Source organism: Acomys russatus, chromosome 19, assembly GCF_903995435.1.
Source record: "Acomys russatus chromosome 19, mAcoRus1.1, whole genome shotgun sequence".
In the NCBI taxonomy this organism is placed as follows: domain Eukaryota; kingdom Metazoa; phylum Chordata; class Mammalia; order Rodentia; family Muridae; genus Acomys; species Acomys russatus.
Genome location: NC_067155.1, coordinates 51,739,517 through 51,877,365, shown reverse-complemented (window position 1 = coordinate 51,877,365; position 137,849 = coordinate 51,739,517). Strand labels below are relative to the sequence as shown.

General features: G+C 49.5%; 7 protein-coding genes, 1 non-coding gene and 1 pseudogene across 10 annotated transcripts in view; 6 read left to right on the top strand and 3 right to left on the bottom strand.

Annotated features, from left to right (window-relative positions):
- Tmed2 (transmembrane p24 trafficking protein 2) overlaps positions 1-6,153 on the top strand; it is a 10,985-nt gene extending 4,832 nt beyond the window's left edge. Inside the window, exons 3-4 of the mRNA XM_051161451.1 lie at positions 1,955-2,062; positions 5,163-6,153. Coding sequence (XP_051017408.1) covers positions 1,955-2,062; positions 5,163-5,287 — 233 coding nt within the window. The 3' untranslated portion in view covers positions 5,288-6,153. The remainder of the gene's footprint in view (positions 1-1,954; positions 2,063-5,162) is intronic.
- A 1,762-nt stretch (positions 6,154-7,915) lies between these two features.
- Positions 7,916-24,177, top strand: Ddx55 (DEAD-box helicase 55). Of its 2 annotated transcripts, none has more exons than XM_051161449.1 (14): positions 7,916-8,091; positions 9,079-9,129; positions 9,211-9,297; positions 11,982-12,073; positions 12,185-12,247; positions 13,165-13,314; positions 14,336-14,525; positions 16,622-16,704; positions 18,783-18,914; positions 20,399-20,491; positions 22,230-22,344; positions 22,651-22,819; positions 23,454-23,746; positions 23,945-24,177. In XM_051161449.1, exons 1-14 carry the CDS (start codon positions 7,984-7,986, stop codon positions 24,119-24,121), a joined length of 1,803 nt encoding a protein of 600 aa, XP_051017406.1. In that variant the 5' UTR covers positions 7,916-7,983; the 3' UTR covers positions 24,122-24,177. The 2 variants fall into 2 exon arrangements, with proteins under 2 accessions (XP_051017406.1, XP_051017407.1); XM_051161450.1 differs by lacking the exon at positions 7,916-8,091 and adding an exon at positions 8,317-8,338.
- Positions 24,178-25,854: 1,677 nt separating this feature from the next.
- Eif2b1 (eukaryotic translation initiation factor 2B subunit alpha) lies at positions 25,855-35,016 on the bottom strand. Its single transcript, XM_051161448.1, has 9 exons — positions 34,934-35,016; positions 33,790-33,891; positions 32,141-32,277; positions 31,918-32,034; positions 30,127-30,243; positions 28,805-28,869; positions 26,910-26,985; positions 26,448-26,573; positions 25,855-26,031 (listed from the first exon to the last, which is right to left on the bottom strand). The coding sequence occupies exons 1-9, from the start codon at positions 34,944-34,946 to the stop codon at positions 25,867-25,869; spliced, it is 918 nt and encodes a 305-aa protein (XP_051017405.1). The 5' UTR covers positions 34,947-35,016; the 3' UTR covers positions 25,855-25,866.
- Positions 35,017-35,032: 16 nt separating this feature from the next.
- Positions 35,033-52,203, top strand: Gtf2h3 (general transcription factor IIH subunit 3). Its single transcript, XM_051161446.1, has 13 exons — positions 35,033-35,120; positions 38,950-39,029; positions 40,487-40,593; positions 40,706-40,872; positions 44,021-44,083; positions 45,708-45,737; positions 46,402-46,430; positions 46,898-46,972; positions 48,290-48,343; positions 50,686-50,754; positions 51,440-51,575; positions 51,688-51,724; positions 51,809-52,203. The coding sequence occupies exons 1-13, from the start codon at positions 35,108-35,110 to the stop codon at positions 51,876-51,878; spliced, it is 930 nt and encodes a 309-aa protein (XP_051017403.1). The 5' UTR covers positions 35,033-35,107; the 3' UTR covers positions 51,879-52,203.
- A 2,771-nt stretch (positions 52,204-54,974) lies between these two features.
- Positions 54,975-84,993, top strand: Tctn2 (tectonic family member 2). The gene is made up of 18 exons (XM_051161445.1): positions 54,975-55,112; positions 55,296-55,406; positions 56,034-56,107; positions 58,075-58,270; positions 62,496-62,596; positions 65,556-65,752; positions 66,351-66,474; positions 68,089-68,230; positions 70,012-70,077; positions 73,142-73,276; positions 74,743-74,820; positions 75,535-75,612; positions 76,584-76,695; positions 80,148-80,254; positions 81,949-82,105; positions 83,591-83,713; positions 83,795-83,883; positions 84,851-84,993. The coding sequence occupies exons 1-18, from the start codon at positions 55,031-55,033 to the stop codon at positions 84,976-84,978; spliced, it is 2,100 nt and encodes a 699-aa protein (XP_051017402.1). The 5' UTR covers positions 54,975-55,030; the 3' UTR covers positions 84,979-84,993.
- Positions 84,994-86,605: 1,612 nt separating this feature from the next.
- Atp6v0a2 (ATPase H+ transporting V0 subunit a2) lies at positions 86,606-115,175 on the top strand. 2 transcript variants are annotated; one of them, XM_051161441.1, is made up of 20 exons: positions 86,606-86,811; positions 90,228-90,306; positions 93,272-93,369; positions 94,685-94,822; positions 96,365-96,453; positions 98,465-98,591; positions 100,321-100,403; positions 101,452-101,545; positions 102,175-102,387; positions 104,914-105,064; positions 105,566-105,702; positions 106,098-106,285; positions 106,382-106,472; positions 107,202-107,320; positions 109,563-109,773; positions 111,073-111,192; positions 111,629-111,748; positions 112,215-112,332; positions 113,191-113,362; positions 114,803-115,175. In XM_051161441.1, exons 1-20 carry the CDS (start codon positions 86,695-86,697, stop codon positions 114,906-114,908), a joined length of 2,571 nt encoding a protein of 856 aa, XP_051017398.1. In that variant the 5' UTR covers positions 86,606-86,694; the 3' UTR covers positions 114,909-115,175. The 2 variants fall into 2 exon arrangements, with proteins under 2 accessions (XP_051017398.1, XP_051017399.1); XM_051161442.1 differs by lacking the exons at positions 86,606-86,811; positions 90,228-90,306; positions 93,272-93,369; positions 94,685-94,822; positions 96,365-96,453 and adding an exon at positions 98,181-98,257.
- Positions 108,812-109,246, bottom strand: LOC127202717 (FAU ubiquitin-like and ribosomal protein S30; annotated as a pseudogene).
- Positions 110,332-110,436, bottom strand: LOC127204081 (U6 spliceosomal RNA). The gene has a single exon (XR_007832436.1). It is a non-coding gene; the product is annotated as a U6 spliceosomal RNA (small nuclear RNA).
- A 3,128-nt stretch (positions 115,176-118,303) lies between the features above and the next one.
- Dnah10 (dynein axonemal heavy chain 10) overlaps positions 118,304-137,849 on the top strand; it is a 121,154-nt gene continuing 101,608 nt past the window's right edge. The window contains 10 exon segments of the mRNA XM_051161444.1: positions 118,304-118,535; positions 120,151-120,234; positions 121,779-121,882; positions 122,685-122,793; positions 123,912-124,027; positions 125,050-125,272; positions 128,047-128,204; positions 130,272-130,502; positions 134,645-134,835; positions 136,459-136,657. Of these exon segments, the coding sequence (XP_051017401.1) occupies positions 118,322-118,535; positions 120,151-120,234; positions 121,779-121,882; positions 122,685-122,793; positions 123,912-124,027; positions 125,050-125,272; positions 128,047-128,204; positions 130,272-130,502; positions 134,645-134,835; positions 136,459-136,657 (1,629 nt within the window). The 5' untranslated portion in view covers positions 118,304-118,321.

Genomic DNA, 137,849 nt, shown 5'->3' with positions numbered 1-137,849 from the left:
CCTCCTGTGTGCTGGCATTAAATGTACTGCCACAGCTGGGCGTGGTCTACAGATGAGTGCTGGACAGTAGGGCTCTATAGAGAAACCCTGTCATGACAGACCCCGGTTTGAGAGGAATCTTGGGGTGGGTGAGATGTTTCTGTGGGTCAAGGTGCTTGTTGCCTGGTCTGAGGCCCTGAGTCAGTTCCCTGCAACTCACATGGTGGAGAGACCTGCTGAAGGCTTTCTCTGACCTCCGTGTGCCCCTACTCTGAAGTGAAAGGAGGCCCTCGGGCGTGTCTGCTTGTGTGTGCTGCTGAGCTTGTGGTTTACACACTAGAGCAGTGAGTGGCTGGCTTGTTTTTTCCTGAGTTAAGTTTTCTACTTGGCTTTGTACATTTAAAGTCTGTTTTTGTGCTAAATTAACATCCGCAGGGTTTCTCTGTGTAGCCTTGGCCATCCTGGACTCACTTTGTAGACCAGGCTGGCCTCGAACTCACAGCGATCCGCCTGCCTCTGCCTCCCGAGTGCTGGGATTAAAGGCATGCGCCACCATGCCCGGCTCATGATTCTTAAAGTAGGTTTTCAGTGTAGTTTAAAACTTGTAGGCTGGACAGATGGCTCAGAGGTTAAGAGCACTGGATGCTCTTCCAGAGGTCCTGAGTTCAATTCCCAGCAACCACATGGTGGCTTACAACCATCTATAATGTGATCTCATGCCCTCTCCTGGACTGCAGGGGTAAAGCAGGTAGACCACTGACCACTGTAGATATAATAAATAAATAAGTTTTAAAAAAGAAAAAACCTTACTTGTATATTAGTTTGTCGTGTAGTTGTCTGTTTGCTGGCTTTTGAGATAGGATCTGAGGAAGCACAAACTGTAGCAGAGGATGACCTTGAAATTCTGGTCCTCCTTGCCTCAGCAGGGAAGCCCCGCAGGCGCCTCTACTTAGTGAGTTCCAGGAAACTAGAGGAGAGAGAGAGAAAATAGCCAAACCCTGTCTCACCAGCAACAAAAAGAAATGTTGGTCCTTTTTCCTCCCTGAATGCTTTGATTCTAGTGTGTGCCACCACACCCAGTCTATATGGGAGAAGAGAAACTAGGGCTGCCTTTGAGCTGGGCAAGCTCTGCCAGCTGAACCACACTCCTAGTCTGCTTTTTTTAATTTTAATTTAATTTAAAAAAAAGATTTATTTGTTATGTATACAGTGTTCTGCCTGCATATACACCTGTGTGCTAGAAGAGGGCATAAGATCACATTACAGATGGTTGTGAGCCACCATGTGGTTGCTGGGAATTGAACTCAGGTCCTCTGGAAGAGCAGGTAGTGCTCTTAACTGCTGAGCCATCTCTCCAGCCCTTATTTAGCTTTTATGTATATTTGCTCTGTGCTGCTTTTTTTTAACATTTTTAATTTTTTGTCATTAGTAGTCATTGAAATGGAGGAATTCTTTGGGGTACTTGTTCTCCAGTTAGTAAGCATTGTATAGTCTGTTCCCTACTTTTAGAGTAGGTCCTCTGCTGGGAATGGACTTTTAAAGATGCTCTGATAAGTGTAACCCTAGCACTCAGGAGGGAGAGGCAGAGGCAGGCAGATCTTTGTGAGTTCAAGGCTAACCAGGACAGCATAGGCCTTGCCTTTAAAAAAAAAAAAAACCTCTGAAAGCCAGGTCTGGTGGTCTGTGTGATGGTCCCTTGGGGATGGAGGGTCAGGAGTTGAAGTCTGGCCTTGGCTCTCTTGTGAGCTTGAAGCCAGGCTGGGCTACATGAGAAGGTGTCTCAACATCAGCAGAGCCAACAGAACAGCTCTTGAGGATTGAAATGTCATTAGTGGTTCACATTGTTGCTGGGCTCTCTCTAAAACTAGCTGTTTTTGTGTGCCTGAGGGATTCTCTGAGGAACATTTTATTTAACAAGTATTTATCAAAAAGAGATGACTCTATGTGTGCTGATGTATCTCCCAATCCTCCACAGCTCATCAGAACAAGCTAGAAGAAATGATTAACGAGCTGGCTGTGGCCATGACAGCTGTGAAGCACGAGCAGGAGTACATGGAAGTCCGGGAGAGAATACACAGAGCCAGTAAAAGTGACTGCGGCAGCGTGGGAGTCACAGGGTCTCCTCAGGCTGCTAGCTCCTTGTGTGGAATTTTGCAAATGTACCATAGCAAGACTCTGACTTCAGAGACTTGTCATAAGCTTGTTTATTGTGAAACATCATGTCTGCGCATGGTGTTTTTTTGTTTGTTTGTTTGTTTGCTTGTTTTTTTAGAACAAGTTGTCTGTGGCCCTGGCTGTCCTGGAACTCACTCCTTAGACCAAGCTGGCCTCAAACTCAAGAGAGCTACCTTCTCTGCCTCCTGGGGGTTGGAGTTAAGGTGTGTGCCACCATGCCCTGCAAGCATAGGCCTTTTAAGAGCTTCGGGCTTTTTAGACTTACTTGTGTTGTTGTTTTTTTTTTTTTTTTTTTTTTTTTTCCCCGAGACAGGGTTTCTCTGTGTAACCTTGGCTGTCCTGGACTCACTTTGTAGACCAGGCTGGCCTCGAACTCACAGCGATCCACCTGCCTCTGCCTCCTGAGTGCTGGGATTAAAGGCGTGCACCACCACGCCCGGCGACTTACTTGTTTTCATTGTAGGAGTATGAGTGTTTGCTGTATCTGTGTCAGTGCGCCATGTGTGTTCAGTGCCCACACAGACTAGAAGAGAGTCCCCTGGAACTGGAGTTACCCATGCTTGGGAGCAGCCATGTGCTGCTGGGAACTGAACCCAGTCCTCTGCAGCAAATGCTACCAACTGCTAATTCATTCTCTAGCTCAAGAGTGTTTACATTTGTTGTTGTTGTTTTTAAGTTTGTGATTAGGGCTGGCAAAAAAAGCTAAGTGGGTGAAGCTCCTGCCACCAAGTATGACTTGAGTTGGAACTGACATGGTGGAAGAAGAGAATGGATTCCGCATTTTTGTTGTTGTTTTTCTTTTAAAGATTTATTTATTTATTATACAGTATTCTGCCCAAATGTGTGCCTAACAACAGAAGAGGGCACCAGATCTCATTATAGTGAGCTGCCATGTGGTTGCTGGGAATTGAACTCAGGACCATTGGAAGAAGAGACAGTGCTCTTAGCCACTGAGCCATCTCGCCCGCCTTTGTTGTTCTCTTTTGAGACAGGATTCCTGCAATTTGTCCTTTGACTTCTACATATTGCACATACAATACATCAGTATTTAAGATTTTTTCTTTTATCATCAACTAAAGAATAAGCTATTTTTTAAAACCAGAAAATGCTGTAAGATGCAAGTTAAATTACTTTTAAGTCACATGTCAGAAATCTTTGTATCAGCACTCAGTGTTATGGGCAGATGTGTGGTCTTGTTTTTAACAGGAAGGCCTACCCAAGAGAGTGGAACGCTGTTGAGTTGCTCAGTCAGTGAGTAAGGTGCTTGCTACCTTGAGTGATCACACATGCATGCACGCGCGCACACACAAAGAGGGAGGGAGAGACAGACAGACAGGTGCTACTTAGCTACAAAGATATAAATGTGCCATGCGTGGTGGCATACGTCTTTAATCCCAGCACTCGGGAGACAGGCAGGGGATCGCTGTGAGTTCGATGCCAACCTAGTCTACAAAGCGAGTCCAGGACAAGCAAGGCTACACAGAGATCCTGTCTCAAAAAACAAACAAATAAACAAACAAAACAGCAAAAAAAAAAAATGTTTGTTTCCCCTGCATGTATGCATGCTACATGTGTACCTGGTGCTTATGAAGGTCAGAAGTCCTTATATCCCCTGGAAACAGAGATATGGCTGTTAACTACTGTGTCGGGCTGGGAACACAACCCAGATCTTCTGGAAGAGCAGCAAGTGCCTCCTAGTCACTGAGTCATTCTTCAACTCCCACCTTTGTTTTTATGTATTTATTTTTGTGGCGAAGTCCCTCTGTATAACCCTGGCTGTCCTAGAAGTCACTCCCTACACAGCACTGGCTTCAAACTCAGAGACCCACCTTCCTTTGCCTCCAGAGTGCTGCTCCACCACCAGACTCCCTCCTCCACTTATTTATTTATTTATTTATAGTTTTCTGAGACAGGGTTTCTTTGTGTAGCCTTGGCTGTCCTGGACTCACTTTGTAGACCAGGCTGGCCTTGAACTCACAGCGATTCACCTGGCTTCTGCTGGGATTAAAGGCGTGTGCCACCATGCCAGGTTCCCTCCTCTCTTTAAAACAGAAGCTTTATTTATGTGTCTGTGTGCTTGATTATACGCCTTCTATGTGCCATTGTCCTTTGAGGCCAGAAGGCCTCAGATCACTTAGAGCCAGTTATAGGTGGTTGTGACCTGCTCAGGTTCTCTGGAAGAGCAGCGAGCATTCTGAACCACTGTGTCATCTTTCCAGCCCCCTTTCCAGGCCTTTGAAACTTAGTTTTGTTTCTTTGTTTTGTTTTGTTTTTGTTTTTTTGAGATTGGATTTCTCTGTGTAACAGCTCTAGCTGTCCTGGAACTTGTTCTGTAGACCAGGCTGGCCTTGAACTCATAGAGATCCACCTGCCTCTGTCTTGCAAGTGCTGGGATTAAAGGTGTGCATCACCATACCCTGCTGAAACTTAGTTTTATAGTTGATGCTTTGAATATCCATCCAATCATTCCCTTTGCTGACACAATCCTAAAATGATAGTCATTCACAGTCTTGGGAGAATTCCATTGCTGGGCCTGCAGCGGAAGTGAGCTGCTTTTGGTTAACGTAGCTATTATTTTAGAAGAATGCTAATAATTTTTTTACTCATTGAGTGATTGGTGGCCCAGTAATTATTATAAATCTAGTTTGGTTTTTATTTTGTTTGAGACGGGGTTTCTCTGTGTAGCCTTGGCTGTCTTGGACCAGCCTGAGGTTAGTCTCAAATTCAGAGGAACCCACCTGCCTCTGCCTCTTGAGTGCAGAGATTAACAGCATGTGCCACTACTGCCAGTCTGCCCTGCAGCCTGTGGATCCTCTACTGTAGCTCCCTGAGTGTAGGGATTACAGGATGGGCCAGCATGTCTGGTTTTCAAGGTCAGTTTTAAGGTTATGAACTTGTGCGTCTGGGACTGAGTGTCTATCAGCTCCGGGTGGTGTTACAGACGTGAAGAGAACTCCTGTACCCCAATTGTGGGAATGATGTTAAACTTTGTCTGTTTGCCTCCACAGTCAACGACAACACAAACAGCAGAGTGGTCCTTTGGTCCTTCTTCGAAGCTCTTGTTCTAGTTGCCATGACATTGGGACAGATCTACTACCTGAAGAGATTTTTTGAAGTCCGGAGGGTTGTTTAAAAGGCCTTTTCCTGTTGATCCCAAACATGATTTACTTGTTTACCAAACACCTTGGTCATAATAATGTCATTAGTTTATACATTTTTATTTTCTGAATGTTCATGACTTACGTTTCTTTGTGATTAGTAGGTGTTGGGGAAAGCCTGTTTAGGAAAGTTAGAGTGAAAATTTGACATTTGATTGGCCTATAATTCTTACTTGAATGCTGCCCCATTATACAGGTCCTTCCAAGAGTTCAGAGGCTGTCAGTGATGTCTGGGGTTATATTCTTTATTATGTTTTCACCTGTGGTTTTTATAATAAAATGCAGTCTGTCCAGGGAGTAGCTCATAGCCTCGAAATACCTTGTTAATTGACTGCATTCTAGGAGTCCCTCAGCTGTGGTCCATCATCAGAGGTTCCTTCTGTTGAGCCATTACAGCAACAGTGATCTGAATCTTGACCCTTCTGGCCCTGCCTGAGGGCAGAGCAACCTGACCGGGCATGTTACCAGGGTGGGCACTCAGACTTTCCCTTGAGTTTGCTTTAAACTAAAGATCCATCCCAACACCTCCCTCTAAATTTTTATATTGAATTTTAGATCTGAATCACCTCTATTTGAATTGACAAAAACAGCTTCCACAGACGTCTGCGGAAGCCAGTTTCCCAGGTGTCGGAGCAGACTGTGGCCCTTCTGTGCTGAATAGTCTGTCAATTGTCAGCACTTAGGAAGAGCAAATTCGCTCAGTGGAAGCCTGCACTTCTCACGCCAAAGGCTTAAGCCTTTCGGATTGCTTGCAGTGATAGGCAGCCAATGTTGTCTTTCTAGTCAGTTACCTTTGGGCTCTGGTCTTCAGTGTCAGCACTAGGGTTTTGTTTGTCCTCTGGGATCGATCTTTCTTTTTTTTTTTTTTTGGCCACATGTCAGTTTTGTTTATATAAAATGAAGAGACTCTGATGATGGGTTTAATGAAAGGCGCTTTGCTTTCGGTGTGGGCGGTCCAGGTTTATGTGATGACTGATGTCTGTTAGTGACCTGGATATTTTATTTTCCTTTTTGGATCTTGCAAGGGGAAAACTCCAAGTAACAAGTTTTATAAATTTAATTTAAATTTGTTACAGGTTTTCATGTTCAAGACAAATAATTTTTCAACCTTGGATGATACCTTTGCAACAGTTTGTTGGTAAGGTGATTTTTCACCATAGGGCAGCTGTTGCATGCCAATATTTTTTTTGTGTGTGTGTAAAACCACTTCAGAATTGAATTAAAAGATGTAAATTTAAAATTGGTTGTGTATCTAATATGCCCCAGGTTCAGTAAATAAACAATTCTTTTTAAAAACAGTAAGCATTCTGTGGTTTATATTAATGCTGGTTTACTTATAAAGCTTTAAGCACAGACTTTCTATTTCTTCAGATGAGATATGCCATGTTTGTGAACAGGTATGCTATGTCATTTTAATTTCTGAAAACAAGAGTAGTGAACAAGAATAGCATTTTAGGTCAGAATTGAGATGTAAATCAGTGGAACATTACATTGACCAGTATTAAAAAAAAAAAAAAGAAAAGAATAGCATTTTAAGCCAGGTGTGGTTTAATACCTGCTCTTGGGAGGCTGAGACAGGTTTATCTCTGAGTTTGAGGCCAGTCTCGTCTACAACGTGAGTTCGAGGACATTCGGGGCTACATAGGGAGATCTGTCTAAAAAGACAAAGACAAATCTCACCAAAACCATAAAAAGTTACTATTTTAGCCTGTGGGGTGTGTGTGAGTGTGTGTGTGTGTACGTGTGTGAGTGTTAAACATTTTAAGGCCTTTGGGGTGGACGAAATCACATTTGAATTATTTTTACTTTACCAGGTAGTGTGTGGATGTGGGGAAATAGGTTCGCGGGAGATGAATTGAGTCACAGAGCTGCTAATGAGCCAGGGATACCAATAATCAACTACTGTGTCCTGTAAGGCCTTGTCTGCTGCCCAACTCTGTACATGGCCTGCCCTATCAATGCCTCAAAGCTGTCATTAGCCTTCGAACAATTATTAAATAAACAGAAAAGATTTCAAGTTAAGCAAAGTAGTAAATAGGTGCCTTTCTCGGGCTGACCCGAGACTGCACTTTATAGTACTTGCTGAAGCGTTTTGAGGTTGCAATGAGGACTTTCTGCTTATTCGTGCCACGAGTCTGGCATCTTTATGCACGCGGGAAACAAAACAAAAGCCCCCATGTAGTTGTGAACCTACTAGATGCACACGCTAAAAGTTTGTTGGGGGAACATAAGCAGGCGGTCTGCTGTTTAGATTGTGGTCACTGAGAAGATAACTTCTCCATTAGCTGAAGGGCCTCTGGAGAAAGCCTTTAACAGCTGGTAGCACGCCAGCAGGTGAGCAGTCTCAACTTGCTCAAAGAAAGCTAGGCTGGCCAAGTGACTTTCGCTTGGCCCCGACTTCCAAAATCACCGCACCTTTCGTGCGCACCAGCGGAGGGTCCCCAGCATCTTTTGCTGGTGTTTGGGACCCAGGTGTGACTTCCTTCGCCCCACCGTCCTCCGCGGGGATTGGGCACTCGGCTTCATAGCACTTTGGGCCCGCCCTCCGGAACGTCGTCGCTGGGGCGCGGTTTTCCGCGGTGTGATGGACCAGCCGGAAGCGGAAGTGCTCTCTGGTGCTACTCCCGTGCCTTTCCCGGCGGCCGCAACTCTGGACACCCGAAAACGCGGCATGGAGCACGTGACGGAGGGTGCATGGGAGTCGCTGCAGGTGCCGCTGCATCCTCGGGTGCTGGCAGCACTGCACGAGTTGGGTTTCCCGCACATGACGCCAGTGCAGGTATCAGGCCAGCGGGGACGCGAGGCTGAGCGGTCAGTGCTCGAGTGCAGCCTCGGGGACCAGGGAGGCTCAGACTTGGTAGTGCCAGGCGGGTTCACGGTACCCTCGCCGGAGTCTCACAGCTTCGTGCTTGCTCTAGCTGGGACTTGGGACAGTGGCGCTCAATATATGTCCTTTCCGCCTGCGAAACGATGACAATCGCTTTTTTTTTCTTCTTCTTAGCATTGTGGGGATTAAGTAAATTCAGGTTGGTACCCAGTGACTGTTATGCGGGGAAAGAGAGTCTCCGCGGCTCAGTTTATCAAAAAGCAAGCAAGCATAAACCTTAAACCATTTGTTAAGGACCTGGTATGTACCGGCTGTCATCTAGGCTCTGGGAACTTGCCACTTGTGGTACCTACTCAGGGGCCGCGTTCTCTAGAGCAGGTGTTAGAATACGAACCCCAGGAACGAGGTAATTTAGCTCCAAATCTGGGAGATCCAACACTCTTCTTGCCTCTTGCGTACCTCCATGCATGTAGGAAACGTGCAGACAAGGAGGCACATACACATAAATAAAAATAAGTTAAAAAAAGAAAAAAAAAAAAAAAAACCTCAGTGCTTCCAGGACTTTAGTTCAAAAAAGAGCAATGGGAGTGCCAGGACTTGAATCCAGGACTCCTGACATACTTGTCTCTACAAACAGCTCATGATGTTTTTCTTGGTTGGTTTTTAGACAACAGTTTCACTAAGTTACCCTGGCTAACCTTGAACTCACAGAGATCTGTGTGTCCCTGCCTCCTGAGTGCTGGGATTAAAGACATGTGCCACCACACCTGGCTATAACTTGTCACGTTTAATGCAACCCTTTGTGGTGACTGGTTTACTCAGGCTCCCCTTGGCGTGGGGTCCATGGGGAGTTGAGTCACCCATGGTGTTCCTAGGACCTGGGTCTGTGCCATTTGGTTGTAGGATTATTTAACCATCCTTTGTGATCTCTCCCTGCAGTCTGCCACCATCCCTCTGTTTATGAAAAACAAGGATGTCGCTGCCGAAGCTGTGAGTATCCCATGCAGTACAGCCTGTCCCGCGTTCTCCTAGCCACGTGGGAAGTGAGTCAAAAGCTATGTCCTTTTGCAGGTCACAGGCAGTGGGAAAACCCTGGCTTTCGTCATCCCCATTTTGGAGATTCTTCTGCGAAGGGAGGAGAAGCTAAAGAAGAGCCAGGTGAGGTGGGCTGCCTGGCCGTCCTGGGGGCAGGAGGATTGGGCCTGAGGAGGAGGCTGGGTAAGCTTCAGTCCAGCCAGGTGAGGTGGGCTGCCTGGCTTTCCCGGGGGCAGTAGGATCGGGCCTGAGGAGGAGGCTGGGTAAGCTTCAGTCCAGCCCTGTGTGGTATCTGATGAGACCATTTTTTAATTTATCTGTTTGTTAAACCAAAGTTTCATGTTAAAATGATGATTAATATTTTATTTTTTTTTATGATTTTTTTTTTTTTTTTTTTTTTTTTTTTTGGTTTTTTTCGAGACAGGGTTTCTCTGTGTAGCCTTGGCCATCCTGGACTCACTTTGTAGACCAGGCTAGCCTCGAACTCACAGCGATCCGCCTGCCTCTGCCTCCCGAGTGCTGGGATTAAAGGTGTGCGCCACCACGCCCGGCTTTTTTTTTATGATTAATATTTTATACTGATCCATAATTTTAGTAAAATCAGCTACATAATCCAGATAGCCACACGGAGAGACTAGGATATATTCAATTAACCTATAGCACAATGCTGTGTAATAATTGCTCCATCCTAATCCTGCAAGCTAGTATAATTTCCTCCCACCACTCAGATTTCCCACATTATACTTGCTTTTTACCCATATCCGAGTTCTGGCTCATTCCTCCTGGTGCTTCCTGGTCCTCTCCATGCACGGGCATCCTTCCATCCTTCCAGTCCTTCCTTTTTTTTTCTCCTCCCCTCACTGGACCAGGACGTCCCACTCTATTCTCTTGTTGTTGCTCAGCATTGGCTAGTTGGCTTTTATTGGCAATACTGAGATGTTTACACAAGCTTGAGACAGGAAATACTTGGAATAAACATCACAATGCAATGTCTAGATTGAAACCAGAGAGTTGGGAAGAGAAATCAGCATTTGAATGAACTAGGGTAAACTGTACACAGTCCACAAGTGCGACAACAGTCTAATGACACCGGGGTACTTTCTCCGGCACCTGTGGACATGAGTAGAAATCCCATTTTAGCTTTCATACTGTAAGCTGGAATCCTCTTGAGTGATCTGCTTTGTTGTTTTTTACCCCTTAGCTGAGGACTCAGCCTAGGACCTTGCTTACTAGGCAGGTGCTCTACCATTAAGCTAACCCCTTGTTTTTGTGGCTTTTGTTGGTGATTTTGTTTTTGTTTTGGTTATGATTTTTTTAAGACAGAGTTTCTCTGTGTAGCCATGGCTGTCCTGGAATTTACTCTATAGACCAGGCTGGCCTTGAACTCACAGAGATCCACCTGCCTCTGCCTCTTGAGTGCTGGGATTAAGGGTGTGCGCCACCACACCTGGCAGTGATTTTGATATTAAGATACCCTCAGGTGCGGCCCAGGACATAGGACAGGGGTCTGAATTGATGGCTCGTTGAATACGAGCACTTGTTCTTACAGACAACCTGGATGTGGCTCCCAGAATCTACATGGGGGCCTACAACCTTCTATACCTCTAATTGTAGGGAATCTGGGGTCCTCTTCTGGCCTGTAATACACAGGATGTGTATTCATACTTGGAGACAAAACACTCACGCACATAAATTTAAAAAAAGGAAAGGAAGGCCTCCAGCATTGCTGGGCATAGTGTTGGATGCCGTTTGTCCTGGGAGGCAGAGGCAGGTGAATTTGAAGCCAGCTCTAAGAAATGTGGGAAAATACACAGGCAGAGGGAACTAGAACCAGCCTTGCTAGGGCCACAAAGTGAGTGAAGTGTTTAACTATGGCTGTGGTAAAACTCCATGACCCAGGCAAGCCATAGAAGGGAGGGTTGATTTGGGCTTTTAGTTTTGTGTGGATGAATTCGTGATCATCACAGTTGGCAGCAGGGTGGCATGGGGAGCAAGCTGACACCTCACATCTCATTCTTAAACAGGAAGCAGAGAGCAACCTGGGAATGGTGAGAGTCTAACACTCAAAGCTGCTCCTGCAGGCTTCTTCAGCAAGGCCACACCTCCTGACCCTACCCAAACAGCGCCACCAACTGGGGAAAGTGTGCAAATGCCCGAGACTATTTAAGGCATCTCATTCAAACTACCGTACTCCTGTCTCAATTCTGTTAATAAATAAATGCCCCTGGCCCAGTGCTGATGTGCTGTTTGTCTGGTGTCCCTAAACACACACCATGATGTGCAGGGAAAATACAGGACAGGTGACACTTCCTTCAGGCCTGAGCTGCAGCAGTGCTGGTGGCCATGGGCTCACAGTGAGCTGTGACAGTGACATCAGGCTTTCACGTGTCACTTGTTGATTGTTTTCATATATTCTTATCTTATTTAATTTGTTATGTGTATGGATGTTTTGCCTGCATGTATGTCTGTGCGCCACATGTGTGCCTGGTGCCCATAGAGGCCGGAAGAGGCCATCAGATTCTCTGAGGCTGGAGTTGCAGATGGCGTGACGGCCATGTGGGTGGTGGGAACTGACCCTTCGGAGAGGTGGCCAGTGCCACTGCTGAGCCGCCCCTGCGGCCCTATTGATTATTTTTTAATTTTTATCATGTTCATAGTAGACAAGTGCTCAACCACTGAGCTGCCCGTAATAGCTCTTGATTTGGTAACTGTGCCCTGAGACTCGTGTGAGGAGGGAGGGTGCCGGGCCAATGTGATCCACCCTGGGGCCCGCGTGCTGCTGACCCTGCGGTTCCCCGTGTGGACAGGTAGGAGCCATCGTTGTCACCCCCACTCGGGAGCTGGCCATTCAGATTGATGAGGTTCTGGCGCACTTCACAAAGCACTTCCCGCAGTTCAGGTGATTGGATGGAGAGCCCTTGAAGTGGCGCTTGCGGCGGTGGGTGCCGGGGATCCCTGTCGGCCTGGCTTATTTTTCCTGACTTGCTCCAAGTCCCGTTTCTTGTTTCAGCCAGATTTTGTGGATTGGAGGCCGGAACCCTGGAGAAGATGTAGAGAGGTTCAAGCAGCACGGGTGAGTCTGAGTACCGCCTCCTGTCCCTGTGCTCATAGGCAGTGCCCTCGGGGACACCGGAGGGCATTTTCTCCCTGCCCACCTCCCGGTTCCCTTGGCCCTGTGGACACTTGATGGGCTCAGGTTACCTTGGGGGCAGGGCAGGCGTGCAGACAACCTAGCTGTAAACACCTGGTGCCCTTGGTGCTCATCTTTTGCTGAGTCTTGTCTGGCAGGACTGGCTCCTGCCGCTCGGTCGGGAGTATTTCAGAGGGTAGCCTGCCTATGCAAATACATGTTATAGGCAGCCACTTTGCAGGGACACATCTCCCCTCAGCCTGCTGGTCTAGCTCCCTCCCCTCCCGCCTGCCCCCCTCCCCCCTCCTTTCCACTCCCCTCTCTTCTCTTCCCTCTCCTCCCGTTCTTTTCTCCTCTTTCCCCTCTGTCTCTCCCCCTCCCTCCTTTCCTGGTTCTTGTATCTGGGACTTGAACCCTGGCCCTCATGTGTACTAGCCAAGTGCTCTGCCACTGAGCTCCCCTTGCCCCTGGCTACTTCCCTCCTACAGATGTGTTCCCTGATGTGGTGTGCAGCTTCCGGTCGGAGGTTGGCCTGAGTTGGGTGGCCCAGGTGGTGCCTTGTTGCGTTTCTCTGCTGTTGTAGACAGATGGCAGAGGTAGTACACAGTAGGAATCAAGGGTGTGGCAGTGTGCCGACGGCGTGCTTACTGACACAGGTGGCCAGCGAGGCTTGTGGCTGGAGCTCGCCCACTCTGCACCCCATTCTCTCTCCTGCTCTTGCTGCTCCCACCCTGCAGCCGTCATTCCCTCTCCCTGGGATTTAGGTGGGTTTGCAGGCTGGTGACTTGGTATTTTGGTACTTGTCATCCATGTTTCTGAGATCCAGAGCACACTGGCAAATGGGAACTTTCTTTCCAAAGCGGGAACATCATTGTGGCAACCCCAGGCCGTCTGGAGGACATGTTTCGGAGGAAGGCTGAGGGTCTGGACCTGGCCAGCTGTGTGAAGAGCTTGGATGTCCTGGTGCTGGATGAGGCAGACAGACTTCTCGATATGGGCTTTGAGGCCAGGTACTAGAATGTGGGGTGCCCTGGGACTTCCGCATTGCCTCACACCTGAGGGTGGTTGTTATCGTTTGCATTAGCGTGTCAAACCGTAGGTGGCTTGACCCTTCAGGATCTGTAACAGTTTAATTCCAGTTCTTTTTCCACTTGCCTCTGCCTCCTGAGTGCTGGGATTAAAGGCATGCGTTACCACGCCCAGCCAGGTCTTTTATTTGTATAGAGTTTGAGTTAAAGTGTCATTTTGTTGCCTGGGCTAGCATTGACCTCAGGAGTACAGATACAGGCCACCGTGCCTGGCTAGTTCAGGTGTTTCTGTTTTTTTGGTTTTCTGAAATTATGTTTTTCTTCACGTTTTCTTTGATCTGGGCAAGTTGTTCAATAAACAGCCTTTTGGGTATGATTCATATATGTAGCTTGTCATTTAGTTCATGTGGATTATTATAGGCTTATGTTAGAGAGTTGTAACATAGGTGTAAAAAAGGTATAAAAAAGGAACGGGAATTATAATGCTTTTATCTATCAGTGATGTCACCCTTAAATATCATTTTTTTTAAGATTTATTTATTTATTATTATATATACAGTGCTCTACTTTCGTATGCACCTGCAGGCCAGAAGAGGGCATCAGATCACACTATAGATGGTTGTGAACCACCATGTGGTTGCTAGGAATTGAACTCAGGACCTCTGGGAGAGCAGACAATGCTCTTAACCTCTGAGCCATCTCTCCAGCCCGACCCTTAAATATCTTGATGGCTTCTCCCAATGCCTTTTTCTCATGGAGCTGATTTTTCCAGCGCTACAAGCCCAGGGCTCTCCCACATGTGTGGCCATTACTGAATGCTATCCCTAGCCATCTGGTCTTTTAATATTGGATTTGTTTTGTGCCCAGGCTATTCTAGAACTTAACTACATAGCCTAGCTTGGCTTTGGACTCAGCAGTTATCTTGCCTTGGCCTCCCTCCCTCTGCACCCAGCTCCTGCTCTTTTTAATGCATGTGCATATGTGTGTGTGCACTCGTTTGCAGCATAAATACAATCCTGGACTTTCTGCCAAAGCAGAGGAGAACAGGCCTTTTCTCAGCCACACAGACACAGGAAGTGGAGAATCTGGTGCGAGCAGGCCTCCGGAACCCTGTCCGAATCTCTGTAAAGGAAAAGGGTGTGGCAGCCAGCAGCACCCAGAAGACCCCATCCCGCCTGGAGAACCACTACATGGTGAGCACAGGGCTTGTGAGCGCCCGTTCTCAGGCTGCTGGGCCTGATGGCGCACCTGTACCTGCGCAGCCGTCCCACTGGAGCACACATAAATGCATGTTACACAGGATGCCCTCAAGTTCCTGTCCTGAGTGGGTCTTGGCTTTGTCCCTCATAGACTGTTTATGGTGGGCCGTGGTAGCACCTCGGCCCTTGGATAGTGAACTAACCCACACCTGTTCGGGGTGTGAAGAGCCAGTAAACATGTTCCATACCGAGATGGCCGCTGTGTCAGTTACCTAGAGGACTATTAGAAATGTCTGAGCACAAGAACCTCTGGGTTTGTTTGTTGGTTGGTTGGTTTGGTTTGGTTTTTTGAGACAGGGTTTCTCTGTGTAGCCTTGACTGTCCTAGACTTGCTTTGTAGACCAGGCTGGCCTCAAACTCACAGAGATCTACCTGGCTCTGCCTCCCAAGTGCTGGGATTAAAGGTGTGTGCCACCATGCCCAGCAAGAACTTCTTTTACATTTAAAAATATTCTATATATGTTTGCCTATATTGTGTGTGTGTGTGTGTGTGTGCGCATATAGGTATCTGTGTACCATGTGCATACCTGGTGCCTACAAAGACCAGCCAAGTGTATCTGATGATCCCCTGGATCCTGCAGTTACAGATGGTTGTAAGCTACAATGTGACTGCAGGGAAGTGAACCTGGGTCCTCTGGAAGAGCAGCAAGTGCTCTTAACCACTGAGCCATCTCTCCAGCCCATAATAATCTTTAAAAAGTTAATTTTTGACTGGGCATGGTGGTTCACACCTTTATTCACTGAAACCAGAAGGCTCTTCTCTGTGAGTCGGAGGCCATCCTGGTCTATGTAGCAAGTTCCAGGCCAATCAGGGCTTCATAGAGAGTCCAAGTCTCAAAGAGTTTTGATTTGTTTTATTATTTTGTTTGTTTTGAGATAGGCTGGCATCTAAACCCCACTATGTATCTGAGGTGGCCTTGAGTTCCTTATCCTCTGTCTCGTACATCCTGGGATGATAGACTTGACTACCATGCCCACAAGACAGACTTCTAACCTTCAGTGTTAGTTTGGTTAAAATCCAGGGAAAGTGTCACACGACTGAATGTTTCCGGGTAGGGCCTGAACAGAGCACTTCACTGTTAGGGGGATGAAACCTGTGTCCCCGAACCCCTTGGGGTCATCACATACTCATTTCTCTGCTTGCCTTGGGTGGCGCTTCCGAATCTGGCTCCAGATTCCAGCTTGGAGGTAATGATGTTGTCGGTTTCTCTCTGGCCCACTGACACCTGGGACAGACTTGCCCCCGCAGCTGGCCTTGGCTTGGCTGGCTGCGGGGTCTTGGGACCAATTGCCTTAGACCGCAGTGCTCCCCAGTTACATAATTTAAACTGAACACTGGCGGCGGCATGTGATCAAGCTTCTCTGAGCCAGGTTGGCTGACGGATGTCTGTCCTGTTCCCTGAGCTGGGCAGACTGATAGATGACATCTCCAAAGTCTGTCTTGCTCTGGAGGAGTGAGATTCCACAGAGCTTCAGGGCGGGGCCAGTGGAATGGCTCTGTGGGTGAACAATTTGATTTCAAGGTGGGGTACAACATGGCAGACTCAGAGCTGACCCATGCAAGCTACCCACCAACCTCTGTGCAGGTATACCCTCCAAATAAGTCAGCATAATGAAACAGACAAAGGCCGCGCTGGGTGTGCTATTGCACACCTGTAATCCTAGTCCTTGGGGAGGAGGCACGAGGACCTGGAGTCCAGGCCACTGTTTGCTACAAGAGTTTGAGACCACCAGGCAGTGGTGGCACACGCCTTTAATTCCAGCACTCAGGAGGTAGAGGCAGGTAGATCTCTGTAAGGTGAAGGCCAGCCTGGTCTACAAAGTGAGTCCAGGACAGCCAAGGCTACACAGAGAAACCCTGCCTCGAAAAACAAAAAACAAAAAAAATTTTAAAAAGGAAAGAAAAAAGAGTTTGAGACCAGTTTGGGCTGTGTGAGAACTTGTCTCCAGATAGGAGTCTAGGAGGTGGGAAGTAAACAGCTATGGGGATTACTTCATTTTTCAAATCTCTGATTTTTTCCCCCATGTAGATATGTAAGGCAGATGAGAAATTCAACCAGCTGGTCCATTTTCTTCGGAGCCATCAGCAGGAAAAGCACCTGGTCTTCTTCAGGTAGTCCCCAGGCTGCAGCTGGGAGGGCGGGCCCAGGGCGCAGGGGAGGTGCTCAGCTGTGTGAGACTGAGGCCTGGAGCCTCCACTGCTCACCCTGTGTTCTGCGGCTCACACCGCAGCCATCCCAAGGCAGCAGTCCCGCTTTCGCTGTATGGGCTCAGCGATGTCACGGGTGATGTTTCTGCACCTGTCTCTACCGTGCCTTTCTTCTTGAGCCCTCCTGGAGCTTCCAGGTGACCACTCTCTGTATGGCCTTGTCACATCTACACTGAGGCGGAGAGGGCAAGAGCCGCTCCTGTCATTCAGACTGCTCTTCCGGGCTGATGGCTGCTCTGAGAAGCAGGTCACATACATGCTGGAAGCAGCTTGCTCGCTTAGAGTGCTTGTCCTGTTGTCACAGGCAAGAAGATAGGAACATGGGCCTTTTTTGGTGGGCTTGAGTTTGTTTGTTTGTTTTATTTTAGGCAGGGATTCATTGTAGCCCAGGCTAGCCTGGAACCTGCTATGTAGACCAGGATGGTCTCAGACTTGGAGACCCACATGTTTCTGCTGGGATGAAGGGTGTATGCCAGCACTTCCAGGTGGCTTGGCTTTTTCCTCTCTCCCTCCAGCTAATTTGTTTTGACTTTTTTGTTCATTTGTTTATTTGGTTTTTGAAGACAGGATCTCTGTGTAGCCTTGGCTGTCCTGAACTTGCTTTGTAGACCAGACTGGCCTTGAACTCAAATGATCCGCCTGCCTCTGCCTCCCGAGTGCTGGGATTAAAGGCGTGCGCCACCACACCTGTTTTGACTTTTGTACAAAAGGGTTTGTGTACAAAGAAATGAATCCAAGTGGGTGCCACGCTTGACTACTGCTGTAATCCTGTCGCTCAGGAGGCTGAGCAGAAAGTTAGGAGGTTCAAAGGCCAACTGGCCCTATAGCAACGTTCTCTCACAGAAGATAGCAGGTGCACATGACACAACAGTGAAGGCTTTGCAAGGCGTCATCCTTGTAGGGCGGATGGACATGTGCTCATGTCTTCTGTCACACTCATTAGTTTGCTCAGATGCTGTCTGAGACCACTGACATCCGAGCCTGTCAGATTGCTTTAAGAGCTGGTTGTGACTCAGTGGTGTATAAAACACCAACCACTTCGCTGTGACCTCTTGTGACTTGTGGTGGCAGTGAAGAACCTGCTAGTGGCCTCAGCTCAAGTAGAGGTGCTCAAAGAGCCCCAAGCTCAACAGGCGCTGTGCAGCCTGGTGTCCTGGAGGAGGCTGGGTGGCCGCTGGTGTGTGTGTCAGGCCTCTTTCTGGGTGTGCCACTTGCTTGTGCTGCAGAAGGATGCCCATCTTCTCAGAGCCAAAGGGCAAAGCTGAGTGTGGAGGCTCAAGAGGCTGAGGCAGGAGGCAGAGCAGTCTGAGGCTAGCCTGGACTATATTGTTCAAGTCCAGCCTTTACTCCCAGCACTTGGGAGGCAGAGGCAGGCGGATCGCTGTGTCCTGGCCGTGCCTCATGAGCTGTCTCCACGGGTCCTGTCTTATTTTGGATGACCCTGCTGTACCCTGCTTTTGTCTGTGGCTAACTCGGTCCTGAGTCGCAGATTCCTGGGAGAGAGAACTTGCTCAGTCAAGTGGTACTATCGGCTGAGCCTTTGGGAATGGTGCTGATGTGAGACCGTGGAGTGTGAAGTCCTCCACAGGAAGAGTGTGGGGAAGTCTGCAGACTGCTTTCTGTCTAAGCTGCTGTCATATTTGTTCTGATGGCATCATTGCGGAAGTAGATCCTGCTTGCTCAGCACCCCTGCTTTTCTTTTAAATTTATTTTTTGCCTGTATAAGGGTGCCAGGTCCCCTGGAACTGGAGTTATAAGCAGTTGTGAGCTGCCATGTGTGTGCTGGGAGTTGAACCCAGGTCCTCTGGAAGAGCAGCCAGTGGCATCTCTCCAGCCCCTGCTGGCCAGTTCTAGACAGCAGGCCTGTTGGCAAGTCTGTACTCACTGTCCCGAGAGGGCCTGACTGCATCCACCCGGCTGCATCCTTCCCCAGCTTCAGGACCAGGCAGCCAGTGACTGAGTGCTTTCTCTCCCCTGCACAGCACGTGTGCGTGTGTGGAATACTATGGAAAGGCCCTGGAGTCTCTGCTGAAGAAAGTGAAGATCCTGTGCATCCATGGCAAGATGAAGTACAAACGCAATAAGATCTTCATGGAGTTTCGCAAGCTGCAGAGGTGAGTCAGGTGGTTGTCCTTGGCGGTGGCGGCTGGCCAGTCACCTCACTCCTCAGCTCTAGCACTCACCCACTCTCTGCACCCTCTGCCCTCCTGCAGCAGCAGAGTGTCCACTTACCACATCTTTTTTTGTATGTGTGGTTTGTTTTTGGTTTTCGAGACAGGGTTTCTCTGTGTAGCCTTGGCTGTTCTGGACTCACTCTGTAGACCAGGTTGGCCTTGAACTCACAGCGATCCGCCTGCCTCTGCCTCCCGAGTGCTGGGATTACAGGCGTGTGCCATGACACCTTGCTCAGTTACTACATCTTTGAAAGCATTCAGAGCGTGGTTTGGACCCATGTACCGAGCCGGAGTCACTGCTTAGTTACTATGTTTCCCTGCTCCATCACAGGCCTGTGTAGCTAGCATGTCTGTTCACTGCTGTGTCTCCTAGAGCCTGGCACAGTAGAGATTTATCAGATTACTTGTTCCTGGGTAAACAAGAACAAACACAGTCTTTTAGCCTTGGAACAAATCCTCCTGTAGGCTGTAGGGTACTGGCTATGCAGAGAGAACTTGAGGCATCTGTTTTTCCTAAGAATTGCATGGCTGCAAGGGCACAGCGACACCCTGCTGTTGTCCCCAAGTCATTGAGTGAAGATGGTTCTTGTTTTCTAGTGGCTGCTGAGGCTGGCTCTCTATAGTTTCATTTCTTGAGTAGAAATACATGAATTTAAAAAATGAAGCTGGGCGTGGTAGTGCACGCCTTTAATCCCAGCACTCAGGAGGCAGAGGCAGGTGGATCTCTGAATTCGAGGCCAGCCTGGTCTGGTCTACACAGTGAGTCCAGGACAGCCAGGACTACACAGAAACCCCCTGTCTTGAAAAAAAAAAATTAAAGCCAGATGTGACAGTGTATGAGTGTAACTCCAGCACTTGGAAAGTTGAGACCGAAATGCAAGTTCAAGGGTGCACTCCGACTAGAGAGGGTGCCAGAGGACTTCGTCTCAAAATCAGGAAAAGGTCTAAGTGCAGCCCTGGTACAAGCTAGAAAGAACCCTTGTGTTATCTCCCCCACTTCTCTGTGCGTGTGTGTGATATACACTGCGAAGCAGGAGCGTCTGTGTGTAGGTGCATGCCTGTGAGTGCAGGTGCTCTCGGAGCCCAGCAGAGGACAGCAGATCCTCCAGAGCTGGAGTTACTGGTGGTTGTGAGCTGCCTGTCATGGGTGCTGTCATCTGAAAGAGCAGTGTGTACCCTCAGCTGCCGAGCCATCTCTCCAGCCTCCTCCACCCCCCCGCCCCCCCCCCCCGCTTTTGTTGGCAGTTTATAAAGTCTAGGAAGGTCGCAGGAGGAAGAAAAAAAGAAATCAAAATATTACACTAAAAAATACAGCTCTCTCTGTCAGGAACTGCAGAGCCCTGTACTGCTGTCACTGGGGTAGGTGCACTGCAGGTGACAGAGAAGGGCTGGCCTTGCTCACAGTGCTGCTTTCTCATTCCTAGTGGGATCCTGGTGTGCACTGACGTGATGGCCCGGGGCATCGATATTCCCGAAGTCAACTGGGTTTTGCAGTACGACCCTCCCAGCAATGCCAGGTGTGCAGGGTGTTTGTTGGTCCTGTGTCCTGGAATTGGGCTGAGCACGATGAACACTCAGTGACATTTCAGATATTTTAATATAACTGGGTTTTTGTTTGCTTTGAGACAAGAGTCTCACGTAGCCAGAGATGATCCTGAACTTGTGATGGACCTGCCTTCACCTCTTGGGGTGGTGGTGGTGGTGGTGGTGGTGTGGTTACAGGCATGCACTGCACATCAGGCTTAAAGTTTTGAAATCCAGCCCTCTACCAGCTGGATTAAACTGCAGAAGAAGGCAAATGGCCGAAAGCTTTTGATATGTTCACTGTGGTGTGTTGTAGCAGTCCCTTTCAGACAGATGTGGTACCTCCCTCTTGTAATCTGTTTCATGAGGCCGAGTTTAGGATGGTATTCATGAGTTTAGTAACCTGGGCTGCTGAGGTGAGTTGCTGTCTGCAAAGGGTGTGTGGAGAGGGAGAAATGAGAAGAAAACTCTACTACTCAAAGTTCATGCAGAACTGCAAATTACAGAATTTTTTTTAACTTTTTTTTGTTTTGTTTTGTTTTTGTTTTTTGAGACAGGGTTTCTCTGTGTAGCCTTGGCCATCCTGGACTCACTTTGTAGACCAGGCTGGCCTTGAACTCACAGCGATCCGCTTGCCTCTGCCTCCCGAGTGCTGGGATTAAAGGCGTGCGCCACTACGTCCGGCTCAACTTTTTTTTTTTTTTAAGAAATCTTTATTATTTATACACTATTCTGCCTGTGTGTGTTTGCCTGCCCGCCAGAAGAGGGAACCAGATCTCATTATACATGGTTATGAACCACCATGTGGTTGCTGGGAACTGAACTCAGGACCTTTGGTAGAATAGCCACTGCTCTTAACCTCTAAGCCATCTCTCCAGCACCCCAGAATTTTTTTTTCCTCCTGAAATAGGGTTTCTCTGTAGATCAGGTTAGCCCCTGACTCATTAAGATCCGCCTGCCTCGGCCTCCGGAGTGCTGGGATCAAAGGTGTGCACCACCACCACCTGGCTAAATACCAGAATATAGAAAAAAGCAGCAGAGTACACTTAAGAAAACTACGTATCTCCATCAAAGTGAGTGGACACTCCTCACATTCTTATTTATTTTTGGCTTTTTTATTTCTTTTTAAATGTATGTGAGTATCAGATCTTGGAGTAATAGACATTGTGAGTGGCTACTGAGATTTGAGCCAAGGTTCTCTGGAAGAGCAGTCAGTGCTTTAACCACTGAACCATATTTCTAGCCCCTTATTTTTAGTTTTTCAAGACAGGGTTTCTCTGTGTAGCCCAGGCTGTCCTGCAACTCCCTGTATAGGCCTCTGCCTCATAAGTGCTAGGACTAAAGGTATGCGCCACCACACCTGGTTTTCCTCACACACTTCTGAGTGCCAAAGTTCCATTCAAATTCCCAGGGATGCCTTTTTGACATCTGCCATTCCAGGGCACTTTCTCTTGATGTCTTTCATTGTTTCTCCCTTTCCCGTCATCCCTGCTGTGTGACCTGAGGAAGCCCAGCTTTGGTCGGTGTCCTCAGAACCACCAGACTGTCCCTCAGAGTCATGTCTAGGATGCTTCTTTGCATCTCTTCTGTGCTCATCAGCTGGTGATCCAGTAGGCCCTGAGCTGTGTGGCCTGTGCCTCTGTGCAGTGCTGTGTAGTGCAGCAGCTGCTGGCTGAAGCCAGGCGATGCCCACTGCCACCCCTGGGGTACCGCCCCACCCTGTTCCCCCAGCGCTTTCGTGCATCGCTGTGGACGCACAGCCCGCATCGGCCACGGTGGCAGTGCTCTGGTGTTCCTGCTACCCATGGAGGAGGCATACATCAACTTCCTGGCCATCAACCAGAAAGTAAGCTGGCCTGGTAGCTGCTGGTCAGAAACTGAGGGAGGGAGGGGCTGCAGACTCACCTAGGCTGGCTGGGGTGGCATCAGCCAGCAGCATATCTTGGGAACACCACCTATTGCTGCCCTTACTCAGTAGGACTGTTATGTCCTTGGGCTGGATTTGGGCCCTGGCTCTTAGTGCACTGTGCTTTCTATCCTTGGTTTATTAGATCTAGGGGACACTGAGATGGAGGGACTACAGGGATGGTGAGATCTAGGGGACACTGAGGTGGAGGGACTACAGGGATGGTGAGGTGTTGGTCTCGTTTAGTGTCCCCTGCAGGAGATGAGCCTCCAGAGAAACACAGCAGATCTTTTGCCGAAGCTCCGGGCCATGGCCCTGGCTGACAGAGCAGTGTTCGAGAAGGGCATGAAAGCCTTTGTGTCCTTTGTGCAGGCCTACGCAAAGCACGAGTGCAGCCTCATCTTCAGGCTGAAGGGTGAGCCAGCCAGCACGCCGTCTTCTCTAACGTGTTCCTTTCTTTTTTCTTTCTTTTCTTTTCTTTTTTTTCAGACAGGGTCTTTTCTGTAGCCCTGGCTGGTCTCTGCTATGTAGACCAGGCTGGCCTCAAACTCAGAGAGTTCCTTACCTCTGCCTACCAAGAGCTGGGATTAAAGCTGGGTACCACTATGCCTGGCATAATCATGTTCCTTCTGAATTGAGGCTTTGGTGTCAGGGTTGTGTTGTCTCAGTGAAACATGTGGCATGCTAGTAGTATACTAAACCTTCCAAGAAATCCTAAAAAAAGGAAAAAAAGAAAAAGTCCTGAGTAGGTGCAAAATAAACTGCCATTTCCACCTTTGAAAAAAATGTTGCTTAAAAAAATTCTAATTAAAGTGAATTTAGTACTTTTAAAAAAAATCTTCCCAAGCCAGGACTTCTCTGTGTAGCCTTGGCTGTCCTGGATTTTTATATCAGGCTGGCCTCGAACTCACAGATCCACCTGCCTCTGCCTCCCTGAGGCCTGCACCACCACTACCCGGCTTATTACATCATTTAGTTAGGAGGCATAGTTGAGAACTCCTGCGCCCTGACTGGTGTCTTTCAGTGCTGACCGATTCCTTATCTACTAGATCTTGACTTTGCTGGGCTTGCTCGCGGCTTTGCCTTGCTAAGGATGCCCAGGATGCCAGAACTGCGGGGGAAGCAGTTTCCAGACTTTGTGCCTGTGGACATCGACACTGACACGATTCCATTTAAAGATAAAATTAGAGAAAAACAGAGGCAGAAACTTTTGGAGCAGAAAAGAAAAGAGAGAACAGAAAATGAAGGGAGAAGGAAATTCATCAAAAATAAAGCTTGGTCAAAGCAGAAAGCGAAAAAGGAAAGGAAGAAGAAGATGAGTGCGAAAAGGAAAAGGGATGAGGTAAAGTGTGACCTTTACTCCCTGGCTCCCCCTCCTGGCCGCGCACTGGGAAAGCACCTAATGTGCATGAGAACAGCAAGGTGGGCGGAGCTGTGTAGACACCTGTGTTAGCATTCTCCCATGGTTGGGGCTGTTAGCTGACCCCGCCGCTCTCTAGAGCCTCGGCTGACAGGCATGTGTTGTTTCTTTGGCACTCAGGGCTCTGATGTTGATGACGAGGACATGGAGGAACTCCTCAATGATACGAGGCTCTTGAAAAAATTTAAAAAAGGTAAAATCACAGAGGAAGAATTTGAGAAGGGGTTGTTGACAAGTGCCAAGAGAACAGTTCAGCTGACAGACTCAGGGGTCTCGGACTCGGAAGAAGACAGTTGACCTCAGAACCTCAGGTGGAGGCCACCTCACAGCTGGCCCCGTACTCCTCTTCCTGGAAGACTGTCTGTCCGGACTGGGAGAAACCAAAGGATGGCACACTCATGAGCGCCACATCCCTAGAGTCTCACAGAAGTGTGTTTAGGTTTTTGAGTGTAAATAACATGCCAGTATTAATTTTGATTAATTGTGCTTTTTCTGGGGTGGTTTTTGTGCTTTATTACAGACTAAAAATGTGTGTGTGTGTGTGTGTGTGTGTATATATATACACACATTTTTTAAAAAAATTCTTTCTTAAAAAAGATAATGAAGTACACTTGATTTTGGGCCGTGTATAATTTAAGTCTTATTCCGTCACTTGACCTTCCCTTGCTTCCTCCCACACCACATGTAGCACTTTTTGCAGCCCTGCCAAGCAGAGCACCCACAGAGGCAAAGGGAGTAAACTATACAGTCCAGGAGGTGCTCATCCTGATCCTCCTCCTGGGGTCACAGGCTGGTGCCACCACACCCAGACTGGGGCTGGGAACATTTTAGAGTGGATTGTGGTGGTGTTTTATTGGCAAACCTCTGAAAGCCATGGCAGGATTCCTATCCCGAGAATGTGCTATTTCTGGTGTTCTGGCCAACCATGCTTGCACTGTTTCTGGCCGGTCTCTCCTTGTACTGAAACAATACCGTATCCAAATTGTTCATAGAATTTATTTGAAAAGATCCTGATTTCTTCCCAAATGGGACCTGATCATGTTCAAAATAAATAGGGTTTCTTCTCTTTGTAGCCCCTGGCTGTCCTGCAACTCACTCTGCACACCAGGCTGGCCTCGATCTCAGAGAGCTCCACCTGCATCTGCCTCCCAAGCGCTGGTGTGTGCCTCAAGTTTAGATTTTTTGTAAGCAGTGCCATGTGAATGGCTCCTGCATTGGTATGCTTCCTGTCTGGCTTGATCCCGCTGAGGGGCTGGAGCCCTGAGGGCCAGATGCACTCAGCAAGCGTGTCCTGTCTTGTGAGGTACCCGCGCTGTGTGAAGATTGTCTGTATTATTCAACTGTTAATTCTCCGAGAGCTGGGTACTGGTTGGAGTTTCCTGTTGTCATTTTTATGGCTCATAGCTGAAGTACGAACGGAGGCTAGAACTTCTGGGCAGAGACAAGGACTCTGGTAGAAGAATTGAGGGGCTAGTGGGATTTGCCAACAAGACAGGGAAAGTACCCGGACAGAGAGAGAGAGAGAGGTAACGAGCTAGCTCATGGTGGGTTACGGACAAGAACATCAGGTTAATTAAGTTAGCCGAGCTAGCTGGTAGGTAGCCTAAGCTATAGAAAGAATGAGTAAGTCTGTGTCACTATTCATCTGCTGGCAGGTCCAAGAAAGTCCAGCAATATGTGTCCTCAGCAGCTGCCACTGCATCCCGTTCACTGATGCAGAGCAGCCTGGAGAGCAGGATGAGGAGCGGTCCCTGCTTGTGTGCCGTCTTTCCTCAGCTTTGCAGCCAGTTGTCTAACTTGTACTTCTGGGACAGTGAGTTTCTGAAAACCATAAGGATGCTTCCGCTTGGTTCTAGAACTGGGAACAGGCTTCAGGTGTGACAGATAAAAGGATCCTTGAGGACTTCGAATGTGAACCCTTAGCATACAGACTGGAAAGTCTGATGTAGTTTGTCCTCTGCTGGCTGGAGTGCAGAGCTGCTCACCTTGCACAGCCACACACACACACACACAAACGCACGCGCCAGGCAGGACGGGGCTGCTCACAGGTACAGCTTGATGAGCTCATCGCTTACAGCAGATGGCGTCAGTACACCGAGGTCCGTAAACAGCAGGGTGATCAAGGATGGGGAGGTGTAGTCGACCCATGGGTGTTCCTCTTTGAGGTCCTGCCCAGTCTGCAAAGACTTGAGAGTGTCTGCCTTGTACTGAGGAGAGAAGAACTCGTATTAGTTGGCTTGGCCTCCTATCCAGGTTCTGCACTGCTGAAGTCCTGGCTTGAGCAGTAAGTGAGCTCTCAGGTCAGGAAACTGCTGTGCAGCAGGATGGCAGGGACAACGTCCCAGCCCACAGACAGGCGAGCGAGCAAGGGAGCAAGAGGCCACAATGAAGTGCCTGGCCAAGGTCACATGGTTTGTAAAAGCAGAGGCAGGAGTGAAGACAACAGTTGATTCCAAGGCTGGGTTGCCACCAGCTGCTTCTCCCAGCAGAGATTTTGCCCATAAGTGCGCCCAGGTCCGACCACCAGTGTCTTTGTATCCTGACACTGGAGGAAATGGCAATTTTCTGGAACGTTACTGTTTGAGGGTAGCATAACAGACCTTACTAAATATGTAAAGCTTACCTTGAACTTATCTGGGACATCTTGCTGGTTGAGCGGGAACATCCTCACAAACTTGAAGCTTTCTGCTACCACGTAGAAGGGCTTGTTCTGGGCTTTGGCACACACAGCCATCTGGTTGGTCCCGATCTGAGAAGTCAGGGAAAATGGAAGATGAGCTCGCAGGGCTCACGGAAGCAGAAGCAGCGTGCCTGCGGTTCGGCACGGCAATCCAGGGCGTGCTCGCTCCCTTAGACAGAGGTTTACTTTATGTATATGAGTGCTCTGTCCATGTACGCCTGCAGGCCAGAAGAGGGCATCAGATCTCATTATAGACGGCTGTGTCTCAAACTACAGATCCAAACAAAAGCATCTACTGTATATACATGTAAATGACACAAAATGCAAAGGTCAGCCTCCAAAGAGGAAATCTGCCAGTCTAGCTTATGCTGCAGGGGCTGCTGGGAACAGTGCGACACAACCTACCTTGTTAATAATCCCTCCATTCTCAACCACTCCTTCGGCACCAACTATGACAAGATCCACCTTCTCCATGATATAGCTGAGGAAATGGAAAAAGGAAAAGCTTTCTGTCCGGGCTTTTCTTGTCTCCAGTTAATGTCTGATGATGGCAAGTGCCTCCACTGCTGCCTTTCTCAGAAGGGCTTTTGCGATACACAGTTGCCCTGGCACTGTTACCAGTTACCTTGTCACGGGCATTCAAACTTGAGACATAGTCTTAGTATGTAGCCTTGGTTGGCCTGGTATTCACTGTGTAAGTCAGGCTGGCCTGGAATTCAGAGATTTGCCTGCCTCTGCCTCCCAGTACAGGGCTAATAGGTGTCACAGTTTTTATTTATTTATTTTTATTTTATGTGCATTGTATGTTGGGGCTGGAGAGATGGCTCGGTGGTTAAGATCACTGCCTGCTCTTCCAAAGGACCCGGGTTCAATTCCCAGCACCCACATGGCAGCTCACAACTGTCTTTGACTCCAAGATATGATACCCTCACACCAGCATTGTATGTCTATGGGTGTTAGATTTTGGAGTTACAGACAGTTGTGAACTGCCATGTGGGTGCTGGGAATTGAACCTGGGTCCTCTGGAAGAACAGTCAGTGCTCCCAACTGCTGAGCCATCTCTCCAGCCCAACACAGTTTAGTTTTTGTTGTTTTTGTTTTTTTGAGACAGGGTCTCTGTGTAGCTTGGCTGTCTTGGACTCACTTAGTAGACCAGGCTGGCCTTGAACTCACATCAATTCGCATGTCTCTGCCTCCCGAGTGCTAGGATTAAAGGTGTGCACTACCATGCCTGGCTCACAGTTTACTTTTTAATAAAGTAAGACCTGCTGAAGAGGCTTGTGGCACATGCCTTTAATCCTAGCACTCGGGAAGCAGAGGCAGGTGAATTGATGTGAGTTTGAGGCCAGCCTGATCTACAAAGCAAATCCAGGACAGCCAGGATTATACCAACCCCCCGCCCCCAAAAAAAGAACTGCTGAAGATGCTTATCTTACAAACCTCTAACCACCTATTTTTTTTGTAAAGATTTATTTATTATTATATATAGTGTTTTCCTGCATGTATACCTGCATACCAAAAGAGGGCACCAGATCCCATTATAGATGGTTGTGAGCCATCATGTGGTTGCTGAGAATTGAACTCAGGACCTTAGGAAGTGGAGGCAGTGCTCTTAACCTCTGAGCCATCTCTCCAGGCTCCCCCAACCACCTTCTTTATGAGCTTTTGTTCCAAGGGACTACTGTTCTTTAGCGATAAATAGTGATGACCCATCTGGGACAAAGCTCCCAGCGTGTCATGGAACAGCCATGTCTGAGGACAGATACGCTGACTACATAACTGCTGACCATAGCTTGACCTTTGCCTTTTACTCTGAAAACATGAGCTGCTCATGCCAGCAACCCATGGTACTCTGAGGGAGGACAGTGAGTTCCGGCCAGTCTGGGCTACAAGGACCTGTCCCAGAAACAAGACCCTGTAAACTAATGTGCAGGAACACAGGTCCACCGCCAAGCTTGTAGTCTGTGTCCTACACTCTCAAGACCTTTGTGATAACCCTGCTGCTGCAGGGCGGGTGACTACTCTAAGGGAGAGATGCTACCCAGATTTTTTTTAAAAAAGATTTATTTATTATGTATACAGTATTCTGCCTGTGTGTACACCTGCAGGCCAGAAGAGGACACCAGATCTCATTACAGATGGCTGTGAGCCACCATGTGGTTGCTGGGAATTGAACTCAGGACCTTTGGAAGAGCAGCCAGTGCTCTACCCAGGCAGATTTTATGGACAGGATTCAAACTCTAATTAGGAAACCCGGCATGGAGTCAGCAGTGCAGGTGCAGAGGAAGAGCCATACTCACCCAACAGCAGCATCCAGCACCACAGTGACGGGGACGTTGAGGTGGCAGAGGGCTTTGGCCATTTTCTTACTGGAGGTGACATGAAAACATTAGATAAAGCCCAAGGAGGCCCCACAGTGACGCATGATGAACTTGACTTAGACAGAGATGTCCTGTCACCTCCGTAGCTTAAGGGGCAGATCCTGACTCGGGACCAGGGAAATGAGAACCAAAAGTTTTTAATTTTTTTTAAACAGTTAGTTGTTTTGTTTTGTTCCCTTGGCTTTTTTTTTTTTTTTGAGACAGGGTTTCTCTGTGTAGCCTTGGCTGTCCTGGACTTTGTATACCAGGCTGTCCTTGAACTCACAGCGATCTGCCTGCCTCTGCCTCCCGTGTGCTGGGGTTAACGGCTACATTTAGTCGTTTTTAATTTTATGTGAATAGGTGCTTTGCCTGCGTGTACATCTGTGTACTGTGTGCATGGCCTGGTGCCTGCGGAGGCTTGAAGAGGGCACTGAATCACCTGAAAATTACAGATAGCTGTAAGCCACCATTTGGCTGCGAGGAATTGAACCCAGATCTTTCCAGCTTCAAAAACTGAGGAGTAGTTTTATTTTTTCAAGACAAGCTTTGTCTACGTAGCCCTGGCTGCCCCGGAACTCACTCCATAGACCAGGCTGGCCTTGAACTCAGACATCTGCCTGCTTCTACCTCCGAAATGCTCCGTTAAAGGCATGCACCACCATCGCCAAACAAGAACTGAGGTTTTTTTTTTTTTTAAACTATAGATCTGGGGGCTTGAGAGATGGCCAAATGGTTAAGAGCATTGACTGCTCTTCCAAAGGTCCTGAGCTGAACTCCTAGCACCTAGTGGCCTAGCACCCAGTGGCTCACAACTGTCTGTAACTCCAGTTCCAGGGAATCTGACATCTTTACACAGATATACATACAGGCAAAACACCAATGCACATAAAATAAACAAACCTTTTAGGACAGCCAAGACAACACAGAAGAAACGCTGTCTCCAAAAATCAACAAAACCCAAAACCTACAGAGTTGGAGAAGAGCTTCAGAGTGCCTGACTAGCATGTGCAAAGCAGCATCCAGTTCCCAGCACTACAGAGAAAACAAAAGCGACACTCTTAAGGAGTCTGGGAACCAGGACACTTGTCACCCACCATCCTGCTACTCTGATGTAACTACTGAAAGAAAAACCCTGAAAACTGAAAACGACACAGGCTGTGCTGGGCTCCTTCAAACCCACAGTGACTTCCCTCCCAGGGTAGGGGACAGTCATGGATGTGTCCAAGGTAAGGCTGACTCACTGGCCGGTGGTGAGATACTTGCCCGGACAAATCAGGCTGAGACTCCGTGATATACACACTGAACCGTTTCTTGGCTGCCACGGCTTCTTCCAGGACCCTCAGGACGACTCTGGAGTAGGCATGGGTCAAAATTCTCTGTGGAACAAAAAAACCCCTCCATCAGTGAGAGGGACAAGTCGCCAGCCAGCCATTGTCACCCTGCCTGCTGACTCATGCTCAGCAGATGAAGCTCCAGCATGCTACAGAGCACTGAGGATGGGAAGAGGACTCTGACAGTACACTAAGCAGTTCCACAGTTCTGCTTAAGAAAGAGGCATGGATCTCCCCAGCAGAGCCCAAGGGCACAGAAGCCAGGATATCTGGAGACCTGGGAGACTTCACGAGTTGGCTTCCCTGGGGATGAGACATAGCTTGCACACTTGGCCTGTCAGGAAAGGTAGGTCATACAATGACCCGATGAGGTGACCGGCAGTAGAAGGCCAAGGGGAACTGAGCCCTGGGTGCCTGTTCTGTCATATGCTCCACCTGTTGCAGTTCCACCTAATTTCTCTGGAAGGGGTAAAAATCTAGTGACTAGATACAAACTAAGCTAACAAGTTTTTCAACAGTGGGGTAAATAGAGCCATCTGTGGTATGGACAGTGACTTGTGGACTCATGGCCTGTGCACTAAGAATGCAGAGGACTAATAAGGTGAGGTGGTGGACATGGCTCTCAGAACTGCCCACTAGAATCTCGGGTGCTCAGGCCTCAGCTTGGACCTGAGGAGTCTGCATTTAACAAGGCCCCGGTTTCTCCCATAGCTTCAAGATCCAGCAGCTCTGCTTTTAACTGAGCTGCAGGGTTAGGAGCCAGCTGCTGTGAGCGGTGAGGGTGAGAAAGCCACACCACAGCCACACCATGGGACGGGGAAAGGAGGAGGATGACCTTGCCTCTAATCGGCCCAGGTCTGTGACCCCACCATTTACATGACCGCCGTGTAGTTAACTGCCTACGAGAGAGGTGGGAAGCGCAGTAAAGCTGAAGGCAAGATCTACGAGCAGGACGCCAGTAAATACAGGCATGGTCTGTGCAGCCAAGGTGGCGGAGGCCGTGCTAGTGGCAGAGGAAGCATGAACGCTCCATCACCTGGTGGAGGGGACAGGCTGTAGGCTGGCTGAACCAGCCAGTTCCCACTTAACTAGGGACAGGTTGTAGCTGTAAAAAGGACTGCTCCACCCAGTGCCGACGCTGGCTCAGTGATGCTTGGCAGTCGCTATGGTAACAGCTGGTCTGGGCAGACTCACTTCAGGTTAGAGAACTAAGAACCCAATCATAAAAATCCCTAGAAGAGGTCAAGTGGCTTAATGGGTAAAGGTGCTTGTCACCAAGCCACACCATGGCTTCCTGTACGGTACAAAGAACCAAGTCTGACCTCCACATGCTCACTGTGGTCCCCAGGCATGGCCACACAGACACATAATAAAACACAAATGTGAGTAAAGCAGCTGCCTAAGAGGCTATGGATGTCGTTCAGTGGTAGGGCGTGTCTGGCCTGATGAGGCCCTTGCTTTCATCTCCAGCTCCGTGAAAAAGACAAGTGCTTATTACATCAAGACCAATGTATGCTGGCCCCATGTTCTCCTCCCAGGTCACAATGATAGGTCTCTAGTGACTGTGTTTACAGAACGCTGACTACACACAGCATCTCACTGGCCCTTCACTCGCCCAGCCGGGGAGCTGCTGGCAGTAGGTGACAGAGCCAGGCCCTCTGGCCCAGCAGTGTGACTCAAAGCCCTGATTCTAGCAGTGCACAAGAGGAGCCTACTCACCGCCCCGTCTTTGATAAAAGTGTGGCACAGATTGGCGATTTTGTTCCTCGACAGGGATATTCTCCTGAGGAAAAGCTCTCCTCTCTCAATCATGATCTTCTTACATTTGGAGTAATCCTGAGAAGGAAAGAGCAGAAGGCAGGCGGGAAGGCAGTGCCTGTAAAGCTAACAGCGTCTGCAGGCAAACAGACGGGGAGGGCTCTGCAGGGAGGGCGGTGCTTACAGAGTACTCCAGGGAGGTGAGGCTGATGAAGCGAAGGAAGAGCTCCCCGCCAGAGGACACGGCCACCGAGGAGTCCACACCACACAGGGTTTCTATGGCATTGGTGAGGTTCGCTCTCAGGCCCTGGATCGTCTCTCCTGCAACGACCAAGTGAGGACTGTGAGGTTCGTTCAGTGTCACGGCCCTTGCTGGTTTGCAGTTCGTCATTTTTTTTTTTTTTAAGCTTTTATTTATTTTGTATACAATGTTTTGTCTGCATGTACACCTGCAAGCCAGAAGAAGGCACAAGATGTCATTATAGATGCTTGTGAACCACCATGCGGTTGCTGGGAATTGAACTCAGGACCTTTGGAACACCAGGCAGTGCTCTTAACCTCTGAGCCATCTCTCCAGCCCCAGTTCGTCCACTCTGTCAGAGACTACTGGCTGCATCTCTGTGCCAGCCACTGGGAGATGCTCTGTTCTCATGGAGCAGCAGACAAGCACGGAGAAAAACAGAGGAGTTACGACTGTAACAGGGACAGGAAGAGGCAGGACAATGAACAAGGTCCAGCTACCTTACAGGGCTGGCCTTTTGGATTACAGGCCATTTAAACCGAGACTTGAATTAGAAAGGACCCAGACCCATGGAGATCCGTGAGGACAGCTTCTGTGAGATGTCAGTGACACAAAGGCTCAAGGTGGGGCTGGGCGTGGTGGCTCACGCCTTTAATCCCAGCACTCGGGAGGCAGAGGCAGGCGGATCGCTGTGAGTTCAAGGCCAGCCTGGTCTACAAAGCGAGTCCAGGACAGCCAAGGCTACACAGAGAAACCCTGTCTCGAAAAACCAAAAAAAAAAAAAAAAAAAAAAGGCTCAAGGTGGGGACACACTTGGTATGAAAAACAAGTAAGGCCAATGTGATGGCTCAATGGACGAAAACACTTTGAGGTGCAAGCCTGGTGACCTAAGTAAAAAGGAACCAACTCCTGAAGCTGTCCTCTAGCAGCCAGAGGCTCACTGTGGCGTGTGCATACCCAAACTCATGCATACACTAATAATAAAATAGAAATTAATAATCAAAGAGGCCAGCAGGGCCAGGCTGATGCATTTGTAGTAAGCAACAGCATGGCAGGTTAGCGGTGGCGGATGAGATCTGTGAGGTAGTGCAGAGTCCGACGCATGGGAAGACATGCAAGGCTGTGTTAGAGAAACCGTGCTCTTGGCCACTCCGTGAGAAGGGAGAAGCACCATCATTAGTTTGTATGTACAAGAGATCACATTATACCCAAATTTTTAAGACTTAGAATACTCATTTGGCAGATCCCAATGAATAATAATAATAATACCAGCATTTATTCTGGAACATTCTCTATAGCATCTGCACAGAATCTAGGACAAGCTAGGAGCTTGGTTACTCATCTATAAAGCTAAATAATTGCTGTAATTTATGCCTTTTGGCTAAGGCTGTATTGTTGACGCTTGAGTCCAGGTATGTGTGGTAGGTGGAAGGGAAGGCTTTAGGTGGTCACTTGAGGGCTCCTTCCAGGCTGACAGGCCTGTCACAGACACAGAGGCTGGGCCTGAGACTGTAGGCACCTCTGCATATCTCCCTGCCCACCTTCCTAAAAGTCATCTGAAGAGACTTTCCTATGGCCCAGATGGTTCATACCTTTATCTCTCTTCAAGTACTCCAGCAAAGTCTGGATGGCAGCCACCGCGGAGGCCATGTTAGGGTCTCCTTTCACCTGAGACTTAAAGTATTCAATTATCTCTAGAAAGAGAAGACCAAACAAACAAATAAAAAATGGGTCATCACACCAACTTAGCAAGATGAGGCCAGAGAGCTTGGTAACAACTGCTGACCTTCAGAATAAGAAGCAAATGAGGCCCGGGCATGGTGGTGCATGTCTTTAATCCCAGCACTCGGGAGGCAGAGGCAGGCGGATCACTGTGAGTTCAAGGCCAGCCTGGCCTACAAAGCGAGTCCAGGACGGCCAAGGCTACACAGAGAGACCCTGTCTCGAAAGACAAAAACAAAACAACGAAAAAGAAGCAAATGCATTTTAAAAAGCAGCTTTCAAAGTTAAAGGGAACAGCACTACAGACAATACCTCCTTACGGGTTGGCAGGAACACACCTCTTTCATATTTTAAAAAAGCTATTGGTGGGCAAAGCATAGAATTTAGGGGCTGAGACCAGGGGCTAGTGGTCTGGAGAATCCTCTTATCCAGTTTGTCAATTCCACCTGCAGCCTTTTGAGTAATCTATGCCAATAAGCTAAGTCATGTGCCCAAAATAAATGTATATATGTACCCAGTTCACTCATTTAAAATATTTTGCTCCAGCCGGGTGTGGTGACATACTCCTTTAATCCTAGCACTAGGGAGGCAGAGGCAGGCGGATCTCTGTGAGTTCCAGGCCAGCCTGGTCTACAAAGAAGAGTCTAGGACAGTCAGGGCTGTTACACAGAGAAACTCTGTCTCGAAAAACCAACCAACCAACCAACCAACAAACGTTCTGATAACCATAAAGGACGAGCAAACCAAAAATGCCTTTAAGGAGGGGCAAGGCGTCTTCCTACTGCGCACCGGGGACCGCCGGGCTTCGGGGGCCAGCACATTGCCTCCGAGAGCCAGCTTTTCGGGTCGTAAAGGGCTTAAGCCACTTTGCGAGAATCCGAGGGGCCCAGACCAAAGATGCAAGGGCAGTGATAGAAGGAAGCGGCTCGCGGCCGGACAACGTGTCCCGGGGCTCAGGCTGCCCGCGCGAGGCTGGGGACCCATGTATCCATGACGCCCCGGCCACACACTCACCATGGTTCTCCATGGCTTCCTAGCGACTGGCCCAGCAAACCACGGGCTGACAGTGGGTCGCACGTCTCATGCATCACTTCCGTCGCCGCGCGGTTGGCGTACGTCACTCATCACCGCCGGAAGTTGACTGAGCATTGAACTGTGGGCGGCTCTTCACCGAGACATAGGGGCGTCATGGCCGCGGACGGTGAGGGTGGCACGGGCCGCAACTCGGAGCCGGGCTGGGAGGGACACGTTTGGTCTTTAGAGGAGCAGCCAGTGTATTCGTTCATTCAGCCAGGAATTTTGTTTTTGAGAGAGGATCTCACGTAGAATTCGCTGTGGTGTCAAGGATGGCCTTGAGCTCTGGATCTTTCAGGCTCCTGTAGATTGCTGGAATAACAGGCGTGCACGATCAAGCTCGATTTTATGTGGTGTTCGGATCGTTGTGCGTGGTTAGTAGGCATTCTACCAATTGAGCCACAAACCCAGCTCTAATTATTTTTTTATTCAACCTCTCCTCCCTTACCTTTCCGAGATTTGGTATTACAGACATTAGCATGCCCAATGTGTCATTTAGTAAATTCTGGGATACTCCCCCCCCCCCCCCCGTGCAGTAGACATTTTCTTTCTTTCCTCCCTCCCTCCCACCTACCTTCCTTCTTTTCTCTCTTTCTTTCTTTCTTTCTTTCTTTCTTTCTTTCTTTCTTTCTTTCTCGAGACAGAGTTTCTTTGTGTAGCCTTGGCTGTCCTGGACTCACTTTGTAGGCTGGTCTGGAACTCACAGCAACCCGCCTGCTTCTGCCTCCCTGAATGTTGGGTTACAGATGTGCGCCACTGCCCGGCTGTACTCGACAGTTTCTAAACTGAGGAGTACAGCACAGAACTGGACACAGGAGGGAAGTTTTGGGTGTATTGTGGCTAAAGGTCGAGAGAGGCAGTTGGCAAGTGAAGTAAATTTCTGGGCTGTAAAGACAAATGTAGCCGGGCATGGTGGCACACGCCTTTAATCCCAGCACTCGGGAGGCACTGTGAGTTCGAGGCCAGCTTGGTTCTACAAAACGAGCCCAGGATAGCCAACACAAAACAGAGAAACCCTGTATTGAAAAACCAAAAAAAAAAAAAAAAAAAAAAAAAAAAAAAAAAAAGCCGGGCGTAGTGGCGCACGCCTTTAATCCCAGCACTCGGGAGACAGAGGCAGGCGGATCGTTGTGAGTTCGAGGCCAGCCTGGTCTACAAAGCGAGTCCAGGACAGCCAAGGCTACACAGAGAAACCCTGTCTCAAAAAAAAAAAAAAAAAAAAAGACAATCTTTTAGCAGCTAAGTTCAGGAGGACTGTTTTTCATTAAGAGGCCAGGAAAGATTGAGATACTAGGACTATGGCGTGAGCATTATGAAGTTCACTTTAAGTACAAACATCCTGGGAGGTTAATCCTAGAGGCTCTTATTCGTACATTAAACTCCTAGTTAAAATGTTTTATTTTGTTGTTCAAGGCAGGGTTTTTCTGTAATAGCCTTGGCGGTCCTGGGCTCACTTTGTAGACCACAGTCCCACCTGCCTCTGCCTCCCCTATCCTGGGATTAAAGGCGTGTGCCACCACACCTGGCTTAGTTAAAGATTTGAAATTACATTTCTCCCCAAAGATTGTTGTGATTATTGTGTGTGGGAATCAGATCTTTTATTCATTGTGTAGATCTCGGAGGTTTAACTTGGGTCATAAGACTTGGGGCAGCAAGTGCCTTTACTAGCTGAGCTTTCTCACTGGGCCAGAATTATTTACTTGATTGAGAACATTAGAAGCATCACGTTGGCTACTGTGTGGGAAATGGATTGTGGGGAGCAAGAGGAGTTAGGGAAGTTCACTCAGCACCTATAGCTGTTACATGCTTATGAGAGAGGCAGGCCAGGCACTGCTTGTCAACTAAAGAGGCAGAGGCTCAAGGGACTTAGCAGGGACATGCCACGTGCATGTTTCTGACAGGCAACAACACATTGTTTTCTTTCTTTTCTCTTTTTGGTTTTTTGAGACAGGGTTTCTCTGTGTAGCCTTGGCTGTCTTAGACTTGCTTTGTAGATCAGGCTGGCCTTGAACTCAGCAAATCACCTGCCTCTGCCTCCCGAGTGCTGGGATTATTTATTTTTAAAGATTTATTTATGTATACAATGTTCTGCCGGCATGTGTGCCTGCAGGCCAGAAGAGGGCACCAGATCTCATTATAGATGGTTGTGAGCCACCATGTGGTTACTGGGAATTGAACTCAGGACCTTGGGAAGAGCAGACAGTGTTCTTAACCTCTGAGCCATCTCTCCGGCCCAAGTGCTGGGATCATTAAAGGCGTGCCCCACCACCACCCAGCCCACATTGTCTTCTATCTCAAGCTTCTTGGTGCTAGCAAGGAAGGAAGAGGAAGTAGGATTTGGTTCTGCAGATGCCAGAGATGGGGGATGATGCTGATGAGGGAGCTTGGACTGTGGGCAGGAAGTAGGAGGCATTCAGTCGGGCAGTGCCTTGTGCTGTTGGGTGAGCCTGCGGGTTTTCATGGCTGGGCGGGCACTGCCAGGATTGCTTTGTCCAAGTGAAGGCTCTTGGCTGTGTGTGGTGCCAGGTGCCTGCAATCCCAAATGCTCAAGAGGTGGGAGGTTACCAAATTCAAGGCCAGTTTGGGCAATAAGATCCCATCCTAAAGGGTCAAGGTTCCTAGAGTGGTGACTCTGTTTAAGAGCACTAGCAGAGGACCCATGTTCAGTCTAACATCCACACAGAGGCAGAACCAGTCACAGGATATGGCGCCATCTTCTGACCTCTGAGGGCACTGCATGAATATGGTACTCCCACACAGCCACAGTCAAAGCATGCGTACATATAAAATAAAGCTTTTTTTTTTAATACGAAAATGCTAAGGATGTAGTTTGGTGACAGGGCTCTTTCTTAGCATATACACATTCCTGTGTTCAGACTCCAGCACCAGATTGAATTAAGTCATAGCTGGTCTCAGTTTCTTCAGTGTGGGTGTGTGTTGAATGTTTACCCTACTCGGCCTGTTGAGTTGTGTCTGTCAGTTTGGATAGTGGCCTAATTCCTTCCCATGCTAAGTTGCTTCCTGGGCTGGGAAGGAAGCACTATAGTAGAGTCCTTTTATTTCCTGACCTTTGCAGATCCCAGCACTGACTGTGGTACAGCTAGCACCTGGGAGGTAGAGACCGGTGGATCAGAAGTTTGATGTCATCCTTAGCTTCACAAGGAGTTTGAAGCCAGTCTGGGCTATATAAATAATACGTAAATAAATAAATAAAACGAAGATTCTTAATCACAACTGGCTTGCCTCTTGTATGATGGATCATTCTGGGACTGGCTTTGAATTCACAGAAATCTATCTGCCTGTGCTTTCCAAGAGCTGGGATTAAGGACAATACACCATCATTCCCAGCATTTAAAATTAAAAGGTTTTTTTTCCCCTTTAACATTTAGTGTGTGTGTGTGTGTGTGTGTGTGTTACTGGGCAGGTTTGTTGCGTCAGGTCTCACCTAACCATGTACATCCCAGGAATCAAACTCAGCTCACCAGGCTTGACTATAGGTGCCTTCACCTAGTAAGTCGTCACTGGCCCTTCCTTGCTTCTTTCTTTCTTTTAAGATTTATTATGTATACAGTGCTCTGCCTGAAGAGGGCATCAGATCACATTACAGATGGTTGTGAGCCACCAGGTAGTTGCTGGGAATTGAACTCAGGACCCCCGGAAGAGCAATCAGTGAGTCATCTCTCCAACCCCCCATTGTTTTTCTCTTTTAAAATGAGATACTGGGTCTCAAACTCAGGGCTTCCCCAGTACTAGGCAAGCCCCTCATTCAGCTGTGTTCTCAGCCCTGTGAGCTGATCTTCAAGGGAACTTGGCCTTTTCTGTGACCTCAAGATGGATCCAAGGATGCTAACCGTGAGAAGGCCTGGAGCTGATGAGTCGGTTCGTCGAGAGTGTTAACTTTACTTGGGTCCCTTGAGGCTGACATTTGAACATGTTGCTCTTCCTTCTGTTTGCAGAAGACGAGTTGAACCTTCTGGTTATCGTAGTTGACACCAACCCGATTTGGTGGGGAAAGCAAGCATTAAAGGGATCTCAGGTAAGGTGGCTAGAGCCCTGGAATGGCTCCCTTTGTCGTCAGTTGTAAGCCTGTGTCCCACCCACTCCCCCCAGAATGGCACTGTCTTTACAAGCTGGGTGTGGTGGCCTTTGTCCAATCCGGGCTCTCAGAAGGAGACGGCAGAGCCATCCCTGAGGTCAGTCTCTTCGGCCAGTCTGAGCTAGAGACTGTCAGAAAAGCAAAGCTGTCACCTCAGAAAAGCCAGTTACACCACACAGACCAGGAAGTTGCCCCAGAACTGGCCCCACGGTTCCTTCTTGGACTGTGTCTTTCAGCACACGACGTCCTCGCACCTGTTGACAGTCACTCCTGCCTCCCTCCCACATGTGCAGGTAGCCATTGATTGCCTCCTGTCTGTGTTGCCTTTTCTAAACAGCTCACACGTCCATCGTATAGGTACGGGGCGGGCATAGTGTGCCACAGCACGAGTGCAGAGGTCTGTGAACAGCTGTTGGGTGTCTGTTGTTTGCGTCGACCATGTGGGCCCTGGGAGCTCAGGTCATCAGGCTTGGTGAGAAGCACCTATAACCACTGACCCATCCTGCCCAACCTGGTCTTTGGCATTTTGAGACAGGCTGGTCCTTTTTTTAACATTTACTTTTTGTTTGTAGGTGTGTGTGGGTGTTCACATGCTTTGGAGGTCTGGAGTTGATACACTCCTTTTGCCAAGGGTGTCCCAGTCATTAAAGTGCCTTTGTTTGCTGAACCATCCCATTGTTTCAAGTTTTAATTTTTGATGACACATAGTTTATCTTTTTAAAAAAGCAAGATTGTACTTTTATTCTTTTTCTGCCTTTTCTTTTGGTTTTTTGAGACAGGGTTTCTCTGTGTCCTGGACATGCTTTGTAGACCAGGCTGGCCTTGAACTAACAGAGATCCACCTGCTTCTATTTCCTGAGTGCTGGGATTCAAGGCGTGCTCCACTGTACCCTGTCTTTTTTTACATTTTCAACAAGGAATCTCAGGCATCCCAGGCTGACCTGGAACATGCTGAACAGTCTGAGGATGACCTTGAACTTCTTTCTGGTCAGGCTGCCTCTGTCTCCTAAGTTCCGGTTTGCATATGTGGCCCCCACCTTGCTAGTATTTGAGAAAGAGTGTTCTAATCTGTAAACGGCTCTGTGTCAGTCAAGTCGGGAAGGCCTCTCAGGCCCTACTCTTCTGGTTGTAGGAGGTGAGTTGTTGTGCCAGATGGCAGCGACTGTCTGCACATAGTGGCACATATCATGACATGGGGCGGCAGAGACAGGTGAATTGTTGGACGCCTGTTGCTACTCGGTGAGCCCAGACCACCCAGGGCCACGTAGGAAGACCCTCCTTAAATTCACCACAGTGTATAAGTAAATAAAGCTAAGTCATAAAGCATTGCTCTTTCTGGGACGTCTTCCTGCATGAAGTTGTGTGTGGAGCTGACGTGTTTCTCTCATGTTTGTCAGTTCACTTTATCCAAGTGCATGGATGCTGTGATGGTGCTGGCCAATTCCCACCTGTTCATGAACCGCTCTAACCAGCTGGCTGTGATAGCCAGTCACATCCAGGAAAGGTAGGGGCCTGTGCTCTGCCACCAGGGCTGCTTCTCAGTTCTTAGACAGTTTCACGCAGGTGTACACAGTGCACGCTGGTTACTCAGAGGGCTCTTTCCCTTACCCTGTCAGTCGGTTCTTATACCCGGGGAAGAACGGCAGACTTGGAGACTTCTTCGGAGACCCTGGCAACCCCGTTCCTGACTATAATCCCTCTGGGAGTAAAGACGGGAAATATGAGCTGTTGACAGCTGCGAATGAGGTGATCACTGAGGAGATCAAAGATCTGATGACCAAAAGTAAGAGCCTGGCTGTTGTCACAGCTGTCTCACTGTAGTGGTAATTGTATGGTTTTAAAACGTAAGATTTTTATTAATTCTTTGAGAGTTTCGTACATGCATATGATTTTTTTAATGATATTCACCAACCTCATTCTTCCTCCTAACTCCTAGATCCATCCTTACCTCCTCTCCTCTCCCAGCTTTGTGTCCTTCTGAAAAAAAATCTGGCTGTGGTTGCAAAGGCCTTTAATTCCACACTCAGGAGGCAGAGGCAGGCGGGATCTCTGTGAGTTCCAGGCCAGCCTGGTCACAAAGTGAGTCCAGGACAGCCAAAGCTACACACAGAGAAACCCTGTCTCGAAAAACCAAAGTAAATAAATAAAATAAGAATTTCAACCAGCCTGTCATGATGGCACACACTTGCCTTCTCAACACTAGGGAGGTGAAGACAGGATGATTACTGCAAGTGAGCTTAGTTGGGGCCAGGACTACCAAGTGAGGCCCGTTCTTAGACTGTTCCAGGATGGTCAGGGCCGTACAGAGAGAGCCTGTCTCAAAACAAATGAAGAAACAATAAACAAACACAAAAATCCACTTGTGCTGCCCATATACCCATGGGTATAGGGCCATTTACTGGAACATGGGTTACCTATGGGTGACCATACCCTTTAAAGAAAGCCAGCCATTGAGCCAGGCATGGTGATGCATGCCTGTAATCCTAGCACTTGGGAGGCAGAGGCAGGCAGATCTTTGTGAGTTCGAGGACAACCTGGTCTACAAAGTAAGTCTAGGACAGCCAAGATTACACAAGAAAAGAAAAAGAAAGCCAGGCCTGCTGCAGCAGGCCATCTGCTAGGGGTGGGGCTCATGAGTCCCTCCCCACTCCATGCTGCAGTGGTGACTGGAATGGTCTTGTGCAGGCCTTATGCAGGCTGCCCCAGCTGCAGGGAGTTTTGGAGTGTGGCTTCCTGCCTTGTCAGAGAACACTATTTTGCCAGGTTCTCTATAACCCCTGGCTCTTACAGTCTTGTTGCTCCTTTTTTTCTCATATCTACCATCCAATCATCTACACAGCCTGTGGTTTTAGTTTTAGAGTTGCCTCCAAATTCTGAGCTCTTAGTCTGTGTCCGCCTCAGCACTGTTGGGATGAAGTACCGCCCTTGGCACAACCCTCGCCCTGCCCCTCCTGCTTCCCTGGCCTTGCACTTCAGACTTGGCTAGACTGCCTCAAAGGCCCTGCATGAGAACTGCTAGGTTATTCTAACAGACCCCTCCAGCTGCCCTGGCCGCCTCTCCCCACTGCTGCCTGTCCACTCAGCCCCTGCCTTAGTTATGTTTCTGTTGTGTGATAAGACACCTTGACAGAGACAGCTCACAAAGCATTTAATTTGGGACTCTTGGTTCCAAAGGGTAGCAGACTCCGTGACCTTCACAGTGGGGAGCATGGCAGCGGGCAGGCAGGTGGGCAAGCAGGCAGGCGGGCCTGGTTCTGGAGCAGTAGCTGAGAACTTACATCTCATCCAAAAGCACAGAACAGAGGGAGAGCTGACTGGGAATGGCCCGAGCTTTTGAAACCTCAAAGCCCGCCCCCAGTGACACACCTCCTTCGACAAGGCCACACCTCCTAGTCCTTCCCAAACGGTTCCACCAACTGGGGTTGGTTTGTATGAGCTGTGGCAGCTGGTCTCATCCAAACCATCACACACTCCAGCTGTCATCTTAGAAATGAAAAGCGCCTTTCCCAGCTCCAGGCTCTAGTTTCCCTGTAGCCCGCGTGGCTTTCAGCCTTTAATCTGCAGCAGTAACCTGGAGGGAAAAGGAACTTTAGTGACTGGAAGGGGTTGGCAATGACCCAGGGCTGGGAGGGACGTGTGGGCCTATGGTTTCAGATGATGGAAAACGTTCTACAATTAGCGTGGTGATGGGCACACAGCTGTAAATGCATAAAAAGTAACCATGCTCTGGGGATGGAGCGATGGATGGCTCAGGGGTGAAGAGCACCTGCTGCTATTGCAGAGGACCCAAGCTGGACCCACAGCAGCCATGTAGGGGGCCGCAACAGCTGCTCTCCCTCCAGCCCCAGGATTCTCTTCGGGCTTCTGTGGGCATCATGTACGCTTGTGTACACACCCATAGACATACACATACATTTTAAAAAAGAGAGAGAGTGCCAAAGGAGTATTTTTTTTTTAAAGCAGAATTTCCCTGGGTCACCCCAGCTGGCTTGGAGCTTGCTGTGTAGACCAAGCTGGCCTCATACTCACAGATCTGCCTGCCTCTGCCTCCAGCAATGGTGGGATTAAAGGTGGAGGGCATCATGCCTGGCTCTGTTTTAACCATTTTTGAGTGTACAGCTCAGTAGTGTTTGGTATGAACACATTTTCAGGGCCACTCCATGTCCTTTATTTTATATTTTCCTTTTTTAGGTTGATTTAATCTACTTATGTATATGGATGTTTTGGCAGTGTGCATGCCTGGTTCTTGTGGAAGACAGGAGTGGGCATCAGATCCCCTAGACCTGGAGATTACAGATGGTTGTGAGCTACCATGTGGGTGCTGGGCCTTTAACCCAGGTCCTCTGCTCTTTTTTCTTTTTCTTTTTCTTTTTTTTTTTTTTGGTTTTTGAGACAGGGTTTCTCTATGTAGCCCTGGCTGTCCTGGACTCACTTTGTAGACCAGGCTGGCCGTGAACTCACAAGGATCCACCTGCTCCTGCCTTCCGAGTGCTGGGATTAAAGTTGGGCGCCACCACTGTGCAGCCGCAGTCAGTGCTCTTAACCAGTGAGTCATCTCTCCAATCTCTCTTTGTCCTAGAGATTTTGAGAAGAGGCATAGAGTTGCTTGCTTGTATTTACTGATTACTAGTGTCTGTGTTCTAAGATTCACTTTGAGCTGGGGCGGAAGGGGGCTGTGAGGAGAGGGCGGCGCACTCCTTTAATCCCAGCAGGCAGATCTCTATGAATTGGAGGCCAGCCCAGTTAACAGAGCGAGTCCAGGACAGCCAAGGCTACACAGAGAAACCCTGTCTCAAAAAAATGGAAAAAAAAAAAGAAAAGAAAAGATCCACTTTGAACATGTTGTCTTTTGATTCTCTCCTGAATACTTGAGTTTTAAAATGACCTTATTTGTCTTATAATTCCCCTTTTGTGCTCCATAATGTTGACAGGTGACATAAAGGGCCAACAAACAGAGACACTTCTGGCAGGATCCCTCGCTAAAGCTCTTTGCTGTATCCTTGTGCTCGTGTGTTCCACAGCAGTGTTCTGTGGTGAGGGTGTTTATGTGGTGGCTCTCCTTGCTCTGCAGCCATAATGTGCAGTAGCTCCGCTGACCCCTGGGTATTCCCACGAGCATCATCTGCAAAGCCTGGTGCTGCTTCCAAGGAGGTCTTGCTTGGTTTCTTTTGGGTATTTTGTTTGTTGTATGTATGAGCGTTTTGCCTGTGAGTTTCTCTGTGTACTGTGTAGTGCCGTGTGGGTGCCTGGTACTTATGGCATCAGATCCCCTGGAATCAGTGTTATATACGAGTAGTTGTGAACCACCATGTGGGTGCTAGGAACTGAGCTTGGGTCCTCTGCAAGAGCAGCCAGTGCTGTGAAGTGCTGAGCCATCTCTCCAGCTGCTGCGAAGTGCTAAGTCGTCTCTCCAGCTGCTGTGAAGTGCTGAGCCATCTCCAGCTGCTGCGAAGTGCTGAGCCATCTCTCCAGCTGCTGTGAAGTGCTGAGCCATCTCTCCAGCTGCTGTGAAGTGCTGAGTCGTCTCTCCAGCTGCTGTGAAGTGCTGAGCCATCTCTCCAGCTGCTGTGAAGTGCTGAGCCATCTCTCCAGCTGCTGTGAAGTGCTGAGCCATCTCTCCAGCTGCTGTGAAGTGCTGAGCCATCTCTCCAGCTGCTGTGAAGTGCTGAGCCATCTCTCCAGTTGCTGTGAAGTGCTGAGCCATCTCTCCAGCTGCTGCGAAATGCTAAGTCGTCTCTCCAGCTGCTGTGAAGTGCTGAGCCATCTCTCCAGCTGCTGTGAAGTGCTGAGCCATCTCTCCAGCGCCTGTGAAGTGCTGAGCCATCTCTCCAGCTGCTGCGAAGTGCTGAGCCATCTCTCCAGCTGCTGTGAAGTGCTGAGTCATCTCTCCAGCTGCTGTGAAGTGCTGAGTCTTCTCCAGCTGCTGTGAAGTGCTGAGCCATCTCTCCAGCTGCTGTGAAGTGCTGAGCCATCTCTCCAACTGCTGTGAAGTGCTGAGTCATCTCCAGCTGCTGTGAAGTGCTGAGCCATCTCTCCAGTCCCTGATCTTGCTTCTTCCTCTGATGGCCTGGTGCTGACTTGGCTCTTATTCCATCACATGAAAACTTCAGTACTGAGTTTAAACGCTGTTGACTGACCCTGCAGCTTAATTAACAAGTGGCACTCTGTGTAGGTGAACAGGTGACCTGACCTGCCTCATAGGGTAACCAGATATTTCCTGGCACCTGATTTCATGTGTCATGGGCTCTCCGCCTTGCCTTTGTGAAATGCCTTTGAATAGTATTGAGTGCTGTGCACATCCTTGAGTTTTTATCCAGTTATCCTGATCTTCTTTGTATAGTTTTCCAATTCATAATGTCATTGGTTGGGCTGGTTGGGGTGTGTGTGGCCCTAGTATTGCTGCCTAGGATGGTGGATGCTGCTGCCTCTAATTGTGGTCCTCACAGGCAGAGAGAATCCTCTCCCCTGTGAGTTCAGAATGGGTAACTGAACCCAGCCCACCCACATGGCTGACATGGCAGGTGATGGAGAGGCTGGCTTAAGTCTGAAGGCCTGTTTTCCTGCTACTCCACGTATTTATGGAACATATTTTATATTCCTTAATGTTAATGACTCCAGACATTCACAGGGTGAACAAGACAGTGAAAGGTAAGAGCTGATTCCTTCACAGCTATCACCTTGTTGATTTTACTGCTGCATGCTTGGTGGGTAGCTGAGGATTGCTGAGCACTCAGGCAGAGGCAGGCAGAGCTCTGTGAGGTCATGGCTAGCTGGTCTGCAGAGCAAGTTCCAGGCCAGCCAGGGCTGCACGATGAGACCTGACTCAATATAAAATAAAAAGTGTGCCAGGCATGGGGGTGCACACCTTTAATCCCAGGTAGAACCAGGTGGATCGCTGTGAGTTCGAGGCCAGCCTGGTCTACAAAGTGAGTCCAGGACAATCAAGGCTACACAGAGAAACCATGCCTCAAACACACACACACACACACACACACACACACACACACACACACACACACACACAGGGCTGGAGAGATGGATCAGAGGTTAAGAGTGTTGATTACTCTTCTAGGGGTCCTGAGTTCAATTCCCAGCAACCACATGATGGCTCATAACCATCTACAATGAGATCTGGTGCCCTCTCCTGGCTTGTAAGCATACATGCAGGCAGAACATTGTGTATATAATAAATAAATGATATAAAAAATAAAATAAAATAAAAACCAAACAAAACCCAAAAGTGCTTAGAAAACCACATGCTTTGTAAGTTACCTTGTTTGTTAAGTTATAATCTGTTTTTATCTCTTTATAGATAATCAGGAGATGAAATCCAGGATATTGGTAAGATCACACACAACTCACATACAACTGCAGACAGCTGAAAGATGTGGGAATGAATCTAGGCATGGTGTCACATGCATTTAATTCCAGCCCTGGGGAGGGAGATGCAGGCTGATGTCTGAGTTCAAGGACAGTGTAATCTACGGAGCTAGTTCCAGGCCAGCCAGGGTCTTGGGCCAGCGAGGTGGTTCTGTTGGTAAAGGTGCCTGGTGCCAAGCCTGAAGACTTGACTTCAGTCCCCAGGACCCAGACGGTCTTCTACCAACCAGAAGTTGTTCCCTGGCCTCCCAGTACACACTGATACTCTGGACAGATGCTGTCAGTCTAACAAGGACCAGGGAAGCTCTGGTGGGGTCTCATACCTGAGGGGTTTAGTGCTGTTTAGGAAGGGGGCTAGAAAAGTGCTGCTAGGTGTGGCCTGCAGTGCGGCCTGGGCGGTCCCTGAGGTCTGACCACTGTGTTTGTAGGTGATCAAGGCTGCGGAGGACAGTGCACTGCAGTACATGAACTTCATGAACGTCATCTTCGCCGCTCAGAAGCAGGTGAGGCATGGGCCTTCCTAGTTTCTGGAAGAAATGATCAGAGGCCAGGTGTGGTGGTGCCGCCTTTATGAATTTGAGGCCAGCCTGGTCTATATGGAGTCCTAGGACAGCCCTGGGACTACACTGAGAGATCCTGTCTCAAAAACAAACAAAAAGTGTTCATTGTCACAGCAGTGTTCTGAGCCCGTTAGTGGACTGGGGACTTAGGAGCCACACTGGCACTTGTCATTTTGCTGTTTAGAGGACTGGGCTCCTTTCGACTGGGCAGTGTTCTCAGAACTATGCACTCAAAGTTGGTTTTGCGTTGGGTGTCATGGTTGGTACTCATCCCGTTATAGTCTCTGGGTAGACAGTTTGATACGGTAATCCTCAACTTCTCTGTTTGTTTGTTTGTTTGTTTTTCCGAGACAGGGTTTCTCTATGTAGCCTTGGCTGTCCTGGAACTCACTCTGTAGACCAGGCTGGCCTTCAACTCACAGCAATCCACCTGCCTCTGCCTCCTGGGTGCTGGGATTACAGGCGTGTGCCACCACCGCCCGGCTCTCATTTTGTTTTGAGACAGGCTCTTGCTGACTTGCCCATACTGACTTGTGAGCTCCCTGTAGCCCACACGGGCCTTGTAATGTGTATGTTTTGAAAGTAACTGAGATGTTCAGATACCAGACATAACATCTTTGTTCTCTGATTTTTTTTTTAAATCTGTTTTACCTGAATATGTGTGTGTGTGTATGTGTGTGTGTGTGTGTGTGTGTGTGTGTGTGTGTGTGTGTGTGTGTGTGTATATGCAACGTGTGCAGTTCTGGTGCCTGCAGAGGCCGGGAGAGGATGTCAGATCCTGTGGAACTAGAGTTGCAGATGGATGTGGGCCGTGAGAGTTACAGATGGGTGCTAGGAACTGAACCTGGGTCTGCTGGGAGAGCAGCCAGTGCTCTTAACCACCGAACTGTCTCTCCAGCCACCTTGTCTAAACCTTCATCTCTAACATACAGCAGCACTAGAGCCCTGAGCCCTCCTCAGCATGGAGAGTGTGGTGGTGGGACGGGGTCAGGCTCTGGAGGCAGGACTCAGGACCTGTCTCAGATGCTTCTGGTGCCAAATGCCTCAGTGTCCACCTCGCAGCATCCTTGTACATGCTAAAGGGCCTGTTTTAGGAATAGAGTCTCGCTGGACAAATAGGGTATATCTGTACCAACACTAGGGAGGCAGAGGTAGGAGGGTTACCACACGTTCCATGCCAGTCTCGTTACACAGTTGAGAGTCTCGCACGTCTGAGACAGCCATAACCATTGCTGTAACATTTTAAAATGCTTCTTTCAGAATATTCTCATTGATGCCTGTGTCCTAGACTCGGATTCAGGGCTCCTCCAGCAGGTGAGTCTCCAGTGCGTGTGTGACAGTGACCAGGCTTTTGGATAGGAACATTCTATGTGTTGAGCACTTGTGGGGATGGTCACACGTTTGCCAGGCATGCTGGCACAGGCCGGTAGTCCCAGCAGTCAGGAAGCTGAGGCAGGAGGATCGTGAGATTTGAGGGCAGCCTGGGCTACAGAGTGAGACTCTGCAGAGACAGAGGGAGAATATAAGAGTGTTTTGGTTATACAGAGTTTAATGTATAATTAAAATGGGTTTTATATGTCCTGATTTGTTTTGAGATAGGGTCTCACTGGACCTAGAACTCACAGAGATCTGCCTGCTTCCGCCTCCCTAGTGTGTGCTGCTGAACCTCCCCACCCCCTTAAATGCAGCATCTAGGAACATGTAAATTCTGTACATTGCCCCGTGGGTGTCTGGGGCACTGGTGGGTGTGGCTCTTTGGGGAGGCGGTAGAGCTCACTCCAGCCCAGCTGGTTTCAGATTCATGGCGGCTCTCCTGCTTCAGAGGTTGCTTTTGAGCAGAAGTTTGAAACTGAATGATGAGGAGTGTGGAGGGACCCACACCCCAAATAATCAATGGGCTGTGGATGACAGCCGTCTGCTTCTGGGCCAGTGAGATGGCTCAGTGCCTGAGGTGCCTGTCACCTAAGCTGACGGCCTGAGCCCCTTTCCTGGGCCCCATACGCTGCAAAGAAAGAGCCAAGTCCTGCAACTTTTCTCTGCTCTCTGTGTGCTGTGGCAGGCACGCATGCCCAGAAATAGGAAATGTAAAGAAAACGCTTAGCAGTCCTTCCCCATTCAGAAATTCCTTAAAAACTTACATCCTTGAAGATCAGTCAGTCAGCTAAAGGTCAAGGTGGGGGTGCTGGGCTTATCTGCTGCTTAGGCTCAATTTGACAGTAGGCATTTGATATTCTTTTTTTTTTTTTTTTAATACATAAGAATGTATTGTTTTTTGTTTTTTTAGAATTTTTTTTTAGAGATACCTAAGAAGTAAATACATTTGCATGTATTTAAACTCTAGGCTCCCACCCCATGAGAATGAGAGACAGCATAGGAATTGCTGCTATCTGTGGGTGCTGTGTGACAGTCCCCTGTTTGTGTGGTGTGTAATGCTCAGAGGGTCACCGCTGCCTTCAGTTTGTCCTAGGGATACCAGTGTTTTCTGTACATACACTGTTGCAGTTCCTGGTGCATTTCAGTAGCAGGCTTTCAAGGAAGCTACGGTCTGTAGCTGCCCATTTCAGCTCTCAGGGTGTCCTCCAACTCAGAGTCTCAACTGTGATTGAAAGCTGGCTCTGTACCCTGTCCCTCACTGTGACTCCTTGGGTCCAGTGCAGCCTTTCCTGCGGCCCAGGCAGGCAATTCTGCAGTGCGCATGGCATCTCCTCTTGGACACCTCAAGTCTCTGCGTGCAGAACAGAGCTTTCCCTGTACAATGCTTTCTCCCAAACTCTGAGCCCCATTTCTGTGGCCACTGGGCAGGTCAACCTTTTCTTTTCCTCTCCTTCCTTATTGCTAGGATCTGGTTGAATCTGTCTTCATCACAAGCCCTGAATCCCAGCTAATAACGGCTCTCAGCACACTTACCTCCACCAGCCAGGCCAGTCATCGTGGGAGTTAGAAAGCTCACACCATAAACAAGGCACATGTTACCCACTTCCTGAACTACCTTACCTCCCATTCCCCACCCCTAACATCCCAGCACACTTTGTTGATAGCCAAGTCCTTGCTGTGGCCTTCTGTTCACCCCATGTCTTCTGTTTTCATTCTGGGATCCCTCTTGACTCCTTGGTGTTGCCTGGGACCACAGTTAACCAGGGTTGCTTTGGACAAATGCCTTGGCACTTGCTGTCCCCTCTGCTGGGGCTCAGCTCTGGCCTTCCCTCATTGTCCCTGCTTCTCCTTCCCCGTCACCCCACCTGATTGTCATGGGACTTATAAACCACAACGTCAGTTTTGCACCCTGAAGCCTGATGTGCCCCCTTTCCCTCTTAAAACTAGCAAGGAAACTTTATTTAAGGCACAGCTTTGGGAAGCTCAGAATCTGCTGCGTGGCACAGCAGGCAGCGAGAGAAGCTACCAGGCTGTGCTGTCTGTCGGCAGCTCTAGGAGCCCACCTCCTGAGGATGGGACACAATTTGTCTCGTAGCCTGGGGATCTGGAGCAGAGCTGTGTGCTGTGCTAGTGTGTGTAGCATGGACAGTGGTGAGCACACGGATGGGCCTCATACACTGACTCTGTAGACCTATCGAGCCCCCCACCCCACCCCCGCCATGAGCCCCACTCCTCTGGGAAAGTCCAGAGGCTGCTTTGGCAGTGACTTCTCTGTCTTGCAGGCTTGTGACATCACAGGGGGACTGTACCTGAAGGTGCCTCAGATGCCTTCTCTCCTGCAGTACTTACTGGTGAGCTAACAGCAGCAGCGCCCACCACCTCGAGCACCCCAGGGAAGGGATTGCTGAGAGAGTAAATGGTGGTTCAGAGTTCCCAGGCTGGGAAGGTAGACTCTTTGGACTCTGAAAGTTGTTTGCAAATGTTATTTTTGACTGTATAACAGAGTGCTTAGTAAGTGTGGAGAGAGTTGGGCTGATAACATGGCTCGGTGAGTCACGGTGCTTGCTGCCAAGCCTGATGACTTGAGTTCAATCCCCAGGACTCACCTGGTGGAAGGAGAGACCCTTCTGACTACCACATGTGCTGTAGCACATATGTGCACACACATATACAAGCACACATAATAAACAAAAAATAAATATGGAGTGAATAAAAATGAATCTTAATAGACTTGGAAGGAAATTATTTTTACTATTTTGTGTATGTGGGTGGGTGCACGCTTGCCACTGAGTGCGTGTAGAGGTCAGAGGACAACTGGCCGCAGTCAGTTCTCTCCTTCTGCCACGTGGGCCTCAAGAATGAGACTTGGTGGCAAGTACCTTTCCCCACTGAGCCATCTCACTGGCTGAAGGAAAGTCTAACAGCATTCTCCTCAGTGCTGACCAGCCAAGACTGCTGTCTTTGTCTGGTTTTCCTCCCAGGATGTAATTAAAGGTCCCCTGCTTGTCCTTTCTTTCTGCTTTTTTTTTTAAACAGTGGGTTTTTCTTCCGGATCAAGATCAGCGCTCTCAGCTAATCCTTCCGCCCCCGATCCACGTGGACTACAGGGCTGCCTGCTTCTGTCACCGAAGTCTCATTGAGATCGGCTATGTCTGCTCCGTGTGTCTGTCCAGTAAGCTCATGTGTACTTTGTCTTACTGTCTGTGTTGGGGTGGGGGTGGGGCAAAAGTGGCCTGTGGTTTTCAAGTCCAGTTATTTCCTTGTGTTTTTGTTTTTTTTAACAGTTTTCTGCAATTTCAGCCCTATCTGCACCACGTGCGAGTGAGTGTCTTCACAGGTGTGGGTGGGAGTGGGCTCCTGTGAGCTGCAGAGCCCTGAGCAGGTGTCTCCTGTCTATCGTTCCAGGACGGCCTTTAAGATCTCCCTCCCTCCTGTACTGAAGGCGAAGAAGAAGAAGCAGAAGGTGTCCCAGTGATGAGCCATGGAAGCTCCTCTCTCACCTCAGGCGGACTCCCATGGGGAACATGGAGGAATTCTTCAAAACATGGCTCTTGTCCTGTGCTTCTAGGGTGTGGAGCCGAAGTAGACTCCAAACCTCTGGTTTTATCTGGAAAGGGGACAGGCACAAAGTTAGGGCATTTTGTTTGTAATTTGTAGCAGTTGCTTGGCAGAAACTAGCTGCTGCTGTCTCGTTTGTGGTCTCTTTGATCCTTGGTGCTGGGTTTTGAACCCCAGCCTTGCCTTGCATGTGCCAGGCCAGCACTCCACCACTGTGTCAGAGCTCATCACGGTGGATTCTGGGTCTTCTGTTCTTCAAGATGGGCAGTGTGTGAAGTTGGAACGCTGCTCAGGAAGGTGACCAGCATTGGGTCATTGTATCCGGCGTGACAGAGCATCTTAGTTGGACAAGTGCTACATGCCTGGAATTCTGAGCTTGGGAGGCTGAGACAGCAAGGACTGGGGTTCAGATCCTGCCTGGGATATGTAGAAGAGCCTGTCTTTTCAGAAAAGAACATTTTACTTCAAATAAATTGTTTTCTTTATTAACTGTATTCAAATGTAATCTGACCTAAAGGTCACACCTTCAATCCCAGCACTCAGGGAGCAGAGGCAGGTGGATCTCTGAGTCTGAGGCTAGCCTGGGCTACACAGTGCCAGTTCTAGGCCAGCCTGGGCTACACAGTAAGTTCCCACCCACCAGGCCTCCATCTTGCTACCTTGTTTACATCAAAACAAAACACCGTGAAAAAGTAACGTCAGTGTTGGAGAACTGTTGAACACTAGGCGCGTAAATGAGTTCAGTAGAAACATGTGTAATTTCAACAATAAAGATCCTATTTTAAGTATTTTTCTAAATATTTGCATTGAGTAGTTTTTCTTGAAATTACTAAAAGCTGCCAGAAAGTGGTAGCACACACCTTTAATGTCAGCACTCTAGAGGCAGAGGCAGGCAGATCTCTGAGTTGGAGGCCAGCCTGGTACACAGTGCCAGTTCTAAGACAGCCAGGGCTACACATAACCCTTCTCAAAAACCGAAAAAAAGAAAAAAAAAATGCTACTCAAAGCCTTTTCTGTTTGTTTTTGAGACCAGATTCTCTGTGTAGCTTTGGCTGGCCTGGAACTTGCTTTGAGGATCACAAACTCACAGAGATGCACCTGCCTCTGTCTCATGAATGCTGGAATTAAAAGGTGTGTGCCACCAACACCAACACTCAGCTACTAAGAGCTTTCTTAAGGGCCGGGAGAGGAGGCTCAGTGCGTCAGAACACTGGCCGCTCTTCCATAGGAAGGTTCAGTTCCCAGCACCCACACAGCATCTCAACTGTCCATCCGTAACCCCAGTTCTAGGAGGTGGTGTGCCCTCTTCTGCCCTCCACAGGCACTGGGTACCAACAAGGCGCAGAGAGACACTAGCCCGCATGCATAAACAACTACACATAAACTAAAAATAGATCCTACGAACAACAAAAAGAAATGACTGGGGACTGGAGAGATGGCTCAGAGGTTAAGAGCACTGGCTGCTCTTCCAAAGGTCCTGAGTTTGATTCCCGGCACCCACATGGTGGCTCACAACCATCTATAATGAGATCTGGTGCCCTCTTCTGGCATGCCGGCATACACAGGGGCAGAATACTGTATAACTAATAAAATCTTTTTTAAAAAACGAGCTAGCTGGCATGATGGCTCAGTGGGTGTTCTCACCTGACTTGGATCCCCAGGGCCACGGGGTGGAAGGATAGAACTGACCCCCGTGAGTTGTCTTCACTCAGTGCCGTGTGGGCCTGCTGCTGTCTTTCTATAGATGAGGACTTGCCCAGAGCTGCCACCTGCAGGGTCAGCATGTGGACGTGCAAGTGGCAATGCAGGTCTTCCTGCTGTTGCTCTGGCGGGGGTGGGGTGGGGTGGGGGTGTCCACTGCTGATCACATGACCTTAGCCTGAGGTGGCAGTGGGAAGCCCAAGCCAGTTTGCTGGGGCTAATGGAGGGTGGCAGTGGAGGTGGCAGCAGATCTACAGCTGCTTAGCTGGCTTCTTTGGGACGGTGAGGACCACATCACTTCAAGCTGATTTGGCTGTCGTCTCCCTAACTGGTATGAACACCTCCCACCCTACTCCCATCTCTATTTAAATGTGGACTCACACTATCTTCTTTAGGATACTAGTGTATTTCTTTTGCCAGCTGAAACTAACAAAACCCAAGGAAGATTTGAACTAGCCCCCCCCCCCAGCCCCCCTACCTTTAGCCATTGGAGGACGCTACCCAACACAGACTGCATTTGGGGCAATGAACCATTTTTGGCAGTGACTGAAGGAGAGACCCAGAACATGGCCTGGTCCAAACCGAGAGAAATATGGTGATTAGGCAAGGGTACTTCGGGCTAATACGCTAAGGTTGTCTGGCTTTGCTCCGTAGTGCATTTGGTGTTACCATCGAGAAAACACGAAGTGCAGAAGATGACCTCTACACAGTAGCAGCCAGAACCACCAGGAGTGGAACGCGTGTAGATGTGCAGCGGTCTACGAGGAATAGCATGCAGTGGCCTTGGACAACGGACACCACTCTGCTCCCCTACCCATGTACGATTCGAATAGTAATAGGTTTGTTTTATTCCACGTGTATGATGGATGCGCAGCATGTGCACGCAGTGACTGAGGAGGCCAGAATAGGGCTTCAAATCTCCTGGAACTATAGTTACAGGAAGCTGTGGGGTACCACGTGGGTGCTGGGAACCGGACTCTGCTCTTCTGCAGAAGCAGCAAGTGCTCTGAAGCGCTGAGCCATCTCTCCAACCCAGCAGTGTGATTTCTTGACATCTGGGAAGGAAGTACAGAGCAGTAAAACCGTGGGCTGTGCCGGGATCTGAGAACCGGCGCTCTTACTCTCAACCAATCAAGGAGTGAAGCGCCATCAGCTGATAGGTGGTTGCCATGGCTACTGGTACTTCCGCTGGCCCTGTGGCGACGGGCTCTCTCGACCCGGACCAATCACGGAGTACCCATCACCGATTGGTGGTTGCCATGGTTGCGGGCGTTCAGCTTGGCAACATGGCGTCGGCTGGACAGCAAAGGCCGCTGATTTTTCTCCTCCCCTCTATTCTGGGCCCGTGAGGCAGACGCGGCTCCTGGGATGGGCTCTTTGGCGCCCGTCGGCCTCCTGTGGGGACTCTTCCTGATTCAGGGCATCCTGAGACCGCTGCTCGGGGATCCGGGTGTGTATGGCGGGGGCATGTTTGGCCTGCATGGCTCATGCTCAGGGAATCTGGCTCTTAAAGGGCCAGACATGGGGCTCCTAGGATCCTGGAAGCCAGAGCCACAGAAAAAGCCAGCACGCGCACCCCAGGCCCAGGTTCTGCACCGGTTAATCCCTTCCCGCACCCTTCCTTCTTTCCCAGTTTTCATCCCACCTTTCATCCGAATGTCCAGTCCAGAGGTCAGCGCGTCCCTGGTCGGCGTAGTCAGCGAAGACATCACCGTGTCTCTGACTCCGTTGCAGGTCCAGGAAGGTAGGAGGCTAACTTTTGTTGGGAGTTTGGGTGGTGCCCATAGAGCTGCTGCCTTCAGCTGAGCGGGAGCGCGGGAAGAAAGGCGTGTTGTAGACAAAGAGGTCCCGTGCAGAGAGCTTGAAATAAAAGTTGCTGACCAGCCAGGCATGGGTAGCACACGCCTTTAATTAATCCCTGCACTGAGGATGCAGAGGCAGGTGGACATGTGAGTTCCAGGCCAGCCTGGTCTACATAGTGAAGTGTTGTTGTTTTGTTTTGTTTTCTGGTTTTTTGAGACAAGGTTTCTCTTGTGTGTAGCCTTGGCTGTCCTGGACTCCCTTTGTAGACCGGGCTGGCCTCGAACTCACAGAGATCCGCCTGCCCCCTACCTCTGCCTCCCGAGTGCTGGGACTAAAGATGTGTGCCATCACCGCCCTGCTGTTTTGTTTTAAGAAAGCGGCCAGCATTCATTGAGCTAGCTCCTGCGAGATTTCTACCCAGCACCTCAGGGTTCTCATAAGAACAGTAGAGTTTTTTTTATCCCGTTTGACAAATGAAAAGAACACTAGCTTGGCCGGTCTCCTGCAGCTTGTCCCACCTTGGGACTCTCTACTGTCCTGATGTCTTGCATTCTCACTGCTCCCTTAGGAGTGTTGCCAGTTCCTACCTGTGTTCTCAACAATGAAACGGGAGATTGGAATGTGACCGTGAGTCCCGGAGCGGTAAGGCCTGAAGCAAAAGCTGCAGTGTGCATAGAGGCCCCCTGCTCCAGCTTTGTGCAGGGCTGTGCACGTGCACGTGTGAGTGTGTGTATCTCAGTTCCGGTGCACGTGCATGTGTGAGTGTGTGTAGCTCAGTTACCATGACCAAAAGTCAGGCTGGGGAGGAAAGGGTTTATTGGGCTTACAATTCTACATTGCTGTTCATTATCAGAGGAAGTCAGGGCAGGAACCTGGAGGCAGGAGCTGATGCAGGGGCCATTGAGGGAGTGTCTAGTGGACACGGTGTGCATTTGAGAGGTTAACAAACGAGAGAGACTGTGCCTTAGGGATGGCACAGTTTCCCAGCTCAAAGCCATCCTGAGAGGCACTGGGGACTCTTCCCTAGTGTGCATGTGTAGTCTTCTGCTTCAAGGAAGATACGGACACTGGGTTCATATACTGGACCAGTGTTTAGCCTTCTCTAAGTGTCTAAAAGTTGTTTGCTTTGGAGATGAGGTAATGGGGGAGGGGCGCCAGAAAGCTGTTGTTCTTGCAGAGGACGCAGGGCTGATTGCCAGCGCCCCTCACTGCGTTCTGTAACTTCATTCAGTACCAGGGTCTATTCCCAAAGTGTTGAGTTAATGTTTTTTTTTTTTTTTTTCTATATCCGCTCCAGCTCCCAAATAACGAGACAGAGACCTGTTACATTTATAATAAGCTTTAAAGCACTATAGCTGGGCAGGCTCTCATCCACTCTGACCTGTGTCTATGTTAGCCTGGCCTACTGCCCAGCCACATGCCCCATTACCTGTCCTCTAGTCCCACCCTGGCCACTCCTGCTCCATCCTGGTCCTCATGCTTACATCCCCATGGCCACCTCCTCATGGCCCAGGTATCTCACCTCCTGCCTCCCGCCCTCCACCTCGGACGCCCTCACTGGGATTGCAAGTCTTGCCTTAACTCTCCTGCCGCTGTAGGCTGTTCAGCTCTTTATTGACTAATCAGAGATGTTGGAGAGCAATTTTTACACAACATGGAGACGGGAGATTCTTCAGTAGCAATGACAGTACCAGAATCTGTTAGCATTCAGCTCCCTGCCATGTTCATCAATGAACAGTATACAGAGACACGCCTTAACACACTGTGAATGCAGGGCACCTCTACACAAGTGCCCTCCTCTATGGGTGTTAGGGACACCAATGGTACAGAGCCACACACACACACACACAACACACACAGGGAGAACACCCCCATACACTATAAAACATCTATTTTTATGTTTATAAAGTGGGGAGGTGGGGCTGGATATGGTGGTGCGTATCTTTAGTCCCAGCACTCTGCTTTACATAGTAAGTTTAATGCCAGCCAGAGATAACACAGTGAGACCTGTCTCAAAAAAAGAAGGGGGCGGGGGAAAGTGGCTTGGCTATGGCTACAGCATGGCGAGTTAAGTGCTGACCCACTTGCATTTCCCAGCGCGGACACCTGAGGCCTGCAAAGCCATGGGTGCCGCAACTCTGGAGCCACCACAGGAAGAGAAGCTTAGCACCCAGAGAGGCCTAATGGACAAGCTCCCCAGCAGGTGGTAACAGAAGTAAATCCAGCTGGGACGCAGGTGTTGTAAGGTGATACAAAGCTGTCGCTTTGACCCAGTTCACGTGCCCTCCCGGGGTTTTGTCAGCAGAGCAAACTGCACACACACACACACACACACACACACACACACAATGAATAAGTAAGTGTGTAAATATCAAAAGTAATTGTTTAAAAAAAAGGCTCCAGAGCTTGGGTACCACAAGTTCGTTGAAAGCGAAGGGAATGCGTCCCTCTCTGTGTGCAATTCTCCTTTTGTAAAATGGACCGTCTTGTCTACAGCTCTTTGGTAAAAAAGAGCTGTGCTCGTTTACAGTGTTTTCCGTTACTTGTCCTCATCTTTACAGAGGCTCACTGTGAGCCCCTTTAAAGGCACAGCCATGTTTTCCTTTCAGAACGTGCTGGAAGTGATCGTCAGGTGGAAGAGGGGTCTGGACCGGTGTTCCTCAAGTGAGACAGCCTCCTTCTCAGAGCCCCCGTGCATCGTGCAGACCCTGCTAGTGTCAGCATCCCACAATGGATCCTGCTTAGCACATCTGCTCATTCAGGTGGAGATTTTCCCCAACACGTCTGCGACCCACAATGCATCAGGCAAGTGACGTCTGTGGTCAAAGCATTCCTGTCAGTCTCTATCTGAAGTGTGTGCAGCGTGTGCAGTATACTAGATATGCCTCTTTTTTTTTCAGTTTTGTTTTCTGTCTTTTTTTTTTTTAAGTTTTTTTTTTCAAGATTTCTTTATTTATTACATATACAGTGTTCTGCCTGCATACCAGAAGAGGGAACCAGATCTCATTATAGATGGTTGTGAGCCACCAAGCGCTTGCTGGGAATTGAACTCAGGACCTCTGGAAGAACAGACGGTGCTCTTAACTGCTGAGCCATCTCTCCAGCCCTTGTTCTGTTTTTTTTTGAGACAGGGTTTCACTTTGTAGCCCTAGTTGGTGTATGTGTGTGTGCATGCGTGAGCACATGCGCATCGTGCGTGTGCAGGACCCAAAGAGGCCAGAAGAGGGCATCAAAGCCCCAGTGCCTGTAGTTACATGCGGTTATGAGCCGCTGTGTGGGGAATGTGAGTTGAACTCAGGTCCTCTGCAAGTGCAGCAAGTGGTCTTACCATTGAGACACCTCTCCGGTGACCTAGACTCAGCCCGTGAGTCTCTCTTGCCTTCCTAAATAGACTATATTGGGGGAGGTGGGGAGGGGTTTTTTGCTTGTTTTTGAATTTTTACTCTGTATTATTTTTTTTTGTATTGTTTTATTTAGTTAACATCTTCCCCAGGTGTGGTGGCGCATGCCTTTAATTCCAGCACTGGGGAGGTAGAGGCCGGCGGATCGCTGTGAGCTCGAGGCCAGCCTGTTCCACATAGTGAGCCCCATAACAGCCAGAGCTATATAGTGAGACCCTATTTCAGACACCCACCCCTCTTAATTATCTGGCTTTCCTGATGCACCTTTTGCAAACCCCTTTAAGTCCTTTTGGGGAGAAGGCAGACTTGGTTTCCATGTATGGATACCTGTGGCTTCGCCTTAAGAGAAAATACATGGGGAGCTTGAGAGATGGCTCAGAGGTTAAGAGCACTGGCTGCTCTTCCAACGGTCCTGAGTTCAATCCCCAGCAACCACATAGTGGCTCACAACCGTCTATAATGAGATCTAGTGCCCTCTTCTGGGGTGCAGGTGTACATGCAAGCAGAACACTGTATACATAATAAATAAAAATTTAAATAATATTAATAAAAAAAAAAAAAGAAAATACATGAATAAAAAGTAACAGAGGCAGCCCACCTTTCTCTGTGCGGACTAAGAAAGGTGCAACTGTTCCTTTCTCTTCCCTTCTGCCATTCGGCTGCGGGCCGGAGCCTAAGCAAGCTTTCTCTGCTCCTTTCTTCTTCACTCTTTCTCGAATGCTCCCCCTCCCTCATGCGGCTGCTTGTCCTGTCACGTGGCTGACCTCTGTGCCTCACTCAGATGGTGTGGCTCTTTCTCCCTCTTAAGCTCTCACCTATGAACCTATAATAAACTTCTCTCTAAAACTCAAAAAAAAAAAAAAGGGGGGGGGCGAGCATGGCTGCAGCCCATGTGGTAGAGTACCTGCCTAGCACGCACAAGGCTATGGGTTCAGTTCCCAGCAATGCAGAATACTGATCAAAGTAGCGCTTGGCTGTAGTCCCAGCACTGGGAGACAGAGGCAGGAGGATCAGGAAATCCAGTGTCATTCTTGGTTACATAATAAGTTTGAGGATAGCTGGGCGGTGTGGCATTCGCCTTTAATCTCAACATACAGGAAGCAGGCGGATCTCTTGACTTCCAGGCCAGCCTGGTCTACAGAGTGAGTTCCAGGACAGCCAAGGCTACACAGAAGAAAAAAAAATTTGAGGACTGAGGTACATAAGATGATGTCTCCAAAAAAGAAACAACCACCACCACAAAAGGCACGGGGGCTAGCTTGCTGTAAGTGCTACCACCATGGTTCTCCTGTCTGCTACAGACTCCGGCATCTCTTGCCTGTGTAGCTCTTACTGGCCTTGATCTTACTAGGTAGCCAAGGTTAGCCTCCAATTCCAAATCATCCCACCTCAGCCTACTTCAAGCTAGGATTATGGACGCGCACCACCATGCCCTAATTAAAAAAAAAATGTATTTATTAAGTATACTTTGTTTCGCTTGCATGTATGCCTCCAGGCCAGAAGAGGGCACCAGATCTCATTATAGATGGTTGTCAGCCACTATGTTTTGCTGGGAATTGAACTCAAGACCTTGGGAAGAGCTGGTAGTGCTCTGAACCATCTCTCCAGCCCCCATGCCCTAATTTCACTTGGTATTTTGAGACAGAGATTCACATAGCCATAGCCCAGGCAGACCTGGAGCTCACCGTGTACCCTAGGCTAGCCTGAGCACCTGACTCTCGAGTCCTCCGTGCCCAGCTCAGAATTTTAAAAAATATTTATTTATTTATTATTTATACATATTCTGCTTGCATGTGTGCCTGCATACCAGAAGAGGGCACCAGATCTCATTGTAGATGATTGTGAGCCACCGTGTGGTTGCTGGGAATTGAACTCAGGACCTTTGGAAGAACAGACAGTGCTCTTAACCACTGAGCTATCTCTCCAGCCCCTTTCTTTTAATTACTTTTTTTTTTTCTGGTTTATCAAGACAAGGTTTCTCTGTGTAGCCTTGGCTGTCCTGGACTCACTCTGTAGACCAGGCTGGCCTCGAACTCACAGCGGTCCGCCTGCCTCTGCCTCCCGAGTGCTGGGATTTAGGCATGCACCACCACGCCCGGCCAGCTCAGAATTTTTGAAAGGAAGGGGAAAACAATGTTTTTTAATGCTTAAAATGCAAGACAAACCAAGAGGATCGTCCGTGGATCCTTCTGAGAGCTCCGAGGGAAAAACAAGGAGGATGGAAACTCCCTGCAGGAGGTCCTCATGGCAGCCATGGTCCAGAGACACGCCTTGGCAGTGTTTGTCTCTGTGGGCCGCAGAGAGGCTCAGTGATGGAGAGTGTGCACCCAGATGCAGGTCCCAGTTCCCGCATCAGGCGGCTCGCAGATGTGAACTCCAGCTTCCTGTGTGGTCTCCACCAACACCCGCACTCACAAACAGGACAGGACAGGACACATGATTCAAAATCAGTTTCTAAAGTGTTTTCCTTGGGGAAAAAAAATCTGCTCGGGTGTACTTAGGAGGTGTTCTGGAACACCCACCTATAGAAATACTGTGGCAGTTTAGAGTGCCATGATGGTCTAACAGACCTACTGAGACAAATATCCAAACCAGGAAGAGGGAAGGACAGACAGACAGCAGGTGTGCAGTGAGTGCAGACACACTGAAGTGGGCAAGCAGTGGAGGAGAGACACTGCCACATACCTCTAACAGCGGCTAACAGTGGGAAAGGCGCTTCAGTTGGCTTCCATAGCACAGAGAAAGGCCTATCCTCCATCAGCATGGCCACACAGCAGCTTGACCCTTACTGTCCAAACCTGGTGTGGCCAGTTCTTGTTCTTCTTGTTCTCCTCCTCCTTCTCCTAAGATTTACTTATTCATTATTTATACAGTGCTCGCCCACATGTGCCTGCAGGCCAGAAGAGGACACCAGATCTCATTATAGATGGTTGTGAGCTATCATGTGGTTGCTGGGAATTGAACACACAACCCTTGGAAGAACAGACAGTGCTCTTAATCTCTGAGCCATCTCTCCAGCCTCTTCCTCCTCCTCCTCTCCTCTTCTTCCCATCCTCCTTTTTTCTTTTCATCCTCCTCCTCTTCCTCTTTCTCATTTTTCAGTTTTTCAAGACAGGGTTTCTCTGTATAGCCTTGGCTGTTTTGGAACTTGCTTTGTAGACCAGGCTGGCCTTGAACTCACAGAGATCAGTCTGCCTCTGCCTCCCGAGTGCTGAGATTAAAGGTGTGCGCCACCAGGCCCAGCTGGCCTCTGGCCTCTGGCCTCTGTGTGCTATATGGAGTCTGTGAGGAGCTTTTCTCAGTGGATGCTTCAGCTCATGTCCTTCAGGGTAGCTGATTGCATGTGCATCTCTGTGAGTTCCAGGACAACCAGGGCCATAAGGTGTGAGACCTTGAGTCAGACTCCCCACCACACCACAAACTGAGGTGAAGTAAAACACCCGGCGCCAGGCTCTGCGTCCACACACGTGCATGTACACACACACACACACACACACACACACACACACACACACACACACACGCATGTACGCATATGCACAAATTGTGCAGCCTCCTTTGTGAATTCAAAAAAGACACTTGTGGAATTGTTGTGCAGCTGACCTTTTCCTGCCATGCATACTTTTCAGAGAACGTGACTGCCATTCCTAACCAAGTCTACCAGCCCCTGGGTCCCTGCCCTTGCGACTTGACAGCCAAGGCCTGTGACATCCGCTGCTGCTGTGACCAGGTGAGCCCTGTCTGTGTACCAGGCTGTCTGAGAGCATATCAGAAACCCCAGCCGTAGCCCCAGCTGCTTTTGGATGGGTGACAACAGAGATTATTTTTAATTTTGCAGATCATTTTTGTCTTTTTAGATAAAGTCACATTTGGGAAATCCATAGGTAGAGAATGATTTTAATCTTATTTTAAAATTTTAATTAAATTTATTTGTTTGTGTGTGTGGTATAGAGGTCTCCACCCCCTCTCTCTGTCTGTCTGTGTGTGTGTGTGTGTGTGTGTGTGTGTGTGTGTGTCTGTGTGTGTGTTTGTGTGTGTGTGTGTGTGTGTGTGTGTGTGTGTGTGTGTTTTGCTTATGCCACAGCACACATGTGGAGGTCAGAGGACGATTTGTGGGAGGTTTCAGGAACAAACCTCAAGTTGTCATGGCAGCAAATACCTTACATGCTGAACCGCATTGCCAGCCCTTGTTTGTTTATTTAGTGACAAGGTCTCACTGTGTAGTCTAGGCTAGCCTCAAACTTAAGGTAGTCCTCCAGCCGCAGCTTTCCTGAGTGCCAGGATTGTAGGCACAAGCCACCACGCCCGGCCCTAATACACATCTTAACATCTTAGATTTAAGAGCAGTGAGAAACACAGCCATGGGTACCCAGTGTCCCATTTTCGCAGGAATGTGATCATATATGGTTGACATGTTTTGCTTCTCCCACTGGGAAGATGAAATGTTTTCCTATTGTTTCTATTCATTCGTTCTGAGAGTCTCACCTTGGTTAGCCTGGAACTCGATGTGTAGACCAGGCTGTCTTCGAACTCACAGTGATCTGCCTGTTTCTGCCTCCCGAGTGCTGGGATTATAGGACTGTTGCTATTGCTTTGAGGCGGGGTCTTGCTGTCCGGCCCTGGCTGGCTAGGTGCTCGCTATGTGTGCGTGACACACTCGGAGCCATGACAACCGTTCTTCCTTAAGTCTGTCTGTAGAAGGCTAATGCACAGACAGCTGTGTTCTTCATTGGTTTTGCTTTGAGGTAGGGTCTCATGTAGCTATGGGTGACTCTGAACCCCTGAACCTCCTGTTCCCACCTCCCAGGCGCCGGAATGACAGATGTATGATACCATATTGAGCAAAACAAAACCAAAAGCCCTTAGAGATGTGTAACGTCCAATCTTAATGTGTTGGAAGGTAACTTTACAATACTGGGGAGGTGGAGGCAAGGAGATCAGGGGTTACAAGTCAGCCTTAGCAACTGCACAGGTCAGAGGGTAGCCTGGGGTACACAAGACCCTCAAAAACCAAAAGAAAGCAAACACAGAAGAAATGGTTGTCAGGGGAGCCGTCTGCAGTGGCTGTTTTTAGTCATTAACTGCACCACCCTCAGTATACTTATATAAACAGGATGGCTCGAGTCAGCAGGTGACATGTCGCATGCCAGGCTATACCCAGTCTGTCACTGACAGGAACTTTACTTCTTTCTCTAACTGCCCTTGGAGCTGGTTGTGTTGTCTACTGCAGTAGCCGCTGCTGTTTCAGCTGAGTGTGGTGCCTCAGGCCGGCAAGCCTCCTCGTTCAGGGAAGGCTAAGACCGAGCATCACCGTGAGCTTGGAGCCAGCCTGATCTACATACTGAGACTCTCTCTCATAACAAAAGAACAGGGCCAAATGTGGTGGCGCACACGTAAGCATGCAGGCGAAACACCCATACATAGAACAGAAACTACACATCTTCTTTAAAGAAAAACAGTAGGCAGCGCAGGGCTACACAGCCAGTTCTAGTCAGGGTTACTCAGTGAGACCCTGTCTCAAAGTACCAAAGAGACCAAAAGACAATAAGTAGCCAGGCGTGGTGGTGCACCCAGGAAGCAGAGGCAGGTGGATCGCTGTGAGTTTGAGGCCAGCCAGGTCTACAGAGTGAATTTTCCAGCCCAGGAGACCTTGTCTCAAACTGAATAAGGAAGCAAACCAAACATACCAAATATATTTTGTGTCAATGGCAGCTTCAGATAACCCCAACATATGCTATATGCACAGTTTTAATTTTGTTTTTGAGGTACTGGTGACTGGTGATTGGATGTAGGCCTCACACACCCTTGCCTACCACTGAGTAAAGGCCTTCTCTGTGCTTTTTTAAAAAGCTGAGACAGAATCTTGCTAAGTTTCCCAAGCTGGTCTTGAACCTCTGATTCTCACGATCCATCCTCCTGAGTAGCTGAGATTACACACTGGGCTCTCGTCCTGGCTTTGATGATGCATCTGCGTTCCTAGTGAAGCTCACTCCCTTGAAGGCTGAACGTTTGCAACTGGAACCTCCCTGGGGAGTTACCTCAGGAACTCTGTAAAAGTGTGTGTGTGTGCACATGCGTGTGTGAGTGTGAGAGAGTGTGTGTGATTGCTCATATGTGCACGTACTTGTGGAAGCCGGAGGGCAGTACCTTAGGCACCATGCACCTTTTTTTACTTTATTTTTTGGAGACAGGGCCTCTCCCTGAACCTGCTGCTGGCAGAGTATACTAGCCTTCTGTCTAGTGAGCCCCAGGGATTGTCCTATTTCTGTCTCCCCAGCACTGGAATAATAATAATATTGTTGTTGTTGTTATTGTTATTATTATTATTATTTTAAGACAGTTTCTCTGTGTAGCCTTGGCTGTCCTGGACTCACTCTGTAGACCAGGCTGGCCTTGAACTCACAGAGATCTGCCTGCCTCTGCCTCCCAAATGCTGGGATTAAAGGCGTGTGCCACCATGCCCGGCCCAGCACTGGAATTATAATCACGGACCACCACATCTGGCCTCTCTATGTAGGTTCTCGAGATGGAACTCAGGTCCGTTCTACTGGCTGAGCCATCTCCATAGCCCCAAGGAGCTCCTCTTCACTTTGGGAGGAGACAGAGATATGTTTCTCTCACTCTCCGGGTCACATGCTCGTGGCCTCACGGGAGCGCGTGCCCTTGCTAACCTTTCACCTGTTTTCAAGGACTGCCAGTTGGAGGTGAGAGAGCTGTTCCAGCAATCCTGCTTTGCTGGCGTGTTTGGAGGGGACGTCAGCCCTCCGTTCCACCATCGCTGTGGAGTTGGCCCTACTCACCAGACCCCCGACTGGTTTCCCTTCCTGTGTGTGCAGTCACCCCCCTCCACCTCACCGTTCCTTGGTCACTTCTATCACGGTGCCACGTGAGTGCCTGCTGCTGCCTTGCTCCCCAGGGTCCCCAGATCTCCTTTTACTGGGCCCTTGACTCTGGTCACATTTTTCTCTCAGTGCCATAAAGAAATCCACTCTAGGTTGTGGATAGGGAGGTCATTTCTCTGGTAGTGTCAGATAGAACTGAGGAAAAATCCTAGCAGATCCAGCCAGCCCTTGGCGATGGCTTTCCAGTGTGGAGGAAGGAGCCAAGCGACCCCCCCGGGGACTTGAACTTTCTGTGCTTTCTAGTCCGTGTATCATTGAACATTTTGGAACTGTGATCTTTGTAAATAAAAAGCAAAGCGCCAGGGTTGGTGTTGTATCCCTGCAGCCCCAGCAATCAGCAATCAGGAAGTAGAGACAGGAGGAGTTCAGTGTCAACCTTGGCTACACAGAATTTGAGGACAGCCTGGGCTATATGAGATCCCATATCAAAGCAAAAAGGAAACATTAAAGGGTGGTTTGTGTTTTGGCTGAAGTGTTACTGGTCTTTTTTTTTTTTCTTATCTGTGCTGGAGGTGGAACTTGGGCCTGTGCTGCCCCCTGCTGGCCCACTGTTCCCTGCCCCCCCCTCTCTCTGTCATGCAGGTCCCCCAGACATGACCCCGCCTTCGAAGCTCATTTGCACTTTGACCTCAAAGACTTTGCCGATGCTGGCTACAAACAGGGAGATCCGATCATGACCACGGAGGGGTATTTTACCATCCCTCAGGTAACATGTTCCGTCTCAACACGCAGATTTAATCTAGTGTTGCCTGTAACACTCTCCCCCTAAGCAGCTTATTTTCTTCCTGGGCATTAGCTATTAATAGTCTCTAGACTGAAAAGACTGACTCTTAACCCCTGTCTTTGCTAAGTCGCAGCAGGAGCATATATAGTAAACCAGAGAATCTCTGTGCAGACTCCACGGAGGCAGTGGTCAGTCCCCACTTCATTCCCTTATGGTGTTTTATGCTTCTGTGATGCTGGGGCTGGTACTGAGAGCCTGTGTGTGCCAGTGCAGGGCTCTACAGCTGAGCCACACCCCAGCCCCAGCACTTCTTGAGAAGCTATACATATGTAACTGAGTATAACATTCTGCAACGTTGAAACGTCCTTTAAGGTTAGAAAGTCTTAAGCCAGGCAGTGGTGGTGCACGCTGTTAATCCCAGCATTCAGGAGGCAGAAGCAGACAGATCTCTGTGAATTTGAGGCCAGCCTGGTCTACAGAGTGATCTCCAGGACAGCCAAGGCTACACAAAGAAAACCTTGTCTCTCAAAAGCAAAAACAAAGCTGGATGTAATGGTGCACGCCTGTAATCTCAGAACCCTGAGAAGCAGACGCAGGTGGATTGCTGTGAGTTTGAGGCCATCTTGGTCTACAAAGTGAGTCCAGGACAGCCAAGGCTACACAGAGAAACCCTGTCTCAAAAACATAAATTAAAAACCCAACTGGTGCTGGAGAGTGGTTAAGAGCACCGCCTGCTCTTAAAGGTCCTGAGTTCAATTCCCAGCAACCACATGGTGGTTCACAACCATCTGTAGTGTGATCTGATCCCCTCTTCTGGCCTACAGGTGTACATGCAGGCAGAACATTGTATACATAATAATAAAAAATAAATCTTTAAAAAAAAATAACCCAACCAACCAGTGGGCGGGGTGGTGCACGCCTTTAATCCCAGCACTCAGAGGCAGGCAGATCTCTGTGAGTTTGAGGCCAGCCTGGTCTACAAACTGAGTTCAGGACATCCAGGGCTATTAGACTGAGAAACCGTGTCTCAAAAAAACAAAAACAAAAAGCAAAACAAAAAAACCAGGAAAAATAAACCCCACCAAACAACCAAACCAAACAAAAGGTTAGAAAGTCTTATGTGAAGTATTTGTGTTTTTCTGAGTCTATCTTTAGGGAACCATGCCTGTGAGAGGAAAGCCTGGGGTGCACTACAGTTTGTCTGTTATTCCCGTGAACCAATTCCATGTGGGCTGCTGGCTTTCCCACCTCCCTCCAAAATCAGGCTGCGATTGGGGAGAGACACTGAGGTTGAATATAGGTTGTGGGCGGGGCCAGGGACTGTCCCTGGGTGTGTTCGAGAATACTTAACTGTGAGTAGCGGCTTCCGGATCCTGCCTCCCTAAACTTGGTCACCTTGAGTCCTTACTGTTAATATGTATTGTCTAGCGATAAGGGTGGACGGCATTGAGTCTCACACTGGAGCCTAGGCCGGTCCTGAATCCAGAGCAATCTTGCCTGAAGCTCCCGGTTGCAGTTTGGAGCACCACAAGCGGCAGAAAGAATGTTTCTAAGACCGGAAGAAATCGATGTACCATATTTGTTCCTCGCCCTCAGGTGTCCCTAGCTGGGCAGTGTCTACGGGATGCTCCAGTGGCCTTCCTGAGGAATTTTGACATTCTATGCACCATGGACCTGGAAGAGCACCGAGAACAAGGTGGAATTGCCCCTGAGGATGTGCGGGTCCGCACGGCGGGAGGTAGGCTGCCTTTGCGGTTGGAATGGTGTGGTTAATAGAGGAACCCTCCTTGGCCTGTGTGTCAGCCACTGGCTGAGCACTCGGTGATGGCTCAGCTGTTGGTGTGGTTGGTGTCTTCCTCTCCGCACTGGCTGTGTTCAGGCACCGAGTGACACCGCCGCCCCAGCTCTTCACGGTCCAGTTAGGTCAGATCTTTGTAATGTCGCCTGAGTGGCATTATCAGCTTTCTCTACACTACTTCTGTATATACCCCACGCTTCTGAGTAACCCCGAACCTTTTGGCGCGGGGCGGGGAAGGACTGAAGAAAGGGTAGACACACTGAGAAGCGGGGATAGGTCAAGTGGGCTTCTCTATCAGCTGCTATGATAGGCGGAATCTTAGCTGTGGGCATTAGTCGAGCTCAGGGGGACGTTGACTCGTCAGGCCCTTACAGCCACGTGGAAGCCGCAGCTGTTAGTTAGTCTTTGTACACGCAGGTGACTAGTTCATAAACACTCAGACTCCCAAAGGAAGCGTTGCCATGGTTTTTGCTATTGGTGTTGGTAATGGTTTTGCCAAGTTACCATGGGCCAGTGGATCTGAGAGTCCATGCTTATGTCAAAATACACATTGACTCCGGGCCTCATTCACCCCAGGCTTTCTCTTCTCCTTACTTGTCCTTTTCTTTTCTTTTCTTTTTTTGTTTTGTTTGGGGGATGGGATTTCAAGACAGGGTTTCTCAGTGCAGCCCTGGCTGTCCTCAGACTCACTCTGTAGACTTGGAACTCAGAGATCCTAAGCTTCTGCCTCCCAAGTGCTGGGATCAAAAGCATGTGCCACACCTCCCCCACCTCAACCCCCGCCCCATCCCTGGCTTTATCATCATCTTTTGAAAGCACATGTCTGTGCTCCCTTTGCGGGGGCAGGGAGCGACAGAGAGTATTACGCTGCTGTGTGGCTCAGCTGCATTTATCTGTCCATTTGTGGGCTAATGGCTGGCTGGCTCATTGCCACCTCTTGTTTTTGGGGACACACTTTTGTGGCATATAGTTTCATTTTCCTTGGGCACAGTCCTATGAATGGGGTTGCCATGCAGCTTACTTGGTGATTTGAGGGAGCACAGCACTGTTCCAAAGTGGCTGCTCCATGTGCGTTCCACCCGCATCTCTTCTTGCGGAGCCACAGCGCAGGTGCTGGGACTGGCTCTGGCCGTCCTCCTGTGTAGGTACAGTGAGGGGCTGGGAGCTGAGGCATCCCAGCCTGTAACAATGTAGGAGTGAGGAGTGGGGATGGGGGTATCTCATCACAGCAGCTACCACCTCCTCCTTCTTCCTCTTTCTCTTGTCTTCCTTCTCCTCCTCTTTCTTTTTCTTTTTTTGGCTTTCTTCCTTTTTTTTTGTTTTTTTTTGTTTTTTTTTTTTTTTTTTTTTTCGAGACAGGGTTTCTCTGTGTAGCCTTGGCCATCCTGGACTCACTTTGTAGACCAGGCTGGCCTCGAACTCACAGCGATCCGCCTGCCTCTGCCTCCCGAGTGCTGGGATTAAAGGCGTGCGCCACCACGCCCGGCTGGCTTTCTTCCTTTGTCCCTTCTTTAGGAGCTCATATATCCTGGGGTGACTTAAACTCACTAAGTAGATAGAGATGCCCTTGAGCTCCTGATCCTCTCTTCTGGGTGCTGGGACTGCAGGCTCGTGTCTTAAAGCCTGGCTCCTAACTGAGCTTGCTAAGCCTCCTGTGAGCAGGTGAGTGATGCCATGACAACATGTCGCTGTAGGAGTTCATTCTGTGTCATTTGTTTTAGGCCTGGTCACACCAACGGTAACCTATGAGGAAGCCGCTGACCTGGAAAGGCTCATCATCAGTCCAGGTACATCAGTGTTACATGCTCGTGCCATGTCTCCAAAACATGGGCGCTATTTCTTTTCTATTTTTTTTTTTTAATTTTTTAATTTTTGAGATAGGGTCTCACTCTGTAGCCCTGGCTGCCCTGGAACTCCCTATGTTGACCAGGCTGGCTCTGAACTGACAGAGATCCTTTTGCCTTTGCCTCCTGAGTGCTGGGATGTGCCACTATGTCTGTATTGTTTTGTATTTGTTTTGGGGTTTTTTTTTTTTCTCCCAGAGCTGAGGATCAAACCCAGGGCCTTGCACTTCCTAGGCAAGTGCTCTACCCCTGAGCTAAATCCCCAACTCCTGTTTTTTTTTTTTTTTTTTAAAGATTTATTATTTTATTTTATGTATATGAGTGTTCTCTTTTCATACACACCAGAAGAAGCAATCAGATCCCATTATAGATGGCTGTGAGCCACCATGTGGGTGCTGGGAATTGAACTCAGGACTCCGGGAAGAGCAGCCAGTGCTCTTAACCACCAAGCCATCTTTCCAGCCCTGTATTCATTTTTTACATTTTATTTTTTATTACTGTTTAAAACAATTTTTTTCCTGTGTGTGTGTGTGTGAGAGAGAGGTGGGGGCGGGGGAGAGACAAGGTTTCTCTGTTACAGAGCCCTGGCTGTTCTGGACTCACTTTGTAGACCAGGCTGGCCTCAAACTCACAGAGATCCACCTGCCTCTGCCTCCTGAGTGCTGGGATTAAACGCGTGTGCCACACCTGGTTTTAAACAAATCTCTCTCTCTCTCTCTCTCTCTCTCTCTCTCTCTCTCTCTCTCTCTCTCTCTCTCTCTCTGTGTGTGTGTGTGTCTGGGTCTGGGTCTGGGTCTGAGCTTGCATACATCAGTACAAGTGCCCTTGGAGTCCCAAAGAGAGAGGTGGATCCCTTGGAGCTGGAGTTAAGAGGCAGTTGTGAGTTACCAGACATGCCTGACTCTATGTGTCAAGTCTTCCTGGTGCTTTTTCACTATGGATTGGTGGAGGAGGGTCTAGGAGAGGGCTCAGAGTGGTTCTTGATGTTCAAGTGGAAGGACCTGGGTGTGGCCCCCACCATGTTTGTAAAGGCTGGGACTTATGCAAGTGGAGGCAAGAAGATCACTAAGTCTGTGCAGACAACCAGCCTGTCTAACAGAGTCACGAGCACCCGCCTCAGTGAGAGACCCAGCCTCAAGAAATACGTCAGGCTGGGTGGGCCCTGGTGGCACACGCCTTTAATGCCAGCACTTGGGGTGCAAAGGCAGGTGATCTCTCTGCATTTGAGACCAGCCTGACCTACATGGCGAGCTCCAGGACAGCTAGAGCTACACAGTAGAGACCTTGTTGTCAAAAACCAAAACAAAACAAAAATAAGATGATGGGCCGGAGAGACTGTTCAGTGAGTGGAAGCGTTTGTAGCCAAGCTTGAGGGCTGGAGTTCAGTCACTTGGACCTATGTGGTGAGTGGAGCGAACCAACTCTGAAAATTGTCCTTTTCTGGGGCACTGCGATAAGCCTGCACCAGTGTGTGTCGCAGTGCCCGTGTGTGTGTGTGTGTGTGTGTGTGTGTGTGTGTGTGTGTGTGTGTGTGATGTGGTGGGGGCACATACAAGGGTGTGTATATACACATACACACACACGCATACTAATAAATAAAAATATGAAAAAAGAAAAGATGGAGAGTGGTTGAAGATACCCAACATTGAACTCTGGCTTCTATCTGCACCCATGTGGATGTACATGTACACACACTTACACACAGGACTATTTTACACATTCATAGTTATAAATGTAAAACTGGGGGCAGGAGAGATGGCTCAGTGCTTAATAGCACTTGCTGCTCTCGCAGAGGACCCAGGCTCTGTTCCCAGCACCCGCATGTGGCTCACATCTGCAACCCTGGATTCAGGGGACTCAATGTCCTCTTCTGCCCTGCATGGACACCAGTCACACCATGGTGCATACATGCATACGTACATGCAAGCAAGATGCTCATACAGATAAAATAAAAACAATAAATACATCTTTAAGAAAGAATTGGTACAGGCTCAGCAGAGTTGTTTTTTGCTCCAGCAGAGGGTTTTTGTTTGTTTTGTTTTTATGCATGTTCTGCGTGCCTGCCTGGCCTCTGTGCACTGTCTGTGACTTCAGCCACCTCCTTACAGATCTTGATGGGATGCACTGCAGTGTGTCCCCCCACCCCCACCCCCAGTTCTCAGGTTTTGAGAGCCTTTCTTTTGTGACTCTTAGGTTGTTAAGAATACTTGAGAGTTTCTCCCAGTACCACCACCCCAAAAATTCAGGGAGACAGAAGCAGGTGGACCTCTGAGTTCAAGGCCAGCCAGGTCTACAAAGCAAGTCCAGGACAGCCAGGGCTACACAGAGAAACCCTGTCTTGAAAAAAGAATCCTTGAGAACACGGCATGTTCATATTTTCTAATCTTTGGGTGCATGCAGGCAAGTTTGTGGGGTGTGTGTATGTGTGTATGTGTGTGCATGTTTGTTTATGAGTGAAGGCAATCAGAGGACAACCTTGGCTGTGGCTGTCCTGCCATCTTGTTCTCTGTGAGGCCAGCACCAGGACCGACTCTGAGCTCCCTCGGCTGGCTTTGTGTGGATTCTGGGAATCTAAGCCAGCTCCAGCTCTTCCTGCCCTTCCCCATAGTTATGCTTTGCAGCTGTGATGCAGCTGAGCAGCCGAGAGTGGGTGGGGCGATGCCAGCAGCCCTTTGTTTTGAATGAAGGTGTGGTTTGTGTTCCTTTCCAGTGGCTTACGACCTTGTTCCTGGTGGTGGGTTTAGAAGAGCTCTTTTCTAGACATAGCAGCTGGGTTTCAGGCCTCTGCTTCCTGAGCACAGTTGTCCCCAAGGGCACACTTCTGCTCATGCCGGATGCAGGAATGGGGGTGGACCAGAGGATGCCGCTTACAGGCTCCGGACCGCAGGGAGCTGGAGAGATGGGCTGGGGTGAGCCTACTGAGGCAGAGAGAGCCCAGGAGCGGATTTCAACTCAGAAAAGGGTTTTTTTTGTTTGTTTGTTTATGGGAATATTTTCGTCTTTGCAGACACAGTGTTAAGCACTGGATCGGCCCCCAGACATGTGAATGTGGAGGAACATTATGTTTTCAGGTGGCAAAATAATTCTATCAGCAGCCTCGATGTCACAATCATCAGGGCAGAAGTCAGCGCCCAGCAGAAAGGTAATGTTGATGAGGGGTCCAGAGGCTTCCAGTTGACAGTGTCTCACTGCCCAATGGTTTTAACTGTAACCCTTCAAATGAAACCAGATGTGTTTATCACTGAGCCAAATGCAATTTGGTGCCAAAGTGGCTTACATCTGTAATGCCAGCACTCAGGAGGCTGAGGCAGGAGGAGCGATAGTGAGTTTAAGAGCAGTCTGGGTATATACAATGAAGCCCTGTCTCAAAAGAACAAAAAAAGAGGTGGTGGTGGGAGGCAAGATGGCTGTTCTGGAAAAGATGCTTGCGACTAACAAGCCACTGACAGCCTGAGCTTGGTCCCCTGACCCATGTGGTAGAAGAAAAGTCCTACAAGGTGTCTTCAGACCTCCATAAGTGTGCATGCACATGCGCACAGGTGTACACACACACACACACAAGCACATGTGCTCACGTATAAATGAAGTATAATTTTAAAAGAAAGAGAAAAAGTTGGGTGGGTGGCAGTGGCGCACACCTTTAATCCCAGCACTTGGGGAGGGTAAGGCAGGCGGATCTCTGAGTTCAAGGCCAGCCTGGTCTATATAACAAGTTCCAGAACAGCTGGGGCTACACTGTGAGATCTTGTCTAAACAATGAAAACAAAACCGGGAACTTTGCAGTTGCTGTTTTGCCTTGTTTTAAAGACAGGGTCTCACTGTGTAGCGCCTAGCAAGAATTTTCTGTGTAGACCAGGCTGTCTTCAAATTCACAGCCTTGTTGGGCATGGTGGCACAAGCCTGTAATCCCAGCATTCGGGAGGCAGAGGCAGGCAGATTGCTGTGAGTTTGAGGCCAGCCTGGTCTCCAAAGAGAGCCCAGGAAAACCAAGGCTACACAGAGAAACCTGTCTCGAAAAGACAAAAAAAAACCCAAAACCAACCAAACAACAAAAACCAAACTCTCAAGGCTACACAGAGAAACCCTGTCTTGAAAAAATACAAAAAACCAAACAAACTCACAGCCTCCTGAGTGCTGGGATCAAATGTGTGAAATACCACACCCGCCTTGTTTTTTTTTTTTTTTTTTTTTTTTTGGTTTTTCGAGACAGGGTTTCTCTGTGTATCCTTGGCCATCCTGGACTCATTTTGTAGACCACACTGGCCTCGAACTCACAGTGATCCACCTGCCTCTGCCTCCTGAATGCTGGGAGTAAAGGCGTGCGCCACCACGCCCGGCTCACACCCGCCTTGTTTTTCTTTTGATTCTTAGTTTTATTTTCGAGACACGGCTTTGGTGTGTAACAGCCTGGACTAGCCTCCACTTCAAAGCAATCCACCTGCCTTAGCCTCCTGAATGCTGGGATTATAGCATGCATCTCTATGCCTGGGTCATGGGAGTTGCTTTCTTTTTTTCTTTTCTTTTCTTTTTTTTTTTTAACTTTATTTATTTATTTTTTGGGGGAGGAGTTGATTTCTTTTCCTAATGCCTTGTTTCTTTTGTTTCTAGGAACAGTGGCCCAGAGATTCACAGTGAAGTTTTTAAACCATAACAGTGGAGATGAGAAGGAATCTTCTGGAAATCCAGGTAGGATAACTGATAGTGCTGGTCCTCTGTATGGATTCTAGGGTGGTGTCCTGGGCCATCCCGTGGTTCTGAGCAGCCACCCTGAGTTGTGTTGTCCCTAACTAAGTCACACTCAGGCTGAGTGAGCATGGAGGGGGGGTATGGGTACACACCGAGCATGGAGGCGGGGTATGGGTACACACCGAGCATGGAGGCGGGGTATGGGTACACACCGAGCATGGAGGCGAGGTATGGGTACACACCGAGCATGGAGGCGAGGTATGGGTACACACCGAGCATGGAGGCGGGGTATGGGTACACACCGAGCATGGAGGCGAGGTATGGGTACACACCGAGCATGGAGGCGGGGTATGGGTACACACCGAGCATGGAGGCGGGGTATGGGTACACACCGAGCATGGAGGCGGGGTATGGGTACACACCGAGTAGGCGACGGCTGTGGGGAGCTGCTGTGGCTAGGTATGTGGCACAGCCTTCAGTTAAAGTGATTTGTGTCGCAAGCGCACCCCCTCCATAGCTCAAGAGCTGGAGTTACACCTGGACGCCATCATGTCTTGCTAAGAATTAATAAATCAAAGGCCTCCCAAGTGTTGGGGTCACCTGTAAGTGCTGCCGGGGTGGTGTTTACAACGCTCCGCCCGCACGGCTTCCCTCAGGCTGTCTTTGTTAAGGGGCAGGAAGATAGCAGCTCTCTGCTCTGTTTCCTGTGTGTAGGTTACCAGCTTGGCAAGCCGGTCCGAGCCCTGCATACCAATGGGATGAATGTCACCGCGTTACACCTCTGGCAGCCAGGTAGTGTGGCTTTGCCTTCGTGAGTTGCCCCCAATAGACTGGAGTTAGAAACATCGGCTGCCATTTTTGTTGATGGGGTATGGGGTGGGGCTACCTCTTGTGAGCTTGGGGCTCTTTTTTTTTCTTTTCTTTCTTTTTTTTTTTTTTTTTCTTTTTCTCTTTCAAGGATGCCTAGCTTGTTGAACCCAAGTGGGGTATTTGTATGACGGGTTCAGGCACGATTGTGCTCAGTGGCCATAGCTCATCACGCTGCTCCTTGGAGAAAGAACAGCTCCCTCTGAACAGGGCCAAAGGAGTTGCCCACACCTGCCAGAAGCAGGAATGGCTGGCTTACAGGAAGCCACTGGACCTGGTCCAGGAGTTCTCACAGAGAATGGTGCCTTTGTCCAGCTTTGAAACCACCAGAAGGGCTAGAGCCTTGGTTCTCAACCTTCCCAAGGCTGCGAACCTTTAACGCAGTTCCTCATGTTGTGGTGACCCACAACCATAACATGTTTCATTGCTGCTTCAGAACTGTGACTTTGCTACTGTTGTGATTCGTAATATATATATGCAGGGTGTGTTGTGTGCAGCTCCTGAAAGGGTCAAGACCCACAGGTTGAGAACCACTGGAGTTTTCAGAAACTTGAAACCGTTTTTATTTTCCGTCATTGATTTGGTTTTGGGTTAGCCAGGTGTGCTGGCATATCCCTGCCATACTAGGAGGATCGGGAGTTCAAGGTCATCCTCGGCTACATAATCAGTTCAAGGCCAGCCTGAATTTTGAGACCGTGTCTCAAAAAAGATAAAAATGAACACTATTTGTTTGTTTGTTTGAAACAGGGTCTTTTTTTATGTTGCCCAGGCTGGCCTTGAATCGCCATGCTCCTGCCTCAGCATCCTGAGTGCTGCTGAGAGTTTGCAGGAAATCTTTGAAGTGACTATTGACTTGTGTGGAGGGGAACAGTGAGAGGCTCGCCCTTTTGTTGCAGCGGGAAGCGGCTTGTGCACAGCAGCCACCCTCAGACCCATTGTGTTTGGAGAAAATGCCCACTCGGGCTGCCTCTTAGAGGTTGGCATTAGTGAGAACTGTACCCAGCTCAGGTGAGTCTCTCGTTGGCTGGTTTGGGTGGGACGGGGTCTTGCGCAGCCCAAGATGATCTTTAGTTCTTGATCCTCCTGCCTCCACATCCCCAAAGCTGGCTCCAGTGGGCTTCATTGATGAACTTTCCTGTGTTTTGAGTGGTTTCCCTAAAATTATTTTACTGTGTGAATGTTAAAGACAGAGGATTGAGGGCCTGGAGAGATGGCTCCGAGGTTAAAAGCTCTCATTGTTCTTCCAAAGGTCCTGAGTTCAATTCCCAGCAACCACATGGTGCCTCACAACCATCTATAATGAGATCTGACGCCCTCTTCTGGCATGCAGGTGTATGTGCAGCCAGAACACTGTATACATAATAATAATAAAAAAAAAAAAATCTAAAAAAACCCCCAGAGGATTGAAAAGCTGCAGTGAATGAGAGTTGGGGTGGAAGTGACAGTGAGCGGTTGGCACATATGTTTGTTTTTAACATTTATTTATGAATTTTTATTGCGTGTGTGTGATGCATATGATCATAGGTGCATGTATGCCCCAGGGTGTGTGTGTGTGTGTGTGTGTGTGTGTGTGTGTGAGAGAGAGAGAGAGAGAGAGAGAGAGAGAGAGAGAGAGAGAGAGAGAGAGAGGAGGGGGGAGAGAACAGGTGCAAGCATGCCCCCGGGTGTGTGTGTGTGTGTGTGTGTGTGTGTGTGTGTGTGTGTGTGTGTGTGTGAGAGAGAGAGAGAGAGAGGAGGGGGGAGAGAACAGGTGCAAGCATGCCCCTGGGTGTGTATGTTTGTGTTTATATTGTGTGTGTGTGTGTAAGAGAGAGAGAGAGGGAGCAGGTACAAGCATGCCCCAGTGTGTGTGTGTAGGTTAGGGAACAAAATTTCTGGAGCCGGTTCTTTCTCCAGCACAGATTCTAGGGACGGAACCCAGGTCACGAGTGTTGGTGGCACACTCTCTTACCCCTGAGCCATCTTCTAGCTCTTTTTGTTTTTGTTTGAAGTTGCTGTAAAGTCCCTTATTGTAATTAGTTGGTGAGAAGTAACGGATTCAGGCAGGCCCAGCTGCTCATGTTTTCCTCCTAGTGCTCTAGAGGCCGAGGCAGCCATGTCTCTCGGGTCATCGTGGGTTGCATATAACACCCTGTCTCAACACAGTCAAACAAACAGGGATGCTGTCGGGACGGCTCAGCAGGTAAAGGCTCTTGAGTTCAAGACCAGGACTCATGTGGTAGAAGAAAACTGTCTCACTCAAGTTGTCCTTTGACCTCTCTAAGCAAGCCATGGCACATGCATACATGTAAACACATACATGCACAAATGATTAAAAAACTGAAAACAAAAAAGTGATCAGTTGAGTGTTATTTAGGCATTTCATTATCTTATGAAAGGTTCTAGCTAGTTCTAAAATATTTTCATCACCAAAAGTGGAACTCTGTATAAGTAGTTGCTCCACCAGGTCTGTTCCCCAAAGCCTCAGGTACCAAGTGCCCTGCGTCCTGCCCCTGTGGCGTTGTCCGTTCTGGGTAGTCAAACGGAACCATGCCCACCCTGCCATTATTCATGTCACAGCGTGCTCTGGAACTCGGATTGTTTCTATGGTGACTCGTAGCCTGCCTTGTGCATCTGCCTGGCTGTTGGCGTCTGGGTTTCCCTTGTTTGGCTGTGTACACTGCTGCACACAGCCCAGCACACATCTCTGAATGTACTTCCGTTCTTTTGGTCTGTGTCCAGGAATCGAAGTGCCAGGTCATCTGGTCATTCCCTTTTCTGGCTGTATAACCCACTTTTTCTACAGTGGTGGCACCATAGTGGGACACCCCACACCTTAGTGGGACAGCTCCAGTTTTTCCACATCCTCCCTACACTTGCTATATTCCTTGTTTTTCATTAATTCTTTTTACAGTATCTTTATTTGGCTGGAGGATGGGTGGGCATACGTATGCTTCATATGTGGAAAGTCAGAGGGCGACTCTTGGGAGCCAGTGCTCTCCTGGCCTCGCTGTAAGGTCTAGAAACTTAACTCAGGTTGTTAGGCTTGCGTACAAGCTCCTCTACCCACTGAGCCACCTCCCTGGCCCCTCCCAGCACGCTCCCCACTTTAAGATTGATTTGTTTTTATGGTATGAATGTTTTTACCTGGGTGTATGTCTGTGCACCGTGTGCAGGCAGTGTCTGCAGGGGCCAGAAGCTGCCAGATGCCCTAGAACTTTAGTCACAGATGGTTGTCAGCCACCAAGTGGGTGCTGGGACTCGAACCCGGGTCCTCTAGAAGAGCAGCAAGCATTCCTTTTTATTTTATTTATTTATTTTCAGAGGCAGGGTTTTTCTGTTTTTGTTTTGGTGTGTGTGTGTGTGTGTGTGTGTAGCCTTGGCTGTTGTGGAACTTACTGTAGACTGGGCTGGCCTCAGACTCACAGAGATCCACCTGCCACTGCCTCCCAATTAAAGGCGTGTACCTCCACTACCTGGCTTGAATAGCAAGTATTCTTAACTGCTGAGCCATCTCTTTCCAGCTTACACCCCCCAACACACTCTCTAGCTTACACTGACACACACTCCCTCCATCTTACACCCACCACACCCTCCAGCTTACACACACACACACACACACAACCTCCAGTTTACACCCCCCCACACCCTCCAGCTTATACCCCCCACACCCTCCAGCTAAAACCCCCCACACCCTCCAGCTTACAGCCCCCACCCTTCAGCTTACACCCACACCTACACACCCTCCAGCTTATACCCCCATACACACCCTCCAGTTTACACCCCTCCACACACACCCTCCAGCTTACACCCACAACCACACACTCTCCAGCTTACACCCACAACCACACACACCCTCTAGCTTACACCCATACACACACCTTCCAGCTTACACCCCCCCAACCTTCAGTTTACACCCACCCACACCCTCCAGCTTACACCCCACCATACCCTCCAGCTTACACACACACAGACACACACACAGACCCTCTAACTTAGACCTAAACACACACACCCTCTAGCTTACAGCCCCCCCACACCCTCCAGCTTACACACCCACACACACTCTCCAGCTTACACCCCACAGCCTCCAGCTTACACCCACATGCATACTTTTCAGTTTACACCCCACCACACCCTCCAGCTTACACCCCCACACCCTCCAGCTTACACCCACACACACCCTCCAGCCTACACCCACACACACCCTCCAGCTTACACCTTCTCCCGCACACACTCTCCAGCTTACACCCCCACACAACCCTCCAGCTTACACCCACCTACACACTCTCCAGCTTACCCTCCATACACACACACCCTCCAGCTTACACCCACACGTACACACCCTGTTTTCAAAGCCAGTTGCTCTAGCAGATTTTTATCTGGGTTCCTAACAAAGACAGGTGGCCACTTTTGGAATAGGACTTGAGGCCCAGCCCCGCTGGCCATTAGCTGAGAAGCGTTGTCTCCCTCTCTTGCAGGGAAAACGTCCTTCAGAGACTGGATTTGCTGATACAAGCAACTCACGTCGCAAGGAGAGGCAACTCGGACTACAATGATCTGAGCGATGGCTGGCTGGAGGTCACACGTGAGTCGCAGTGCCGTGCACAGGGGCTTACTGCCACTGAGCCTGTCGTCCCCAGCCAGGGCTCTAGAGCCTGATGCCTTTGGCTAGGGCTCTCTGCAGGCCGGAAGCTTTTCACAGCTCTTTCATGGCCTTTGCTTTGCAGAGGAAGCTACTACGAGCTTCTTCTTGCTGAGAGTCCGGGCTTGGAGATCAGTTCACACTGCTGTATTGAGCTCCCAAGAATATTGGCATCAAGAGTCACCTGGTAGTTTTTGTTAGAGAGTTTGAAAACGTGGTGCTGAATGAAAGGGGCCTAGACACAGACACACGTCGGCTCCATGTGTGTGCCACACCCAGAATGAACAGATGTGTGTGTAAAGACCAGAACCCTGAGTGCTGGGACACAGGAGGCGCCGTTGTGATCTGGAGAGCACAGGAGATCTACAGGTGGATCTGGGGCCGCGATGTGCTTCAGCATAGCTCCGTGTGTGGAGAGCCCCGGGTCTGAGCCCCAGCACCAGCCCCCTCCCAGATCTAAAAACCAGTCTGAAAAAAGAAATAGCCTGAAAGTGGGGGGTGGGGCGCACACCTCTGAGTTGTTTGCTTTGAAGGGGGCTGGCAGGGACTGGGATTAGGGCTCTAAGAAAGACAGCTCACCAGCACGTGTGAGGCCCGGGCTTGCTGATGTGGTTGCAGTGCCTCCAGCCAGTAATTGCTTATTTAACTAACCCGTAGGAACCAAAGACGCTAGGGATGAGTTTTATTTTATTTATTTATTTATTTATTATTATTATTTGTTTGTTTGTTTTTTTCGAGACAGGGTTTCTCTGTGTAGCCTTAGCTGTCCTGGACTTGCTTTGTAGACCAGGCTGGCCTTGAACTCACAGCAATCCTCCTTCCTCTGCCTCCACATCACCACGCCCAGCGCTAGGATGAGTTTTAAATATCATCTTTTAATATAACTTTTATGAGGGCTACAACTGTCTGGAACAGCCTTGTGACCCGTTACTATGGTCCTGTATTGTCCCTGTCAGCACACTCTGTGACTTTCAGGGACAAGTTTGGACACTGAATCTTTTTTTTTTTTCTAAAGAAAAGATTTTATGCCGAGTGGTGGTGGCGCACACCTTTAATCCCAGCACTTGGCAGGCAGAGGCAGGTGGATCTCTGTGAGTTCGAGGCCAGTCCAGTCTACAAAGTAAACTCAGGACAGCCAAGGCTACACAGAGAAACCCTGTCTTGAAAAACCTAAATGAATAAATGAAAAGATTTTATGCTTATTTATGTATGTGTGTGCCTGTTTATGCCATATATGTGTGCTGGTGCCCTTGGAGGCCAGAAAAGGGCATCAGATCCCCTGGAGTTGGAGTCACAGGTGATTGTGAGCTGCCATGTTGGTACAGGGAACTGAACCTGGGTCCTCTGTAGGAGTGACCAGTGCTCTTAAAATGCTGTGCTCTCTTTGTAGCCCTAGACACTGAATTGTTATGTTTGGTTCTGTTATGTGGGTTGGGACCTCATTAGGAAGCATTTAGATACCACCCAGGTGAGTAGCACCTGCTTCTTCTGTGAAGACGTTGTGAGGTCACACAGTCACGGTGTGACAACCATTAGAACCTGCTAGAGAGGAGAGCCTCGTGCCTGAACACCAGACCATATGTGTGACACCGTAGGGCAGCTGCTCATTACAGATTTCTAACTTGACATTCCTACAGGTGTCGATGCTCCCGACACAGGTGCTGACCTGCCCCCAAGCAGCGCAAACAGCATCTGCCTGGAAGTTCCAGCCCAGCTCACCATCCGCATCCTCACTGCTGAAGCTGGCTCCGTGGAAGGGGTGCCTCAGCAGGAGATCCTCGCCGTGGAGACGAGGTGTGGTCCCCTCCTGAGAGTTGCCAAAGTCAAGGGCAGCACAGAGGCTAGGAATGCCAGGCAGGAATCTGCACACTTGCAAGTGGCCATTGATAGGGATCAGGGCTGTGTGAGTGGAAGACTGAAACACCTGCCCTCAGGAGTATTTGTAAAGCTGTGTGAGAGAGAGCTGCTGCGGTGGTGTCTGCGGAGGGCCAGGGCTGGCATGGGGCTGTGCGTTGCTGAGTGCATTTAACTCTGTGAGCCTGAGTGGCACGTTGGCAACAGAAGGTGGCCACTGGTTAGAGGCTCTGCAGGTACCACAGGTTCAGATCATGGAACCGTGTGTGGCTCTAGACGGTTTGATAAGCAGGGGCCTTATCTAGGAAATGGTGACACCCTGTGTGTACTGCAGCTCGGCCTTACTCAATAGGTTCCACTTAGCAGAAACTGATGTGTGCTGTTCAGTTTGGAAGTCTCCGTGCCATAAGTTTAGAAACGTTCTCTTGCTTTTTTACGTCTAGCTCACCTTGTCCTGGGACTGTCTTCACTCTCGGGGACATCCTCCTCGGTCCTGCAGGGTCAGCACCAGCTCAGCCTCACCTGGGCTTAGTAACAAGAGGGCATCTTGGTATTCAGCTGGGTCACGTGTTCCTTTCGGAGCCATTCACTATGGCCCGGACTGTCAACAGCTCTGGCAGGCAGGCTCTGGGTTTGGGCTGGCATCTTCTGGCCCACTGAGCAGAGAGTAAGGAGTGCTGTGTCCTCCACCCCCCAGGGAAAGTTGGGGAGCAGTTACCAGAATAGGGAGAGTGATGAGTGTTAGGATGGAGCCAAGAGCATCTTTTGCTAAGCAAGGCCTCAGTCCCACAGTACTGTGTTGAGGATTCCTTGCCATAATAGGTTAAAAAAAAATACCTAGTTCTGTGCTGTGTGCATAGAATGCCCTGGATAAGTGGCTAGCTGCTCCTCCTCCTCCTCCTCCTCTTCTTCCTCCTCCTCCTCCTCTTCTTCTTCTTCTTCTTCTTCCTCTTCTTCTTCTTCCTCCTCCTCCTCTTCTTCTTCTTCCTCTTCTTCTTCTTCCACTTCTTCTTCCTCTTCTTCTTCTTCTTTAAGATTTATTTATTGTATTTATTGTATATGAGTGCTTTATCCGCAGAAGAGGACATCAGATAACATAGATTGCTGTGAGCCACCATGTGGTTGCTGGGAATTGAACTCAGGACCTCTAGAAGAACAGGCGGTGCCCTTAACCACTGAGCCATTTCTCCAGCCCCCAGCTGCTCTTCTTACTAGACTGTTGGAGACAAGTAATTTTTGTTATGAGAACCCATATACAGTGACTTGGACCAGAGGAGAAAGCTGGCCAAAGTTGCTAGTGACGGGTATAAGGACTTAGCAGCTTCTCTCTGTGTCTGAACTTGAAAAATGGATGTGACACTTGGATTCCCCGAATAGACTTCCTAGGGAAGGTGGCCATGCTGCCTTACAGTCTTCCCCACCTAGGTTCTCCACTGTGACCTGGCAGTACCAGTGCGGGCTCACCTGTGAGGACAAGGCCGACCTCCCTCTCAGTGCCTCAGTTCAGTTTATTAAGATCCCTGCGCAGATGCCCCGCCCCCCGACGAGGTAAGCCAGTGGCTAACAGGCTAGCGGGGTCCTTTCTGCCTCTCGGTGTTCTCTCTGTAACCGTCTCATGTGTGTTCGTAGATTTCAGATCAACTTCACGGAGTATGACTGTACCCGGAGTGAGCTGTGCTGGCCCCATCTTCTGTACCCTCTGACCCAGTATTACCAAGGTAGGGAAAGCAGGTTCTTGCGTGGTGTCAGTTATGTTGCGTCAATTAAAACTGTTTAAGAGCTGGGTGCATGGTACCACACACCTGTAATCCCAGCGCTTGGAAGGCAGAGGCAGGCAGATTGATGTGAATTCAAGGCCAGCCTGGTCTGCAAAGCGAGTCCAGGACAGCCAAGGCTACACAGAGAAGCCCTGTCTCAAAAATAAAATAAAATAAAATAAAATAAAATAAAATAAAATAAGTCAATGTGTAAATGTCACAGACAACTTGAAACACTTAGAAAGACTTAAAAGAAGAAACAACACCAATATTGGTATTTAGAACTTATTAATGGTTATCATTAATAATCACTAAATAGTTACCTTCAAAGACAAGGTGTGATATGAACCAGCTGCTGGGGGATGGGGAGGGGGCGGGGCATGTTGCCTGCATGCGTCATGGCAGGCAGGGAGACAAACCACAAAAGAAGTGAGAATGAAACTCAGTTTAGCCCAATTAGTCAGCCAGGCTGGGTCAAATGCCAGGAGTCTGCTGCTGGCTGGTTTGTTGCCAGCACATTTAAACACAATACAACTTGAGGAAAACTTCCCTGGTGCAGTATAATCCACAGGGCACAAGGAGGCATAATCGCATCAAAACTCAACTCCATGTCCCTTCTTCCAAGAAGAGTCCTAGAGATAGGCTACTTGTATTAGCTTAAGGGCCCAGGGAAGGGTCTGGTCGTTTGAGTCATCCATCTCTGGTCCTGCTTGTGGGAGCTTGATATGGGCTGGCCCAACAGAAAAGGCAGATCACCACGCTGTTAGTTGCCCCCGATCCCTAGGCTTCTGGGTAGAAAAATAGATTATATGTACATCCTTTCCTTTGAGAGGACAATCCTGTGTGCTCAACATTCCGGTTTCCTTGGTGATCCGTGGGTACCAGGGCCTTCATGTCTCTTACCAAGCTGTCTTTTGCTGTCTTTCAGGGGAGCCCTATTCTCAGTGTGTTGCCAAAGGCCTGCTGTTGCTGTCACTCCTCATGCTGGCGACGCTCCTCAGTTGTCCTTGGGTCAGAGTGTGCAGAGCCTGGTCCCCGACTCCCGGCTACCCTTAGGTTTTTTCCAAGACCCAGAGCATCAGCTCCGTGGCTCCTGAAAGGCCTGGGTGCCTCTCTGAAGCTTGTCTGTTTGAGACAGGGCCTTACCATGTAGCCCTGGCTGGCCTCTAAACTCACAGAGACCTGCCTGTTTCTGCCTCTGGGGTTGAAGGCGCGTTCCACCATGCTTGGCCTCTCTGAAAACATTTTAATAAACAAGATGCCTGTTTTTGTAGAAATTATTAGTGTTCAGTGAACTTAAGTCAATTACCCAGATGTCCCAAGTGGCTCAGAATGATCCTTGTTGCTGCTGGCGGGTTGCAGGGGAGTCAGTAGTGCCCCGGATGTCAGAGAACTAAGCCCAGCGTGAGTTTCTAATCACAGGGGTTTTATTTTTGGCCAGGCTTACTGCAAGCATGTAAGCATAAAGAAGGGAGCAATTGAGCCAGGTGTGGTGGCGCACGCCTGTAATCCCAGCCCTTGGGAAGCAGAGGCAGGTGGATCCCTGTGAGTACAAGGACAGCCAGGACTATAAGAGAAACCCTGTCTCGAAAAATAAAAAAAATTTTTAAAAAGGAAAAAAAGAAAAAGAAAAGATCAATCACTGTGTCATTCTAGAGAAAGGGTTAGAAAATGCTTTATTAAGGCCACACACTCACACACACATGGGTAGCATTAGCTGAATTTAGCGGATTATCACAAGAAAAGGACATGAAATTGGAGGGGAAACATCTTGGAATTCTGGGGGAGTGGGAAGAGGATACAGGCTGGCTATGATGTTTTTGTTGTATACATGTATGAAATTCTCACAAATAATAAAATTTAAGAAGAAATATGTCTGCGTGGAGTGACCGTTCACCTTTAATTTCAGCCCTCGGAGGTGGAGGCAGGATAATGTCTCTGAGTTCAGGGTCAGCCTGGTCTACATAGTGAATAGCCAGGGCTACACAGAGAAACCCTATCTCAAAAATTAAAAAAAAAAAAAAAGTCAGCCGGGCGTCGTGGCGCACGCAGAGTCAGGCGGATCTCTGTGAGTGCGAGACCAGCCTGGTCTACAAGAGTGAGTTTCACGACAGCGAGAGCTGTTACGCAGAGAAACCCTGTCTTGACAAACTAACTAACCAAATAAATAAACAAGAAAAAAAAAATACTTAAAAAGGGCCGCACGTGGTGGCACATGCCTTTAATCCTGGTACTCGGGAGGCAGAAGCAGGCAGATCTCTGAGTTCGAGGTCAGCCGGGTCTACATAATGACAGCCAGGGCTACATAGACGTTATTGGGGGGGGGGGGATAAAAACGAACAACAAAAAAAGTCTTCAAAAACAGCTGGCTGTAATGGGGCAAACCTACTATCCTGGTACTGGAGAAGCGGAGGCAGGAGGATTGTGAACTCCAGACCAGCTTGAGCGCCACAGCGAGACCCTATCTCGAAAAATCTATATGTTAGAGAAATAACAAAACTCTAAAAGCCGCCAAGGGTCCAACTCAGTCAGGGATCCCGCGGCCTGTGCGCCGATTGGCCGAGCCGTAGTGACGGACTGCCACGATCCCGGCCGTTCATTGGCCAGCCTGTGGTGGGCGGTTCCTCGGGGAGGAACCGGAACCGGCTGCGGCGGTGGGCGGGGCGTGGCGGGTGCCTGTCGCAGCGGCTGAGCGGTGGCCGGGGTGGCAGCGGAGCGGAGCCCCATGGTGCCGGTGCGCGGGCCGCGGCGGCTGAGCGAGTCGGCGCCGCCATGGGCTCCCTGTTCCGCAGCGAGAGCATGTGCCTGGCGCAGCTCTTCCTGCAGTCGGGCACGGCCTACGAGTGTCTGAGCGCGCTGGGCGAGAAGGGCCTGGTGCAGTTCCGAGACGTGAGTGTCCCGCGGCCTGCGGGCCTGTGCAGCCCTGGGCTGAGCGCCGCCAAAGCAGGCTGGCGCCGCGGGGACCTGGGTAGTCAAGGAAGAAACCTCCAAGGAGGTGGTCTTTGAGCCGAGATCGGGATGGAGCAGGAATTGGCAGTGTGCAGATGTGGAGGAGGAAGGTCCACAGAGGTGGCTTTGCTGGGTGGCCCCCTCTGAGCAGTCATAGGGGAGATAAAGAAAGGCAGGAAGAGGAATGAGCAAGTCTGACAGGTTGTGAGCCCCAGGGGGAGAGAGAGAGAGAGAGCTTTTGAATTTTTGACTCCGGTGTGATGATGCGCCGGCATGGTTGACAAGTGACAAGGACCTGGGTCACAGTCTGTGTTGAATGGAGGCTGTCTCTGCAACTGGAATAACAAACACGCTTGTGAACGCAGCAGCCATTGGCTTATTTTCAACCTCTGTGCTCTGCCAACCTTCAAGGGTTAGGATCTTGCCCAGCTTGTTCTTTTCCTCATTTTCCTTGAGTGGCACGGGCACTAGTAAATAATTGTTGGGCGAATACAAAAGCTTTTATTGAGTGACTTCTGGCCTTGGGGGACTCAGGGAGCTCAGTCTGGGAGGACGCCGGGTAAACACGGATCATGAGCTACAGTGTTAAGTGCTGTGGAGAAGAGCGGTGCAGAAAGGCTGCGGATCGGGCCCTGATACCTACTAATGGAATTGAGCCCCACCAGTGTGGGCTCCTGGCCAGATGCCTGTATCTTTCTGATGGGCCCTTACTCTCAAGAGGTAGCCTCTTTACCCACGATCTGATGATAATGGATAATGCTTGCACTGTCACTCTCAACTTTTGGGGTGACAGGTGAGGGAGCAGGCCAAGGTGTCCTGCCCTTCCTGGGTCCCAGAGCCACTTGGACTTCAGCCCTTGGATCTTCATACTTCACAGGTAGGGTGTGGCACAGTGAGTGGCACCAGAAAGATCCAGGCAGCAGTCGCAAGGGAAACAGGCTTTTATATCAGGCCTATCCGATCCATCCTGTTAGGACTTAGGCCAAGGCACTTACCACGTTTCAATCTCAGAGGCCTAACAAGTGCTCTAATCAGTCAGCTCAGAGTCTCACATTTCACTGAGTGCTGCTACCCGAGAGCCAGCGTGGACTCGTTGATGGGAGAGGAAGTGCTGCTGCCCTTTGCTTTTTGTTTTTTTTTGTTCTGTTTTTTTTTTTTTTCCCTGAGACAAGAGTTTCTCTGTGTTAGCCTTGGCTGTCCTGGACTTCCTTTGTAGACCAGGCTAGCCACGAACTCAGAGATCCACCTGCCTCTGCCTCTGCCTCTGCCTCCCCGTGTGCTGGGACTAAGTGTGTGCGCCACCATGCCCTGCTGCCACTGCTGTCCTTTGCAAGAGGGAAGAAAAACCAACGTGCTTTGCAGAGTCTTTAGAGGTGCTGGGTGTCAGCCTGGGCATCGGCATTAAAGCTCAGGGCGGGTCTCACGCTCACTTGTGGGGTGGGCTCACTTGTGGGGTGGGCTCACTGATCCTTTTTTGGCTTATTCAGACCTTTCTGCTCATCACTGTGGTAGTGGGTGGGACAGCTGAAGGATTTCCATAGTGACCGAAGTGGGAAGACCTAGAAAGAGAGGCTGTGTCCCTGGAGGGACAGGTGGGCTCAGTTCTGTCTCTGCTCTGAGGATAGCTTTTTTTCCACTTTGGCTCCTGAGGCAAGAAAGACTTAGTGCTGTGGCTCCGTCTCCTCTGCCTGGAGCTGGATATGGAATTGCAACAGTCTGGAGGCTGAGGCTGGAGGCTGGAGAACTCAAGGCTAGCCTGGGCTACATAGGAAGACATCTCACAAAAGGCTGGAGGGATGGCTCAGCAATTAAGAGCACGTGCTGTTCTTGCGGAAGACTATAGAGTTTAATTCCCAGCACCCATAGTTTACAGGGCTCTGTAATTTCAGCTCCTTTGGCTCCCTCAGGTACTTGCTGCTTTCATGTGCCCACACCCTGACACAGACAAACAGACAGACACACACACACACACACACACACACAGAAATAATAAATCTTAAAACCCAAACAAAGGGGTCTGTTGAAATGTACTTTTATACCATTAACATTCAATTAAGGTGACTGCAACTTAAATGGACTCCCTCCCCCCAAAAGCCCACCATTTTGTAACCCACACAGCAGAAGAACAGTGGCTGTGTAAGCTGCTGACCCTGGTGCTGGTGGCTGTTAGTATCGCTGTGGCAGGAGCATACCTCTTCACAGAAGATCCTGCTGTTGGTTAAGCCACTCAGAAAGAAAACTGGCAAGTGGAGTGGCAGGCAGAGCCGGACCCTAGCTCCTGGTTCCCGTTCTCAGTTCCACAGAGGCCACTGTGTCTGGTTCCCTGGATGAAGTGAAAGGGGGTGAGATAGAGAAGCGAAGCCCCGGTTTTGATCTTTCTTCTGGTAAAAGTAGCTGAGACTCCCCAACAGGATCTGAGGCTTTGGGAACGGCCCCTGCTTGGCTGTGCCCACAGTTTCACCATGTCTAGTGATGGAGCCCAGTGCAAATGCTGCATCCGTACAGACGGAGCTTGTGCCTTAGATGCCTGTCCGTGTAAGTGATTATAGAAAGCAGGGTATTGACTGAACATGGGGCCCCTCGCAGTTAGTCCCAGCACTCAGGACACAGATGGGATCTCTGAGGCCTGGTCTACAGAGTGAATTCCAGGACAGACAGGGTTACACAAAGAAACCAAAAACAAAAAACCAAAACAAAACATTTTCAATTCACTTTAATATTTGCTTTATTTATTTATTTCGAGGCAGGGCTGTGAACCCCAAATAACCTTGAACTTATGATACTCCTGCCCCCAACTTCCACATGCTGAAATTATAGGTGTGTGCCACCACACCCTGTTTTATGTGCTTTCTTCTTGCTGGACAGATACTCACTAACTGACCTACACCCCACCAGTTTTCTATTGTTGGATTTTTTGTGTAGATTTCCTCTGTCTCTGACATAGGCATTCTTATAAATTTTGTGTCCATATTCCTGTTTTTTCCTTAAATTATATATTTTTTCATGGGTTAGTTTTGAGCCAAGGGCTATTTTTCAGGCTTTTCTGGTAACAGTAGCTAACTTATTGTACAGAAAAGCCCTGTCAGTTCTCCTCCTGTTTAGTACCCCGTGACAGTGTGTGTCCCCAAACCTTTGGCAATGATGCTTTCTTTCCAATAGATTTTACCTTAGCACAGTGGCAGAATATGACCCAGCAGTTACAAAATTTAAAGGATTAGATAATTAAAAAAAATTTTTTTATTTAACCAGACCTGCATTTGATCCCACCACCAAAATTCTTTAAACAATCAGATAAATAAAAACAAATGTAAAATTTCAGGAACTTAAAACAAAATTTTCCTTTTTTTCTTTTCCAGCTCAACCAAAATGTAAGTTCTTTCCAAAGAAAATTCGTTGGTGAGGTAAAGAGATGTGAAGAATTAGAACGAATATTGGGTAAGTTTATCTTCTATTTTATTTTATTTTTATTTTGGTTTTTCAAGACTGGGTTTTTCTGTGTAGCCTTGGCTGTCCTGAACTTGCTTTGTAGACCAGGCTGGTCTTGAACTCACGGAGATCCGCCTGCTTCAGCCTCCCAAGTGCTGGGATCAAAGGCATGTGTCAGTGAGCCCAGCTTGTCTTACATTTTAATCTAAAGACTTATTTTGTTTTTATTTTTTTGGTTTTTCGAGACAGGGTTTCTCTGTGTAGCTTTGGCTGTCCTGGACTCACTTTGTAGACCAGGCTGGCCTTGAACTCAAACTCACAGTGATCTGCCTGCCTCTGCCTCCCGAGTGCTGGGATTAAAGATGTGCACCACCACGCCCAGCTTTTCCTGTATGATTTTTATAAGCTAAAAACCTTGTGTACTGAGAATACTTATCACTTAACATGAGACTTATTTAGGAACAGAGGCAGGAGATGGCTGACAGCTGGCTCGCTCTCACTTGGTGGTGTTGTAGGGCTTCCTTTGTGAATGGGCTGGGCTGGTGCTCTCTGCTTAACTTTTACAACCCAGTAGCCCATTCTGTTCATCTCTAAAATCTGTAAGATTTACCCCAAAGCTGTCTAGGTGTGAGAGAGTCTTGAGCCATGCTCGATTTCTGATTGTTAATTGTTACATAAGTATCTTTTTTAAATTAGGGATTATATCTTTTTTAATTCTTTAAAAATTTCACACACACACACATATACACAGACACACATACACACATACACACACACACACACACACACAGTGTATCCCTCCATTTCCCCCCAACTGCCACCCCCCAGTTCCTCCAGACACTTCCCTCTCCAACTTCCTGTTCTGTTTCTCTTTAATGACTTACCAAGTCCACTTAGTGGCACCCATGGGTCCGTGGAGGTTGGGTGTCCACAAGAACATAGACAATTGACTGGTGGCCATCTCCCCAGAGGAGAGTGACCCTGCCCGTACCATGTGCCGTCAGTCTCTAATGGCTCCTCAGCTAGGGACTCCCCTTCATTAGAGATCTTCTCTCTCTGTCTCTGTCTCTGTGTCTCTCTGTCTCTCTGTCTCTCTGTCTCTGTCTCTCTGTCTCTTTCTCTCTTTGTCTCTCTGTCTCTGTCTCTGTTTCTGTCTCTCTCTCTCTGTTTTTGTGGTACCGTGGGGTGGTAAAGGTCTCACGTAGCCCAGGCTGGCCTCAATATATAGCTGAGGTGGACCTTGAACTCCTGACCCTACTGCCTTTTCCTCCCATGTGCAGGGATGACAGGCCTGAGCAGTAACACTCAACTTTTTAAGATGTATTTTATTATTTTTAATTGTGTGTAATTGTTTTTGTTTGTCTGTGTGCCCTTGGAGATCAGACATGTGCTGTGTCCCCTAGAACTGGAGTTACAGGTGGGTGTGAGCTGCCCCCTGTAGGAGCTGGGGATGGAACTTCGGTCTCCTGGAAGAGCAGCCAGTACCGTTAAGTACTGAGCCATTTCTCTAGCCAACACTTGGATTTTTAGTTAAAGATTTTTTGGGGGGTGGGGTGGGGTGGGGTTGAGACAGGGTTTCTTAGTTTAGCGTTGGCTGTCCTGGATTTGTTTTGTAGACCAGGCTGGCCTCGAACTCACAGAGATCCACTTGTCTCTGCCTCCCAAGTACTGGGATTAAAGATGTGCGCCACCACTGCAGATTGGCTCTAGTTAAAGTTTTTTTCTTTTTTTGGTTTTTCGAGACAGGGTTTCTCTGTGTAGCCTTGGCCATCCTGGACTCACTGGTTGGCCTCGAACTCACAGCGATCCGCCTGCCTCTGCTTCCCGAGTGCTGGGATTATAGGCGTGCGCCACCACGCCCAGCTAGTTAAAGATTTTTAATATTAACAATAACATTTTTTTAAAAAAGATTTATGCTGGATGTGGTGGTGCATGCTTGTGATTCCAGCACTGGGGAGACAGAGGTAGGCTGATCGCTGTGAGTTTGAGGCCAGCCTGGTCTACAAAGCAAGTCCAGGATAGCCAGGACTACAAGAGAAACCTTGTATTGAAAAACAAAACAAAGCAAAGATTTATTAGTTTTCATTATGTGTCAGTGTATGGATATATATACATTTGGGTGTAGTACCCAAGGAAGCCAAAGAGGGCGTCAGATCTTCTGGAACTGTCCAGTCAGGAGCAGCCTCATGTGGATGCTGTGAACTGAACTGGTTCCTCTCAGGAGCAGAACATTGAGTCAGAGAGATCCATCTGCCTCTGCCTCCTGAGTCCTGGGATTATAGCTATGTTCCACCTTGCCTAATGTTTTTTGTTTTGTTTTGTTTTGTTTTGTTTTGTTTTGTTTTTTGAGACAGGGTTTCTCTGTGTAGCCTTGGCTGTCCTGGAGCCTTTGTGGACCAGGCTGGCCTCAAACTCACAGAGATCAGTGTGCCTCTGCCTCCCAAGTGCTGGGATTAAAGGCCTGCGCCATCGCACCCAGCCACTTTGCCTAATGTTAACAATAACTTTTAGTCATGTGAAATCTCTTGCTTAAGGTGCTGGTTATTTGCATTTTAATAAATTGTGGTATCACATTCCTCATATAAGAGTCACAGAACTGGTCACTTACGTGGAATGAGGCTCCTAAAAGCAGAGGAGAGAGCTGCCTGGACCCTCTCACGGGAGCCTGGCTCTCTGTGACTTTGACTGCAGCTTCCCCCTGAGGACCTCTGGGGGAATGACCGCTTGCTGCCTCTGGTGAGGGTACAGGTCTGCACCTCCGGTGTGTTCCTTCCACAGGAAGAGGTACCCAACATGTTTTAGGGACTGAAAGGAGCTGGGGAGCTCTAGCCAGTGTGTACTTGTCTCTTTGAAGGAAGCTGCAGGAGGTAACAGGGACAGGCAGGATCTGTGCACACAATATGTTGGGGGTCTGTCAGGGTTCTGATCGCAAAGTGTCACAGTGAGATTGTCTGACGATGCCTCTTATTTTCAGTGTACCTGGTGCAGGAAATTACCAGAGCTGATATTCCCCTGCCTGAGGAAGAGGCCAGTCCTCCTGCACCACCTCTTAAACATGTTCTAGAAATGCAGGTAAGTCGCTCCTGAAGTCACTGTCAGCAAAAGTTCCAGGGTTGCCTGGTTACCTTCACAGCGCCTGACGCATCTTTGCCTCTCTTCCCTGAGCTGTGTCCTGAAATAGAGAACAGTGGTGTAGCTCACCCTGGGTGAACCAGAACTCAGTTTTTTCTGGCTGTAGAGGGCCACTGCTGGAGGGAGGGTGAGGATAAAGCAGTGTATTAGGAGGGTTCAGGATGCTCACCCTAGGATGACCCGTCCTTGCACCCCTGTCCCTGCACCCGTGCTAGGGGCTACAGGCCTGGGCCTTCATGGTGACATGACCTCACCTCTCCTATGAACACTGGGTGCTGTCTTGAGGCTCCAGACTTTTTTTTCCCCCCTTGAGACAAGGTCTCAGTGTGTAGCCCTGGCTGGCTTGGACTTACTTTGTAGAAGAGGCTGACCTTGAACTCACAGCGCTCTGTTTGCCCCTGCCCTTGAGTGCTGGGATTAAAGGCCTGCAGTAGCACACCTGCCCTTCTAAACTGTTCTTGTTAGGGTTTGCCACTCAGAAGAAATATGCTGGCTCAATCACTCTTTTGAAATAATGGCTGTGGTATTGCTGAGGCCCTTCTGTGGCCTGCTGTTCGGTCTGTCTGGGAGGAAGGAGCCAATGACTTGATGAGCCTGTGCCAAGCATGGCACCCTCCCAGCAGCAGTGGCAGTCCTCTGGTTTGGCTGGATGGCCTGGTTATGGAGGAACTGTGGACAGCGCCTGGTTATGACATAATGGTGACTGTTGAGAGTTTTGGTGACGCAGAGCACAGTAAGGAGGAACAGGAGGCTGCTGGGAAGCAGTTTGCCCTGGCTCAGGGGTCTGTTCTACAGGGTCTTTATCTGTGGCCTGAATACATAGGTGAGCAGGACAAGGACACTTGGTAGTGACCATTGGAGCTTTCTAGACTCGCACCTTGTTGTCTGGAGGGACCGAGCGGAGACTCTTAAGTTGGAGGCAGGAGGATGTGCTCAGAAAATATGGTCACATATTATTTCCATTGCAAACAAAAGGAAATGTAGATTGGGTGTGTCGGATGGACAGGCAGCTGAAAGAAAGCCAGCAGGAAGCGCCTGTGACGCCTGCGACGCCTGCAGGGGCTGGGGTCATGCAGTCAGCAGATGAAATGAGCTGGTGAACCTTGCAGTCTTGATGTGTCCTTATGGCCTGTCCAGCACATTTGCAGCTGGCATTTTGCTGAGCACTGTGGCTCTTTGGAGCCTCCGTGACTGTGGGGTTGTGGGCTGTTCTCCTGCTAAGCCTTGCTCTCACCCGGCGGCGGTGTCCTTGCAGGAGCAACTGCAGAAGCTGGAGGTGGAGCTGAGGGAAGTGACCAAGAACAAGGAGAAGCTGAGGAAGAACCTGCTGGAACTGGTGGAGTACACCCACATGCTGAGGGTCACGAAGACTTTCCTTAAGCGGAACGTGGAGGTAGGTGGGGTGCAGCGGACTGCACTCTGACAGGCCCCACCACTGCCCGTGGGGTTTGTTGTCAGTTCCTTTAGATGTTGCTTTTGTGTTTAGTTTTGAGACCGTCCTGTGTATCCCCTGCTGGCCCCGAACTCTCTGCAGCTTGACTTTGGACTTCTGATCCTTGCTCCTCCGCTTCCCCTGTCCTGGATTTAAAGCTGGCTTGGTCACACTAGGCAAGCACCCTGCCAGCTGAGCTATCTCTGTAGCCCTGCTAAAATTTACTTTTTTTGTTTTTGAGACCAGGCCTCGCTGTGTAGCCCAAACTGTCCTTGAAATTGGAGTGAGCTCAGGACTGCAGGCGGGAGCTGTAGTGCTTGGCGTAGGTGCGGTTTTGTTTTAGTTAAGTGGTCTGCCTCAGTCTCTGCTTTACTTTAGGCTGGGTGGTATGCCTCTTCCTGTGTTGGTGGTTTTAGCAGGGACACTACTTCCTGCCGTAAGGTGCTTTAGTTCATAGTTGAGAAAAATGTTTTTGTTGTTGTTGTTTTTTTAATTTTTAAAAAAGTGTTTTAAAATATTTTTAATTGCTGGGCAGTGGTAGTACACACCTTTAATCCCAGCACTCGGGAGGCAGAGACAGGCGAATTGAAGTGACTTCAAGCCCAGCCTGGCCTACAAAGTGAGTTCAGGACAGCCAAGGCTATACAGAGAAACCCTGTCTCAAAAAACTAAAAAATAAAGTTTTAAATTTATTTATTTTATGTGTATTGGTGCTTTTGCTGCATATATATTTGTACACTACATGTGTGAGTTACAGAGGGTTGTGGGTCACCATGTGGCTACTGGGAATTGAAGTCAGGCCCTCTTGGAAAGTAGCCAGCACTCCTAGCACTAAGCTATCTTTCTATTGTATTTTATTATTTTACATGTATGGGTGTTTTGTCTGCATATAAACATCTGTGCACCAAGTGTGTGCAATGCTCATGGAGACCACTAGAGGGCATCTGATACCCTGGAACTGGAGTTACAGTTATGAACAGTTATGATGTGAGTGCTGGGAACTGAATCCAGGACCTCCGGAAGAGCAAGCAGCAAGTGCTCTTAACCACTGAGCCATCTCTCCAGCCCAAGCAAAGTGTTTTGTGGGTGTGAGGGAAAAAATTCTTTGTTTTTCCAAAAGGCTGAGTAGAGGGGGCAAGAAGAATCTCCTCACAAGACTGGTGTATGCTGGTGTCATGCAGGTGTGGCTGCCCAGCCTGTGCCACACTGAGCTGTGCATCGGATAGAGCCCATTCCTTCTGAGTTTGCCGTCTCTTGCTCTAGGTGTGACCCTAAATACAGGTACTGTCTTTTGAGCCAGGGTGCAGCCTCACTTAGAACCACTCTCATGTGTGAGTGTCTTCAAGCAGTTCACCTGACAAGCATGGCGGAGTGTCTCTTTCCCTGTCTCAGTGGTCATTTGGTCCTGGTGCTCAGGCTGTACAGTGCCTCTGTGGGCTTGTCTGGAAGCTTGCTGTGGGGATGGAGTCTGTTAACAGTGTGCCTGCCTCCGTGTCTTTCCAGTTTGAACCCACTTATGAAGAGTTCCCCACCTTAGAAAACGACTCTCTGTTGGACTACAGCTGCATGCAGAGGCTGGGTGCCAAGCTGGGGTAGGTGACAGTGAGCGCCAGGCCCTTCCTGAAGAATGGCAGACATGGGCCACTAGAGTGGGTGAATGGGCCGTTTACAGGCGGGGATGGGCGCAGAGTGCGGGGCTGCTGAGAACACTGGGCTCCTGTCCTTAAGCACACAGTGCTGACGGAGCTGGGTGCTGTGGGGATTTCTTGTTGGTATAGTGAGTTGGGGAGAAGCAGCGTCTGTGCTCCCCAGTGTTGACCCCGTGGGCCTGAGGCACCAAGTCCTGTGCTGCAAACATGGGGCTTTTCTGGGTTGACGGTTGGTTTTGGTTTTTTGTTTTCCCTCTATTTGTTCGCCTGAGTGCCCAGAAGTCAGAGGACAAAATACAGGAGTTAGGTCTCTCTTATCTGTGGGTTCAGGAACTGCAGTCAGGCTGCAGGCTTGGCAGTGTGCGCTTCACCACTGAGCCTGCTCGGTGGCTGTTTTCAAATTATGCTTCCAGTGGCCGCTTCTGCCCTCAGTTCTTTTTTGTTTCTTTTGTTGTTATTTCTTTCTTGTCCTTATCCTTATCCTCTTTTTTTTTTCTTTGAGACAAGGTGTCATGTAGCCCAGGCTGACCTCAGACTCACTGTGTAGCTGAGGATGGCCGTGAACTTCTGACCCTCCTGCTTCAGCCTCCAGGTGCAGGGATGGCAGGTGTGTGCCCCAGGCCTGGTGCTGCTCAGGTGCAGAGATGGCAGGTGTGTGCCCTAGGCCTGGCACTGCTGTCTGTCCTTTCTGCTTACCTGACCCAACGAGAACTCATTTCCTTGTATAACTTGGGCCTTTTTTTTTTTGTTTTAAATTTTAGCTAATTTTTTAAATTTATGGTTTTCTTTTTCTACTTGGAATTTTAAAAATTATTATGTTATAATGTTATTGCTTGTCTCTGTATCTGGACACCATGAATGTGCCTGAGACTCACAGAGATCAGAAGAGGGCATTAGATCCCCTTGAACTGAAGTTATAGCCTGTTGTGAGCCACCTCGAGGGTGCTGGGAAGTGAATCCAGGACCTCTGGAAGAACACAGTGCTCTTAGCTACTGACCCATCTCCTGCCCCCTTTTACTCCTCCCCCCTTATCTAGTGTGTGTGTGTTTGGGTTGGTGCATGCTCTGGTATGCACGTGGAGGTCTGAGGACAACTTTCTGGAGCCCGGACTCTCTCCACCTTGTGAGGCGAGGCGTGGCTCAAGCAACCCGCTCATTAAGCAGCTTGCCAGCCTTTTTCTTTTTTGTGTTTCTGGAGATTGAATCCTGAGTTTGGCACATTCTAGGCATGTTCTCTATCACTGAAGCACTTCTCTAGCTAAAAAGGTCTTCTGGTCCTGAGGTCTTCTAGGCCTGAGTTCCTTGTTTGGGCGCCCAGTGAAGATTGCTGTAGAGATATATTCCTTTAGAGAGATTTGTCACATTCACAGGGAGCTGGGAGTGCTGTTAGCCCAGGGTCAGTTTTTCTTTTGCAGAACAAGGTTTTTCTTGGTGTTTGAATTTTTTTTTTTTAATTTTTGAAAGTGATATGGGCTTATACCAAAATCCTGGCTGAATTCTATGCTGTGACTGCGTGCAATCAGGGCAGACTTCTCACAACTTCTCACATGTCCAGAGCCACAGCCGATGTGAGCACATGGCTGCGTAGGCTCGCTCCTTTACTTTGCAGATCATCCCTTATTTAAGGAGCAGCCCTGTGGGCAGGAAGCCACGGTCATGATGGTTCTGCCGTAGCTCCTCGCCCTGCTGGCCCCTGCTACTTGTCGTCTCCCTCCATACTGGCCTTTTCAGGGTCTTCACACCCCAAGTCAGCACACAGCACAGAGCCGCTGGTTATCTGCTTTGGACTTGCAGTTCCAAGACTCACTCAGCTGGCTGTGGAGACGCAGCTTTGACAATACTTAATCCAGCGCGTGAGCGTCTTGCTGCTCGATGGCTCTCACGCAGCTTCTTGGCTTGCAGGAGGTGGAGGTCTTCTCCGTCCTCTGATGCCGGGCTCTTCACTGTCTCCCAGGTTTGTGTCTGGCCTGATCCAGCAAGGCAAAGTTGAAGCATTTGAAAGAATGCTGTGGCGGGCCTGCAAAGGGTACACCATCGTGACCTACGCGGAGCTGGACGAGTCACTGGAAGACCCCGAGACGGTGAGTGCCTGGCGCAGGCAGAAGCTGCGGACTGGCTTTTGGAGAGCCCTGGCTCAGCCTGTGCACACAGCAGCCTTCTGCCTGTGTATGCCATCTTGTGGATACCCAAAGATACGTCTACCTCACGCCTCACACCTAGGCCTGCAGTCCTCCTGTCTCCCATCTCAGGAAACAGCAGCTCCACATCTAAGGCTCAGTCCACAAGCCTCAGACGCCCCGCTTCCCCTCTGCTCCATCCTATCCCCAGATTCGGAGGCTGGACTCAGAAACAAAGGGGGTCTGCTCAGCTTGTCGTGGTTGGGGCCTTGGCTGCACTCTTCTTGCCTCTAGCTTTCAGTGGCCCTGCCGGCACTCCTGCACCTGCCCCGCCTTACCTTGTCTCCTTTCAGCGTCCAGCCAGCCCTGCCAGGGCTTCTCACTCTTAGAATCTTCCAGTGGCTTCCTGTTTACACAGCAGAAAGCCCCGTTCCCTGTGGTGGGTTGGGCCTTATCTGTCCCCAACTGCTCTGTTCCTCTCATCTGTCCGAGTTCAGCTGGCTGCCCCTTTCCCAGCATGCTTCTTTGTGTGCTTTTTCTTTTTGCTCCCGTCTCTTTCCTGGTCCATGTGGCTCTCCCCTTCATCTTCATTTCTCTGCACACGACAGCGTCTTTTCTGGGACCTTCTTTCCCACCTGTTTAGGATGGCCACACACCCCGTGCCTCGCTGCCCGTCAGCCTGGCTTTTTCTGTAGTGTTTACCACCATCCGGCCTAGCGTGTCTCGTCAGCCTGATAGCTCCCTTGGCTCACTGCTGCTAGCCTTGGCAGCTCAGCAGTTTCTGACAAACAGGCAGAGCGCTTCAGTTGTGTTCTCAGTGCGGGGACTGAGCCCAGGCCCTCACTCGCATGAGCCAGCTGAGCGTCACAGAATTCTGTGTTGTTGGGCAGGGCAGTGGTGGTGCACGCCTTTAATCCCAGCACTCGAGTGGCAGAAGCAGGCAGATCACTGTGAGTTCAAGGCCAGCCTGGTCTACAAAGCGAGTCCAGGACAGCCAAGGCTACACAGAGAGACTCTGTCTTGAAAAGCAGGAAAAAAACAAGCCATGTTGTTAAACATCTGTAATGATGGCTGGTTCTCATTATTCGCAGAATTATGTTGTTAGCGTCACTGTAAACACTCAGCAAATCTCATGGTGTGTCTCTGTTCTGGGCAGCGTGGACTTGCTCCTCTAGTCCTGGTCACTTTTCTTCAGTAAGCCACGGCTGGCCTTACTTCGTGTTTCTTAGACTTGTTTCCTTGCATTGGGGACTCTAACTGCACTCCAGCTGGTGCTGAGCGAGCCTCACCCACACAGACTTCCAGAGGGCTGCTCTCACTGCAATCTAGATACGTTCCTTTGGTGGCCATCTTAAACAGTACCCACACCGCAGAAAGCACATACCCGGAAGTCCTGGCAGTGATGGGGAGGGCACTTGGTTACAATTTATGTAAGCTGAAACCACGAGAAGCAGAGCTCGGCCTCATGAGCTTACCCTTTTACTGGGGGTGTCGCTCTGCAGACGCCTGGGAACTGGCATGTGTGCTGACTTGGAGGTTGTGTTGGTGGGCCGGTGAATTGCAGTCACGCTGTGCTGCAGTAAGAGCCGCTGCACCTACTTCCCCAGGCACTGAACTTGGTCTGGAAGAGGGGCGCTGCCAGGGTTGGGGGTGCGCACAGAACTCATTGTTGTTGGCTGTGTTTGTCTGGCAGGGTGACGTGATAAAGTGGCATGTGTTCCTGATTTCCTTTTGGGGAGAGCAGATCGGCCACAAGGTTAAGAAGATATGTGACTGGTGAGAAAAGAGGCTTTCTTGAGTCGGTGTCTCCCCTTTGCTCACTACTGGGAAGGGAGCCTATGCGCTCTCAGGTTCCTCTTAGCTAAGCAGGCTCTCTACCACAGCTACGCCAGGCCTCTGAGTCTCTTGTTTATTTATGCATTTAGGACCTGTTAGGCATGCTAGTTAGTTAGTTAGTTAGTTAGTTAGTTAGTTAGTTAGTTAGTTAAATTGTCGACGATACAGTCTGTAATCACCTAGTGTCAGGCATTGGATCCCTGGAGTTGGAGATACAGGCTGCTGTGAGCCGCCACGTGGGCCTGGGAACTGAACCCAGGTCCTCTCTAGGAGCAGCCAGTGCTCTTAATCCCTGAGCCACGTCTCTAGCCTCAGCTTGTGTCCTTGCAGTAGACATGTTTTAGTGTGACCAGGAAAGCCACAGCAGCTCAGTTAAGCCCCTTCTGCCTTTACCTGGTTGCTGGGAGGTATTTCCAGATGGCTGCCCCAGAAGGGAAAGGCTTGGCTCAGCAGGCAGAGCTTGGCGACCACTGTTTTGTGTCTGGGTGTCTGAGGCCAGGGCGCGCGCAAGACAGATGCGGCTCAGCCTGAACAGTGTCAACCAGAAACAGTGCCAGCAAACATGAGCTTAGGTCCTCCTGCCTCTGCCTCCTGAGTGCTGGGTGACAGACTGTGCCACCACCATCCTGGCCTGTCATTTATGGTGTACTTTCAGCCTGCTTGGTAGGTCTCACCTTGAAGGTGTTGGTGCCTTGTAGGAGGGCAGGATTGGGAATAGGCTTCCTGGAATCACAGTGGGTTTGGATCTGGGGTGTTTTGAGACCCATTTACTCTAGCAGCCTGCTGAGCTGCATGCAGGGCCTCCCACAGCAGCTGTGGCTGTGTCACTGCTGAGCTGCATGCAAGGCCTCCCACAGCAGCTGTGGCTGTGTCACGGAGGACTGCCCTGCCTGCTGCAGGAGGCGCTGTGCCTGGCATGAGTGGATGCTGGTGCTGGCGTTAGAAGCAGCCCTTCTCGTTCCTCCAGACTGTTGAATTCTGTCTCTAGTTACCACTGCCATGTCTACCCGTATCCAAACACGGCTGAGGAGCGCAGGGAGATTCAAGAGGGGCTGAATACTCGGATCCAAGACCTTTACACTGTGAGTAAGCGGGGGTGGGGGTGGGGCATCTGCTTCTCTGTCCACCTGCTAGCTGCTTATGGGTGCTTAACATGTATTCCTGACTATGGAGGCATCTGTTTTGCAGCCTCAAACTCAGGGAGTAGTGAAGGGACTTCGAGAAGCCCCTTGTGTCTCTTTGGTATGCTGGGTTGTCATTTGACCATGGAAGACAGGCTCTAGTGGTGGGTGTCACCCTACCCGCCTGTTTAACTGTGAGTTTCTCTAATGGCACTGAGGAGTCTTGAGCACTGACAGGAAGCAGACTTCTACACATGGAAATGGAAGGGCTGGAGCTGGGAGCTTCCAGGGGTACGGGCTAGGCCCTGCCTAAGTGTGGGTGAGAGTCAAAGGGATGTTTGGGCCAGACGGGTCACCCTTCTGTCAAGCCACCACTAGCGACAGGATGTCTAAATTCTTCCTGTGCCCTTGGGCTCTGTTCTTGGAGGCCACCTGGCGTGCTGCCTTGCTGAGCTGGTGGTCTCTGACCATACCTGGTGTTACTGCCAAGGGAGCGGGTGCCTGGGATGATCTTCCTCGGGAGAGTTCCCCAAAGGAGGTCAAGACAAGAAGTGTGAGCGTAGCCACGAAGCCTGTGTGTGTCCCCACAGGTGTTGCACAAAACGGAGGATTATCTGAGGCAGGTGCTGTGCAAGGCTGCTGAGTCAGTGTGCAGCCGTGTGATCCAGGTGAGGAAGATGAAAGCCATCTACCACATGCTCAACATGTGCAGCTTCGACGTCACCAACAAGTGCCTCATAGCTGAGGTCTGGTGCCCCGAGGTGGACCTGCCAGGCTTACGCAGAGCACTGGAGGAAGGCTCGGTAAGGCTCCCTTCCCCACTAGGACCCTTAGACTCAGGCCACTCAAGGACATGGCATGTCACGGGCTGGATGCGGTACTGCAGACTTGTGATCCCAGGACTAAGGAGGCTGAGGCAGGAGGATGGAGAGTTTGAGGCAGGCCTGAGACCTTGTCTCAAAAACAAAAAAAAACAGAAAAAGTGTTTTCAGAGGGCTGAGAAGGGCTTTGCCAGACACTGCGTTCAGAGAGAGGTGTTCAGGAGTGTGTCTCTTGGGCTCAGAGGTTAAGAGCACTAGCCTTTCTTCTGAAGGTCCTGAGTTCAATTCCCAGCAACCACATGGTGGCTCATATCCATCTATAATGAGATCTGGTGCCCTCTTCTGGCCTGCAGGCTTACATGCAGGCAGAACACTGTGTAAACAATAAGAAAAAAATACTTAAAAAATAAATAAATGAAAGAGTGGATCTCTTGGGGCTGGAGAGATGGCTCAGAACCTGAGAGCACTGGCTGCTCTTCTAGAGGGCCCAGGTTCAATTCCAAGCACCCACATGGCAGCTCACAACTGTCTGTAACTCCAGTTCTAAGGGGATCTGCCACCCTCACACAGATAAAACAACAATGCCCAGAGGGGAAGAGTGGATCTCTTGTGAGGGGAAAAATCCTGAGCTGTTTTTGACATTCCCTCCCTGGGCCCTGCTTCAGCTCTGTCCCCTCTGTCACTGTGCTCGGAAAGGGACGGCATGGGGGTAGGGACAGGCAGCCCATCTTTTCCTCTTGTGTTTTAAAATTACCCACCCCACAACCTCTTTTAAATTTTCTTTTCCTTCTTTCCTTCCTTCCTTCCTTCCTTCCTTCCTTTCTTTCTTTCTTTCTTTCTTTCTTAAAGACAGGCTTTCTCTGTGTAGCCGTGGCCTGCCTCTTTTACCTTAGTGCTGGGATTACAGGCGTGCGCCACCATGCTCAGCCTCTCTTAATTTCTAAAGCACTGTGGCCTGTCGTTCACTGAAAGTACAGAGGACGGCAGATGGTGAAATAGCTGCTTGGCACTGGCTCCCTCTAAATAGCAGATTTTGTGTTGTTCTTTCTACGGAGTAAAAACGTCTCTGTTTATATGACCAGATCCTCTTGCAGGCACGCACCTTGGCTTATTAGCTCGTTCTCAGTTTTTGAGGGGCCTTCTAGTTACAAACAGCCCTGCACGGAACAGCCCAGGACCTTTGGTACTTAGCATGTACAGGTCCTCCAGAAGGATTTCCCCAGCTCCGGCTCTTGCTGAGTGAGGCCGGGTTTCTTCCTGCTTGCCCAGGCGCTCAGCTCGCCTGTGTGAGCACACACACCATTGGTCCTTTCCTGCTTGTCCAGGCGCTCAGCTCGCCTGTGTGAGCACATACACCATTGGTCCTTTCCTGGTGCTGGTCCTTTTTCCCCTGTTTTCCATTGTAGTGAGTGTGAATTTCTGGGCAAGTGTAAACAGTGCACTGACATTGAGGGGAAAGCTTACAGAGAATTCTGCCACAGTGATAAAATTTATTTTTTCTGCTGGGCAGTGGTGGCACATGTCTTTAATCCCGGCCTCGGGAGACAGAGGTAGGCGGATCGCTGTGAGTTCGAGGCCAGCCTGGTCTATAGAGTGAGTTATAGGACAGCCAGGGCTACTCAGAGAAACCCTGTCTCAAAAAACCAAAAGAAAAAAATTTTTTTCTTGTTTTAGGTTTTGTTGTTGTTGTTATTATTGTTGTTGTTGGTTGTTTTTTTTTGGGGGGGGCGGGTCTTTTGAGACAGGGTTTCTCTGTGTAGCCTTGACTGTCCTGTAACTCGCTCTGTAGACCAGGCTGGCCTCGAACTCACAGCGATCCGCCTGCCTCTGCCTCCCAAGTGCTGGGATTAAAGGCGTGCGCCACCACCGCCCGGCTAAAGTTATTTTTCTTTTTCGTATATTGGGTAATTTGTAGATGTGCCTAACTTCTCTTTGCTGACTGCTCTAAATTACTTTTCTTGTGCATTGCGTATGTATGTGGGACAGCTTGTAGGGATTCTCTCCTTCCACCGTGTGGTCCTGGGACTGAACTCAGGTCACCAGGCACCAGGCTTGTAGGCAAGCATCTTTACCCACTGAGCCCTCTCACCAGCCCTCTCTTAACCACTTTTAAGAAAGTTCTAGATTTTAGGGTTCCCCTTTCTCTCTTTCCTGTTTGAGATGTGGCCCTGCTCTGCTGGCCTCATATTCAAGACCCTCCTGCCGACACGTCCCGATTGCCAACACCACAGGCCTGGCTCACTTGTCGGTTTTCTATGGCCCTGAGCCCCATCCACCTCATCCTGGCTTTCCACTCCCACTCCCCAGCTCCATCCCACTCTTTCCCAGGGCCCCCGGCTCCAAGCTCTGTCCTCAAGCCACTGTGCTCTGCTTGGATGTTGAGAGTGGCGACTCACTTTGTGAGCATGCACTCCCCCCGTCCCCCAGAGCTCAGCCAGCGTGGCATGTGTTGGTCTGGAGCTGTTCTCATGGACAGTCATGTTTTCTTCTTTCTTTTCTGTGTGGAAGAGAGAGAGCGGAGCTACAATCCCCTCATTCATGAACACAATCCCTACGAAAGAAACGCCGCCCACTCTGATCCGCACCAACAAATTCACTGAGGGCTTCCAGAACATCGTGGACGCCTATGGTGTTGGGAGCTATAGAGAGGTGAACCCAGGTGGGCATCTGGACGAGGCTGGGCTTGTGCTTAGCTCAGCTCAGCTCAACTTTGGCTTTTGTTGGGTTTCTGAGACAGGGTCTACTTGTAGCCTGGACTAGCCTGAAACAATCACAATGTAGCTCAGGCTGGCCCTGAACTCTTGGTGACCTTCCTGTCTCTGTCTCCTGAGTGCTGGGATTACAGCATGTGCCACCATGCCCGGCCTGTTACTTCCTTCTGAGAGGGGAATGAACAAATGTGTGTCAAGCAAGCTCACTGCTGTCACTTCATCAGCATCTACATGATCTCACAGCCCTGTCCCGAGAGCTGTGGGAATGTGTGTGTGTGCGTGCGTGTGTGCGTGCGTGTGTATGTGAAAACTTGCCAACCCTGTGTGTGTGTGTGCGTGTGTGTGTGCGTGCATGCGTGTGTGTGTGTGTGTGTGTGTGTGTGTGTGTGTGTGTGTGTGTGTGTGTGTGTGTGTACATGCTAACTTAAGGCCCTGATCTGTGTCTGCAGCTCTCTTTACCATCATCACCTTCCCGTTCCTGTTTGCTGTGATGTTTGGTGACTTCGGGCACGGCTTTGTCATGTTCCTGTTTGCCCTCTTACTGGTGCTAAATGAGAACCACCCCAGGCTAAGCCAGTCACAGGAGGTAATGCACGCCTGCCGGCCTGTGCACAGCAGGAGCATGGCAGGGCTGGCACGGTTTGACAGAAAGGGCGTTGTGCTTTATTTGCTGTGGTTTTGGTGGGGAATGGTCTTGTTGGTCTCAGGTAGTCCCGCCTGGCCTCAAACTTGTTACATATCGAAGGCTGACCTTGAACTTGTGATCTCCCAGCCTCTACCTCCTGAGTGCTGGGGTGATAGGTGCTCGCCCCAGCCCTGGCTTTGGGTGTAAGTGTGCTCTGTAAGAGGAGTGTGCCTGTCACCCTGGGTAAGACGGCCCCTGTTGTGTGGTTTTCTGGGAAGGCGCAGAGGAGCGCTGGAGTGAGCTTCCCACGAGCCTCCTGTCCAGTGAGTGAGTCTGCTGTCACGGTGTCTCCCCAGATTCTTAGGATGTTCTTTAATGGCCGATACATCCTGTTGCTGATGGGGCTGTTCTCCGTGTACACTGGCCTCATCTACAACGACTGCTTCTCCAAGTCTGTGAACCTCTTTGGCTCTGCGTGGAATGTGTCGGCCATGTACAGCTCCAGCCACTCCCCAGAGGAGCAAAGGAAGATGGTACTTTGGAAGTAAGCGGCCTGTGAACGAGGATGTCACAGATGGGCTATGCCTTTCCCAAGCCCCTTGCTCCCCACATGGCGACCCTGCTCTGCCCTCTCTTTCAGTGACAGCACCATCAGGCACAGCAGGACGTTGCAGCTGGACCCAAACATCCCCGGCGTTTTCCGAGGCCCGTACCCTTTCGGCATTGACCCTGTGAGTGCATCCTTCCCTGTGCCTCTGGTGAAGGGAGGTGCTGGGGTGCTGTGCCTCTCTGTAAGTGTGGTTAGTGGAGCAAGCGGCCTGCACCTGGGGAGGCAGGTCAGTGCAGAGGGGACAGCAGAGCCATGTGGCTGTGGTCCTATCTCCTGGCAGAAGTGACCCTTGGTGGACAACACACAGGCTCTTGAACGGCTTCGTTGTTTGGGTGAATTGCCTTTGGTCTAGAGAAGAAGGTGAGGGGCTGAGGTGGCCCCAGGGTGGTGCCAGGCTTCTTCTATCCCAGGAGAGGGTTCAGCAGGCTGATCTCTGTGGGCCAAGCGTTTGGACCAGTGTCCTGCAGACTTTCTGAGTTGTCCTGAAAGTGGATCTGGCTGGGAAGGTGTGGGTGAGGCTGTTCGAGGGACGCACACGACATAGTGGGTCTCAGATCCAAAGTCTCAAGTGTCCTCAGTCCTGTCCAGGGTGTCATTTGTATACTTAGACCAAGTCTGCAGTCTGAACGTGATCCAAAAGCTGAGTAGCATTCACAGCGTGTTAAGCTGCCCAACTCTGCAACCAGATCTAGTCAGGCCCAGCCCTGGCTCAGGGGAGGCAGGCTCCCTGCTTTTGACTCTGAGGCCAGCCTGGGGAAGTCAGTTGAAAGCATCAAGAGCAACTGTCATTTTGGAGCTCTCCAGCGCTGCTGGTGGGACCTACATTGCTTCTGTTTGATTTGGTCCTCAGATTTGGAACCTGGCCACAAATCGCCTCACCTTCCTCAATTCCTTCAAGATGAAAATGTCTGTGATTTTAGGAATTATTCACATGACTTTTGGTGTCATCCTGGGAATATTTAACCACTTGTAAGTACTTGTCTTGTTGTGCAGTTTTCATTTTCTTACTCCTCCACTTTCCAAGAGTTGGGATTACAGGTGTGAGCCAGTGTGCCTGGCTCAGCGGTTCTGAAATCTGTGTTTGTAAACCCATTTTGTCACTCTTAGGGCTTGAAAAAATCATTTGTTTAATTACATATTTTTTATATTTATTTGCTGAGAGGAGGGAGCTGGTGTACATCACAGCACCTGTGTGGAGTCAGGGGACAACTTTTGGGTTTAGTTCTCCACCATGCGTGGAGCCAGGGGATTGAACTCAGGTCATCAGGCTTGCCAGCAAATGCTTTTACCAACTGAACCATCTCTCCACCACCACCCCTTTCATGTACATATGTATGGTATGTGTGTGTGCATGCACACTTGTGTGAACATGTGATTGTCAGGGGACAGTTTTTTCTTTTTCTACCCTGTGGGTTCTGGGGAATGAACTCAGCTTGTCAGGGAGCCTTTGCCTGCTGAGCCATCTCACCAGCCCTTTGTTTTCTTTCTTTTATTTATGTGCAGATGTCTTAACTGCATGTGTGTCTGGGCACCATGTGAGTTGTGGAGCCCAATGAGGGCATCAGAGATCCTGAAACTGTAGTTACAGATGGTTGTGAGCCACCATGTGGGTGCTGCGAATTAATTCGGGTCCTCTAGAGGAGCAGCTAGTGCTCTCAACCACTGAGGCAGCTCTCTAGCCCCTAAGTTTTCTTTTTCTTTTTAAATATTTATTTATTTATTTATTTATTTGGTTTTTTGAGACAGGGTTTCTCTGTGTAGCCTTGGCTGTCCTAGACTCACTTTGTAGACCAGGCTGGCCTTGAACTTATAGCGATCCACCTGCCTCTTTCTCCTGGGTCCTGGGATTAAAGGTGTGCGCCACCATGCCCGGCTAAATTTTAATTCTTGATGCTAGACTGCTGGCTGGGCCAGGGGCAATTGATCTGATGGTGCCAGGCAGGATGTGGTTCTGTTTTGATTATTTAGCTTTGGAGTTTGGGGGTCAGGGATTCATCCAATTGGTGCATACTGCAAGCTGTGCGCCGTGCTGGCACCATGCTTCTGCAGAGCTGAGTGAGGCCTTTGCCCTCCTGGAGCTCTTGTCCAAGTGATGTGAATGTGGGGTTAGTCCCAGAAGGGAATTTTGTCATATTCCTTGTGTTTGTTTGTTCTAAAGTAGAAAGCTTTCGTTGTTTTGTGGAAGAGCCAGCACCTTTGCAGACTTTCTCCCTGGGCTGACTGTCTCTTCTTAAGGCAAAGCACCTGTTAAAGGTTAAGAGCACCTGTTGCTCTGACAGAGGACCTGGGTTTGATCCCCAGTGGCCACACCGTAGCTCACAACTGTATGGCTCCAGTTCCAGGGACGCTTACACCCTTTTCTGGCCTCTGTGGGCACAAGGTATGCACATGGCCCATACACATGCATCCAAGCGAAACCAGCATTCACATAAACTTAGACACACTTCTTTTTTTCTGGGCAAAATGGCTTTATTAGAGTGCCAGGATCACAGTGGGTCTTAGGAATTAGTATTGGGTCCCTTCTTCTTGCCAAAGGTGGGCACAACATTGGCAAAGCGATGGTTGTACTGCATTCGCCGCTTGGCCCGGCCTGTCGTCTTCTTCTCCTGTTTGGCCACCTTGGGAGTTTGATCTCTCACTTTTCCAACACGAGCCAGGGAACCATGAACTTTACCTCCCAGCATGCGGCCAGCCACTTCCAGAGTGGTCAGGGCCTCTACACCACACTGGCCTGGGGTGGCCTCATCCTCTAGCGGCGAGCCTGCCAGAAGCATGACTTGCTCTTCGGGGGGCAGTGCCTACCAGTGAGGCCACATGAGCTTTGATCTGGGCAACCGGCTCCTGGCCGGTCACCTCAAAGGTGTGTAGTTCCTGGGCACAGATAAAGAGCTGCATATTGGCAACTAACCTGTGGATGGCGCTGCTGCTACCGCGAAGATGGAGTCAAGAAAGAGCCTTACATACACCTTTAAACACTGATTTCATGAAAACTGTTAGGTTTAGATTTTTAAAATCTAATACTCTGAAGCCAGACCCAGTAGCAGCTTGTGTTTGTGTGTGGCTCCCTGATTCTCTCTCTTGTCTGTCTCTTTCCGCTGTGGGTGGATCCACAGCTCTGGCTCAGCACGCACACACTCATGTGGAGCCCTGAGTTGACCCGTGGCACTGTAGCAGCAGAGCCTTTCAATTGCCTCACTCACTCCTCTTGCAGGCACTTTAGGAAGAAGTTCAACATCTACCTGGTCTCGGTCCCTGAGATCCTGTTCATGCTCTGCATCTTTGGGTACCTGATCTTCATGATCATCTACAAGTGGCTGGCGTACTCCGCAGAGACCTCTCGAGAGGCCCCCAGCATCCTGATCGAGTTCATTAACATGTTCCTGTTCCCATCCAGTAAGACACACGGCTTCTACCCAGGCCAGGTGAGTGCTCCTCTACCCAGGCCATGTGAGCGCTCCTCTGCCCAGGCCAGGTGAGCGCTCCTCTGCCCAGGCCAGGTGAGCGCTCCTCTGCCCAGGCCAGGTGAGCGCTCCTCTGCCCAGGCCAGGTGAGCGCTCCTCTGCCCAGGCCAGGTGAGCGCTCCTCTGCCTGGTAGTGACAGCCCTGCACTCAGCATTGTCCACGTTGCCAATGACAGAAAGAATAAACCAAAACCAACAATGTAAAAAGTAGTCTGCTTGTGTTTCTGATTTTCCTTTTTTTTTTCTTTTGAGACAGGGTTTCTCTGTGTAGCCCTGGCTGTCCTAGGTCCTGGAACTCACTCTGTAGACCAGGCTGGCCTTGAACTCACAATGTTTCACCGGCCTCTGCTTCCATAGGCGTGTGTTGCCACTGCCCAGCTTAGTTTTTTTTTTTTTTTTAATTTATTATTTATACAATGTTCTGCCTGCGTGTGTGCCTGCATGCCAGAAGAGGTTGCTGGGAATTGAACTCAGGACCTCTAAGTCATCTCTCCAGCCCTAGATTTTTAAAATTTTTTTTAAATAAAGAAATGCTTCACAGGTTTACATATCATCCTTGCGCAGAGACCATGCTAATCTCTGTATGGTTCCAATATTTTAGTATGCGATGGCAAGACAAGTCCCTGTTTAAAATTTATGTGTGTGTGGGTGCCTGTCCATAGGCCAGAGTCAACTTTGGCTGTTATTCCTCTGGCACCATCCACCTCTTTTTTATTTTTGTGTGTCATGGTCTCTCCCTGGCCTGGAATTGCTAAAGTGGGCTACTGTGACCAGGTTGCTAGCCCTAGGAGCTCAGCCACGGAGGGCTTTGTAAGTGAGGTCTAGGATCTAACTCAGTCCAGACTGTGTCACTTCCTCAAACCTCCATTTAGAATTTTTCTCAAGTTTTTTTTTTTTTTTTTTTTTTTTTTTTTTTTCTCTTTCTAGACAGGGTCTCTCTGTGTAGCCTTGGATGTCCTGGACTCACTGTGTAGACCAGGGACCAGGCTGGCATTGAAGTCAGAAGTCAGCGATCTGTCTGCCTTTGCCTCCCAAGTGCTGGGATTACAGGCGTGTGCCACCATGCCCAGCAAGTTTTTTTATTCCTCTAAAAATATTTCAATGCAATGTTGTGAGTTGGAAGGGTGCGGAGGGTGGCCCTTGGCCGTGGGGACTTGGCAGTTATGTTGCCTGCCGCTGGCCCAGAGTTATCCTGCTTCACTGCAGTGACTCTGTGGCACCTCTCATCCTCATGGACGTCTGTCTGCCTTGCACCAACAGGCGTACGTCCAGAGAGTGTTGCTGGCCCTCACTGTGCTGTCTGTGCCTGTGCTGTTCCTAGGAAAGCCGCTCTTCCTGCTATGGCTGCACAACGGACGCAGTTGCTTTGGCGTGAACCGGGTGAGTGTGTCCCCCAGAGCTGGCTTTAGTTAGAACCTCCCTTGCCATCGGGGTGATACTGTGCCACCACGTGTGAACAGGTGTTTCCTCAGGTCTCCTCACGGCCTCTCCCGGGTGGACGGCCAGAGAGGTGGTTCTGGGTCACAGGGCAGTTCTGCAACTGTATTTTTGAGGACTTGTCACTCTTTTTCTGTAGCGGCGGGAGCATTTTACCTTTCCAGCAGGAGTGACCAGGGTACTACTCGCCATCCTTGCCAACACTGAGACTGTCCACCTTCCTCCATTGCTCCCTGGCAGTCTAAAGCACACGAGGTGTGCATTCTCTTGGAGGCCGTTTGCTCCTTCCCAGAGAGCTGCGTCACAAGAGAAGTGGTTACTTGGGTTGTGTCCCAGCTCTGTGACGTTCCAGGCACTGACACTGTGCTTTTCTCGTTAGAGCGGTTACACGCTTGTGAGGAAGGACAGTGAGGAAGAGGTTTCTCTGCTGGGCAGCCAGGACATAGAAGAGGGGAGCAACCGCATGGACGAGGGCTGCCGGGAAGTGACGTGTGAGGAGGTGAGCTGCGAGCTGACAGGTTGGGGAGGGAGGGAGCTTTTCAGTGGCTGCTTAATGAGGACTGTAGAACAGTGTGACTTCAGGCCAAGCGAGAGCAGAGTGACAAAGGACCAGGGTCCAGCAGTCTGTCCCCTCACACAGACACCCCTGGCCTGGAGCATGAGGCTCTGCTCTGCACATACAGCTGGGAAAGGTTCATTTGGATGCTGGCTAGTCTCCGAGGCCAGCTCAGATGCCCCCGTGGCAGCCGCAGGTGCTTGGGGTGCAGAGAGGAAGCTGAAGCTTGAGTAGACTGGGGAGCTGGTGTTGGGAGATGGGTTGGGGAGCCCCACAGTCCCCCCAAGAGCAGGGCTCACATCTTGGATCTGCTGATTGTAGCTTTCAGCATGCTCTGCCCGGAGGCCGCCAGGGACTCCCAGTGGAGCCATTTGTGATTCAGTGTCTAATGTTCTCTGTTGCCCCTCAGTTTAACTTCGGGGAGATCCTGATGACGCAGACCATCCACTCCATTGAGTACTGCCTGGGCTGCATCTCCAACACCGCCTCCTACCTGCGGCTCTGGGCCCTCAGCCTGGCACACGCACGTATGTTGCTTAGCCCTGTGAAGTGTTTAAGCTCCGCAGGTGGTTGGTGATGGACAAGGGCTGTTTGATGTTGGGACCCACCTTCTGATCACACAGGCTGCAGTCCTGGCCTAGGCACAGAGCGCTCTGGGAACTGAGGGCCTGGTGACCCCTGGCACGGTGCTCCCCTCTGTATCGAGTTCCTGAGTGCGTCCTAGCCATTGTTCTACACTAAATGGAGTATTTTCTCTCAAGCAAGTGCAGCAGCTGCTCAGCCGTAGTTGAGGCTCCCCGGCAGTCCTCGTGTGCACGGGTCTGCTAATGCACAGCTGAGTTAAATAGCCCTGCTCCTCCAGCACGGCGCATGCGCCACACTGTCTTAGTGTAAGCCTGTGTGTGAAACACACCAGTGTGGGGTGTTCTTAGTCCACAGGCACCTGAGCCTGTGCATTGTAATGAGAAACCGTGTCACTTCTCCAGCCTGGAGGTGACTGGCCACTGACCGCACTCAGTTCACACAGCAAAACACACACAGTTGTGTTGCCCTGCTATTCATGGCAAAGCCCTGTGACAGGACAGAGAGCAAGGCCCTTTGTGTCTCAAGACAGAGTAGGTGCAGAGGCTCCCTTGCTGGCTGCAGACCCAGACTTCCAACAGGCCACTTGTGAGGGTCAGACGGGTCAATCCATCCATCCCGGGCCCGGAGTCAGACAACAGGAGGCCGTGACAGAGCCTCCTAAGATTGCTGTTCTTACAGAGGAAGACCTGGAGATCCCAGGCCACCGATGGGGAGATGTTGCCAGTGGCTGGCTGGTTGTCATTCTTGCAGTCCTGTGGGCAGTGAGAAGGCTTATGTTTTCCAAATGGCTTCGTTTGCAGAGCTCTCTGACGTGCTGTGGGCCATGCTGATGCGTGTGGGCCTGCGTGTGGACACCACCTATGGGGTCTTGCTGCTGCTGCCTGTCATGGCTTTCTTTGCGGTTCTGACCATTTTTATCCTTCTGGTCATGGAAGGGCTTTCTGCATTTCTCCATGCCATACGCCTCCACTGGTGAGTGTGATGTGTGCCCTCAAAACAGTATTTTAAAAATGAAAATGCGGGGCTGGAGAGATGGCTCAGAGGTTAAGAGCACTGGCTGCTCTTCCAAAGGTCCTGACTTCAGTTCCCAGCAACCACATGGTGGCTCACAACCATCTGTAACTAGCTTTGGGGGACCCAGTGCCTCTGGTCTCTGCAGCATCTGCGTTCATGTGCACATATGTACAAGACACATCAAGACAAGGTTTCTCTGTGTAGCCTTGACTGTCCTGGACTTGCTTTGTAGACCAGGCTGGACTTGAACTCACAGCAATCCACTTATTTCTGCCTCCCAAGTGCTGGGATTGAAGGTGTGTGCCACCATGCCTGGTTAAGACACATACTTTTAAAATATAATAAATCTTTTTTTTTTAAAGGATACAGGAGCTGGCAAGATGGCTCAGTAGGTAAAGGTACCTTCCAAGCTGGGGACATCAGTTCAAGCCTTAGGACACACATGGTGGAGGGGGCAAACATGCCCAACAATTGTCATTTAACATTCACATGTATAAGGTAGCATGTGCACCCACTCGTATACATGTGCACATACAAATAACTAATAAAAAACTTCAAAGCCACAATTAAGAAAAAGACATATATTTTTTAAAAAAGGCAAAAGACATACGTATATAAAACCCCTTTCTAAATGCAAGGTTTTTAATGGGTTAGCTCCTTCCTACTCACCTATGAATTAGAGTTCAGAAACAATATACAAGTTTTTTACCAGTAGAAGAAAATTTCTGTCTGTGTATGCTCCATTTTTGTTGTTGTTGTTTGAGACAGGGTTTCTCTGTGTAGCTTTGGCTGTCCTGGACTTGCTTTTTAGACCAGGCTGGCCTTGAACTCAGAGATCCGCCTGCCTCTGCCTCCCACATACAGGTGCCACCATGCCCAGCTGTATATGTTGCCAATTTTTTTTACATTGGGACTGGCAGGTATCACTGTCTGGCATTTATGTATTAGTACCTTCCTTGTTGCTGTGAGGTCAGAGGTCAACTTGCAGGAACTAGTTGTCTCTTTGCTGTGCGAGCCCTGGGGTCAAGTGCCTCCCCCTGAGCCATCTCAGCAGCCCTCCAGAGTATTCTCAGCGCTTCTCAACATGCTGCACTGTGGCTCCAGTAGCCAGTGTGACGGGAGGCCCTGCGTCTCATCCTCTGTGTGTCTGGGTATGAGAGCTGGAGGTTTGCTAGACTTCCTGACACACTCAGGGGTCGGAGGACACATGGGAGACAGGATGGGGCGGGGCAGTATGGCCTGGGGAGAGTGATCAGGTGAGCATGTTTATGCCAAGAGCGCAGAGAGGATGGAAGGATCTTTTAAGGAAGTGTGGAGCCATTCCTTCCCTCACGGTTCAGGGTGCAGTCATGGTGGGAGGCGTGGTGTTTTAATACGTGTTCATTTTTCTTTTTCTAGGGTAGAATTTCAGAACAAATTCTACGTTGGTGCAGGCACCAAATTTGTTCCCTTCTCCTTCAGTCTGCTCTCCTCCAAGTTCAGTAATGCTGACAACATAGCATGATCACATTGCTGCAGCCAACCCACTCTCAGATTTATGGAGAACGATCATGTTACAGAATTCACTCGTCAGATTACGACAGGAAAATTCCACCCTCCTTGATTGCCTTACGACTCAGCCAAATGATTCTGTAAGACGCACCTCTCCCTCATGTTGAAGATTTTCTAAAACCACTTCGGACACAGAAACTTCATTGGTTTTTATTATGAGCAAATATAAGTTAGTGCCAACATTCCTTTAAAGATATTTCTTAAAGCGTAAGATTGAAGGAGAAAAAGCCAGCTCAGCAGCTAGCTAAAAATGGTCATAGATGCCTGACTTCTTTTCAGCTTTAAAAACCATGAAGTTATTCTGTCTGAAGCAGATGCCAGATACTGTTTTCCAACAGCTTGAGTTAAGCCTGGTTTTCCAGATGTTTCTGCTGGGTAGTCAGCGGGTCTCCTTACCCTGCATGCTCAAGATGCCTGTGAGTTCTCGGATGCTCTCAGAATCAGGAGGAGGGCAGTGCGACAGGCCAGGCTTGTTCTAATAATTGGAGGAAATGGGACAGAATAACACAACAGATGGCTCTCCTGCTTGTATATTTTTAAAAGATTCTTGTCCTGTTACCCTTATGTCAGACAGTCACGACAGTTGTCCATTCAGAAAGATGACTCTCTGAGCCTTAAAACCAAGTGCGACTGCAGGGAAGGCAGGTGAAAAGTAGGGTGTGTATTTTTATAGCAAAGAACAAATGAAGATATTTTACCACAGAGACCTTGCTTCTACTTGGGAACAGTATAGTTTTTTAACTTACGCACTAATTCTAAATAAAGGTCTGATGGCCACACAGTTTAATTTCCAAAAACTGTTCAGGTCAGTTGCAAACTGACTCTCACTAACCTGTCAGTCTGTGCTCTCGACTGTAACAGCCGCCTGCTCTCGTGCCCCTCAGCTTTGCATGAAGTTGGCTCAGTCCACTGGACACTTTAATCCATGTCAGAGTCTTACAAGTTGTGTTCATTTTCACAGTTTATGTTAAATGATTGTAGATAAGTATTTCAGAAAGAAGTCCAAGGTTGGGGTGTGGTTTGGTTGTTTGATCCTGGAAACCACCTTGTCCAGGTGTGGTGGCACCTGCCTCGCATTTCTTTTTTTTTTTAGTTTTTTGAGACAGGGTTTCTCTGTGTAGCCTTGGCCATCCTGGACTCACTTTGCAGACCAGGCTGGCCTTGAACTCACAGCAATCCGCCTGCCTCTGCCTCCCGAGTGCTGGGATTAAAGGTGTGCGCCACCACGCCCAGCCTGCCTCGCATTTCTAGACCTCAGAAGGTGGAGGCAAAAGGATCAGGAAGCTCAGGGTTACCCTTGGCTATGTGGCAAGTTTGAGGCCAGCCTGAGCTACGTGAAGCCCTAAAGAGGGAAAGGAATCTAACGTATTTCTGCCCTCTTGAAATTCTGAGTCCCCTGCCCCTCCAGTTCTGTGAGCTAGAGACTACGGCCCTTTCATAAAGCCAAGCCTCGGGCAGCTGGGATTGAGCAGTCTCCGGTACTTTAAGGGATGCCTGCTGAAATGCATTAGCTGCCTGTGCCCAGCTGGACTGGGAAGCCAGCCCTCTCCAGCTGCCCTGGGGTCTGCACTGATGGGCACTGCAGCTCCAGCCTTGGTGCCCTGTGTGCCAGCTTCGTGGAGGAGGAGTGGCTGGCCAGTGTTAAACCTGCTCTTACCTGTGTAGGAGGCCACCTCCATGTTGTCACCTTTATTACTGTGTCCCCCAGGGACTTTGGTCATCACAGACGTAACTGATTCCAGGGACAAGGAACAAACAGGAGATGCAGTGTTTTGTTTGTTTGTTTGATTTTGTCATGTTTACTGTCCCTGTTGGCAGTTGCCATGAGGCCACCTTTCCCTTGTAACCAGCACCTCTTACCAGGGTACAGAATGCAGAGCGAGAGTGACTTCTCAGTTGACGTCTCTCACAGTTATATAGAATGGTATCACATAAACACAAATCACTCCTTTGCAAACCCTCTGGAGACACAATTGATAGCATCGACACAGAGGGAAGCAAGCAGCTGTTCAGTGGTGTCACGTGTTCATCTTCCTAGACAATGTCAACAGAGCCACAGTGGCTGTCCAGGTGTTCACCAGGTAGCTTACCCTGGTGGAGAGGCCCTGTACGGCCAGTAGAGGCATGCAAAAAGGGCTTTGAGCTCTTGGGCTCTCCCTCCACCATGGGACCTGGGACAGACTCCTTTTCCCTCAACTCCTCCCCTGGCCTCAGTTCTGGAATGGGTCTGTATTTACTGCCACCCATGGAGTCCTTGGCCTTGCAATCCTCTCGCCCAGTCTGAGCTGGCACTGTAGGTGTGCAGTGCTGGGCATGGCCAGGAGTGGGTAGAGTGACATCCAGGCCAGGCCTCCATCTGCAGTACTGTAACAAGGCGCAGACTAGCCATTGGTAACTTACAGGGCTGGGGAATCATGCTGTGATTTTAGAGTTGGACTCATTTCGGAAAATAAAAACACGAAAGCAGCTCCAGGTGCACCTTTCTCTGTTGGGGGCTTAAATCTGGGTTGCTGGCCAGGAGACGGCAGTTTGGAGTAATGCTCTTCCCGCCACCGCCACCGGCACCTCAAGAAATCCCCAGGAAATGCCACTCCTCAGGATGATTTAACAAGACTGGGTTCTGGAGCTGAGACCTGGGGCGGAAACTCGGGGAGCCAGGCAGGGCTGCATGGCACAGATGCATGGAGGGACTGACCTGCCTGTCACCATTCAACTTCCTTTTGCTAGTGACAAATAAATCTATATTTTTGAGATGCCAGTGTGTTGTTTTCTTGTGATCCTGCTCCTTAGCCCCCTATGCCAGAAAGAGCCAATCCCGTCCTAAGGTCCAGCCAGGTGTTCTCCATTCCCTTCCTAGGACCAGCAGGTGTTCTCACAGTGCCTGGTGGCCGAGCCAGCCCTGCTTGCCTGCCCTGGATTGTCTGTTGGAAAGGGTTCATTTAATCCTAGGTTAGCAGAGACCCTGGAGGAACACTGCTGGGTTGTTCCCCACGGCTTGCTCAGCTCTCAGCCCACGCCCACCTGACTAGGGACAGCACCATCTGAAGTGGGCTGGGCCCTCCATCATTCAGCAATCTGAAGAAGGTAATGCCCTGGTTGAGATTCCTCTTTCCCAGCTCAGTGTAAGTTTGTGTCCGTTACTTAGAGAAGCTGACCATTGCTTCTAGTCCTGCCTGGCTCTACCTCAGACCCTTGCCCTTGTCTCCCCTCAAGCTGCCAACTCCCTTGCACCTCAGCTTTGCAGCTTTCCTACCTGCAAAACCAGGGCCCTCTGCCCCGCGCCGGCGCCGTTGCCCCGGTGCCCGTTGTCAGGGGTGCCGTTGCCACGGACGCCGCCAGGCTTCCCCGCTCGGTCCGCCCAGCGCCATGGACGACCTGCGGGTCCTGTGGATGCGCGACCGCCTGTACACCGCCTTCGACCTCAGCAACCCCAAACTGTTCGAGGATCTGTTGAACCGCGACGACAGTGAGGCGGAGGACCTCATCCTGCATTTTCTCAACCACTCGAGCGACGAGGACTCCGCCGCCGCCGTGTTCTTCTACCGTGTCCTGGTGGCAGAGGAGGTGGAGGTGGAGATAGGTGAGCAAGAGCAGAGGCCACCCTACAGCCAGCTCCCTGCTGGCATTTAGCCCTACGACGAGTCTGGGGGTCGGGGCTTCTGTTCTCATCTGTCCTCTGAGGGGCGCTGCCATCCTTGCTCACAAACCCTCAACAGTACAGGGCTGCGCACGCACCTTCCGAGACACCAAGACGGCCCAGGAGTCTTCATCCTAAAGATTCTTCCCCAAGGCTGGAGTCTGCGGGCTCAGGAGAGCTCCGCCTTCCATGCCTAGTCCCCCCCCCCCCCCCGCCCCCGCCCCGAAAAGAGGCAGCAGGCCGAAGTGCTGCCTCTCCTGGCACTCTGGAGACAGAGGCAGGATCACCTGAGGACCATAGCAAGATTGTCGGTCACCTGAACGCCATAGCAAGCAAGTGAGCGAGGAGAAAAGGGGAGAGGAAGGACAGAGAGGAACAGATACAGCATTACGACACACTAAGTTCTGCTCTCATTTATTTTTGTTTTCATTATTTATTATATTGTGAGACAGGGTCTCATAGCCTAGGCTGGCCTGAAGTTCACCGTGTAGCACAAAGTACCCTCAAGAAAAACCAAAACCAACCAACCAACCAAACAACCCACCCCACAACATTAAAAAAAAAAAAAAAAAGAGCCAGGCATGGTGGCAAATGCCTTTAATCCCAGCACTCAGGAGGCAGAGGCAAGCAGATCTCTGAGTTCTAGGCCAGCCTGGTCTACAAAGCGAGTCCAGGACAGCCAAGGGTACACAGAGAAACCCTGTCTCGAAAAACCAAACCAACCAACCAACCAAACAAACAAACAAGCCAAAGTAACCTCAAACTCAATCCTCCTGCTTCGGAGTCTCCAGAGTCTAACCTTCCTGGCCTTCATTTTTCTTCCCCAGGTGAAACTTTGAGACTGAACACATTATCCCGGGTCTCTGGGTTAGGCACATTCATTACAACCAAACAGAAGGCACAGATTCCAGGATAGGCTCAGAGGATTCTATATACATTAAAAAAAAAAAAGAAAGAAAGAAAAGAAAAGAAAAACAACAACAACAAAGCAAAGCAGAAACCTGCACCAAGACCCTAACTTCTTGCAGTCTCCAGGGACTCTGGCTAGTAGCAGGCAACTGTCCCCTGTGTTGTCTCTGAGACAAATCAGACTGGCTTTCAACTTGTTATTAGTGGCAGCTAGTCTTGAACTCCTGATCCTTCTCTTGCCTCCGGAGTCCCCCGGATTATGGACCTACGCCACCACATTGGTCTCACTGGGTCAGTTTCCAGGCTGCGCCCAGTGCTGCAAAACATACCACGGCACGGTGTACCCAGTCTCTTGCATCCTCTCCTCTTGCTTGTATCTCTTCCAGGCTGATGGTAACTGTACTACAATGCACCCTTCACCTTTGTCTGAGTTGGCACAAGTCTTCCTTGCTGGCCCCAGCACCATGATGTTTTGCAGCGACATTTCTGAGTCCTCTGAGGGGTCTGTCCCTACCCTCTGGTTCTCTTTAAAGCAAAGGTTCAACCATCTCATATGGGGATAAATGCTCTTTCTCTCTCTCTCTCTCTCTTTCTCTCTCTCTCTCTCTCTCTCTCTCTCTCTCTCTCTCTCCATTATGGTTCCAAAAAGAAGATGCCCCTTTGGTCCCTGAAGAGGAGGGTGAGGAAGAGGAGACTGAATCTCAAAAAGCAGAGGATGTTGATAAGGTCACAGGTGGGTGTCTGGAGGAACTCAGGCCACGTCTGCATGGGGAGTCTGGGGTGGAGTTGGAGGTGGGTATGCCCCCAAGGGCCACATAGCCTTATTAGGACTGCAGAAAACAATAGCAGTATCTCCTTTCACAGGTCCAGAGGTCCAAGGGCCACACTCACAGTGTCCCCCAGGGCCTTATGCCCTCTGGAAGCTCTAGGGAGGGTCCTACCTTGCCTGCTCAGCAGCTGCTGGTGCTGGCACTCTTGGCCTCTGGGCCCAGCAGTCCCACCTCTCCTTCGCTGTCATGTGGTCTCTCCCCTAAGTGTCTGGACTCTTACACTGTCACTTCTCTTAGCTAGGCAAAGCCTGAGGCAGGGTGTGTGTGTGTGTGTGTGTGTGTGTGTGTGTGTGTGTGTGTGTGTGTGTAGCTGTGTCAGTTAAATTCAGGAACAAAAAGCATCCTCTTCCTCTTCTTCCTCCTCCTCTTCTTCTTTCTTCTTCTTTTGTATTTTTTTGAGACAGGGTTTCTTTGTGTGGCCCCGGATTTCCTAGAACTCGCTCTGTAAACCAGGCTGGCCTTGAACTCAGAGATCTGCCTGCCTCTGCAAGCAGCGCTGGGATCAAAGGTGTGCACCACCACCACCTCTCAACCTTTCTTCTTTTTTTTAAAGATAGGGTCTCAAGAGTGAGTTTGGGGTCAACCCGGGCTATTTGAGACTGTCTTAAAAAAAAAAACAAAGGAAAATAAAAAAACAACCCAATACATAAAACTCAGTGTTAGCCTTCAAGCTCTAGAACATTCCAACCCTCCCTGGTTGCCAGTGGATCTGATAGACCAGAAGTATGTTGATTTCTTCTTGGTTTTTACTTTTTAAAAAGATATTTAGTTTAATGTGTTTGAGCGTGTGCCTGTATGTACTATGTGTACCTTGTGCATGCAGTACCCACAGAGGCCCAAAGAGGGCATCAGAACCTTTGCATCCAGAGCTACAGATGGTTGTGAGCTGCCATGTGGGCGCTGGAAACCAAAGCCAGGTCCCCTAGAAGAACAGCAAGTTCTCATAACCTCTGAGTCATCTTTTCAGATGCTCTCCATATTTTTTTTGAGACAAGATCTCATATAGCCCAGCCTTGAACTCTAGGTAGCCAAAGATGACCTTGTACTCCAGATCTTCCTGTATCCACTTCTGAAGTGCTGGGCGACAGGTGTGTGCCATCGCACCTGGCTATTTGTTTTGCTGAGTTGGAGATGGGGCCCAGGGGTCTACTGCTGAGTCACACCTTTAGCCTTGTGACTCTTATTCATAAATCTCTTGTAATGTTAAAAATCATGTCAGAGAGATCACGTGCTGGGCACCAGAGCCAACACGTACGTATACCTGGGAGTCACACTGAAGGATTTCCCATGTGTGGCCTGCTGTGATGGCTGCACCCTGCATCCATTGCAGAGCATGTGCTAGGTCAGGAGCCAGTGGAGGACAGGAACTGTCACCCTAAGGCTTCAGGATGGTGGGGCACCCTTGTGCCTGGCCTTCTCCACTCACACAGTGGATTGCGTTTTGCAGCCAATGTTTCGAAGCTGAGAGACAGCTCCATGACCGCCTCCCTCTTCGGTGTGGAGGATGACGATCTAGAGAAAGAGGAGACCTTGGACAAATCACATGGCAAGGTGCGCCCCGCCCTCCGTGCACGTTGGCAGAGTGCCTCAGGGGGCCACTCGTAAGACAGGGCCATGGGCACAAAGCATGCAAGCGGGCATTCCAGAATCCTGCTGTGGAGATTTCCCAGAACACCCTTAGATTTGTTGACTAGCCGAGGGACTCAGAGAGACCAGAAAAGCTGTCCCAGGAGTTCTGGCTTACAGAGAAAGGAGGGGCCATATATAGTGGCACACACTCGGTATACAGACATGCAGGCAGACAGGCAGGCAGAACACATATAAAATACATACATCTTTAAAAACCCTAAACCTGGAGCTGGGCGTGGTGGTGCAGGCCTTTAATCCCAGCACTTGGGAGGCAAAGGCAGGCAGATCGCTGTGAGTTTGAGGCCAGCCTGGTCTACAAAGCGAGTACAGGACAGTCAAGGCTACACAGAGAAACCCTGTCTCGAAAAACCAAAAATATAATAAAATAAAAATACAGAGAAATCTTTTAAAAAGAAATAAGTATACACACACAAAGACATAAGCATGATTCCCACCAAAGTCCCCAAAACACCAAACCAACCAACTATAGCCAGAGGCAGCGGGTTTCTTCCAGTTGGCTGCCCCTCCCAGCTCCCCGTCAACCTTTCCCGGGTCAGTTAATCTGATTGTCACTGAGCTGTCTGGATGGTAGAAGATGCAGGGCCAGGGTCAGCTGTCTGGAGGTGAGTTAGTGTTTCCTCCTGAGGAATGAGATGCTTCATTGGAGAGCTGCAGGCTCTACTGAGCGCTTACCTGCCGGCCCGATGGTGGCTTGTCTTTTCAGAAGCTTGTAAAGCATATCGTCAACAGGCTGGACCTGCACGTGTGCTGCACCCCCGTCCCCGAGGAGATGCTGGAACAGAATGTGGTGTTCTTCCTCAGAAGCTCAAAAGGTACCTTCACACTGTGTGTGTGTGTGTGTGTATGTGCGCTCACATACGTGCTTGTGCACATGTACATGTGATGGTGGCAGGGGTGTGTGTGTGTGTGTTGGGGTGGGGATGGGATGAGGCAGGTAGGAGTACACAAGCATGTGTCAGCAAGGTTGTCATCAGGACTTATTCTTCAGCACTTTTTTTTTTCTCGAAGACAGGGTTTCTCTGTGTAGCCTTGGCTATCCTGGACTCCCTGTGTAGACTAGGCTGGCCTTGAACTCAGAGATCTGCCTCCCAGTGCTGGGATTATAGGAGTGTGCCACCATCACCCATGTAGTCCCAACCCCCTTACCTCACCCCCACCCCCAAGACATTGTCTCTCTGTGTAGCCTTGGCTGTCCTGGACTCGCTTTGTAGACCAGGCTGGCCTTGAACTCACAGAGATCCACCTGCCTCTGCCTCTGGAGTGCTGGGATTAAAGGCATGCGCCACAATGCCCAGTTTGCAGAGTGTTTTAATCAAACTCAGAGTGGATTGATATGGGTCATCTCAGTAGCCACCTTGTTCTGGGGACATCACCTTTCTCTGCCTCCGGCGGCTGGAATTGTCGTGTGCTGCCACACACACCTGGAATTTACATGGGTTTCCAGGGATTCCAAATCTGGTTCTCACGCTTGTGTGACAAGTGCTTTGACTACTAAGCCATCTCTCCAGCCCTGAAGATGAGCTGTATGTGTGTTATAAGAATTTTATTTATAAGCCGGGCATGGTGGTGCATGTCTTTAATCCCAGCACTTGGGAGGCAGAAGCAAGCAGATCTCTGTGAGTTTGATGCCAGCCTGGTCTACAAAGTGAGTCCAGAACAGTCAAGGCTACACAGAGAAACCCTGTCTCAAACAAACAAACAAAATATCTATTTTAAAAGCTTCTATGTGCGTGTGTGTTTATGTGCACCACATGCATGCCTGACGCCCTCCGACTATTTTAGTCTCCATTTGCCCAGGCTTGGCTTAGATGCAGGTTAGTGTGTCTTGTCATCTGACTTTTTTAGACCAGAGCCTCTGAGAGGAAGGAGAGCATTTTGGGAATGTCTCCGCTACCCATCATCTCAATGCCCGGGGTCTGTTTTTGTTTAGAGGCAATCCCCGAACCCAGCGACATGAAGGAAGCGATGGAGTTCATGCCAGAGACCATGGAGTACGGCATCATAAACTCTCAGGTGCTCCAGTCCCTGAGGGACATCCTTTGCCAGGTAGCCGTGGCTCCTACACAGACACCCCCCCCCCTTCCCCCATCCCACCCCCAGCATCTCCAGGGCAGTGGCTACTTTTTGTTTTGTTTTTTGTTTTTGTTTTTAAACTGTTCTTTTTTTTTTTTTAAAGATTTATTTATGTTTACATATACAGTGCTCTGTCTGCTTATACACCGGCAGGCCAGAGGAGGGCATCGGATCACATTATAGATGGTTGGGAGTCACCACATGGTTCCTGGGAATTGAACTCAGGACCTCTGGATGAACAGTCAGTGCTCTTAACCTCTGAGCCATCTCTCCAGCCCTTGTTTTTTGTTTTTCGAGACAGGATTTCCCTGTGTAGCCTTGGCTGTCCTAGACTCGCTTTGTAGATCAAGCTGGCTTCGAACTCAGAGCAATCTATCTGCCTCTGCCTCCCGAGTGCTTGGATTAAAGGCATGCGTCACCATGTCCGGCTGGCAGTGGCTACTTTCAAAGAAGAGCTAGGGAGTTTGTTCCTGGTGACAGATGTGAGACAGGAGGTCACTAGCTGTCTGTGAGCTCTTTTATTTAACATCTGTTTGTCTACAGCCCTGGCTGGCCTGGAATCCACTTTGTAGCCCAGGCTGGCATTGAGCTCACGGGTAGTTCTCCGCCTCCTTCCTCTCAAATGCTGGGATCACAGCTGTGTGCCGCCACACTGGGCCTCTGGGGGACACCTTTCCATCCTGTGACTTCTGAGAACAGAGACACTGGCCGCTTAAGTCAATCAGGCTGTCTGTTATAAAATACCCTCAGAGTCAAACAGAATTGCTTTGGCCACATGTCACGTAACCAGCAGACCAGGGGAGCCCACTGTGACTTTCCTTGTATCAAACTCCCTCTCATCTCTGCCCCAGGCTGCCTCGAACTGCAATCCTCCTGTCTCAGCCTCCTGAATGCTGGGATTACAGATCCGCCTGGCACCGATGTGTGCGTCTGTCAGCCTAACAGGCAACTGGAGACGCTGGGCAATCTAACCCAATGAAATCGTGCATTGGCAGGTTTTCATGCCGGCGCTGTCTTTCAACCAGCACAAGTCGGAGTCAGGCCTGGGGGCATCAACTGCAGAAAACCAGGAGTTTTTTCCTTCAGAGGCACCAGAGTTACCCAGCATGGCCGGGGAGACGATGGAGTACCACAGCATCCAACTAATACGAGATGAGTTCTTAATGAATCTTCAGAAGTTTGTGAACAACATCCAGAGGACCATGCAGCAGCTGGAAGGTTCTGGCCCCTCCCCTCCCCGTTCACTCATCCTGGGAAAGCAGTACAAAAGTCCTGAACACCTATTCGTTCTGCTCATCTTAGTGTGCGATTTTTTTCCCACTGGTTTTTTTATTTTTTTGTTTTTGTTTTGAGACAGTGTTTTGCTATTTAGCCTTGCCTGTCCTAGAGCTTATTCTGTAGATGAACTCAGATGTCCACCTGCCTCTGCCTCCCAAGTTGCTGGGATTAAGGGCATGGCTATCACTGCCTAGCAGTTTGTGATTTATTTATTTATTTTGGTCGTGGGTAGGGGCTGGTTTTGGAGACAGGGTCTCTCTGTGTTAGCCTTGATTGTTCTGGATGTGCTTTGTAGACCAGGCTAGCCCAGAACTCACAGTGATCTGCCTGCCTCTGCCTCCCAAGTGCTGGGACTAAATACATGCACCACCACACCCAGCCAATTTGTGATTAAAAAAAAAAAAGATTTATTTTATTTATTATGTATACAGTGCTCTGCCTGCACACACACCTGCAGGCCAGAAGAGGGCATTAGATCACATTATAGATGGTTGTGAGCCACCCTGTGGTTGCTGGAAATTGAACTCAAGACCTCTGGAAGAGTAGTCAGTGCTCTTAACCTCTGAGCCATCTCTCCAACCCCAATTGGTGATATTTTTAACATACTATTTTATTTGTTTGGGTATTTTGTCTGCATTCAGTACCTGCAGAGGCCAGAAGAGGGCGCTGGATCCCTTGGATCCAGCTGGGAATCTAACTCACATCCTCTGGGAAAACAGGTAGTGCTCTTCACCACTAAGTCATCTCTAGGCACCCCTTTCCTTCCTTCCTTTTTTTTTTTTTTTTAGGGGTAACAGAGCTGAGGGTAACTTTTAATTTCTCACCCTCCTGCGTCTACTTCCTGTGTGCTGAGATTACAGTCATGTGCCGCAGTGCTCAACTTATACAGTGTTGGGGGTTGAGCCCTGGGCTGACCATTATATGTGCTAGGCAAGAGCTCTACCCACTGTGCCACACCCCCAGCCCAATAATTCTTGTGTCTATGCTCACCGGAAATGGGACGGTTTAGAAATCGAATGGTGCTCAGCACTCGGGAGGCAGAGGCAGGTGGATTGCTGTGAGTTCGAGGCCAGCTTGGTCTACAAAGCGAGTCCAGGACAGCCAAGGCTACACAGAGAAACCTTGTCTGGAAAACCAAAACAAACAAAAAAGAAATCGAATGGTGACATCCCTGTAGTGATGAGGTAGCCCCGAGAACTCCCAGCTGTGGCAGAAGGTAGAGCTCAAAACGAACGAACGTGAGGCCTAGCCTAGAGAAGAGGGCAGGGCCATTATGGGATGGGGGTGAGGTGGGGGTGGGGCAGGGCTTTCTAAAGGAGGTAGCATTGGGTCTCAGCTGAAAGCTGCATTCATCCCCTGCGGTGGAGTTCAGGAGACTCACTGACTGAGTCTTTGGATGCACAGTGCCTGCCTGCTCCCCACCTCCCTCACCTCCCTGAGTCCCAGAGCCTAGGGTAACGGAAAACAGAGTTGGCGAGCAGACAGCAAGGAGGAGAGAGGCTGGTTGTGTGAGGGAGTGGAGTCACCCTGGGTGCTCAGGTCTAGGAGCCCAGATAGGGAACCTGTGGCAAGGAGTCCTTAGCAGCCTGCCAAACCAGGGTGGGGGTGGGTGCATCTGCCTGTGCAGGTGTTGTTACTTAGGTGTCATTTGCTTTCTTTTTTGAGCTAAGGTCTCTCACTTGCCAGAGGCTGGCTACTCATTGAGTCCCAGGGATCCACCTGTTTTCACTCTGGGATTACAGACATGAGCCATCGTTCCTGGCTTGTATAGGAGCCCTGGGGGATTTGAACTCAAGTTCTTGTGTGCTTGTGTGGCAAACACTTTAGCCATGGAGGTGTCCCCCTAGTTCCAGTGTTTTATGTGCCTGACGTGTCCTTACTGGTTTCTCTGTTTAGTTCTGAGATATCTTGTCCCGGCTGCTTTTTTTTTTTTTTTTTAAGAGCATCCTGTTCTGGTGGTGGCGCATGTGCACATGAGTGCAGATACCAGTGGAGGCCAGAAGAGGGCATCCGATTCTCTGGAGCTGAGTTACAAGGGTTGTGAGACAATCAATAAGGAGGCTGGAAATGGACCTGAGGTCCTCTGTAAGAGCAGAAAGTGCTCTTAACCACACCTTCTCAGCCCCTGAGGAGCCTGCTTTCTTTCCTTCTTTCTTTCTTTCTCTCTTTCTTTCTTTGGGGGGTGGTTTTTTTTTTTTGTCTTTTGTTTATTGTTTTTTGAGACAAGATTTCTCTGTGTAACAGCCCTGACTGTCCTGGACTTGCTTTGTAGACCAGGCTGGCCTCGAACTCACAGAGACCCACCTGCCTCTGCCTCCCAAGTGCTGGGATTAAAGGCGTGCACCGCCGCCGCCGCCGCCGCCGCCACCATCACCACCACCACCTGGCTTAAATAGCCAACTGAGCTCTGGTCTTACGCTCAAATTGTAAAAACTCATTATGTTGCCAACCAAGGAACTTCTTAAGTAATGACATCATGCTGCTGGGCCTTAACCACCAGCCCAATCATCAGAGGGTTTTAACCACATTCCTGTGAAAGAGAGTGAGACAGAGGCAGACTAGCGACCTGATGATGCTGATGCTGATTGATTGATGATGATGATTATTAATGATGATTAATGATCGTGATGTGGTTCCAGGAGGGAAGAGCTGGGATGCACTTGAAGGCTACAGGTTTCTCCTAAGCTAGGATCTAACTAGCCACCCTCCACCAGGTGAGATCAAGTTGGAAATGCCTAGCATCAGTGTGGAGGGAGAAGTGTCGGAGCTGGCGGCCAATCATGAAATGGTGGAGGCCTTGGAGCAGTGCGTGATCAACTGGCTGAACCAGATTTCATTGGCTCTGGAGAGCCAGCTGAAGAAGACACCCCAGGTATTCTGTGCGGGGCTTGCAGGGACCCGGGCTACACCCACCTGAGGGCTCTGTGTGAGCAGGTCTCTTTTTCTTTCTGTTGTCCCCTCTCCTAAATGATGGTGGGGCCACAGCATCACTGTTAGGCCTTCGTGAAGGTCCCGTTAGGTCACTGCGTGGAGTGACGGTGCTTCTTGTGTTTAGTCACTGTTTTGTTGCTGTGAAGAAACACCATGACTGAGACAGCTCTTTTTAAATCTTTTTATTTATTTATTTTTTGACGTACGTTGGTGTTTTGTCTGGATGCATGCCTGTGTGAGGGTGTCAGATCCCCTGGAAGAGGAGTTACAGACAGTTGTGAGCTGCCATGTGAGTGCTGGGAATTGCACCAAGTCATATGGGGGCCTGGTGGCACACGCCTTTAGTCCCAGCGCTAGGGAAGTAGAGGCAAATGGATCTCTGGGACTTCGAGACAACCCAGGTTGTGATGTCTAGTTTTATGTCAGTTTGACACAAGCCAGAGTCATTTTGGAAGACAAAACCTCAACTGAGAAAACTGCCCGAGTAGATTGGCCTGGGGTGCTTTTCATGACTGATGTGAGAGGGCTCAGCTCACTGCGGCTGGTGCGGCCACCGCTGGGCTGTGGGAGAAAGCAGACTGCGCAAGCCACGGGGAGCAAGCCGGGAAGCAGCACTCCTCCATGCTCTGCTTCGGTTCCCGCCTCCAGGCTCCTGCCCGACTTCCCTCCATGAGGGACTGTGCTGTGGAGCTGTAAACTGACATAAACCCTTTCTCCCTCAAGCTGATTTTGGTCAATAGCGTTTTATCGGTGCAGTAGGAGCCCAAGACACTATCTATATAGTGAGTCACAGGTCATGCAGGGCTGCATAGGAAGACCTGGTTTCAAAAAAAGCTCAAAGAAAACCCAAAACAAGGTGTATAGCTTCTGCCTGATGACACTCATGGCTGAACTCTAGTTTATGTGTGTGTGCATACGTGCGTGCATGCACGCACACACACGCACACACACGCGCGCACACACTTTTTCTCTTACAAGCACATACACACTCAAATGCACACGCTCACGTGTATACGTGTGTACACGCGTATACACGAGCAGCATGTATATGAATACAAGCACATGCTCTCTCATAAGCACACACACACTCATGAGCACATGCTCACATGTATACATGTGCACATATAAATATACACACATGCAACATACACATGATCACACACATTCTGTTTCACAAGCACACATACTCTCGTGTGTATGCACACGTACATACATGTGCACATATACGCACACTCTTACAAGTACACATGCACACGTGCTCATGTGTATACACGTGCATGTATACACACACACACACATGCAGCATACACTCATGATCACACACAGTCTCTCTCACAAGCACACACGTGCTAGTGTATGCACACATTGCACATGCTCATGCATATACACGTGCACATGCACACACACTGTCACAAGAACACATGTGCACATGCACACACTGTCACAAGAACACATGTGCACATGCACACACTGTCACAAGAACACATGTGCACATGCACACACTGTCACAAGAACACATGTGCACATACTCATGCGTAGACACGCGCACACATACATATACATGCATATACACACATGCAATGCATGTACACACATGCACACATACATATGTACAACACACATGTGTATACACACACACACACACACACACACACACACACACACACACACACACAGGAGAGAGAGCATACATTCCTTGGTTTACACGACAGAAGATAGTGCTTGCTCCAGGGAGTTTACATAGGACTCTTCTTGGGCTTGAGGCAGTCTCCTTTGTAGCGACATAGTTTCTGGCCTGTGGGCACTACCAGGGCCTTTGTCCTGCATTCCCAGTAGAGTCCTGGGTCCACTCTGATTGGACCATGCCAGATGAGACATCCATTTGGAAGCCCTGTGCTGACTAGCCCTGTCTGGAGCAATTGGGAAGAGTGGTGGCACTGTGGAAACGGCCACGGTTGCCCACCCACGGGGACTGTGAGTGCCGTCTGTGTGTTCACCTCTCTCTCAGGGCAATGGTCCCCTGGCTGAAATTGAGTTCTGGCGAGAAAGGAATGCAACTCTCAGTGCCCTCTATGAGCAGACGAAGCTTCCGTTCGTTAGGAAGGTCTTGGATGTGATCAAGGAAGCGGAATCGATGCTCATGGCCAATGTGCAGCCTATTCTGACGGAGCTGTTCAAACTCCACATGGAGGCCTCGGACAACGTCCGCTTCCTGTCCACCGTGGAGCGTCACTTCAAGGTACGAAGGGTGGGCTGCGCTCTGGGAAGCCAGGTCTGTGAGGGACACTGTGTGATGCCAATTTTAAAGTTACATTTAGGGGCTGGGGTTGTGGAGGAATACTTTTTTGCTCTATTTGATTTTTCCAGACAGGGTTTCTCTGTGTAGCCTTGGCTGTCCTGGAACTTACTCTGTAGACCAGGCTGGTCTCAAACTCACAGTGATCCACCTGCCTCTGCCACCTAAGAGTTAGGATTATAGTTGTTGTCTTAAACAAGCAAAAACCCAAACTAAATAATTCAAGATCTTTTTTTTTTTTTTTTTTTAACTACTGTAGATTGACCCCAGCCTTTGCTCACGTGAGGAGGCGTGTGCTTTATCCTAGCTTAATTCAATATTTTAAAACTTGTCATCAAGAGCCAGGTATAGCGGGAGGCAGAGGCAGGCAGCGGATCTCTGAGTCTGAGGCCAGCCTGGTCTACATAGTGAGTCCCAGGACAGCCAGGGCTACATAGGGAAGCCCTGTCTCAAAACCAAAACCGAAACCAACCAAACAACCCCCCCAAAATTAATTAAATTAATTAATTAGAGGTGTCATTAAACATGTATATTTATCTTTCCACCACGAATTTGCGTGTATGCATGTGCATGCTTCTGTGTTTAGGCACACATGTATGTGTGCATGTGTGGAGGACAGTGGGCGGCCCCAGCTGTTCTTCAGCACCATCTCTCTCCACTTTTTCCTTTTTTCTTTTTTCTTTTTTTCTTCTCTTTTCCTTTTTTTTTTTTTCTTTCTTTCTTTCTTTCTTTTTTTTTTTTTTTTTTTGTGATGGGGTGTCTTTGCACAGTCCCGGCTGTCCTCGAGCTCACTCTGTAGACCAGGCAGGCCTCGAATTCACAGAGATCCACCTGCCTCTGCCTCCCACCACACCCAGCTTTTAAAATAAACTATGCCTATGGGTATTCTGCCTGTGTGTATGTCAGTGCACCACATGCATTTGTGGTACCCATGGAGGACAGAAGAGGGTATTGGATCCCCCGGGAACAGGAATCACAGATGGCTGTGAGCCACCCTGTGGGTGCTGGGAATTGAACCCCAGTCCTCTGGAACAGCAGCCAGTGCTCTTAACCACCAAGGAATCTCCGCAGCTCTTGCTTTGTTCTTTTGAGACATGGTGTCTCATTGGCCTGGAACTGAACCACATGGGCTAGACTGGCTGGTGCACGAGGCTCATGAACTCCACTGTCTGCGCCTCCCTAGTTCGGGAACACAAGCGTGTGTCACCACACCTGGCTTTCTTCTGTAGGTTCTGGGTCTTGAACTCAGGCCCTTGTGCTTGTAAGGCAAACACTGATCGATTGTGGCATCTCACCAGCCCTAATGCCACTGCCTCCTCCTGTCCTTCCTCCCCCTTCCTCTCCCCCCCCCCCCCCCCCCGCCCGCCTTCTTTTTGTTTTTCGAGGCAGAATGTCTCCGTGTAGCCCTGGCTGTCCTGGAACTTACTCTGTAGAACCAGGCTGGCCTTGAACTCATAGCAGTCTGCTTGCCCCTGCCTCTTGAGTGCTGAGATTAAAGGCGTGCGCCATCACTGCCTGGCTGTTGCCATGTTCTTAATTTTTATTACTCATAATTATGTGTAAGTCTGTGCACACATGCATGCAGGCGCCAACAGAGGCCCTGGCCTGGAGCTAGACTTACAGGTAGTTGTGAGCCACATGCCATGTGACCTGGTCCTCTGGAAGTGAGGTACATGTTCGTAATCACTGAGCCATCTCTCCAGGCCCTAAATATTTATCTCTCATTATCTTTAAGTATGTTCTGCATGCCTGTCTTCCTAAGCATAACATATGCTGTCTTATGGTTCGAATGAAGCTGTCTCCCATGGGTTCATGGGACTGCTGTTCTGTGAGGTTCTGGAACCTTCAGGAAGTGGAGGTCTCGTTGGAGGAAGTAGGCCATGGGATCTGGGAGTAGGGGGCCTGTTAACCTTGCAGAGCTTCTCTCAGTGTCTGCTTCTCTGCTTCCTGGCTGGCAGGAAGTGCACGGCTCTCTCCACCTGATGCCTGCAGGATGCACTTCCTCACCTCTTGCTTTTATTATGGTGTTGCGGTGCTAATTTAAAAGACTGGAGGACATCAGATATACATTTGCTTCCTGTTGCTGTGATGGGTCATCTAGGTTTCTTCCTTTTAAATCTTTATTTTTAAAAACCTTTTTTGTCGGGCGTGGTGGCACAGGCCTTTAATCCTAGCACTCGGGAGGCAGAGGCAGGCAGATCTCTGTGAGTTCGAGACCAGCCTGATCTACAAAGTTAGTTCAGGACAGCCAAGGCTACACAGAAAAACCCTGTCTCAAAAAACCAAAAAAAAAAAAAAAAAGAAATGTGTATGAATGTTTTGCCTGCATATATATCTATGTGCCATGTGCATGCCTGGTACCTTGCAGAGGGCAGAAGATGGCATCAGATCCCCTGGGACTAGAGATACAGATGGTTGTGAGGTGCCATATGGGTGCTGGGATTCAAGCCCAGGTCCTCTGGAGAGCAGCCAGTGCTCTGAACTTTGTGCCATCTCTCCAGCCCCTCAGCTATCTTTCTTTCTTTCGAGACAGGGTTTCTCTGTGTAGCCTTGGCCATCCTGGACTCACTTTGTAGACCAGGCTGGCCTCGAACTCAAAGCAATCCGCCTGCCTCTGCCTCCCGAGTGCTGGGATTAAAGGCGTGCGCCACCACGCCCGGCCTTCAGCTATCTTTCTTATGTAGTGCAGGCCTAGCTGTGCAGGCCTAGCTGCGTAGGGATGGGGCCACCCACAGTGGGTGGGGGGGCGGGGGGGCGGGGCCCTCCCACATCAATGATCACCTAAGACAATTCCTCGCAGACATGGCCACAGGTCAGTTTGGTTTTTTTGTTGTTGTTGTTTTTGTTTTTTGTTTTTTGTTTTGTTTTTTGGTTTTTCGAGACAGGGTTTCTCTGTGTAGCTTTGGCCATCCTGGACTCACTTTGTAGACCAGGCTGGCCTCGAACTCACAGCAATCCGCCTGCCTCTGCCTCCCAAGTGCTGGGATTAAAGGCGTGCGCCACCACGCCCAGCTGCCACAGGTCAGTCTGATTGAAGCGCTTCTTGAATTGAGGCTTCCTCAGTTGACCTCAGGCTGGGTCAAGCTGATAACTGACGTTAATTAGGACAGCTACTATACTGGTGAATAGGTGTGTGATCTTTTTCTTTCTTTCTTTCTTTTCTTTTTCTTTTTCTTTTTTTGTTTTCTGTTTTTTGAGACAGTGCTTCTCTGTGTAGCCTTGGTTGTCCTGGAGTCACTTTGTAGTCCATGGTGGCCTGGAACTCACAGAGATCCGCCTGCCTCTGCCTCCCTGAGTTCTGGGATTAAAGGTGTGTGCTGCTATGCATGGCTCTGTTTTAGGCATATGTAGTCACAGTACAATGTTGGAAAAAAGTTTCCTGGTGATAAATAAACCCAGTCCTGTGTGTACCACAAAGCTTAAGGCATGATCACACGGAAACTCTTTTCAAAAACACTTATGACCTCTTCCATAAAGATGGGGGTCTATTGAGTGAGAAACAACGCTTAAGAAAGGGTCTTGGGAGGAAGGGTCTGAGGTAAACAGTAGTCTGGGGAGTCAAGAGTGGCCTGGCCCTACAGAGGGCACAGAGGTCGCCAGCTGTGAACCACATCCACCCCAGCCTTCTGTGGGGGGCACAGGTGATACATCTGTTTGAAGAGGGAACCCTGTGTGTTTAACACTCCCGGTTTCCCTAGAGCTTGTCTCTGAGCACAAGGGCCTCTGGGCCCCTACACTAACCCTCATCTACTGCTGGTCAAGTAGCACCAACCTGCACAGACCCACGGGGTGGGGGAGGGGTGGCGCCTCTTGATAGAGAAGGAGAGGAGCAAGTGGACCTGACAGAAGTGTGCTTGAAAGATAGAATGTGCCACCCTTGGCATATATAATATAATATACACTGGTGTGTGTTTGTGTGTGTGTGTGTGTGTGTGTGTGTGTGTGTGTGTGAGAGAGAGAGAGAGAGAGAGAGAGAGAGAGAGAGAGAGAGAGAGAGGAGACACAGAGAGAGAGAGTTAGTTTTCTGGCCTTGAGGTTAAGCCCCTCCGCTGTCCCCCTTTGTCCCCTCTGTGTGGCTTCGGCAGAACATCACGCATGGCTCCAACTTCCATGTGGTCCTGGACACCATCCCGTCCATGATGAGTGCCCTGCGCATGGTGTGGATCATCTCGAGACACTATAACAAGGACGAGCGGATGATCCCGCTCATGGAGCGCATCGCCTGGGAGATCGCCGAGCGCGTGTGCAGAGTCATCAACCTGCGCACCCTGTTCAAGTGAGAGGCGGCAGGGCCAGCTGGGGCTCCTTCCGGGAGGCCAGCAGCTCTGGCCAGGCTGTGCTCAGTTCAGGGCTGGGGACGGGACTCGCTGGGAGAGCAGGTGCCCAGTGCACTGAGGGCCTAGCTTTTGGCCCCAGCACTTCAGAATAATATTATGGAGATTCAGAAGCTTGCGGTACACTCTTGAGGCTAGCTATCATGTCAGTTGGCTGAAGAGTATTCTCTATGGGGCATCTGCCATTCTGGCAGAGGGCCTGGGCTCCGTTTCTCGCACCCACAGGCAGCTTACAGCCTCCTGACTGCAACTAGAGCTCCTGGGGATCTGGTGCCCACTTTCTGGCCTTCTTGGGAACTGTGCTCATGTGGGTATAGACAAACATAGACACATCATTTTAGAATATATTTTAGAAGGAACGTCCTCGTCATCTCCCAATGAAGGCAGTCTCTTCAAACCTCCTCCCTCTTCAAGTCCCAAGGCCTGGAGATCATGCCACACAAAGTCTTTTCTGGGTAGTGTTACACTCAGCTTGATCTCTCCAAGATTTATCCCTGATGATATGCATATATAATCTGAACTTCCTCCCTTTTCACGATGAAGTAACGTTCCATTGTTCAAATATAGCATGCATATTGTATTTACACAGTAAAATACACAATCCATATGTGATTATATTGTGTAACACACAATTAGGTGTGTGTATGATTTCCCCATGCTTAAGTTTTTTATTTATTGTTAAGACAGATCTCATTATGCAGCTCTGGCTGGCCTGGAACCTGCTATGTAGATCTATCTGCCTCTGCCTCCCAAGTGCTGGCCTCAAAGGTTTGTGTCACCATGCATGACCTATTTTTACTTTTATGCATGTGTCTGGGTGTGCGTCTATGTAAGTGGATGCACATGTGTGTGCAGGTACCTGCAGCAGAGGCCAGGAGAGGCCATCGGATCCCCTGGAGCTCTAGTGACATGCACTGTGAGCTGCCTGCAGTGCGTGCTGGGATTCGAACTCTGGTCCTCATGACAGAACAACACATACCCTTATAGGCTGAGCAATGTTTCCAGCTGCACACGCGTGTGGTTTTGGTCTGGGACTTTGCTCCTTAGTTATACTTTGAGAGACTGAGGCTGAGGGCCAGGGAATGCTAAGTCCTGGGCCTGTCACATGTCCAGGGAGGTGGCAATTTTTAACTGTTTTGTGTGAGCATGGTGGGAGGAGCAAACCCAGGGTGTCATAAAGCTAAGCACTTGTATTGCCACTCAAATATACTCAGCCATTTCCTCACTTTCCATATGGTCCACGTGGGTGAGTTCAGCTCCAGGCAGGGTCTGCTCAGGGTTGCAATGACCACGGTGGCCACGAGACAGGCACCAAGGCTGCCCTCCCCCCTCCTCACGTAGCTGTGCTTTCCAGGGAACCAGGTTGGGTGGCTATTGGGGGACTAGCCAAGCTGGACCACTTTGAGGCCCCTTTGTGTTTTTGTACATACATTGCGGTGGCTCACGAGGAAGCGTTCTCTGAGGAGGACATGGTTCCAGGGAGGTCCAGGATGAGAGTTCTCTCAGAAACAAACGCCCCAGGGGAGCACGGCTCAGATGTGGGCAGCCGCGCCTTTGCTTAACAGGGAAAACAGAGCGAATGCCCAGCATAAGACCGTGGATGCCAGGAACACCCTCAAGCTATGGAAGAAAGCCTACTTCGACATCAGAGCCAAGATCGAGGCTTCCGGTCGGGAGGCGCGGTGGGAATTTGACCGGAAGCGGCTGTTTGAGAGAACAGACTACATGGCCGGCATCTGCCAGGACCTCACAGATATCCTGCAGGTAGGAGCCACTTCTTCTGAGGTGCCTGTGGGTCGCCTGGTGGAAGGAAGCATTCTGGCCTTTGCACTGGGCATGCCGTGGCGATCTGAAAGGGCCCAGGAGAGCAGAGTGTATAGGTGTGGCTGTCTTTGGGTATTATATAGATTATAGGTGTGGCTGTCTTTGGGTATTATATAGATTATAGGTGTGGCTGTCTTTGGGTATTATATAGATTATAGGTGTGGCTGTCTTTGGGTGTTATATAGATTATAGGTGTGGCTGTCTTTGGGTGTTATATAGATTATAGGTGTGGCTGTCTTTGGGTATTATATAGATTATAGGTGTGGCTGTCTTGGGTATTATATAGATTAAGGTGTGGCTGTCTTTGGGTATTATATAGATTATAGGTGTGGCTGTCTTTGGGTATTATATAGATTATAGGTGTGGGCTGTCTTTGGGTAATTATATAGATTATAGGTGTGGCTTGTCTTGGGTGTTATATAGATTATAGGTGTGGCTGTCTTTGGGTGTTAAATAGATTATAGGTTGTCTGTCTTGGGTATTATATAGATTATAGGTGTGGCTGTCTTTGGGTGTTATATAGATTACAGGTGTGGCTGGTCTTTGGGTGTTATATAGATTATAGGTTGGGCTGTCTTTGGGTATTATATAGATTATAGGTGTGGCTGTCTTTGGGTGTTATATAGATTATAGGTGTGGCTTGTCTTTGGGTATATATAGATTATAGGGTGGCCTGTCTTTGGGTATTATATAGATTATAGGTGTGGCTGTCTTTGGGTGTTATATAGATTAATAGGTGTGGCTGTCTTTGGGTAATTATTAGATTATAGGTGTGGCTGTCTTGGGTGTTATATAGATTATAGGTGGTGGCTGTCTTTGGGTGTTATATAGATTATAGGTGTGGCTGTCTTTGGGTATTATATAGATTATAGGTGTGGCTGTCTTTGGGTGTTATATAGATTATAGGTGTGGCTGTCTTTGGGTATTATATAGATTATAGGTGTGGCTGTCTTTGGGTATTATATAGATTACAGGTGTGGCTGTCTTTGGGTGTTATATAGATAGGTGTGGCTGTCTTTGGGTATATATAGATTATAGGTGTGGCTGTCTTTGGGTGTTATATAGATTATAGGTGGCTGTCTTTGGGTTATATAGATTATAGGTGTGGCTGTCTTTGGGTATTATAGATTAT

What these genes read in the sequence shown, in the direction of transcription:
- Ddx55 (XM_051161449.1), top strand. Translation starts at nt 7,984, where the DNA reads ATGGAGCACGTGACGGAGGGTGCATGGGAGTCGCTGCAGGTGCCGCTG. An exon ending in AGAAGCTAAAGAAGAGCCAG is followed by an intron (nt 9,298 to 11,981) that starts GTGAGGTGGGCT and finishes CCGTGTGGACAG; the next exon opens with GTAGGAGCCATCGTTGTCAC. An exon ending in GATATGGGCTTTGAGGCCAG is followed by an intron (nt 13,315 to 14,335) that starts GTACTAGAATGT and finishes ACTCGTTTGCAG; the next exon opens with CATAAATACAATCCTGGACT.
- Eif2b1 (XM_051161448.1), bottom strand. An exon ending in TCACCTCCCTGGAGTACTCT is followed by an intron (nt 32,035 to 32,140) that starts GTAAGCACCGCC and finishes TTTCCTTCTCAG; the next exon opens with GATTACTCCAAATGTAAGAA. An exon ending in ATGTCCCAGATAAGTTCAAG is followed by an intron (nt 26,032 to 26,447) that starts GTAAGCTTTACA and finishes TTCTCTCCTCAG; the next exon opens with TACAAGGCAGACACTCTCAA.
- Gtf2h3 (XM_051161446.1), top strand. An exon ending in GGTGAACAAGACAGTGAAAG is followed by an intron (nt 45,738 to 46,401) that starts GTAAGAGCTGAT and finishes ATCTCTTTATAG; the next exon opens with ATAATCAGGAGATGAAATCC. An exon ending in CCTATCTGCACCACGTGCGA is followed by an intron (nt 51,725 to 51,808) that starts GTGAGTGTCTTC and finishes CTATCGTTCCAG; the next exon opens with GACGGCCTTTAAGATCTCCC.
- Tctn2 (XM_051161445.1), top strand. Translation starts at nt 55,031, where the DNA reads ATGGGCTCTTTGGCGCCCGTCGGCCTCCTGTGGGGACTCTTCCTGATT. An exon ending in GTTACACCTCTGGCAGCCAG is followed by an intron (nt 75,613 to 76,583) that starts GTAGTGTGGCTT and finishes CTTTTGTTGCAG; the next exon opens with CGGGAAGCGGCTTGTGCACA. An exon ending in ATGCCCCGCCCCCCGACGAG is followed by an intron (nt 83,714 to 83,794) that starts GTAAGCCAGTGG and finishes GTGTGTTCGTAG; the next exon opens with ATTTCAGATCAACTTCACGG.
- Atp6v0a2 (XM_051161441.1), top strand. Translation starts at nt 86,695, where the DNA reads ATGGGCTCCCTGTTCCGCAGCGAGAGCATGTGCCTGGCGCAGCTCTTC. An exon ending in CTGGGAATATTTAACCACTT is followed by an intron (nt 107,321 to 109,562) that starts GTAAGTACTTGT and finishes CTCCTCTTGCAG; the next exon opens with GCACTTTAGGAAGAAGTTCA. An exon ending in GGGAAGTGACGTGTGAGGAG is followed by an intron (nt 111,749 to 112,214) that starts GTGAGCTGCGAG and finishes GTTGCCCCTCAG; the next exon opens with TTTAACTTCGGGGAGATCCT.